The sequence below is a fragment of the Raphanus sativus genome, chromosome 9, assembly GCF_000801105.2.
Source record: "Raphanus sativus cultivar WK10039 chromosome 9, ASM80110v3, whole genome shotgun sequence".
Classification (NCBI taxonomy): Eukaryota; Viridiplantae; Streptophyta; class Magnoliopsida; order Brassicales; family Brassicaceae; genus Raphanus; species Raphanus sativus.
In genome coordinates this window covers 28,824,199-28,965,195 of record NC_079519.1, presented here as the reverse complement: position 1 = coordinate 28,965,195, position 140,997 = coordinate 28,824,199, and the positions used below count along the sequence as shown (strand labels likewise).

At 33.6% G+C, this 140,997-nt stretch overlaps 18 protein-coding genes, 3 long non-coding RNA genes and 3 pseudogenes across 32 annotated transcripts in view; 14 read left to right on the top strand and 10 right to left on the bottom strand.

Annotated features, from left to right (window-relative positions):
• The first annotated feature begins 2,562 nt into the window (after window positions 1–2,562).
• Window positions 2,563–7,306, top strand: LOC108825620 (flavin-containing monooxygenase FMO GS-OX2). The gene is made up of 7 exons (XM_018598948.2): window positions 2,563–3,166; window positions 4,316–4,386; window positions 5,580–5,735; window positions 5,842–5,924; window positions 6,030–6,165; window positions 6,241–6,414; window positions 6,907–7,306. Exons 1-7 carry the CDS (start codon window positions 2,623–2,625, stop codon window positions 7,120–7,122), a joined length of 1,380 nt encoding a protein of 459 aa, XP_018454450.1. The 5' UTR covers window positions 2,563–2,622; the 3' UTR covers window positions 7,123–7,306.
• A 660-nt stretch (window positions 7,307–7,966) lies between these two features.
• On the top strand, window positions 7,967–10,268 carry LOC108825623 (flavin-containing monooxygenase FMO GS-OX-like 4). The gene is made up of 6 exons (XM_018598950.2): window positions 7,967–8,579; window positions 8,992–9,062; window positions 9,160–9,312; window positions 9,393–9,611; window positions 9,678–9,851; window positions 9,955–10,268. Exons 1-6 carry the CDS (start codon window positions 8,033–8,035, stop codon window positions 10,135–10,137), a joined length of 1,347 nt encoding a protein of 448 aa, XP_018454452.1. The 5' UTR covers window positions 7,967–8,032; the 3' UTR covers window positions 10,138–10,268.
• Window positions 8,762–8,878, top strand: LOC130500589 (5S ribosomal RNA; annotated as a pseudogene).
• Window positions 10,269–15,128: 4,860 nt separating the features above from the next.
• Window positions 15,129–21,110, top strand: LOC108825201 (flavin-containing monooxygenase FMO GS-OX2-like; annotated as a pseudogene).
• A 3,031-nt stretch (window positions 21,111–24,141) lies between these two features.
• On the top strand, window positions 24,142–34,611 carry LOC108825621 (flavin-containing monooxygenase FMO GS-OX2). 2 transcript variants are annotated; one of them, XM_018598949.2, is made up of 7 exons: window positions 24,144–24,747; window positions 25,821–25,891; window positions 32,828–32,983; window positions 33,090–33,172; window positions 33,286–33,421; window positions 33,498–33,671; window positions 34,169–34,611. In XM_018598949.2, exons 1-7 carry the CDS (start codon window positions 24,204–24,206, stop codon window positions 34,355–34,357), a joined length of 1,353 nt encoding a protein of 450 aa, XP_018454451.1. In that variant the 5' UTR covers window positions 24,144–24,203; the 3' UTR covers window positions 34,358–34,611. The 2 variants fall into 2 exon arrangements, with proteins under 2 accessions (XP_056851143.1, XP_018454451.1); XM_056995163.1 differs by lacking the exon at window positions 34,169–34,611 and having other exon boundaries at window positions 24,142–24,747; window positions 33,286–33,416; window positions 33,498–33,665.
• Window positions 34,612–40,800: 6,189 nt separating this feature from the next.
• Window positions 40,801–43,830, bottom strand: LOC108825616 (putative disease resistance protein At1g63350). Its single transcript, XM_018598942.2, has 2 exons — window positions 41,108–43,830; window positions 40,801–41,000 (listed from the first exon to the last, which is right to left on the bottom strand). The coding sequence occupies exons 1-2, from the start codon at window positions 43,763–43,765 to the stop codon at window positions 40,995–40,997; spliced, it is 2,664 nt and encodes an 887-aa protein (XP_018454444.1). The 5' UTR covers window positions 43,766–43,830; the 3' UTR covers window positions 40,801–40,994.
• A 1,497-nt stretch (window positions 43,831–45,327) lies between these two features.
• LOC108825617 (putative disease resistance protein At1g63350) lies at window positions 45,328–48,310 on the top strand. 2 transcript variants are annotated; one of them, XM_018598944.2, is made up of 2 exons: window positions 45,328–47,981; window positions 48,098–48,310. In XM_018598944.2, the coding sequence occupies exons 1-2, from the start codon at window positions 45,380–45,382 to the stop codon at window positions 48,220–48,222; spliced, it is 2,727 nt and encodes a 908-aa protein (XP_018454446.1). In that variant the 5' UTR covers window positions 45,328–45,379; the 3' UTR covers window positions 48,223–48,310. The 2 variants fall into 2 exon arrangements, with proteins under 2 accessions (XP_018454446.1, XP_018454445.1); XM_018598943.2 differs by having other exon boundaries at window positions 45,329–47,989.
• Window positions 48,311–49,778: 1,468 nt separating this feature from the next.
• On the top strand, window positions 49,779–52,153 carry LOC108825624 (beta-ketoacyl-[acyl-carrier-protein] synthase III, chloroplastic). Its single transcript, XM_018598951.2, has 7 exons — window positions 49,779–50,176; window positions 50,470–50,758; window positions 50,823–50,928; window positions 51,002–51,120; window positions 51,203–51,267; window positions 51,360–51,585; window positions 51,663–52,153. Exons 1-7 carry the CDS (start codon window positions 49,986–49,988, stop codon window positions 51,882–51,884), a joined length of 1,218 nt encoding a protein of 405 aa, XP_018454453.1. The 5' UTR covers window positions 49,779–49,985; the 3' UTR covers window positions 51,885–52,153.
• A 1,384-nt stretch (window positions 52,154–53,537) lies between these two features.
• On the top strand, window positions 53,538–59,284 carry LOC108825618 (acid beta-fructofuranosidase 3, vacuolar). 2 transcript variants are annotated; one of them, XM_018598945.2, is made up of 7 exons: window positions 53,538–54,050; window positions 54,378–54,386; window positions 57,024–57,268; window positions 57,456–58,073; window positions 58,218–58,627; window positions 58,704–58,791; window positions 58,861–59,284. In XM_018598945.2, the coding sequence occupies exons 1-7, from the start codon at window positions 53,675–53,677 to the stop codon at window positions 59,077–59,079; spliced, it is 1,965 nt and encodes a 654-aa protein (XP_018454447.1). In that variant the 5' UTR covers window positions 53,538–53,674; the 3' UTR covers window positions 59,080–59,284. The 2 variants fall into 2 exon arrangements, with proteins under 2 accessions (XP_018454447.1, XP_056849736.1); XM_056993756.1 differs by lacking the exon at window positions 54,378–54,386.
• A 2,414-nt stretch (window positions 59,285–61,698) lies between these two features.
• LOC108825199 (cytosolic sulfotransferase 1-like) lies at window positions 61,699–64,017 on the top strand (annotated as a pseudogene).
• Window positions 64,018–72,585: 8,568 nt separating this feature from the next.
• On the bottom strand, window positions 72,586–73,644 carry LOC108825198 (uncharacterized). The gene has a single exon (XM_018598523.1). It carries the CDS (start codon window positions 73,642–73,644, stop codon window positions 72,586–72,588), a length of 1,059 nt encoding a protein of 352 aa, XP_018454025.1.
• A 2,957-nt stretch (window positions 73,645–76,601) lies between these two features.
• On the top strand, window positions 76,602–77,774 carry LOC108825625 (cytosolic sulfotransferase 5-like). Its single transcript, XM_018598952.2, has one exon. It carries the CDS (start codon window positions 76,612–76,614, stop codon window positions 77,644–77,646), a length of 1,035 nt encoding a protein of 344 aa, XP_018454454.2. The 5' UTR covers window positions 76,602–76,611; the 3' UTR covers window positions 77,647–77,774.
• A 162-nt stretch (window positions 77,775–77,936) lies between these two features.
• LOC108825197 (disease resistance protein RFL1) lies at window positions 77,937–78,335 on the bottom strand. Its single transcript, XM_018598522.1, has one exon. It carries the CDS (start codon window positions 78,333–78,335, stop codon window positions 77,937–77,939), a length of 399 nt encoding a protein of 132 aa, XP_018454024.1.
• A 378-nt stretch (window positions 78,336–78,713) lies between these two features.
• LOC108825619 (pentatricopeptide repeat-containing protein At1g62680, mitochondrial) lies at window positions 78,714–81,405 on the bottom strand. 2 transcript variants are annotated; one of them, XM_018598946.2, is made up of 2 exons: window positions 79,295–81,405; window positions 78,714–79,028 (listed from the first exon to the last, which is right to left on the bottom strand). In XM_018598946.2, exon 1 carries the CDS (start codon window positions 81,023–81,025, stop codon window positions 79,475–79,477), a length of 1,551 nt encoding a protein of 516 aa, XP_018454448.1. In that variant the 5' UTR covers window positions 81,026–81,405; the 3' UTR covers window positions 78,714–79,028; window positions 79,295–79,474. The 2 variants fall into 2 exon arrangements, with proteins under 2 accessions (XP_018454448.1, XP_018454449.1); XM_018598947.2 differs by having other exon boundaries at window positions 78,714–79,023.
• A 2,617-nt stretch (window positions 81,406–84,022) lies between these two features.
• On the top strand, window positions 84,023–86,608 carry LOC108827213 (uncharacterized). Its single transcript, XR_001945627.2, has 2 exons — window positions 84,023–84,163; window positions 85,682–86,608. It is a non-coding gene; the product is annotated as an uncharacterized LOC108827213 (long non-coding RNA).
• On the bottom strand, window positions 85,389–88,935 carry LOC108827212 (NAC domain-containing protein 26). The gene is made up of 4 exons (XM_018600572.2): window positions 88,776–88,935; window positions 87,449–87,651; window positions 87,087–87,358; window positions 85,389–86,436 (listed from the first exon to the last, which is right to left on the bottom strand). The coding sequence occupies exons 2-4, from the start codon at window positions 87,606–87,608 to the stop codon at window positions 85,672–85,674; spliced, it is 1,197 nt and encodes a 398-aa protein (XP_018456074.1). The 5' UTR covers window positions 87,609–87,651; window positions 88,776–88,935; the 3' UTR covers window positions 85,389–85,671.
• A 9,649-nt stretch (window positions 88,936–98,584) lies between these two features.
• Window positions 98,585–100,210, bottom strand: LOC108824010 (uncharacterized). Of its 2 annotated transcripts, XM_018597340.2 has the most exons (3): window positions 100,017–100,210; window positions 99,873–99,909; window positions 98,585–99,671 (listed from the first exon to the last, which is right to left on the bottom strand). In XM_018597340.2, exon 3 carries the CDS (start codon window positions 99,633–99,635, stop codon window positions 98,715–98,717), a length of 921 nt encoding a protein of 306 aa, XP_018452842.1. In that variant the 5' UTR covers window positions 99,636–99,671; window positions 99,873–99,909; window positions 100,017–100,210; the 3' UTR covers window positions 98,585–98,714. The 2 variants fall into 2 exon arrangements, with proteins under 2 accessions (XP_018452842.1, XP_018452841.1); XM_018597339.2 differs by lacking the exon at window positions 99,873–99,909 and having other exon boundaries at window positions 100,017–100,209.
• Window positions 100,211–102,938: 2,728 nt separating this feature from the next.
• Window positions 102,939–105,969, top strand: LOC108827370 (hsp70-Hsp90 organizing protein 2). The gene is made up of 7 exons (XM_018600750.2): window positions 102,939–103,903; window positions 104,566–104,854; window positions 104,927–105,012; window positions 105,104–105,327; window positions 105,398–105,464; window positions 105,567–105,626; window positions 105,719–105,969. The coding sequence occupies exons 1-7, from the start codon at window positions 103,025–103,027 to the stop codon at window positions 105,830–105,832; spliced, it is 1,719 nt and encodes a 572-aa protein (XP_018456252.1). The 5' UTR covers window positions 102,939–103,024; the 3' UTR covers window positions 105,833–105,969.
• A 17-nt stretch (window positions 105,970–105,986) lies between these two features.
• Window positions 105,987–108,946, bottom strand: LOC108827369 (elongation factor G, chloroplastic). The gene is made up of 3 exons (XM_018600749.2): window positions 108,562–108,946; window positions 106,440–108,367; window positions 105,987–106,352 (listed from the first exon to the last, which is right to left on the bottom strand). Exons 1-3 carry the CDS (start codon window positions 108,785–108,787, stop codon window positions 106,185–106,187), a joined length of 2,322 nt encoding a protein of 773 aa, XP_018456251.1. The 5' UTR covers window positions 108,788–108,946; the 3' UTR covers window positions 105,987–106,184.
• Window positions 108,947–112,383: 3,437 nt separating this feature from the next.
• Window positions 112,384–114,565, top strand: LOC108826551 (uncharacterized). 2 transcript variants are annotated; one of them, XR_008938348.1, is made up of 4 exons: window positions 112,384–113,032; window positions 113,296–113,370; window positions 113,678–113,762; window positions 114,348–114,565. It is a non-coding gene; the product is annotated as an uncharacterized LOC108826551 (long non-coding RNA). The 2 variants fall into 2 exon arrangements; XR_001945476.2 differs by having other exon boundaries at window positions 113,675–113,762.
• Window positions 114,566–115,705: 1,140 nt separating this feature from the next.
• Window positions 115,706–116,491, bottom strand: LOC108825899 (pectinesterase inhibitor 10). Its single transcript, XM_018599258.2, has one exon. It carries the CDS (start codon window positions 116,447–116,449, stop codon window positions 115,835–115,837), a length of 615 nt encoding a protein of 204 aa, XP_018454760.2. The 5' UTR covers window positions 116,450–116,491; the 3' UTR covers window positions 115,706–115,834.
• Window positions 116,492–127,018: 10,527 nt separating this feature from the next.
• On the top strand, window positions 127,019–127,381 carry LOC130500201 (uncharacterized). The gene has a single exon (XM_056994957.1). It carries the CDS (start codon window positions 127,019–127,021, stop codon window positions 127,379–127,381), a length of 363 nt encoding a protein of 120 aa, XP_056850937.1.
• Window positions 127,382–128,360: 979 nt separating this feature from the next.
• On the bottom strand, window positions 128,361–130,913 carry LOC108827470 (uncharacterized). 6 transcript variants are annotated; one of them, XR_008938317.1, is made up of 6 exons: window positions 130,655–130,913; window positions 129,832–130,017; window positions 129,667–129,728; window positions 129,275–129,447; window positions 128,723–128,797; window positions 128,361–128,607 (listed from the first exon to the last, which is right to left on the bottom strand). It is a non-coding gene; the product is annotated as an uncharacterized LOC108827470 (long non-coding RNA). The 6 variants fall into 6 exon arrangements; XR_001945668.2 differs by having other exon boundaries at window positions 128,723–128,810; window positions 129,832–130,910; XR_008938318.1 differs by having other exon boundaries at window positions 129,224–129,447; window positions 129,832–130,909.
• A 9,518-nt stretch (window positions 130,914–140,431) lies between these two features.
• The window catches only part of LOC108823849 (pectinesterase inhibitor 9), a 1,110-nt gene continuing 544 nt past the window's right edge, over window positions 140,432–140,997 (bottom strand). Inside the window, exon 2 of the mRNA XM_018597139.2 lies at window positions 140,432–140,981. Within this exon, the coding sequence (XP_018452641.1) occupies window positions 140,639–140,981 (343 nt within the window). The 3' untranslated portion in view covers window positions 140,432–140,638. The remainder of the gene's footprint in view (window positions 140,982–140,997) is intronic.

Here is a 140,997-nt window from a genome sequence, read left to right as displayed (position 1 = left end):
CGTTTTTAATTATTATTTTTAGTTCTTTTAGTTTAATGTGTTTAATAAAAACTTTAAACAAACTATATAAATTTGTAAATTTTATAAAAATAAAATAAAACTTTACAAAAAGTTTTTAATAAAAAGTTTAAACAAACTTTATAAAATACATTTAATATTTTCATTAAAAATTTTGATAAAATTAAAAAGTTTACAAACATTTTAAACTTTTTATAAAAAATAAAAATTTGTTAACTGTTTTTTATTAGGTTGATTTAACGTTTTTTATTTAAAAATTTTTGTAAATTTTTTTTATTTTTATTAAATTTTACAAAATTTATTTTTATTAAAGAAAATAAAAGTTTTTATTTTTATTTTCCCTTTTTAAACGTTTTAATTATTATTTTTTAAAATTATATTAATTTAATGTGTTTAATTAGATTAATCAAGGGTTAGTTTTGGGATTATGAAAGAAATTATACTAAAAGGACAACTAAATGATAGTTTTATACTATAGGGACAACCATGCTGAATTTTTGTTCCGTTTTGGCAATTTTCCCCTAAATAAATTATATTTTAGTGAGAGAGAATCAACCCAAGAGAGGGAAACTAAATAAATTATGCTATTTTTCTGATCCAACCTGTCACGTTAGATGTTACTAAGGAAACATGTGCATATGGTTTTATATTATTACTGTAAATATTTGTGATGGTAAAAGTTGTGATGGTTCGTCACAAATATCGTATAACAATTTTGGTACGTAACCACTTTTTGATGTAACCATCATTTTTATATGTAAATAGCATCATCTTTATATAGTTAACTAGATTTTGATCCGCGCTTTTAAAACGCAAAATTGTCTAATTTTCAAATATTATATAATGCGTTTTTTTTGTATACGTGTAGTAGTTGTTTTATATGTTTAAGATAATAATTATTGAAATATAAAGATAAGACTCCTTTTATTTTATAATAAGTGTCGTTTTAATTTTTTTTCTTGTTATACAAAACGTGTTATTTTACAAAAAAAAATTTCTTGTTATACAAAAAGTGTCATTTTATAATTTCAATGTAAATTGTATTTACTTTCAGCTGAAAATTAATTGCAAACTACTTTGATTTTATAAATAATTTTATTTATCTCAAATATTATTGGCCATAAAAGTGTAATTAACAACATTTACATATATTTCAGCTATTTTCTTAATTTGTGTGGAAATGTCGAAGTGATACTTATTCAGAAACGGAGAAAGTAATACTCCCTCTGTTTTTTCAAAGATACATATTCTAGACTTTTCACATATATTAAGAAATCACATAAAAATGCATTGATTTTTGTGAATAACAATTTTCCATAATCTTTAACCAATAAAAATCCAATAAACACAATTATTTTTTTTTAAGTTAACAGATTTTCATTAAATAATACATTGAAAAAGTAAAAAATGTATCTTTTTAAAACAAATTTTTTTCCTAGAACATGGATCTTTAAAAAACAGAGGGAGTATATAATATGATGCTAATTTATTATATTTATATTTATAACTGAGAATTTTTGAAAGTGGTCAAATATTAATATTCTTTTAAAACTGGTTATAATTTTTAATTTTTAAATATATAATTGTTAATATTTTAGTTAGTTTTCATTTTAAGTGATATTGAATTGATCACCAAGTTTTAAGAATGAGATATTTTTAGTATCCATCGATTTTTTAGGATTAACTTTCTAAATGTATATATATACATATTTACAATGCTAAAAACGGATTTTATTAACGAATAATAACTAATTAGCTATATGCTGAGAATATAATTATCATAAACCATTACAAAAATATTTTTAAAATACTAAAGTCATATACGTTGTAAGATTATTTTTATAACCTATGTCAAATTCTTGTATATTTTTGTTATAGTATATGGTTTAGGGATAGTATATTTTCGTGTAATTCTTGGGAATAGGTTTTGTATACTGTACATAGACGATTTTCTAACACGTTACGTGGAATATAATCTCTAATTATTAGTTGTATAATAATAAGTTAAATTCTTTAAGGCTTTTTTATAATTTACAATTGGAGTAGACATAAAATAGACCTTTGATCGACGGTCCACTGATACTAATACATCCACCAGATTTTCATTGTTAGGCAATTATGTTGTTTTAAAAAATTTAAAATAATAGATTAGCATTTAATGAATGGCATTTCCTTGTAAGTATCTTCAAACATTATGAGCAAAATCCTATAAAAGATTCTGCTTTAATAGTATAGATATTTATTAACCACAAATGCTATACACATAACCAAACAACAAAGAAAAATACACAAAATATTAAGATAAGAAAAGAGGGTTATTAATACATCCAGATTTTAATTCATTTTACTATACAAGAATATAAAACATTATTTTATTATAAAGTATGTGGTTCATATGAGAAGAACTCTTTCCTTTGTCAACCATCTGAGACGAACTCATTTTGTAAAAGGTTACGTTTCCTGTTTTTCAGCAATTTTATATTTTCTTTATAATAAAAATAAGTATTTGTATATATCTTCCAGTTCTATATAAACCCATTTCTCTTAGGCTGAGTGGACAAAGACAACATACAACTAAAAGAAAATACTCTTGAAATTTGATAAATGGCACCAGCTCAAAACTCAATCAGTTCGAAAAACGTGGCCGTGATCGGAGCCGGAGCATCCGGTTTAATAGCGGCCAGAGAGCTCCATCGCGAAGGTCACACCGTCGTCATTTTTGAGCGGGAGAAACAAGTGGGAGGTCTCTGGATTTACTCACCTACAGCTGAGTCCGACCCGCTTGGTCTTCACCCGAGGAGACCTATAGTTCACTCGAGTGTCTACGAGTCTCTCCGAACCAACCTCCCGAGAGAGTGTATGGGTTTCAGGGATTTTCCGTTCGTTCCACGTGTTGATGACTTGTCAAGAGACTCGAGAAGGTATCCGAGCCACAGGGAAGTTCTTGCGTACCTTCAAGATTTTGCGAGAGAGTTTAAAATAGAGGAGATGGTCCGGTTCGAGACAGAGGTGGTTAGGGTTGAGCCGGTTGAGGGGAAATGGAGGGTCCGGTCCAAAAACTCCAGTGATCTCTCGGACGATGAGATCTTTGACGCCGTCGTTGTTTGCAGTGGGCATTATACGGAACCTTACGTTGCTCGTGTTCCTGGTAAAGACTGGTTTCTAAATGCTTTTATAGCTTTGCAAGTGATTTGTTTATGATTATTTTTTGCCTTGATGTTTTCTGCTGTCTCTTTTGTCTGCTTGTTGCTGATTACTATATGGTTCGTAATTGATGCTTTTGACCTTAGAAAAATCAAATTGCATGCGGTGAGAGAGTTGGTAGAAAACCCCGAGTGAAATTGTTTGGGTATTACTCTTATTTAGCGATTTCATAAATATTAATAAGTTTTTGGCGTCTAAGCGGTTTAAATTCAATTTATAGCGTGTTTGTGTTTCACATCTTCAAGGGTTCAACTAACAAAAATTGTTTGCTCTGTTAATTTTTGAAACTTTATTTTAAGAATCAGTAAGAAAAATAAGATATACTTCCTAAATCTTTGAAATTTAGTTTTTTGGATGTTTTCACACATAATATAACATAAGTACCTTTTTTCAAAAAAAATATAACATAAGTACCTATTTTGTTATTTTAATTCATTTAATATTTTTAATGATCAATTTATAGCGTGTTTGTATTTCACATCTTCAAGGGTTCAACTAACAAAATTGTTTACTCTGTTAATTTTTAAAACTTTATTTTAAGAATCAGTAAGAAAAATAAGATATACTTCCTTAATCTTTGAAAATTAGATTTTTGGATGTTTTCACACATAATATAACATAAGTACCTATTTTGTTATTTTAATTCATTTAATATTTTTAATGATGTTTCACTACATGTCTATATATTGTAATTTGGATATAAAATGCTTTAGTAAGAGACTAAAACATCAATCTTTAAGAAAGAAAAATAATAAAACATCAATCCTTAAAAACAAAGAGAGTACAGAAGAATGATGCATTTGAATATTTATAATTTGAAAGTAAACATTAGATTAATGTACTATTTACTTAGTATTTGTTTATACTTTTTTGAAATTCAAATAGTTATTGTGTAGTTTTAGAAACAGTTAAAACTTGATAATTTTTTTTACAGATCGAACTCTATAGATAAAGATACAAAAATTGGGAGATCAATTATCACCAAATATTTTTCTTAACCCCATTAACGGATCTTTAATTACAATTGTTTACATACATTCCCTACTGAAGACTTTAATCATTTGTGCACTGTCTATATAATATGTATATATAGGGATAAAATCATGGCCAGGAAAGCAGATCCATAGCCACAACTACAGAGTTCCTGGTCCATTCAAAAATGAGGTATGCACAAAATATATGGCCCTTATTTCTTGTCTTAAAATTCCTAATATATATATAAAATTAGCTTCTTACAGAAAATATTAAAAACAGTGTTATACTAAAACCAAAAATTACACAAGCCATTTTTTAAAGCAACCTATTTCCTTAATGACAAAAACGTTTCAATTTATAATTAATATTTAAAAAACTTACCATTAAATTTAGTTACAAAAAAAAATCCAATTGATTTTCTTATAGCTACATAAACTAGATATAAACTGAGATCAACAAGTATGATCACATTCTTAAATAAAATAAAATACTAATTTAGGTGATTATTTTGAAAATAAAAATACAAAATTTATGCTAAACAAGAAGTTTATATCACTGTACAAAGAATAATATGGAGAGGATGTTACAAAATACTAAAAACCTAAAATGGTTATCAAAATGATAATTACCAAATATAGAAGAATAAAATTAATTTGTGGATTTATGGGTTATGATCAGTGGTGGAGCCACTTAGGTGTGAGGGGGTCAGTTGACCCCTATGAAATATATAAATTATAAATTTTAGGCTTAGCTTCTATGTAATTGTTGTGGTTTGATGGTTAATTTTTTTGACCCCTATGTTTTGAGTTCAAGTCTAATGCTCATCTCTTTTTATCTATAATAATTTAATTGTGACCCATACAAATTCTTGCTCTACCTCTGCCAATGGTTATGATATTTTTATATCATTTGGTGCTTATTAGTTAACTGAAGCTAAAATGGTTTAGATAATAAATATTAATATTGGCGAAATTTAAAATTAATATAATATTATGTTGAAAATTTATGGTGATAGAGATGCTGTGATAATGACATATTCCCAAAATAACTTTGGATGAAAGTTATTACAACCCACTCTTTTCTTTTTGGTTAGTTAACACATATCCTCATACATTGCTTTCAAACATAAGAGATATTGATATCCGTCAATTTACTTAAAGTGGCAACAACAAAGAAAGCAAAAAGTGTCACGATGTTCTTTACGGAAGTAATAAAATATAATCTTATGGAAAGCATAATAAAGTATATTCTTATGGCTATGTGAATTTAGTAACGTCTATTTTTACCTATACTCATATTGTAGACCAGTACTTATGATCTACAAAATTCTCTACCAAACAAGTTAATGATATGCACTTTTTGTGTTGATGTTTTTGGTATAGGTGGTGGTGGTCATCGGTAATTTTGCGAGCGGTGCTGATATTAGTAGAGACGTAGCTAAGGTCGCCAAAGAAGTCCACATTGCGTCTAGAGGGAGGGAAGCCGATACGTATGAGAAGCTTTCCGTGCCCACAAACAATCTATGGATTCATTCTGAGGTAAAGCTTACAACTTTATTTTGGATTATAATAAGTTCAAAAACATTCATCTCATAATTCATCTCAAAACCAACTACATAATGAAAGTTTTACATATTCCTCGTAGATAGAGACTGCATGTGAGGATGGCTCAATTATTTTCAAAAATGGGAAGGCAGTTCATGCAGATACCGTTGTGTATTGCACCGGGTATTTTCTTAAACCATTTTCAATATTTTATGCTTCTATATAGCGAGATGTCGTCATATGTAAACTGTGTTCATTATATTTCTTATGTCTTGGTTTACTGTCCAGGTACAAGTATAAGTTTCCGTTTCTTGAAACCAATGGCTATATGAGCATTGATGATAACCGCGTTGAGCCTTTATACAAACATGTCTTTCCACCAGCGCTTGCCCCAGGGCTTTCTTTTGTTGGTTTACCAGGGATGGTTAGTCTGAATCGAAATTCCTTTATTGGTTTTAAGTCTCTCACTTCTAATTTTGATATATGACTTTATGATCAGGCCATACAATTCGTTATGTTTGAAATCCAAAGCAAATGGGTAGCTGCGGTTTTGTCTGGACGAGTTACACTTCCTTCACCAGAAATGATGATGGAAGATCTTACTGCATCGTATACCATGCTTGAAGCGTTAGGTATTCCCAAGAGACATACACATAAATTGGGTAAAATTCAGGTAAGCTCTGTTTCCGATGATGACGTGTATAAATATATAGATCTTCGTACTTTTAAACATTATTTAATACTCTCCTTCCGTTTATATTAGTCGTCGTTCTACATTTTGAAATTTATTTTATTTAAAGTGTCTTTTTATATTTTTAATTTATATGTTTGTCAGAATTTTTAATTTTTCCTATTTTTATCTCATTAAATATAAAAGTAGTACACTGATCAAGGGCAAAAATAAAACGTTTAATCGTTTTGAATATACATGGAAAAACCATTAAAATATATAATATGAAAGTGGGAATATTTTGCATTTACATTTCAATTGTTTTCGAGTGGTAGAAGAAATTCTAGTTTATCATAAAATATTTGTGTTGCGAAGTATAAAAAGATTATCATTGTGTGTGGCTTTGAAATTTTGAATTTATAATTTACGAATGAACTTTGGTGTTACTGGTAGCGTAACAAGAGCATCATTAAATCAGTGAATTTTCTCTTGCAGTCTAAGTACCTCGACTGGATCGCAGAAGAATGTGGTTGCCAGCTTGTTGAACCTTGGAGAAAAAAGCAAGTTGACAATGGCTACGGGAGACTTGTCTCTAAACCTGAAAACTACCGCGATGAATGGAACGACGACGATCTCATAAAAGAAGCGTACGAGGACTTTGCTAGTAAGAAGTTGATTAGTAGTCTTCCTTCTTATTTCCCCGAATCATGAAGATGATATCCCACAATGGTGTCTACTTGTTTTTAAGGGTCTACTTGTATTATTTTTAAAAATGTTCGTTTTAATAAAGATGAATGTAAGGGTTGCTTGTCATACAATCGCTACTACTTTTCAAATTGTCATAGGTTTTATTTTATCTAAGAAAATGAGGAGGAAGGTTTAAGCTTTGATGAAATAAGTTATTATAACTAGATCGTTTGCTATGCAAGCACATGGAGGATTTGGTACAGACCGCAATCACTGCTTCCAAAGTTCACAACATATGGAAGGCAGAAAGGATCTGTTATTTGTTTATTGATGCATATTACATATACAGAGAAAAATACCCACGTCCCGCATCTACTAAACGGCGGAGTTGTTGGCCTTTTTTTGTTTGTTTGTTTATCATTCATACTCCAGATGATTTTGTTAGTACAACACCATATACAGATATGGACTATTCCAAATACTACACAAAAACTATCAGCCTAAAAGGAGAGAACATAAAGAACCCCCCACGGCTCACGCCAGAACAACACTAGAGCTAACAAAAGTACGAAATTAATTAACACCATTCTTCCCCACTTTTATTCTTTAGTTTGATTAGAGTAACCTTGTTGAGGGAATATCTCACTGTGTTTCAACCATGAAAGAGTTGCTGGCTTATACGCGATAAAAGTGATTAAATAGAATATCTTGGTCCACGTGACGGTTTAGACATTTTTCGTTATACTAATTACTAAATGGTTTAGTTCATCTTTGATTATACTACACAAAACGCTGCGTTTAAGCAACTTCTGAAGATTTTGTGTTGAAAAGTACAACTGTGGTTCAGGACTTTGTGGGGCCACACATACTTAACACCGACAACGCTGCGTTTAATATTATTCTCCCGTCTCTCAACGAATCTCCTAAACTCACAATGACACCTTCCTTATCACCACTCAGATCTCACCACGTGGCCGTCATCGGAGCCGGAGCCGCCGGTCTAGTCGCGGCGAGGGAGCTTCGCCGGGAAGGCCACTCCGTCGTCGTCTTCGAGAGGCAGAAACAGGTCGGAGGAACATGGATATACACCGATCACGTGGAGCCGGATCCGCTGAGCGTTGACCCGACCCGGCCCGTCGTTCACTCGAGCGTCTACGCCACTCTCCGGACCAACCTCCCCCGGGAGTGCATGGGGTACAGAGACTTCCCGTTCGTGGTGCGGTCTGGCGATCCGAGGAGGTTTCCGAGCCACGCAGAGGTTCTTGCGTACCTGCGAGAGTTCGCGAAGGAGTTCGCGATCGAGGAGGTGATACGGTTCGAGACGGCGGTTGAGAGGGTGGCTCCGGCGGCGGAGGGTGGGAACGGGAAGTGGAGGGTTGAGTCTACGGAGAAGGAGAAGAGGGTTCGTCGCGATGAGGTTTACGATGCTGTTGTTGTTTGTAATGGGCATTACATTGAGCCTCGTCTCGCTGAGATTCCTGGTAAGGAGCGTTGGAAGTGAAAGTGTGTGTTTTGTCTGGAAACGTTTTAGGGAAGAGTGTGAAACATAAGCTTCAGTGATAACTGATAAGTGGTGATTGAACTATTTAACCTATGGTTCTCTTCTTGAACCCAAAAAATTGTACGAATAAGATCCAAATTAGTACCCAAATTAGGTGCGATCATACATGATCATACCAGCACTAATGCACCGGATTCCATCAGAACTCTGCAGTTAAGTGTGTTCAGGCGAGAGTAGTACTAGGACGGGTGACCTTCCGGGAAATCCTCGTGTTGCACCCCTTTTAAAAAAGTGTTCGGTTCTAAAATGAGCTTTACATATGGCTTTAAATTATATCCAAATCCGAAATGTTATGATTTGTATATAGCTTGGTGGTGTGTTACTTGTTTCAGGGATACGTTCTTGGCCAGGGAAGGAGATGCATAGCCATAACTATCGTATCCCTGAACCTTTTAAAGACCAGGTACTCATTTCAGAATGATCATAATAATGACACAGTGAATGATCATGTAATGCCATAACTCATGTGGAAGCTTGTGATGCATTTGGTTATTATATAGGTTGTTGTGCTTATTGGGAACTCTGCAAGTGCTGTTGATATAAGTAGAGACATTGCTGGACATGCCAAAGAGGTTCATGTGGCTTGTAGGTCAAATGCAGCGGACACCTTTATCAAACAGCCCGGTTACAGCAACCTGTGGATGCATTCGATGGTTGGTTTAACTCATAACTAGTACTACTTACCACAGTTCGTTTGATCAAGAGAAATAACGTTTTCTTGAATCTCACGCAGATTGAGCGTGTAGATGAGGATGGTTCTGTGGTTTTTCAAAACGGGCAAACGATTTTGGTTGATGTTATTATGCATTGCACTGGGTATAAGTATCACTTCCCGTTTCTTGAAACCAATGGAAGTGTTACCGTAGATGATAACCGTGTCGGTCCATTGTACAAAGATGTCTTCCCCCCAGCATTAGCACCGTATCTCTCCTTCATCGGGATACCATGGAAGGTAAATAGTCGTTAAACACATTATTTTTCCATGTTCTCAATCATCCGTAAGAAATTGAATTTTCAGGTTGTGCCGTTTCCTTTGTTTGAGCTGCAAAGCAAGTGGATCGCGGGTGTTTTGTCGGGTCGGATTATGCTTCCATCTAAAGAAGATATGATGAAAGATATCAAATCCTTCTATGCAACACTTGAAGCTCAAGGGATTCCAAAGCGTTATACTCACCGTATGGGCATTGCCCAAGTAAGCATGTCACTTTAACTTAGAAATCTCTTTTGACCTTATAATCCTTCTCTGGAACTAAACAGAACACACATTAACTACTATTTTGGTTCTTGTTTAACAGTTTGAGTACGATGATTGGTTGGCTACGCAATGCGGATGCCCAGGAACAGAGGAGTGGAGGAAAGTGATGTATTTAACGACTGGTGTGAGGAAGAGAGCAAAACCAGAGACATACAGAGACGAATGGGAAGATCATCACTTGGTTTCTCAAGCTTATCAAGATTTCGCTTTATATTCCTATTAACGGAAGGTCTTTTAATTTTCTTTCTTGCGAAAGACGTTCTAGAACTCAATTATTTTCGTAATATAGTAAAAAAGAAAAAAACTGTTTAGCTAAAAGAATATCATAATCTTGGGAATAAAGCAATTGTGGAACTTTGGATGGCCCTATCACAAAGCAAAATCATCATTCTCTATGTAACTAGGATTACACCCCCTCTAGGGGTGAGACGATAATATACAAATAATTTAAATATATTTAAAATATTTTCATTTCTATCTAAAAATAAATTAATTTTTATCAGGTTAAATTTGTCTATTTGTTTTACAAATTTTAAACTTATATAAATAAAATCTAATCATTTTACAGATCAAACTACAAATTATAAAATATAAATTTTCAAAGTTTATTCTAATTTACCTTCTAATGATATGTCACATCGACTATTTTTGACAAATAAGACACATCTAACTAATAATCGTGGTGTATTTATTTCGGATGTGTTTGTTTATGATAGATTTGGTTGTGTCACTGGCTCTTTGTGTTGCAGTTGTTTATGATATATTTAGTTGTGTTTTACAGTTACTAACATTGGGATAGTGATTTTAGGACTTAGTTATTGTTCATTACTCCTTACTATTATTTCTTAGTTATTGTTCATTACTTCTTACTATTATTCCAAAGGGTTGTAACTCGATATGTTTTTTTTTGCTTTTTGTTCTTAAGGAATAATGATTTTTACTTATTTTTGTGATAAGCTAAAAAGATTGAAAACAATCATGTGCATGGTAATATTCTCATATTTTTTTTCTAGCCAATCTCTTCATCTTATTGGTTTGGAAAACATATACTTTTATCCAAAATGCAGTCTTTTTCTATATTTCTGTCGCACTTACAAACGCTATAACCGTAGGATTTTGAATAATTGTATTTTTTTTTGCATTTTTAGGTTGCTTTTGTTTATGATCATTGTATTTCATACTCTTATTAGAAATTGTCTTTTATTAAGTATGAATTAGTAGTCTAAGACTATTAGAGATAAAATGATATTTGGGAGTGATGTTCTTTCACCAACATGTGTACATGTGACTAATTCACCTTCGATAGCTCGTTTTGTCATATGAGTCAGTATGAGTCTTGTTTCATTGCAAAAACATTTTTAAGCAGTTTTTCATCTAAAATATTTGAAAATAATAAAAATGTAAAACTATATATTTTGCAGATAAATGTTTAATTTAATATTTTTATTTCTTATATTGTATATTTACTTAAAAATGTAAACCTATACATTTTTATAGAAATGTTTAATGTAGTATTTCTTTTTTGTATTTATTATTTGTTTTTTCTTATATTGTATATTTAATTATTCTAATTTTTTGCTTTTGTATTGAATGTATTATAATATATATTTAATATAATATTTCTGTTTCTTCTATTGCATATTTACCTATTATTATTTTATAATGTAATGCCACGTGCCTTTTACGGAATTGAGATTTGTATTCAGACGTGGACACTATTTGATGATTTCTTCTATTTATATTTTATGCATTTTGATTTTCAAATGTTAACTATATATCAATTCTTTTTCACGTTGTATTTTTGAATGTTTGTATGAATACATGAGTGCTTTGTATTTATGGTTTGCATAATAGAGAGTTTTCATACTTTTTACGTTAAAATTATTGTACATATAGTTAATATTTATTTTTAATAGATAGTAACATATAGCAAAACGTATATAACTACAGATATTGTATGTTTACACATATTTCTTTTGAAGAAAAAAAAAACTATGCATTTTTAGATAGATGTTTAATATAGTTTTCCATTTCTAATTTTCTTGTTTTTATATCAAATGTAATATTACGATAGATGTTTAATGTCATATTTCAGTTTCTTATATTATATATTTATTTCACTATAATTTTTTCACATAGATGTTTAATATAGTTTTTTTATGTTTAAAATTACATTAAACATTAATAAATTCTCCCTCAGTTTTATAATAAGTGTTATTCTATTATTTTTTCTTGTTACACAAAAGTGTCACTTTAAAATTTTAATGAAAATTATATTAACTTTCAGCTGAAATTTAGTTGCAACCTGTATTAATTTTATAAATAATTTTATTTATCTCAAATATTATTAGTCAAAAGTGTAGTTATTAATAATTTACATATATTTCTATCACTTTCTTAATCAGTGTGAAAAATGCTAAAGTGACATTTATTCAGAAACGGAAAGAATATTATTTAGCATATCACGTGGACTATTAGCTTGCAATCACACATCGTGCTAGTTTTAAATTATTAGTTTTACAAAATTTCAACACCATTGAAAATAAATTAATACAGATCGCAAATCTTGTCCCAAAAATTAAAACATTGGCACATGCTTTTTTGTTCTTTCTTTTTGAAGAAAGCACATGTATTGTTGAATTAAAAGTAATAACTTTACCTTTTTAAAGGAAACTTTGTTTATTTAAAATTCTTTCAGGTATATTTAGTTAAAGTGTTTCGGTGCTTAGAAACTATGAGATTAATCAAGTTTCAGTATTTAAAATACTGTATATGAATAACCATATTATAAATTCCAAATCTAACAATTTTAATAAAAAACTATGATATTTCTTTGAAACCCTAAATCCAAATATTGCACATGTGTTCAAACAAAGCAGAAGAAGAAAGAAAGAAGACGAAGAGTGCATAATATGACCTATAAACAAAACCTGGGATTCATAATACTTCTCCAAAAGTAGAGTAGAATCTGACTTTTCAGAAACCCTAAAATCTAAAATTTTGATAAACATAAAGTGTATCCTAAATAATGACTGGAAAATATAATGTAGTGATATATAGGTAAAAATCATGTTTCACTCTAATTTTAGGTAAAACCAAACCAAAATAAACAAGACATGTAATAGACACGCAGAGCCGTGCCTCATATATATTGAAAAAGGCATTTGCCATACAAATATATGTACATTAAGGCCCCTAAATTGTGAAAAATATTCTGTATCAAAATGGTTTTTTATGCGTGTTCTATAAAAAAAATCTGAATAATGTTTTCTGCATTCAATTAGTTAATACTTATACATGTCCAACAAACTTAAAATTTGTGGCGAATTAATTAAAACCAGTAAAAGATTGTAATCACTAGATTTATAGTCAAGCAATCCTATTTTCTTTCCATAAAATATCTATGGAAAAAATGGTGGTTCCAGATAAAGAGCAAAGAAAACCAATATCTCCAGTCTCCAAATGTATCAAATTTATTCATCGTCGTATTAAATTAAAATCATGGTATGTTGATATATGTTCAGTTTAACTAATTACTTTATAATTTCATCTATATAATCATAACCAGCCTCAGTAGTGGAGCCAGATAATGATTTTGCCGGAGGCAATACAAGATTTGAACCTAAATATATAAGGGGTATTAGAAAAAATTTGACCATCAAAACCATAGAGATTTTAGATAATCAATGGAAATAAAAAAATCAATATTTCATAGGGGCAACTGCCTCCCTACTTCCTTCTCTCCTTCTGCCACTGATAACCACCTTCTAAAAATTGATACATAATTAGTGTAATAACTATTTAGTAACTGCATCTAAATAATTATCTTTTAAAATTAAGACAAAAATATACACTTTTGAATGACATGTTAGAATCTAATTTTATATATTAAAAAGGCCTCATTTTCTAAAGCTGCTTCAAGCCTCTACGGATCTTCCCAAGACATTGTAGACACGACTCTAGAATCTATTGAATTAACAAATCTTTTCTTAAATTAACCCCTTTAAATATACGTAAGGATATCGATCATGAAATACATGTTTGATGGGTTTGATAGCATGGACAATCAGCTTTTAAATTATACTCTCTCTGTTTCATATTAAGTATCATTTTAGCTCATTTTTTTGTTTTACAAGTAGTGTCATTCTACAATATCAATGCAATTTATACAATCTTTCAACTCAAAATTAATTGCAAAATGTATTGATCTTATAAATAAAGCTATTTATCTAAAATACTATTGGTTAGATATGTGATATTAACGAAAACATAAATGCATTTTAATGAGTCTTTTAATATGTGTAAAAAATGTCTAAGTTTATTAGATTGGTCATAAATCTTTATACAATAGTTAATGTCCCTTAGAATTTTCGATGTTGATATAATATCTCTAATAATTACAAATCATAATTTACAAGTTAGTGTATATCAAGTAATCAACTAATTCCAATTTTCAGCAAGTAGAATATTGATATGTATACTCACTCGGACCCCTAATTTTGATTCGTAAATTCAGAATAATTTTATATACCAAACTAGACATAGTGACTATTTACAAAACCAAATAACTCATTTAAAAATTAATTATTGAGAGGCTTTGAGTTTGTATTATATAGTGTCGTTTTGACAGATTTAACACGACACTGTAGGATTATTCAAATTTTGTTTGGAAAAAGATAGTTTCAAAAACGAAAACCATATAGGTTGAATAATACACTTGGACTCTAACTCATTTATCAAAACTAATCAATCACAGTGTTGTTTTTGATGTTAGAATCAAAAACTTAATATAAACTTGATCTTTATATTGAACCAATAGACACCCTAAATCATACAAGAATATAAGATATTCATACAAAAATATAAGATATTCTTGTATTATAAAGGGAAATTGCACTCTACGACGTCCAAAAAAATTATAATTAGCTCAGTGACCAATTGCCCTATTATACCAATATACCTTATGTCTTTTATGTAATAATGCATCTTTGTCCTTGTGTATAACCGGTGCAACCTGTAGAATATAAATAAATATAAAACATTTTTTGTTTACTCTAAAAGGTAAACGTGTCTTTTTTTTTGACACAACTTGTAGATGACAATAATTGTGGAATCTTAATACTTTCTTCTCCATTTTGTCCGCCACGGAAATCACCGAGTATATTACCGGCGACATTTGTGGAGTAGCAGCCGGTTGTGACGCCTCTGTCGGAGATGGGAGACAAAGGATCACGGGTTCCTAACTCTGAAAGGCGACAATGTAACATCTCTGTGAATAAATTCTTACTTCGAAATTCAACAGTTAGTAAAGATCATACTTAAACAATTGTAAGTTTTGATTTCGGAGCTGTAGTTGTACTGCTTTAGTTGATTGGAGAAGATGAACAGTTTTTGTAACATTGTGTTCTGTTCTATTTATATGGAATAGAAATATAAAACAAAATGTACTATGAATGTTTTATTCAAATGTGAAATACTTTGTTACTATATTTTACCATGTATCTTTTCATTTGGCGATTAATAAAGAATGTATTATTTTGTTTCTCAATATGTACTATACTATGTATTTTGTTCCATTTTATTTGGATTTAGGGTTTATACTTGGGTTTAGGGTTTAGTAATTAAGATTTAGGGTTTAGTATTTGGAATGTGGGATTTGAGGTTTGGGTTTAGTGACCTTATCATGTCTCATTCTATTTGACGATTAATAAAAAGTTGGAATAAAGTATATTATTTAGGGGTTGGGATAGAGTTTATCTCTTATATTATTTTGTTATATGGAATAGAACAAATATGTACTATGTTATTTATTTCGTTCTATTTTATTTGGGTTTACTAGTCATATTTAGATTCAATATCAGAAAACAATTTATAGATTATATTTGGGTTTATAGTCTATTGACTAGGGTTTATATTTACTAAGTAGGGGTTGGATATATTATTTAGCGGTTGTGGTTTGTTTTATATGTATAGTTTTCAGTGAAAGTTTGGGTGAGATAGAATAGTACATGCATAACCTAGATTTAGTAGTATCCATGCAATCTAATAAACATTAACTTCTTCATGCATTCATCTTTTTTTGGTGCAATTCATGGATTCATCTTTTTTCAATGTTTATTTATGGGGTTAAAATTAAAGTGACGTGATTTTTTTACGTTCGTAAGTTATAAAAGGTCACATAAATCATGGGCCACATAAGTTGGTGTCACCGTCTCTCTTTATCATTGTCACCGGTAACTTGTAGAAGTAAAGGGTATAACCGGACCAATTGGGTGTTAAATGTTATTCACTCAATTATGTCAAAATCAATGTTACTCACTTAATTACACTTGAGATTTTAGTCATTTGGCAAATTCTCCCTATTATAAAAGTATGGAGTTCATCTGAAAAGAACTCATTTTGTAAAAGGTTATGTTTTCCTCTTTTCCAACAAATTATGGTTTCAATTGGTGACAATTTAATGAACAAAATAAATAGAAAAAATCTAATAAAATTTCTTTTAATGAATTGAAATGAATCAGTGACAAAAAAACAATGAATTGAAATGAAAAAAAATTGACTACAGAGAAATAAAAAATTGAACAATTAGTAAACATAATTGGTAAATAAACAGATGTATATATGTTTTCATAATTTAATGAATATAAATTAGCATCAATGCACACGTACAGTGAAACCATAAACTTTCTAGCTAATATAATAATATAAACTCCATCTACAGAGATTGGCCTTTTAACCAACGACACAGAAGATGTCAAATTAGAAAATGCCAAAAAGTATAAGAAAATCAATTTAGTTGTACGAAAACATGTATAAGAGAAATTGTTTTGATCAGGAAAATCCAAACGTAAATCAAACACAATAAAAAAAACTATCAATTAACGGCGTAGTGCGCCACGTTAGTTGCACGTTTCGTTGATGAATGAATATTTTGTTTGTTTCTTGCCCCAATTTGTTTAATCTGAACTTTCACTTAATTTTTTTAACTATAGTTTCCACTTGTTCATTATCAAAATCCGAGGAGAAATTTTTTGTTCAAGAGTTATTCCGTAAACGAGAAAAAGTGAGGAATAATATAGTGAGACTCATTTGTTAAACATTTGACAAAAATTTCAACTTAATTGGTATCAGTTTTTGAGAAATAACAAATTCATAACATTATTTTCCTAAAACGTGGACACCAGTATATCCCCTAGTCTATATTTGAGAAGTGATTTGCCACATGTCTTTTCTACAATCGTTTTCACAAAAAAAATTATGACGTGACTATTAAGATTGATGACATGTCATATGGTTAAATATGACATGGACAATTACATTTAATGCTGATATATTTTTGGTAAACTTTGTGGAATATGGTAATAAGTCATAAATCATCACTAAAATAAATATATTCAAATATGACATTTTGAATTTTGAAATATTGTATAATTTATTTTTATAATTATAAAAAATTTATTATCTAAAATTTTCTAAATTTTCTGAATTTTAAAAAAAATTAAATCATAATATCATTAGTTTCTTTTAGATATCTACAAATTATGTAAATATTATTTAGTTTTAATTTTTGATAAATATACAATTTTATATAATTTTAGTAATTTTGTACAAGTTGATTTAATACATTTAACCAAATGAAATAAATATTTTTTTAATCTAAGATTTTAACTTTATATATATCATTCTTAAATATAATTTAAAATAAAAAAATATTTTCTCTTAATTTTATGCTTAATTAATGATATTTATATTACTTATTGGTCAAAAATAAAATATATAATATTAATAAATTACATTTTAAAATATAAAATTTAACTTTTAAAAAATTCATCACTACACATGGTGCAGAAAAACACCTAGATTAATAATTGTGACATGACTACTAAAATTGATGACATGTCTTGTAAATTAATATGACATGGACAATTATATTTAATGTTAATCTATATTTTTGGTAATTTTCTAAAAATATGGTAATAACTCATATATTACATTTATTATCGATTTATATTTTTGCATCATATAGATTAAGATTTAGACATGTTTAGGGTGCATTTGGCATACATATGTCTCTATCAGGTATTGGAACACCACATGGGGTTCTTGGAGACATTTGGAAGCAATGTGATCAAAAAGGGGGTGAAAGATGAGCATGGATGGAGGCCTTAGAGAAATCTTCTGTTGCTAATATTTTGTGGAGACACAGGAAATTGAGTTAGCTTTCTAATGGAAGTGGTTTCAAGTCATTTGGAGATGTAATGGAGAAGTCACGATCAATTTACTAGAGGCATATCCATCCTGGTCGAGAACCGCATAGTGACCTTCCGGAGCGACCCCCTAAGGTAGCTCCCAACCAGAGCGACCAACCAGAGCGACCCACCTAAGTCGCTCGCATTTTCATCGCCCGGAGACACAAAAATGGAGGCTGGAGCGACCTCTCAGAGCGACCCCCCAAGATCGCTCCCAACCCCAGAGCGACCTCCTGGAGTGACCCTCTAAGGTCGCTCCGCGTTATCTGCTGCACGATTTTATTATTTTTCAAGGACCTTTTTGCAATTGTTGTGCACGTTTTTGCACTTGGAAAACCTAATGTTTAAGTACTATGTAGCCACCATTTGGCAATCTATCTTTTATCTATTGAATACACAAAACTCTCTCAAGAAAAGCTCTCTTTTGATTGGATTGTTTTTGTGTTCTTGTGATTTTATTTTCTAGTTCTCTATATGATTCATCTGAAATCCACCATGGGTTTAAGAGGAATCATGGAGATTAGTGAGTAATCACCTTTTGGATTCATGGGTTAGGGTGATTAAGGGTGATTAGGCTAGTTCTAGGATGTTTTAGGTATAGATCATACTTGTTCCTTGCATAGTAGAGTGATCTTAATGCATCATTTGAGTAGACCACTCAAAGGGTGATCTCTAGGCATTTCTCACCTGACAGGTGTTTGATGAAATGCCTGAGTCAACTCTCCTAGGCTTTTAGTGTACTTTGCCAAAGAGATTTGTTGTTAAAGATGCTAAGATAGCTAATAGACTTGTTAGTAATGATTGCTTGCATGTTATTCAACCAAAGACATTTGATGTTTGAGACATGTTAGCAAATGAGCATTCATCTAGACATAGAGCTTGCTTAGAATTGTGTCTAGGCTTAAGGTTGATAGTTTGATTTATCATTTACATTCCTTAGTTCGAAACCTGATCACCCAAAGTCTAAATCTCTATACCCATGAGTTCTCCTTTCCAATAGCTTAAGAGTATCATTTTTATAGCTTTGAATTAGCTTTAATCATTAGTTTAGAAATCATCAAATCACTGGCTGCACTTAGATTAGGCAAATACTTGCATTCTCACTGCTTTGAGTCCCTCAGAACTGGTTCGACAACTTACTTCCATTATTCTATCATTTGACTTAGGAGCCTAAAAACTCCTAACATCACCGCCAGAGAGCTCCATCGCGAAGGTCACACCGTCGTCGTTTATGAGCGGAGAAACAAGTGGGAGGTCTCTGGATTTACTCACCTACAACTGAATCCGACCCGCTTGGTCTTGACCCGAGGAGACCTATAGTTCACTCGAGTGTCTACGAGTCTCTCCGAACCAACCTCCCGAGAGAGTGTATGGGTTTCAGGGATTTTCCGTTCGTTCCACGTGTTGATGACTTGTCAAGAGACTCGAGAAGGTATCCGAGCCACAGGGAAGTTCTTGCGTACCTTCAAGATTTTGCGAGAGAGTTTAAAATAGAGGAGATGGTCCGGTTCGAGACAGAGGTGGTTAGGGTTGAGCCGGTTGAGGGGAAATGGATGGTCCGGTCCAAAAACTCCGGTGATCTCTCGGACGATGAGATCTTTGACGCCGTCGTTGTTTGCAGTGGGCATTATACCGAACCTTACGTTGCTCGTATTCCTGGTAAAGATTGGTTTCTAAGTGCTTTTATAGCTTTGCAAGTGATTTGTTTATGATTATAATTTGCCTCGATGTTTTCTGCTTGTTGCTTTTGACCTTAAAAATATCAAATTGCATGCGGTGAGAGAGTTGGTAGAAAACCCAAGTAAAAATTAGTTTCTAATTGATTTTAGAGTTTTGAAAGTTATTTTTTTATGATTCTTCTTTGCCTCAATATTGTTCGCAACTTAAAGCTTTTGACCTAAAAATAAATCAAATTGCGGTGAAAGAGTTGGAAGAAACCCCAAGTAAAACTGTTTAGGTATTATTTAACGATTTCATAAATATCACAACTTTTTGTCGTCTAAGCGGTTTGATTTTTTTTATCGCGTGTTTGTATTTCACACCTTGGCTTCAAGGGTTCAACTAACAAAATTGTTTACGTTTTTTAATTTTTGAAGTTTATTTTAAGAATCAGTTATAAAAATAAAATATACTTCCTTAATTTTTGAAAATTAAAGTTAGATTATTGGAAGTTTCATCCATTATACAGTAAATACTCAGATTGTTATTATTTATTTAGTACATTTAATATTTTAATGATGTTTCACTATTTCTCTATATAGTTTAACTTATATTTTAATTTTAAAATAAAATGCCTTAGTAAGAGTCTAAAACATCAATTTTAAGAAGAAAATAATATAAAACAATAACATCAATGTTAAAAAACAAAGAGAGCATATAAGAATGATGCATTTGATGTTTATAATTTAAGAGTAAAACGTAAACATTACTATTTTCTTAGTATTTGTTTATACTTTTCTTAAATTCAAATAGTTATTGTGTATTTTCAGAAACAGTTAAAAACTTGATAACTTCTTTTACAGAACTCTATATATAAAGATACAAAAAATGGAGATCAATTATGAAAAGATTTAAACCCCATTAACGGATTTTGGATTACAATCGTTTACATACATTCCCGACTGAAGACTTCAGTGATCATCTGTGCACTGTCTATATATAATATATAATATATATATATATTATATATATATATATATATATATATATATATCAATAAAAATATTTAATTATAAAATATGTATATATAGGGATAAAATCATGGCCAGGAAAGCAGATTCATAGCCACAACTACAGAGTTCCTGGTCCATTCAAAAATGAGGTAAGCACAAAATATATGGCCTGTTATAATTTTATTATGTATTGTTCTACTTTATATTACCTTTATATATATATTTATCAAAGTTATTATACTCGTAAGAAAGTCATCTATATAAAAGAGGAATAAGAAAATAGAAGCATATCAAATATAAAAGAAAGAAATGATATTATTATTATTTGTTTGAAAAGGATAACATAAAATGATCGCATTACAATTTTTTTATATAGGCAGAAAAATTATAAAGTTACTTTACTAGTATATTTAATTAATTTAACTAAAAAATACTTTATTTTTCGGTTTGGTCTGATTTAAAACCAAATCAAATCAAATCATTTGGGTTGAAAAAAAATTGAATTAAATGATTTAGATATAGAGTTTTATTTGATTTGGATCAGTTTGATTTAGTTTGGTTTGTTTTTTGTCCACGCCAACTTTCTTAAAAACAAGATTAAGGTATCTCCATTGCCAACACCTAACAAAGTATCTGACTAATAAAAATTATTAAAAAAGACAAAATTGAAGAGACAAAGATATAATAAAGTATCTAATACGGTAATACCCCAGCTTTTTTTAAAAGTATTAAATACCAGACCTTTTTAGTTTTTAGAACCATGCAGGACACTTATGCTAAGAGTGCTTCCAACGTCAATATCTAACAAAGTATCCAACAAATATTATTATTTGTTTCAAAAGGATAACATAAAATGACCGCATTACAATTTCTTATATAGGCAGAAAAATTATGAAGTTACTTTACTAGTATATTTAATTAATCTAACTAAAAATATTTTAATTTTTCGGTTTGATCCGATTTAAAACCGAACCAAATCAAATCATTTGGGTTGAAAAAATCTTGAATTAAATGATCTAGACGTAGAATTTGATTTGATTTGAATCAGTTTGATTTGGTTTGATTTGTTTTTTTGTCCACACCGAGTTTCTTAAAAATAAGATTAAGGTATCTCTATTACTAATACCTAACAAAGTATCTGACTAATAAAAATTATTAGAAAATGATAAAATTGCCGTTATAAAAAAAAAGAAAATGACAAAATTGAAGAGACAAAGATATAAAGTATCTAATACGTAATACCCCAGCTTTTTAGAAAGTATTAAATACCCGACCTTTAGTTTTTAGAACCATGCAGGACACTCTTATGGTGAGAGTGCTTCCAACGTCAATAACTCAATATCTAACAACGTATCCGACAGATAAAAAGCATTAGAAAAAGGAAGAAAGCATCTGATCCCCTAGTATACCAACGACACAGAAGATGTCAAATTAGAAAATGCCAAAAAATATAAGAAAATCAATTTAGTTGTACGAAAACATGTATAAGAGAAATTGTTTTGATCAGGAAAAATCCAAACGTAAATCAAACACAATAAAAAAAACTATCAATTAACGGCGTAGTGCGCCACGTTAGTTGCACGTTTCGTTGATGAATGAATATTTTGTTTGTTTCTTGCCCCAATTTGTTTAATCTGAACTTTCACTTAATTTTTTTTAACTATAGTTTCCACTTGTTCATTATCAAAATCGAGGAGAAATTTTTTGTTCAAGAGTTATTCCGTAAACGAGAAAAAGTGAGGAATAATATAGTGAGACTCATTTGTTAAACATTTGACAAAAATTTCAACTTAATTGGTATCAGTTTTTGAGAAATAACAAATTCATAACATTATTTTCCTAAAACGTGGACACCAGTATATCCCCTAGTCTATATTTGAGAAGTGATTTGCCACATGTCTTTTCTACAATCGTTTTCACAAAAAAAATTATGACGTGGCTATTAAGATTGATGACATGTCATATGGTTAAATATGACATGGACAATTACATTTAATGCTGATATATTTTTTTGGAAATCTTTTTAGAATATGACAATAACTCATATATTATATTTAATATTGATTTATATTTTTGGTAAACTTTGTGGAATATGGTAATAAGTCATAAATCATCACTAAAATAAATATATTCAAATATGACATTTTGAATTTTGAAATATTGTATAATTTATTTTTATAATTATAAAAATTTATTATCTAAAATTTTCTAAATTTTCTGAATTTTAAAAAATTTAATCATAATATCATTAGTTTCTTTTAGATATCTACAAATTATGTAAATATTATTTAGTTTTAGTTTTTGATAAATATACAATTTTATATAATTTTAGTAATTTTGTACAAGTTGATTTAATACATTTAACCAAATGAAATAAATATTTTTTTAATCTAAGATTTTAACTTTATATATATCATTCTTAAATATAATTTAAAATAAAAAAAATTTTCTCTTAATTTTATGCTTAATTAATGATATTTATATTACTTATTGGTCAAAAATAAAATATATAATATTAATAAATTACATTTTAAAATATAAAATTTAACTTTAAAAAATTCATCACTACACATGGTGCAGGAAAACACCTAGATTAATAATTGTGACATGACTACTAAAATTGATGACATGTCTTGTAAATTAATATGACATGAACAATTATATTTAATGTTAATCTATATTTTTGGTAATTTTCTAAAAATATGGTAATAACTCATATATTACATTTATTATCGATTTATATTTTGGACTTTTTTAAAATATGGTAATAACTCATAATCATCTTTAAAATAAATATAATTCATAAGCATTTCAAAATTTGAAATATCATTTAAATTAAACATATTTCAAAAAAATATACATATTTTTAGAAAATTATAAAATTAAATCGTAAAATTATTAGTTTCTTATATATATCTACAGATTTTATAAATATTGTTTAATTTTAATTTTTGACATTATGCAATTTTACATATTTATTTAATATATTTAATTAAAATAAATAGATAGAAAAATCTACCTCAGATTATAATTTTAAATATATACATGCACATTCTTAAATATAATTTCAAATAAACAAAATTATTTTTATCTTAATTTTAGTCTTCAGTTAAATCAAATTTATATAAAAATATTGATAAAAAAAAGAAAATTTATAATATTAATAAAAGTTAAATGTAATTTATATTTATCTATTAAAAATATTTTAAAATTCTTTTACTGCACATGGTGCAGGAAAACACCTAGTTTTCTTTATAATGAAAATATAGTATTGTATATATCTTCCAGTTCTATATAAACCCATTTCTCTTAGGCCGAGTGGACGAAGACAACATACAACTAAAAAACGTACCATCGACGTTTTATAAATGGCACCAGGTCAAAACTCAATCAGTTCCAAATACGTGGCGGTGATCGGAGCCGGAGCATCCGGTTTAATAGCCGCCAGAGAGCTCCATCGCGAAGGTCACACCGTCGTCGTTTATGAGCGGGAGAAACAAGTGGGAGGTCTCTGGATTTACTCACCTACAACTGAATCCGACCCGCTTGGTCTTGACCCGAGGAGACCTATAGTTCACTCGAGTGTCTACGAGTCTCTCCGAACCAACCTCCCGAGAGAGTGTATGGGTTTCAGGGATTTTCCGTTCGTTCCACGTGTTGATGACTTGTCAAGAGACTCGAGAAGGTATCCGAGCCACAGGGAAGTTCTTGCGTACCTTCAAGACTTTGCGAGAGAGTTTAAAATAGAGGAGATGGTCCGGCTCGAGACAGAGGTGGTTAGGGTTGAGCCGGTTGAGGGGAAATGGAGGGTCCGGTCCAAAAACTCCGGTGATCTCTCGGACGATGAGATCTTTGACGCCGTCGTTGTTTGCAGTGGGCATTATACCGAACCTTACGTTGCTCGTATTCCTGGTAAAGATTGGTTTCTAAGTGCTTTTATAGCTTTGCAAGTGATTTGTTTATGATTATAATTTGCCTCGATGTTTTCTGCTGTCTCTTTTATCTGCTTGTTGCTTTTGACCTTAAAAAAATCAAATTGCATGCGGTGAGAGAGTTGGTAGAAAACCCAAGTAAAAATTAGTTTCTAATTGATTTTAGAGTTTTGCAAGTTATTTTTTTTATGATTCTTCTTTGCCTCAATATTGTTCGCAACTTAAAGCTTTTGACCTAAAAATAAATCAAATTGCGGTGAAAGAGTTGGAAGAAACCCCAAGTGAAACTGTTTAGGTATTATTTAACGATTTCATAAATATCACAACTTTTTGTCGTCTAAGCGGTTTAATTTTTTTTATCGCGTGTTTGTATTTCACACCTTGGCTTCAAGGGTTCAGCTAACAAAATTGTTTACGTTTTTTTTAATTTTTGAAGTTTATTTTAAGAATCAGTGATAAAAATAAAATATACTTCCTTAATTTTTGAAAATTAAAATTAGATTATTGGAAGTTTCATCCATTATACCGTAAATACTCAGATTGTTATTATTTATTTTAGTACATTTAATATTTTAATGATGTTTCACTATTTCTCTATATAGTTTAACTTATATTTTAATTTTAAAATAAAATGCCTTAGTAAGAGTCTAAAACATCAATTTTAAGAAGAAAATAATATAAAACAATAACATCAATGTTTAAAAACAAAGAGAGCATATAAGAATGATGCATTTGATGTTTATAATTTAAGAGTAAAACGTAAACATTACTATTTTCTTAGTATTTGTTTATACTTTTCTTAAATTCAAATAGTTATTGTGTATTTTCAGAAACAGTTAAAAACTTGATAACTTCTTTTACAGAACTCTATATATAAAGATACAAAAAAATGGAGATCAATTATGAAAAGATTTAAACCCCCATTAACGGATTTTGGATTACAATCGTTTACATTCATTCCCGACTGAAGACTTCAGTGATTATCTGTGCACTGTCTATATATATATATATATATCAATAAAAAATATTTAATTATAAAATATGTATATATAGGGATAAAATCATGGCCAGGAAAGCAGATTCATAGCCACAACTACAGAGTTCCTGGTCCATTCAAAAATGAGGTAAGCACAAAATATATGGCCTGTTATAATTTTATTATATATTGTTCTACTTTATATTACCTTTATATATATATTTATCAAAGTTATTATACTCGTAAGAAAGTCAGCCATATAAAAGAGGAATAAGAAAATAGAAGCATATCAAATATAAAAGAAAGAAATGATATTATTATTATTTGTTTGAAAAGGATAACATAAAATGATCACATTACAATTTTTTATATAGGCATAAAATTATAAAGTTACTTTACTAGTATATTTAATTAATTTAACTAAAAATACTTTATTTTTTGGTTTGGTCTGATTTAAAACCGAATCAAATCAAACCATTTGAGTTGAAAAAAATTTGAATTAAATGATTTAGATATAGAGTTTGATTTGATTTGGATCAGTTTGATTTAGTTTGGTTTGTTTTTTGTCCACGCCAACTTTCTTAAAAATAAGATTAAGGTATCTCCATTGCAAACACCTAACAAAGTATCTGACTAATAAAAATTATTAGAAAAAGACAAAATTGAAGAGACAAAGATATAATAAAGTATCTAATACGGTAATACCCCAGCTTTTTAAAAAAGTATTAAATACCAGACCTTTTTAGTTTTTAGAACCATGCAGGACACTTATGCTAAGAGTGCTTCCAACGTCAATATCTAACAAAGTATCCAACAAATATTATTATTTGTTTGAAAAGGATAACATAAAATGACCGCATTACAATTTCTTATATAGGCAGAAAAATTATGAAGTTACTTTACTAGTATATTTAATTAATCTAACTAAAAATACTTTAGTTTTTCGGTTTGATCCGATTTAAAACCGAACCAAATCAAACCATTTGGGTTGAAAAAATCTTGAATTAAATGATTTAGACGTAGAGTTTGATTTGATTTGAATCAGTTTGATTTGGTTTGATTTGTTTTTTTGTCCACACCGAGTTTCTTAAAAATAAGATTAAGGTATCTCTATTACCAATACCTAACAAAGTATCTGACTAATAAAAATTATTAGAAAATGACAAAATTGCCGTTATAAAAAAAAGAAAATGACAAAATTGAAGAGACAAAGATATAAAGTATCTAATACGTAATACCCCAGCTTTTTTTTTTTACAGTTACAAAAAAAAAAAAAAAAAAAAATACCCCAGCTTTTTAGAAAGTATTAAATACCCGACCTTTTTAGTTTTTAGAACCATGCAGGACACTCTTATGGTGAGAGTGCTTCCAACTAGGGGTGGGCACTTCGGTTATTTTATCGGTTCGGTTCGGGTTCGGTTCGGTTTGGTTAATTCGGTTCAATGATTTATCCAACCAAAGTAAATCATAGTTAGTTCGGTTTGGATCGGTTTCGGTTCGGTTTGAACTCAGTTCGGTTTGAATTCGGTTCGGTCTTAAAACACAAACGCATGGTCATAAAATCATCGTGTTGACGATTATAAAAAACTAAATTATGTTGACTAAATTCATTATAAAACCGAAAAAAACTTTTAGAAACACAAAACATTTATAAGAGCACAATCAAATCAAAATTAACTATAATAAATAGAAAATAAAAAACATCGTTAATAATACCTCTACACAATAAACTATGTAAACTAAATATAATGTAAAACTGAAACAAAAACTTTAACAAATTATAAACATCAAACAAAAATTAACTAAAGTAAATACAAAACTAAAAAAAAAAATCTTTAATAAAATTAACAATAACTTTAGTCTTAGCATTTTAGTATATTGTATATTGCTAATATGCACATTGGTTATGGGTTCGGTTTAGTTTGGTTCGGTTCAATGTGGTTCGGTTCGGTTGGTTCGGGTTGGGAAAATCTTAAACCTAACTGTTTGATAATAGACTTTGGTTCGGTTCGAATCGGTTTCGGTTCGGTTGGTTCGGTTCGATCGGTTCGGTTCGGTTTTTTTGCCCACCCCTACTTCCAACGTCAATATCTAACAACGTATCCGACAGATAAAAAGCATTAGAAAAAGGAAGAAAGCATCTGATGCCCCCCCCCCCCACGTTTTTAGAACATGTCCGGCACTCTTATGCCATTTGTTTATAAACAGTTCAGTTTTAGTAAATAAAACAAAACTTAGCTTTTTAACAAAACCATAATATAGTATTGATAAAAAGGCTGACAGATCCTCATATTTGAAGACATTGTCTGATAATTTTTCTCTAACTAACCATTTGTGGATGGTTCAATTTTGGTAAATAAAACAAAACTTAGCTTCTTAACAAACCATAATCTAATCTATTAAAATTGAAGTACACAAAAAAAAATCTTTAGTTTTTCTCAATTATTACCAATGTATGCCATTATTTTAAAACATGTCATTTTATAACTTACCAATCCTGCGTAATAATTTTTATAAAACCGAGTACACCTAAAATAACGTGGTTTGTTATCAAATATGCTTTGGTTTGATTTGATCAAAACAATCAGTGTAAAATAACGTGGTTTGTTATCAAATATGTCTTGGTTTAACTATATTCTTATTGGATGCTATTATATTACGGGATAAATCTAATATTTACTATTATCTTGGCCCATTTATCATCAAACCCACCTTTTTAGTTATATGTTAATGTAGATTAGTGTTTCAAAAAAAATGTTAATGTAGATTTAATAAATTTAAATCCCACGACTAATTTAATTATAAATGAACTAATAAAACAATAAAATTAATTTCAAAAATAAAGCTTTTATATAACTTATGGTATATGTCGTTCATTTTTAAATTACTCTAAGTTTCTATTTCATATTTTAAAAATAAAGATAAATGTTTCCATAAAAATTATGTGAATTTTATTTGATATTAGTCCAACCAATAGTCAATTCAATAAAAATATATATAGACTGACATGCAATTTATGACAAGAAACAAATGAATGTATATGTATTATAAATTATATAAACAAATATACAATATAAACTCTATAAATTAATGCTCGATAAAATAATAATCTTTATAAATTAATAAATTTAGCCGATCTCAATTGAAACCGATTTAAAATTTGACATAAATCGATAAAATAATAAGATAATAATTTTTTAGAAAATTCTAGGTAATTATATAGTCCCATTAAAATTATAAACTAATAATTTCTATGCATACAATTAATTATATGATGATACATAAAAATATATAATATTAATCATGAAAAAATATCAGTTTATAAAAAATAAAAATTAACATCCGCACGAGAGTGCGGGTCAATCTCTAGTATGATATTAATAATATAGCTGATAGATACTGATTTGAAAATATTGTCTGATAATATTGTTTTAAGACCATTTACAATGAACTTGTGTAATTTTTAATTCAACAGTTGAACCCTTGCAATGATCCGGATAAAACTCAAAGTTGCTAACATGGATTCATTTTGTATTGAAATTATTCAACTCGTTGAAAGCAAAAAAATGGACATCATTCTATGGAGCATTGCTTTTTCTTTGATTTAAATATAAATTGAAATATATGATTTTTCTTATTGGTTACTATAACGTTTTCGTATTTTTCACCCTGGTTAGAAAAAGTCAATTATTTGATTTTAAATAATTTTTTTATATATTAGTTTAAGAGATCTATAAATAGAGATTTATTTTATTCTATTTGGACACTAAAATATTATTTTTATAAAATATATTTCAAGAGTAGTTATTTTAGTATTGGTTCACTATTCAATATATATATATATATACATTTATAAATATATATATATATATATATAATATATCTCTATATATATTTATATTTTTGTTTAAATATTAGATATTTTAATTGAATTACATTTTATCATTTTTGTATATAAATATATAAGTATATAAAATAGTAGGATAAAGTGTTAGTATAGAGATAATTTATATAAATGTTGCATTAATATGTGGAAAAAAGAAGATGATGTGGATTATGAAAAGTGTAAAAAGAAGATGATGTGGATTATAAAAAAGAAGATGATGAGACAATATTTTACCAAATAAAAATAATAAAATATAAAAAAGTTTGAGAGAGAATAGAAATCAGTATGTAAAAGAGGGTTGTTTACCTCTTTAAATATTTTCAGCACACGTAACTTTATGTCATTGGTTTAGTTTTAAAACAAAAAAAGTAAATTTTAACTAAATAATCAAGCCATATTAAAATATCAATATAAAGTTCATAAAGCACTACTTTTAGATACTACACCGCTAAAAGTGTTCTAATAAGAGCATCTTTAGCTAAAAGTGTTCTAATAAGAACATCTTTAACGCAACATCTTATTTTGGGGTGCTTATTTGATTTTTTTGTGTGACAAAAAATTAAAAAAAAATCAATCACGAGCTGCTACGTGTTAGTGAGGCTCGCGAATAGGGCAAAAGTCGGTGTTTAAATAAGCTGTAGAAATGCCGGTTTTTAAAATTTTGTGAGATCCACCCACTACTATATTAGTATTTGATAAGCACCCTTATAAGCACTCCCGTTAATGGTGCTCTAAGTACTCTTATACGAAGGCACCTCTCTCCATTCTTCTTCTTCTCTCCTATTTTTTCATTTCTTTTAACATTTTAAAGACAAGTCTAGATATATATAATGTTTTATAATGATTGTGACTGATCGGTTGTTTTAGAGTAATATTTTACTTCAGATTTAAAATTACTCAATTTCAGCTATAAATTACCAATCAGGTTGAATACTATAATTTTGTTATTACTCTAGTTACTATTAAGAAAAATAAAAGGAAAAAACATACTAGATTTTACTCCATGTTTTGTTAGAGCACCTCCATTAGTCATTTATAATAGGATTAGATTTTGATCCGCTCTTAAAAAGGCGGGTATATTTTTTAGAAATTTAGTTTTAATACTGGTGTCATTTAGTTATATTTATGTTTTTCTTTTTATAATATTTTTCTAATGATTAATAAACTTTTTTAATATCTATTATATTAAAAGAGAAGTCATGATTTTTTTGATGTGTGATATTCTTATTTGGACTATTTTATAGAAAGTTTATTAAATGTATATACTTAATACTAATAATATATAACATTTTTAACTATTTTAATCATAGTATCTTTTGATATTTTTTAATTTAAATATATATATATATATATATATATATTAAATCTGTTGAAAAGATATAATATGATCTTAATTTTCAAAAATTGAATATAAATAATTTCACTAATTTCATAATTAGTAATGAAATTTTATTTTACATTTCTATATATATATATATATATTATATATATATATATATATATATATTCAGTTATATTTTATAAAATGAAAAATATTCTATTTTATAAAATGAAAATAATATATATATATATATATACACACGTGAAAATAAATACCCGGGTTGTGCAGGTCAAAATCTAGTATTCTACTAAAATAGTTGGATATATCACACCAATATTAATCTATTCTATTAAAATAGGTGGATCATACCAATATTAATAGGTCATGATGATTCATATATTTTATATAACCTATATATATTACATGATTTATAAAATATGATTTTTAATACATTTTATCTATGTTTAGTTTCTTACATAAAACATATACATTGTGCAAAATGTTTTTGTTGGCAACTTATATATATAATACACATTTTCTCTTTAATATATAATCACAATTTCTCTTATTCTCTAGTGGGAACCATGCTAAACTGTCCATGTAAGTCGTCTTACCAAAAGTATCTAATCACCATGCAGATAAAACTTAAAAATTTTAGATCACGTAACTGATTTTAATAACGTTTAGTTCTTATTTATAAACATTTAAGTTCTCATTTGATAAGAAGATATCAAAAGTTTCACCGAATGTTTTCTTTTTAAACTGTCGGTATGTGTGGGTACCAAGAATTTATAGGGATGGAAGTTACAAATGATGTCTTGACTAACAAAAAGGTAATTGCGGTTATATAAAGAGGTAATAATAAAGAGGTAATAAATGATGCAGTTATAAACAACAAATTATCCCTAAATAAAAGCAACACATTATTAGACATAACTTTTATTAATTGGTCGATCTGCTGTTTTAATAGAATAGACATCTCAAGACAAAAATGAAAAAGTATATATAAAGCAGCAGAGAGAGAGAATCAGTTGAGTGAAGAGATTTCTTCTCTGACCTTTTAGAACCTCTTTTTTATTCCTATTCATCTAATTGGTTAGTTTATTTGTTAAATAAAAAGATTTATTTTTAGCTTTAAAATTTTTAGAAGAGATCTAACCAATGATGTTGCTCTTGGAATAACCGGTTTTACTCCGGTGTTTCAAAAGAAAAATGTTTCATAAAACTGATTTTGTTCCATTTTTTTCCACTCTTTCACCTTTTCAATTTATTCTACTTTTTTACCTTTTTATAACTTCTACTTTTTACCTTTTTATTTATTTTAATTTACTCTGATGTTTACCAATCAACTCACTAAACTTATGTAATTACTGTAGAACGGAGGAGACAGCATTCTATATCGAGTGAAAAAATATTATAGTATGATATTTATAATATAGTATAAATGATTATATATTGTTTGTTGAAGAAGAAAAACATACATATGAAAAATAGTATTGATATTGAATCTAGAGTTTTGTCTTCATTGTAGTTTATGTCAGTCACTTCATATAAGTGACATACATTTTTTATTAATATAAAATCGATTTTTTATAATTATAAAAATATAGTAAAATATGTGAAAGAATTTTAATCCGCATGCATATATATCCGTTTTGAAAAAGATAAATTTTACAGCATAAATGAAGATCTACTTTTCAATATTATTGTTTTACTTATAGATGGAGAGTCATTGTCTCCCACATACACTTTGATTAGATAAACAAATACGAAACATTGGCCTTTTATGGTTTTCTAATCAATTATAGTTTTTTGTGTTGTAGGGTGGACTTTCCCTTTATGATATGCGTTTTTTTTTGTGTTGATGTTTTTGGTAGGTGGTGGTGGTTATCGGAAATTTTGCGAGCGGTGCTGATATTAGTAGAGACGTAGCTAAGGTCGCCAAAGAAGTCCACATTGCGTCTAGAGGGAGGGAAGCCGATACGTATGAGAAGCTTTCCGTGCCCACAAACAATCTATGGATTCATTCTGAGGTAAAGCTTACAACTTTATTTTGGATTATAATAAGTTCAAAAACATTCATCTCATAATTCATCTCAAAACCAACTACATAATGAAAGTTTAACATATTCCTCGTAGATAGAGACTGCATGTGAGGATGGCTCAATTATTTTCAAAAATGGGAAGGCAGTTCATGCAGATACCGTTGTGTATTGCACCGGGTATTTTCTTAACCATTTCCAATATTTTATGCTTCTATATAGCGAGATGTCGGCATACGTAAAACGTGTGATGGATTTTCATTATATTTCTTATGTCTTGGTTTACTGTTCAGGTACAAGTATAAGTTTCCATTTCTTGAAACCAATGGCTATATGAGCATTGATGATAACCGCGTTGAGCCTTTATACAAACATGTCTTTCCACCAGCGCTTGCCCCAGGGCTTTCTTTTGTTGGTTTACCAGGCATGGTTAGTCTCAATCGAAATTCCTTTAATTGGTTTTAAGTCTCTCACTTCTAATTTTGATATATTATTTTATGATCAGGGCATACAATTCGTTATGTTTGAAATCCAAAGCAAATGGGTAGCTGCGGTTTTGTCTGGACGAGTTACACTTCCTTCACCGGAAATGATGATGGAAGATGTTATAGCTTCCTCTGCCATGCTTGAAGCGTTAGGTATTCCCAAGAGACATACACATAAATTGGGTAAAATTCAGGTAAGTTCGGTTTCTTCACGTGTATAAATATATAGGTCTCGATATTTTCAAACATTATTTAATACTCTCCTTCCTTTTATATTAGTTGTCGTTCTACGCTTTGAAATTTATTTTATTTAAAGTGTGTTCTTATATTTTTAATTTATATGTTTGGCAGAATTTTAAAATTTTTCTTATTTTTATCTCATTAAATATAAAAATAGATATAAAAATAGTACACTGACCAAGGGCAAAAATAAAACGTTTGATCGTTTTGAATATACATGGAAAACCATTAAAATATATAATATGAAAGTATATTTTGCATTTACATTTCAATTGTTTTCGAGTGGTAAAAGAAAATTTAGTTTATCATAAAATATTTGTCTTGCAAAGTATAAAAAGACTATCATTGTGTGTAGCTTTGAAATTTTGAATTTATAAATTACGAATGAACTTGGGTGTTACTGGTAGCTTAACAAGAGCATCATTATATCAGTGACTTTTCTCTCTTGCAGTCTAAGTACCTTGACTGGGTCGCAGAAGAATGTGGTTGCCAGCTTGTTGAACCTTGGAGAACAAAACAAGTTGACCGTGGTTACGGAAGTCTTGTCTCAAACCCTGAAAATTATCGCGATGAATGGGACGACGATGATCTCATAAAAGAAGCGTACGAGGACTTTGCTAGTAAGAAGTTGATTAGCTAGTTTTCTTCCTTCTTATTTCCCCGAATAAAGAAGATGATATCCTACAATGCTGCATACTTGTTTTTAAGGGTCTACTTGTATTATTTTTTAAAATGTTGGTTAATAAAGCTGAATGTAAGGGTTGCACTACAAAAAAAAACCATTGTTTAGCATCATTTACTTTTAATATTTGCATTATTTATAAATGATGTAAAATAAATTTGTATCACTTTAATAAATAACTCTGAAAGTTGTAATGCAAATAATTTACATTATTTTAAATAGTTCAGAATTAATTCAGGGGTTTACATCTACATTTTCTTCACAATGATAAATTTTAGTTTTAGAAAATTTGATTTCTCAGATTTTATTTTACTATTATAGTTTGAAAATCCTAATTTGTACAGTCTCTAATGATTTGTTTTTCAAAATTAAAATTAATAAAATGTATCTATAATTTAGTTAATCATAGAATAACTAAATAACATATGAATAATATTTCTTAAAGATACGGTTGATAAATTCAACAACGGAAAATTGTAAATAAAATTGTTGGAAGAAAAACTACCAGAGTTGTTTTCATAAATAATATTTTTGTATGATTTTATAGCATCATAACCTTATTTAAAAGTTTTTTAAAAAATTATGGATTACATTTTCTTGAAATGCTTTAGACCACCGAAATGACGGCACTGGCAGCATGCAACAGCTTTTATGTCCCAGTACCAATTTTTATTTGAACATATGTCTTCGGAAAACTGTTTTCCGAAAACATTTATTCTTCTGCCTTTGTTGCACTCCATTTGTTTGCAACTTTCCATTCATACACCTCAACAAATAGACTCTTTTTCAGCCATAGTTGAAGTGACAGGTGTACATGTTCGTTTGTAAACAACCCACCACTAACCTTGTTCATTATAACGAGCGTGAAAAGCTCTGGAACTGTCCGCGTTTTATCTGCCATGATCTTCTAACTGGACCACACCTGAGAAAGAGATTCATTGAGCTCATGTGCACAATTGCCTGCCTTGTGCATCCTTCTGAACAGGTCTACCAGAACCATTTTCAGAGCTTTCACAACGCCTCGGAAGATGATCCCAGCAGATATTGGCGATATATATCATATATATTTGAGATATACTTGTATTGTTAGTTAATGATAAGTCTTGTATTAAGTCTTGTATATATCTCCTATTTGTGTGGAGAGTAGGGCATCTCGTTTATGTATATATACGGCAGAAGCCGATGTCAATAAAACACAAGTGTTCGATATCTTATTCTACATGGTATCAGAGCATCGATCAATCTAAAGTTATACAAAATTCCTGAGTTTTTGTAGTTTGTTCTTAGTCAGAACAGAGTTCGTCGGTGACGATGTCGGATGAAGAAAAGAAGTCAGAAGAGTCTTCTGCCATGGTGAAGAAGATTGGTGGAGCTGAGTTAGCTCCTTCTTCGCCGTACAAGTTGTATGGATCCGATAATCCTGGATCTGTAATTACTTCAGTCATGTTAACTGGAGAAAATTATAATAAGTGGGCCAACGAGATGCTTAATGCACTCCAGGCTAAGCGTAAGACTGGTTTCATAAACGGTACCTTGAAGAAACCTTCGTTGGACGATCCAGATTATGAGAATTGGATAGCAGTGAATTCAATGATCATAGGATGGATACGTTCTTCAATTGACTCCAAGGTCAAGTCGTCGGTGTCTTTCATATCTGAAGCTAGTCACCTGTGGTCTGAATTGAAGCAGCGATTCTCAGTCGGGAATAAGGTTCGCATTCATCAGCTCAAGGCTCACTTGGCTTCGTGTCGTCAAGAGGGTCAGAGTGTACTTGAGTATTATGGTCGTTTGTGTTCGCTCTGGGAAGAGTATGCAATCTACAGGCCGTTGCCAATGTGTACATGTGGAGTTGCTGCAGATATTTCGAAGGAAAGAGAGGATGACAAAGTGCATCAGTTTCTGATGGGACTAGATGATTCACGCTATGGTGGGCTGTGTACAACTCTTATCGGGATGGATCCACTGCCTACTATTGGCGAAGTGTACTCGAAAGTGATTAGAGAAGAGCAGAGGTTGACGGCTTCTCGTGGTCGTGAGCAACAATAGGAAGCAGTTGGGTTTCTTGCTCGACAAGGTGAAGGCTCCACTCGAAGTGACGATCAGAACAGCTTGAAAAATGACAGTATACTTCGTGGAAGAGATCGTGCAGTCGCGTGTTCTCACTGTGGACGTACTGGTCACGATAAGAAGAGCTGCTGGTCTTTGAATGGTTTTCCAGATTGGTGGAACGAGCGAGCTTCAGGTCGTGGAAGAGGTAGAGGTGGTCGTGGTGCTAGTAATGGCAGTGGTCGTGGAAGAGGACTGGCATCTGCGGCGCATGCTACAAGCTCCAACGCCTCAGCTTTTCCTGAGTTTACTCAAGATCAATGGAAGGTTTTGTCTCAGATAATCCAAGAGAAGTCCGGTGCCGATAAGCTTTCTGGTAAGAACAAGTTCGGTGATGTAATACTCGACTCTGGGGCGTCTCACCACATGACGGGACAGCTTTCATTGTTGTCTAACGTAGTACCTATATCACCATGTTCCGTGGGTTTTGCGGATGGTAGCAAAACGTTTGCTCTCAGTATGGGGTGTTTCCCACTGTCGGGAAAAGTGACTTTGAATAACGTTCTATATGTGCCTTCTCTGAATTGCACTTTGATTTCAGTCTCTAAAATACTGAAACAAACGGGTTGTCTTGCTACCTTTACTGATACAATTTGTGTTTTACAGGACCGTTTCTCGAGGACTCTGATTGGAACCGGTGAAGAGCGTGATGGGGTTTACTTCTTGACGGATGTTGCTACTGCGAAGATTCATTCTGTGTCGGCATCTACGGATCAGACTCTGTGGCATCGACGCTTGGGACATCCGAGTTTTTCAGTGCTTTCAGCTTTGCCTGTGTTTTCATCTACTTCTATTAGCTCTAGCTCTTGTGATGTATGCTTTCGTGCTAAACAAACTAGAGATGTTTTTCCAGACAGTATTAATAAATCCGATGATTGTTTTTCATTGATTCATGTTGATGTTTGGGGTCCTTACCGTGTTCCATCTTCCTGCGGTGCGGTCTATTTTTTGACAATTGTTGATGATCACTCTCGGGCAGTATGGACCTACTTGCTACTCGAAAAATCAGAAGTTCGTCGTGTTCTGCTCAATTTCTTTGCCTATGCTGAAAAGCAATTTGGTAAAAGTGTTAAGATGGTTCGTAGTGACAACGGAACCGAGTTTATGTGCTTGTCTAGTAATTTTCGTGAGCAAGGCATAGTTCATCAGACTTCTTGTGTTGGTACTCCACAACAAAATGGTCGTGTTGAGCGCAAACATAGACACATTCTCAATGTTTCTAGAGCGCTGTTGTTTCAAGCTAGTATGCCGGTTACTTTTTGGGGAGAAGCAGTCTTAACGGCAGCTTATCTCATTAACCGTACTCCTACAGCTGTACTTAAGGGACGCTCGCCGTATGAAGTTCTACATGGGAGCAAACCGGATATGTCTTTGTTGCGAGTATTTGGTTCAGCTTGCCATGTTCATCGTGTTCCTCGTGACAGAGACAAGTTCAGCGAGAGGAGTCGAGAGTGTGTGTTTGTCGGTTATCCTTTTGGGAAAAAGGGATATAAGGTGTATGACAGGGATCGCAATGTGTTCTTTGTCTCTCGTGATGTTATTTTCCGTGAAGATATATTTCCATATGCAACTGATGATGCTTCTTTGCCGTCACTTGTTATGGCTAATGAGGTTGTTGATGAAGATTGGTTAGTCACCTCGCCTGTACAAGCAAGGGGGAGTGATTGTTTGCCTCCAGTTAGTCCAGTTGTCAATGTTCCAGTAACTGAAGATTCTGACAATGAAGAGGTAGTTGGCGACACTTTTTTGTCTCCTAAGGTTGCAGAGGTCACACCTGAACCTGCGTCAGGAGTCAGTACACCAGTTACAAATTCTGAACCAGTTGCAGTTGTCGTTCCACAGCCTCTTGATCCTACTCCTGCAGTTGATACGGTTTCACCAGAACCTGTTGAGTTACTCGGTCGTGGTCATCGTTCACGTTTGCCGTCTGTCAAGCTACACGACTATATCACCTACAATGCAAAAATTAAGGCGCTGGTTAGTATGTCATCTGAAACCCATCACGCTCCCATCGTGTCTCCTGCTAGGTCCTCTGTCTCGGTTCAAGGTAACTCACTGTATCCCTTGACAAACTATGTTTCTGATTCTAACTTTTCTGCTCAGCATCGTGTGTTCTTAGCAAATATTACAGCAGTTACAGAACCTAGACATTTTAAAGAAGCTGCTGGCATCAAGGTCTGGGATGATGCAATGGTAGTTGAGGTTGTCGCACTTGAAGGTCAGCACACATGGGACATTGTTGATTTGCCGCCTGGTAAGGTTGCCATCGGTTGCTTGTGGGTCTACAAGATTAAATATAATGCTGACGGTACCATTACACGGTACAAAGCTCGGTTGGTTGTCTGTGGTAATAAACAGGTGGAAGGACAGGACTATAAGGAGACGTTTGCTCCGGTCGTTAAGCTAACTACGGTACAAACATTACTCAAGATGGCTGCTGCAAAACAGTGGGAGGTTTATCAGATGGATGTTAATAACGCTTTTCTTCATGGTGATCTTGAGGAAGAAGTGTACATGATGCTGCCACCAGGTTTTCGTCATTCACATCCTAATAAAGTTTGTCGTCTTCGTAAGTCTCTATATGGGCTCAAGCAGGCTCCTCGCTGTTGGTTTAAGAAGCTGTCTGATGCACTGCTGAAGTTTGGTTTCGTACAGTCTTACGATGACTATTCACTTTTCTCCTACACTCGTCGTGACGTTGAGATTCGAGTGCTCGTCTACGTGGATGACTTGATTATTTGTGGTAACCATAGTCATATGATCCTGAAGTTTAAGGATTATTTGGGTAAATGTTTTTCTATGAAAGACTTGGGTAAGTTAAAATATTTTTTGGGTATAGAAGTGAGCAGAGGTCCTGAAGGAATGTTTTTATCTCAGCGCAAGTATGCTCTGGATATTATAGCTGACACTGGTAATCTTGGGTCTAAGCCAGCTGCAACTCCGCTAGAACAGAATCATCATCTTGCTACTGTTGACAGTCCAGCTCTGTCTGACCCAAAGAAGTATCGTCGGTTGATGGGGCGTCTGATTTATCTCACTCATACTCGGCCTGAGTTGAGCTACTGCGTCCATCTTCTCTCCCAGTTCATGAAGAAGCCAAAGGAAGCTCATTGGGACGCTGCGCTCCGTGTTGTACGTTTTCTGAAAGGGTCTGTTGGACAGGGTATCTTTCTTAGTTCGAGCCCCGACCTGTCTCTCACTATATACTGCGATTCAGACTGGTCCTCGTGTCCGTTAACTCGGCGGTCGCTGAGTGCGTATGTGGTCATGTTGGGTGATTCACCCATCTCGTGGAAGACTAAAAAGCAGAAAACAGTTTCTCATTCTTCCGCTGAAGCTGAGTATCGATGCATGGCTGTTGGTCTTCGTGAAGTTAAATGGCTTCGCAAGTTGTTGAAGGGATTAGATGTTGAACAACGTGCACCCACCCGGTTCTTCTGTGATAGCAAATCTGCTATTTATATAGCTACTAACCCGGTTTTCCATGAGCGTACGAAACATATTGAAAATGACTGTCACTCTGTGCGAGATGCTGTGAAAGGTGGCTTGATTAATCTACATCACATTCGAACGTCGGAGCAGGTTGCAGATATTTTGACAAAGGCTCTTGGACGTGCTCAGTTCAGTACGTTGTTGTCCAAGTTGGGCGTTCGGAACCTCCACACTCCAACTTGAGGGGGAGTATTGGCGATATATATCATATATATTTGAGATATACTTGTATTGTTAGTTAATGATAAGTCTTGTATTAAGTCTTGTATATATCTCCTATTTGTGTGGAGAGTAGGGCATCTCGTTCATGTATATATACGGCAGAAGCCGATGTCAATAAAACACAAGTGTTCGATATCTTATTCTACAGAAACCATCAACGTCTCGCAAGAAAACAGCCGCATATGAACATGCTCGCGTTTTGACAATAATGTTCCAAGAATAATGAGTCCCTTGACATGACCAGTGTGTAATGAGCTTGCATATGAGCCTCATGAATTTGTGCACTCACTAAATGAATCACTGTATCAAGAAAAATCAGACAATGTACTTATCCTATGCTGACTTGTGGCTTCACTTTTCTTCCTCTCAGAAGCATTGAATCAGCCATACACTTCTCTGCTTGTATCATGAAACGAAAAGCAAAAGCGTGAAGCAGTCTTAATGTCTTCTAACAACGTCTATGCCCACGTCACGAATAAACGACCACCAAACCCATGCAACAAATTTCCGTTCCAAGTTAACAGCCTGTGAACTATATAAGCCACTTCAGAGTAAACCCAAGTGACTAACAGATTTCTATCTCTCGACACTCTCTTAAAATATAACGTAACCATAGTAGAGATCAATTAATGTCGGCACAAATTATTTTTTTAAAAAAATAGAAAAATAATTCACAGAAAGCAAACGGATAGAGAGATAAAGACTTTCCCTCTAGGATAAAACCCAAATGACATCATCCACTTGGAACCTTGCATGATCAAAGTGCTGGCTATAATCAAACCTAACACAGACAAAAAGAGATACAAACAAGAGAAGATGAGTTCATAACACTGAGTAATAAAAAAAATCTTTTTAGAAACAAACAAGAGAAGGTGAGAAAATTTAGACCTTTTTGCATGAAGATAAGAAGCGGATTTTGGTAGCTTCGTCCTCCCATTCCACACAGTCAATCCATTCTTTCTCTCTGTAGTATATGATAAGTCCATCATCACCATGCTTGCCACTTTGGGAATAGAGTGGAAGCTTTTTCAGATTTGAACATTCGGATACATGGATCTCCTGTAGATATGGAAAGGGTAGAGGATTCCAATAGATATTCTTCAGCTCTGGTAGATTCTTCAACTTAAGAGAAACCAGCTTTGGAAAAGGACCAATCCCCGATAGGTCACCTTTCTCTTTATTTATTATATCTTCTAGTTCACGTGAATCAGAAACATGAAGACTTTTAAGATTCGGAGCAAGCATCAGCAACGTCAATTCCCTCAGGCAATCACAAAATGTTATATCCACGTGGGAGAGGTTCAAGAAACGTGGGCTACTTGAATCGTGTAGTGAAGAAAACGCCATGCATATATTTTCCATCTTTATCTCATAGACACGGCATTCACGGATGCTGAAATCTCGAAGCTTATCCATAGCTACTACTGGGAGTGATATTTCAAACGGTTGCCGACTATTTGTCAAACCCCTCGAAGAATCACAGAACTCTATAGATCGCGTGCACCTCATCAGCTTACGAGAGCGCAAGAAATGCTCGAAACTCTGAGATATCCTGAATCCAATGGTTAGAATCTCTAAATGCTCCAAGCTTTCCAGCTCTTCCACTGTGTAACGGTCCCATGAAAAATAAGAGTAGGATAGTTTTAGTGTTTTCAAATTATGCAGACGCGATATCCCAGCGATGCTCCAAAGCTCATGCGTTTCCCTAAGATCCAAGTGGTTTAGATTAATCAACGCTTGCAGCAGATCCATGCGGAGTGCACTTATACGAGTCCACGACAAGTTGAGATATTGCAAGGAAACTAGTTTTGATATTCCATTCGGCAGTTCCGAGAGATCTCCGTTATGCGAAAGATCCAAAACAACTAGCTTTTGCATGTATTCGAAGAACTCACTCGAGATACTTCGTACTCCAGCCGATCTCATGAGGAAAGTTTTGAGTTCTTGACATTTAGGACTTCCAGGGAGCAGGTAGATGCCATTCTCACACAATGACATCCTTTTCACTACTTCCCAATTCTTAACCTTTGGCATCACACTTAACCCGACACCCGCACGAACGACGAATGCCTCTTTCTGCTTTCCCAAATCAGATGCAATCCACAAGGCCATCTCACGAACTACATCATGCATACACACACTCTTAGTTCTGTGACGATCCATCAACAATGATGCGCGAACAAGACTACCAATTATTTCGTAACCCTTGTTCTCAGCCCTTTCTGTACCTTCACTTGCATCTATAATCCCTTCGCATATCCAATAATCAATCAAAGTTTCTTTAAGAATTTCGTAATCTTCCGGAAGTAAAGCGCAGTACAACAAACACGCTTTGACCTTCTCCCCTTTGAGACTATCGTAGCTAAACTTTAGAAGAGGTAGGATCTGATCTTCCATGCCGGAAAACTCGATAGCGTACGAAGTCAAAATATCTATCGCGTGATTCCACTCTTGTATCGTCCTCTTGCATGACATGGTCTCGCCTATGACATCGAGCGCCAACGGTAGGCCACGGCATTTTCTAGCAACTACTCTTGCGAGATTGGGGATCTCCGGATCGCTTCCAAGCGTTACTTTCCCAACTTTCTTCTGGAATAAATCAAATGCGTCTTCGTCCGACAAGCATTGGACTTCCATCGCGTTTTCAGCCCCCATCCGTGCACATACATCCTGAGAGCGAGTGGTGAATGCCACTCTGCATTGGTTTTCCGTTGTGGGAATTGGGATTCCAATCTTGGTCAAATCCACCTTCTCCCAAATATCATCTAGAAGCAAGACGAATCTCTTTTTCCTTAAGAAATTGTACATATCCTCCGTCTTTTGGCTTTTCTGTTTTTCTCTCCACTCCTCCCCACCAAGACCGACTTTCCGAGCGACTTCGTCTTGAATGTTATCCAACTGTAAATCTTTAGAAACCACAACCCAAATCACGAAATCAAATCCACACCTCTTGTCACCGAACTTATTGTTGATCTGCGTAAGAAGCGTTGTTTTGCCTACTCCTCCCATACCGTAGAAGCCCATGATACCAACTCCATCTTCCTTGAGCTGTTTCCATGCCTTTTCAAGCATCGTTTCTTGACCAACAATCACCGGTTTAATTTGTACTTCCTGCACTTCAGATATTTGATTTTGCTCAACCAAGACTTCGAAATCTTGGCTTTTGAGTATCTCGACTCTCCTCAACATCAAGATAACACTTCTACCGTAACGGTAGCTGGATTTTAAACTATAGGAACAAAAACCACAGAGACACAGCTTTTGAAGTTCAACATCTCTCCCATCAAGTAGATCGTTGACTTCTTTTTCAATAGTCTCAACTCTAGTAAGCCATACCTGGACTTCGACAAGCCTTCGAAGACCTCTATCCTCCTCTCTTGTGATCCTTCTTAACCAATCATCCCGCTTAGCCGCGAGTTCTTCCATGGCTGTCGCTAGAGACGTGAGATTCTTCTTGAGGTCGTGTAGACAAGCTATTCTCTCGTCTAGCCAGCGGGAGATTTTGTTTATACAAGGATCACAAGGTATCGAGAAAGAAATTCCCATTTTTTTCGGCAAGGAAAATATCTGAAATTTTGAAATTCACTGCGCTGATTATGAGAAAAACAGTGACTGTGAGAGGATGGAGATGATAAGTCCGGGTAAGTAGAGCCTACACAGACTCATCTTTGGGCCTCGTTTAAGTACTTATTGGGCTGCTTGTTACTCTCACTCAGTAAAGCCTTATTTTAATTCTCTATTTAGCTATGTTCTTGTTGTGTAAAACGATCATCAAAACATTCATCGAAAATTGTCTCTGTCTTCTTCCTCTAGTCTTCTTCTTCCTTCCTCTGATTCTTCTGTTCTTCTCATATATTTCTTAAGATAAGCTCAACTCCCGTACCAAGGATCTTACTTTCAAATTTATAAACACTTCATTTCAGTTTAATACTTCCTTTATTCCAAATGAAAAGTCTTACAGACCAATTTAAATTCAAATGAAAAACGAATACAATAAAACCATAGTCTTATATGACTTAAGTAAAAGCTTTTGAAAATGAAAACCCAAATGTGTGGCACCACCCAATTTTTTTTTTTTTTTTTGTATTTTAAATTTTTTATTGGTAAGTTTTAGTTTTACCAATTAGAAATTGTATATTTTTAAAAATAGTGACCGGACAGTTTAGTAAAAGTATCAGATTCATTTGACCTTGAGGCTACATGAACGTCTTTGGCAACTCTAGCAATGTTCCTACTTTTATCATCAGAACTTGCAGAGTTTCCGATAAGCGCAACGAGCTAATTAATCAAATGTCGGACAAACTTCAGATGAAATTAAGCATTGCATAAGAATTCGTCACTATGATATTTTGAAATGAGTATCTGATCTTTGAATGGTCCAGGAGTACGATAAGTATGGCTATGCATCTCCTTCCCTGGCCAAGAATTCATCCCTATTATAGCTTTTGTTTCACTTATGGCTATGTTTCCATGGAAATAAAAACCACAATCCAAAACATATCATTCAAGCTTTTGGTTCCACGCAACACAAACAATTTTATTACCGACCAGTTGTTGTCATTTTAATTTTATTAATTAAGCCAATTCTTTTTACAAAACATGCAGCCAATGGAATGCCAAGTTAAATTTCGTTCCCCTTAAAAAGAAAACATTTATATACCAAGTTCAGAGCTTCTTTACTGCACAAAATTTAGAAACAAAAAACACAAACAATCAACAAAAGATTACTTGTTATACAAGATATCCCATACACTCTCGTAGAAGGTTAGTTTGAAGAGTCATAGACGCTCGAGTGGACAACAGGTCGTGTCAGGTGGTCAACGCTTAACATATCAGGTTCGACATGATCCAAGTTCCGCGAAACTTGGTTTTGCCTCTAGAGTGACCTTCTCGTTGAAGTTCTCTCCCTGCCACTAGTCCAGAGGTTCGAGCTCCAAAATAACTGCCACATGGCGTAATATGATTGATGAAGAGGAAGGTGTCATTTGGGTACTACGACGAGATTGGCTAGTGTGCTACTTGGAGAAGACTTTGAAATTAGTATGTCCCACCAAAGTCAACGACATGATCTTATTTTTGTGGACGAAAAAGAAAATCTATAATATTCAATTATTGGTTTGCCTTCTCTCTGGTTTTGTCAGATCTCTCACTCCCTCTAATATGGGGAACTGTGTATCTATATCGATACCATGTGATTCCTGTGTGAATACAGTCTCTCAATGGCATGACGAGAAAGGAGGTTATATTCACAATGTTGAGAAGAATCTCACATTTTTGGAGACTAACATGGAAGAGCTCAGAGCTAGGCGTGATGATGTGTCAAGAAGGGTCACAAGAGAGGAGGATAGAGGTCTGCAAAGGCTTGCCGAAATCCAGGTATGGCTAAATAGAGTTGAGACTATTGAAAACAGAGCCAATGATCTTCTTAGTGCTAAAAATGTTGAACTGCAAAGGCTGTGTCTTTGTTCGCTTTGCTCCAAGAGTTTAGTATCAAGCTATCGTTACGGGAAAAGTGTTTTCTCGACACTGAGAGAGGTTGAGAAACTCAAAAGTAGTGTATTTGAAATGGTTTCTGAGAAAGCTCGAACATCTGAGGTGGAGGAAAGGCCTGTTCAACGTGCAATTGTTGGTCAAGAAACGATGCTCGAAAAGGCATGGAATCATCTCGTGGAAGATGGAGTTGGTATTATGGGTTTGTACGGTATGGGAGGAGTAGGAAAAACAACGCTTCTCACACAGCTCAACAATAAGTTTAGTGATGAAAGGTGTGGGTTTGATTTTGTGATTTGGATTGTTGTGTCAAAGGAGTTTCAAGTAGAGAAGATTCAAGAGGTGTGGAAGCAAAAAGATACAACTGAAAAAGGTGTACACTTATACAATTTCTTAAAGAAAAAGAGATTTGTCTTGTTTCTAGATGACTTGTGGCAAAAGGTAGATTTAGCTAAAGCTGGAGTCCCGTTTCCAACGGTAGAAAACAGATGCAAAGTGGCATTCACCACCCGTTCCCAAGATGTATGTGCGCATATGGGAGTGGAAGAGCCGATGGAAGTCCAATGCCTCTCGGACAACGACGCATTTGTTTTGTTCCAAAAGAAGGTTGGACCAGTAACGCTTGGAAGCGATCCAGAGATTCCTGATATTGCAAGAATAGTTGCTAGAAAATGTCGAGGCCTGCCATTGGCTCTCAATGTCATAGGCGAGACAATGTCATGCAAGAGGACGATACAAGAATGGCGTCATGCCATAGATGTATTGACTTCATACGCCATCGAGTTTTCTGGCATGGAAGATCAGATTCTCCCGCTTTTGAAGTATAGCTATGATAATCTTAAAGAGGAGCGTCACAAACTGTGTTTGCTGTACTGCGCTTTATTTCCAGAAGATTATAAAATTCAAAAATCAAAATTGATAGACTATTGGATATGCGAAGGGCTTATTGATGGAAGTGAAGATATCGAAAGGGCTGAGAACAAGGGTTATGAGATAATTGGTAGTCTTGTTCGTGCATCATTGTTGATGGAGGATGGAACAAATAAAGTGTGTATGCATGATATTATCCGTGAAATGGCCTTGTGGATTGCGTCTGACTTGGGTCAAGAAAAAGAGGCTTTCATTGTGCATGCTGGTTTGTGGTTCTTTAAAATGCCAAAGGTTAAGAACTGGAACATTGTGAGAAGGATGTCATTGATGCATAACAAGATTCTTCATCTCCGTGGAAGTCATGAATGTCTCCAACTCACAACCTTGCTCTTGCAAAAGACAGAGTTGGGAAAGATCTCAAGTGAATTCTTCAAGTCCATGCCAAAGCTAGTTGTTCTGGATCTATCGAAAAATCTAGATCTTATTGAATTGCCTGAAACCATATCAGAATTAGGTTCCTTGCAATATCTAAACTTGTCTGGAACTGCTATACATCACTTGCCTATGGGTTTGCTTGGGTTGAAAAATCTAATTTACTTGGATTTGTGGGATACTGATATTTTGAGTATTGCTGGGATATCAAAGCTGCATAAGTTGAAAGTTCTGAAATTATTTGGTCATGAGTTTCTATGTGATTTCCAAGCAGTGAAGGAGTTGGAAACCTTGGAGCATTTAGAAAGTTTATTCATAAGAATTACATCTTTTCAATATGTAGAGATATTGAGATCCCAAAGGCTGATGAGTTGTACACAACATCTAGAGATCGATAATATCAGTCTGGAAACTATAGTACCTCTAGCTATAATGGAGAAGCTTCGTAGTTTCTGGATCAAGAGCTGGAACATCTCTGAGATAAAAATGGGAAATATATGCAGCAAAAGAAAGATTGTTTATTCTCTGCACAGTCCAAGTACCCCATGTTTCTCCAGCCTCTCCGTAGTGAAAATACAAGATTGCAACCGCCTCAGGGAACTGACATTACTGATGTTTGCTTCAAACTTGAGAGAACTTGATGTTTTGGGTGCAAAAGAACTAAAAGATATAATAAACAAAGAGAAAGCTTCCAAAGGTGAAGATTCAGGGATTGTTCCTTTTCCGAAACTGATTCTTCTTCGACTCGATAGTTTACCGGAGCTGAATAATATTCATTGGAAACCTCTACCATTTCCATGTCTTAAGGAAATCCGTGTAACGGGATGTCCAAATCTGAGAAAGCTCCCTCTCGATTCCAGAAGTGGCAAGCATGGTGAAAATGGACTCTTCATTAGCTACAGTAGAAAAGAACGGATTGAATATTTGGAATGGAAGGATGAAGCTACCAAAACCCGCTTCTTATCTTCTTGCAAAAAGGTCTAGTTTCTTATGCCTTCTCTTTTTGTTTTCAAATGATTTATCTTTCAGGTAATGAAACTGCTTCAATCTTTAATATGCATCTGTTTTTTTTTTCTTTTGTGTTAGATTTGATTATAAGCACACAAAGGTTAAGTGGGGCTTCTCAGGCAGCAAGTTCCAAGTGGATGATATGTTTTCTGTGTGTTTTTCTTGTGGTTAAAGTCTCTCTTCCTGTCTCTTGCTTTATTTGAATTACTTTTTGAATTTGCTCGAAATTGATTTGTACTTTGATTTTACGTTTGGAATTGATTGCAATAGTTTCAACAACTTTGATTAGTATCTTCGTTTCACTAGAAGTATATAGTCAAATAAGTTGATTCGCTTGTTTATGCAATATAGACTATATTGATACCCTGTGATTCATGGATGAATATAGTCTCTCAATGGCTAGAGGAGAAAGGAGATTATATTCATAATCTTGACAAGAATCTCACATGTTTGGGAATAACCATAGAAGAGCTCACAGGTAGGCGTGATGTTTTTGTCAGTTGTTCTACCTTACACGTTCATCAGTTCAGACATATGTTTGTGTTCAAATATCAAAATGTGCTTTGTGACTACTATATTTCAATCTATGATCTTAGGATCCTAATCCCTACCCACTTCTAAGTTTATTTGATATCCATTTCTTCTTCTGGCATTGTGTTTTCTTTGTTTAGAAATGGAATGAGTAGTGAATTTGCATTCATGTCATATCTAACTTCCAAAAGCTCATTTGTGTCTTTGTCTCATCCACCAAACTATGAAGCTTCTTATTATTAAGACAGTCCACACAACCAACTATATTTGACAACATATGAATGTTTTTTCACGGTTTTTTTCTTTATTTCTCTTACTGGCAATATATTTTATTTCCTTGAACTTACTCTTCTTCAAGTTGTTCACCAAACCCCTCCTAATGTATTACCGGGTAGTATTCAACTAACTTTTTGTCCTTGTCTTATTTACTTTATATTAATCATTTTCTGTGGAATTTAAGGAAATAATAATCTACTTGATAAAATGCTTTTCACAATCCTTATAATCTTTTGGATAAGAACGAGGGCTGAAAGCTAGGCAAGTGATGATTAGTTGGCCTTAATGATGGCAAACAACAATTTGTGACGAGAGAGAATTCTCCTCTCATATAATTAATCTGTAAAATCATAAATAGTTAAATACAACTAAATAAAATCCAGACACATATTTTAAACAAAAATATAATTTTATTATTTTGATCAAAAAGATAATTTTCTTATAATGAGTGATTTCAAGTTTTTTATGCAATAAAAGATAATTTATTATAATGAAAAAATGGTTATATATAAAGTATTTAATTAATATTAAATATTGCATATTTTTTAAAAATGGAATAATAAAAATATTACTTGTGATAAAATAAATTTTTATATAACATATAATTTTTTTAAAAATTTACTACTTTCTACTGAATATTTGAACCATGAATTATTCTAATAATTTTTGAATTAATAATACTTCTATTTATAAATATTTATAAAATTATTATATTGCAACACGGACAAAATACTTAATTACTATAATATAAATAGAACTTAATTAAATATTCGCAGCACACAAACAAACAAAAATTGTCAATATTACAAATATCATATGTAATATAATAAATTAATATAAAATATAAGAAGAAAATAAAGATTAAAATAAGAATTGTGTTTACATGGTTTTTAAAAAAATAATAAAAAAAGAAATATGCAAATTAATTCATGAGTGGGTTAGTTTTGAATAAGCATTGGAATCTCCTCAAAACTGAGCTGCCCTCCTCCTGCCCTGCCACTCTTCTCTCTGTCTCCTCCTCTCTTCGCTTCGGAACTTCCGAAGATTCGACTTTTCTCACTAATAAACTATATTCGAATTTCTTCCTCTCCCAATCTCTCTCTGTAATCATCACAAATATTAAGTCAACAAACAAAGCTTCGATTCAAAACAAGAAAAAATGGCGAATGCATCTGGTTTCTTCACTCACCCTTCCCTTTCCTCAATGCGAACCAGAACCCACCTCCCGATCACAGTTTCCGGATCTGGGTTTCGCGTTTCCAAACGATTCTCCAAAAGGGTTCTCTGCTCCACCCTCAGCTCCCTCGATAACAATGCTTCTCCTTCTCCTTCTCAATACCGACCTCCCAGGTGATTAAAAAAACTCAACCTTTGATCCCTTCTCCACAACAATCCATTGATTCTAAAATCGAAAGTCGATTCCTTTTTATATCTCCTAGCTTGAAGCTTTAATGAAGATCTTTAAGACAAAACACACATGTTCTGTTTTTTTTTTTTTGTTAAAATGTCTTAGCTTAGCACTAAAGGAAGATCTTTTAAGACATGTTGATCTCCCATGTAATGAAATTCATCATAGTAAGGAAGCATTTAGATGGTCTCTAATTTATTATCATTGTTTTTTGGTTATGTCTTCTGCTTAAAAGGCTAGTGCCGAGTGGATGCAAGCTGATCGGATCTGGTTCAGCTGTCCCGAGTCTTCTGGTTTCTAACGATGATCTCGCGAAGATTGTCGATACCAATGACGAATGGATAGCTACTCGCACTGGTATCCGGAACCGTCGAGTTGTTGTGTCAGGCAAAGATAGCTTGGTCGGGTTAGCAGTTGAAGCAGCTACCAAAGCCCTTGAAATGGCGGAGGTTGCTCCTGATGATATCGACTTAGTCCTCATGTGTACTTCCACTCCTGATGATCTCTTCGGTGCTGCTCCACAGGTAATTTACTGTTTACTCACCGTTAAAAAGACCCCCCGCTGATTGATCTCTGTATTGATGGCAGATTCAGAAGGCACTTGGTTGCACTAAGAACCCTTTGGCGTATGATATCACAGCTGCTTGTAGTGGATTTGTTTTGGGTCTTGTCTCAGCTGCTTGTCATATAAGAGGTACAAAGAGTCAAATAAAGATGAGCTCATAAGATAAGTATGTACTAATAGCTGTCCTTTCTTTTTTTGGCAGGAGGTGGTTTTAAGAATGTTTTAGTGATTGGAGCTGATTCTTTGTCTCGGTTTGTTGATTGGACTGATAGAGGAACTTGCATCCTCTTTGGAGACGCTGCTGGTGCTGTTGTTGTTCAGGTACTGAACATTCTTAACCGGTCATTTTAAAAGATCAAATCTTTGGTATTTAGTTTAGACTTGGTACTTTCATTTCGTGCAGGCTTGTGACATTGAGGATGATGGGTTATACAGTTTTGATGTGCACAGTGATGGAGACGGTCGTAGGTATTTAGATTCACATTTCCTTATGGCTTCTTTAAGATTCATCTTCTTGTTCTTTTTACTTAAAGATTCTCTTTTTTTTTTTTTTTTTACAGACACTTGAATGCTTCTGTTAAAGAATCTCAAACCGATGGTGGTTTGAGCTCCAATGGGTCAGCGGTGGGTGACTTTCCACCAAAACAATCTTCATATTCTTGCATTCAGATGAATGGACAAGAAGTGTTTCGCTTTGCTGTCAAATGTGTTCCCCAGTCTCTTGAGTCTGCTTTACAAAAAGCCGGTCTTCCTGCTTCTTCCATTGATTGGCTCCTTCTCCATCAGGTAACCTTTCTTATCATACCGGTTTGTATAAGAAGAGCTTTTGAACCAGAAGATGGTTAAAAGGAAACATTTTGTAGGCAAACCAGAGAATATTAGACTCTGTGGCTACAAGGCTAAAGTTTCCACCGGAACGAGTGATATCAAACTTGGCTAATTACGGCAACACAAGCGCTGCTTCTATCCCTCTAGCTCTTGATGAGGCGGTGAGAAGTGGGAAAGTTAAACCGGGACACACCATAGCCACTTCCGGTTTTGGAGCCGGTTTAACTTGGGGTTCTGCTATTATCAGGTGGAGATGAATGGTCAAAAGTCCAACATGTAAGTTTTACTTCAGAGCAGAAGTGTATTTTTCTCTTCCACTGAGTAGAGGAACACACTGGAATTTGGTTAAACCGGTCTGGTTTAGTCCGGTTGAACTGGAAGTAAAGCGCGTTTTGTCTGATTTCGTTTCATTTTCACTTTTTGGAGGTTTTATCGTTTACTTGTTAGTTATTGTTTCCTTAAATCTTTTTTTTTATGTTCTTGAAAACTTCTTTTGTTGGTGATAGAAGAATACTTGTTCAAACCATATTTGGTCAGAATCTTTTAGAACCTTTAATCACTTGAAAAAAGTCTAGAATGTAGTAAAACATCATCATAAATGGATAGAAGATGCTCAAATGAAGCATGGCTTTAAAGGATAGATTTGATCAGTTCATGTGAGGTTTAGGATATGTTCTATGCCTGTTTCAGACTAGATCCAAAACCAATGTTTTCTTCTGGTTAGTGAAGTCTCGCGTTATTGAGGGTCATGGGAAAATAAACTTGGTTCTTGATAGCTACGGAACACTTTTGCACTTAAATTCTTTAAACGTAGATGGTAAGAATAAATATACGCTTAGTAATAACATGTGATACAAGTTGACCGAAAAAAGAAGTTGAACAATGAATGTAAGAAATTAGATTTAGCTGTTAGTTTTGAAAAAATTATGGTCGTTAAAATTATTCAAAGTCAATGTTTTTTGAGAAAAATATGGTATTTAAAGTCAAATTTGGAATGAGTATTTTTAGATACTTCTCCTAATATGTAAAAACTACGGCAATTTCCGATACTTTCAATAATAACTTTAAATTTTATTATATTTCAATCTTTTTAAAGTTCAAATATCGTCCCATCTTTTAAACTGCTCTCGTAATAATAGACATATAGTTATTTAAAAATAATTTGACCCAAAAAAAAGATTTAAACAAAATTGAATAGAAGACGGAAAATGGGCGATGGTACAAATCGGTTATTGTTTAGATGGAGCACGTCTTTGCCATCAGAGACCGAACGGGTCTTCTACATGTGGATCTAATTTCCCCACATCCAATAATTTATAGATCTTGTCGTTTCTATTACATGAGATCTTGTCTTTATCTGTTAATAAAAAACAAAAACCAAAGAAAAAGATATTATAAAGAAAAATGTATACAAAGAAATGCTGTAACAAAAAGAATTACAAGTGGTAGATATGAGCTAGTCATCTCATCAAACTTTATACAAGATCGCTTTTTGGAATTTTATTGGTAACCAAAATACGTATTATTTTCAGTCTATTTTCAAAAAACGTCATATTTTCTAGACGTCAAAAATTATTAAGTGTATAACATGTTTTCTAATCCCTTATAAATATGATGAGTTCTTATAAATTTCAGTTTTATATTAACTGATTATAGATGATATTTTAGTACAATAAAATTTGGCCATTACTCCATTATCCATTATGATAGTTGCATATCGAATATTATATCAGTTTAGCTAAATTTATTACAAGACACAGTCAGCAACTGCTGTAATATTAATCTCCCCGTTTTATTAGCTTTTTCATTAAAAATCTTTTTTTTTTAATTTTATACTATATATTTTTGCAAATGCCTACCCACTCCAGTTCTTTTTCTTTTTTTAAATTAAAAACCAATCCAGTTCTCTCTCTATAGTCTATCTACCTGTCTGAATCAATATTTTTTATATATTCTCAGATTTGTTTGTTGTTGATTTTCCTATATAAATTGGAAGTGATATATTCTCTTCAACCTATCAAACTAAAGAAAGCAAAACAGAACTAAAATGGCAAGCTCTGAATCTCTCTTGCCTGTCAGTTCTCAACAAGATCCATTATCTGATTCAAGATGCGACTCAATCCCGGAGAGCCGGAAGAGAAGACCTATCAAAGTTCATCTCGCCGTCTATTCTGGTTTTCTGTTGATCGCTTTATACGTTACTCTCATCATTACACACGGCGGATCCTCGCCCAAAAATGATGTCAATGATGACACGACCGTGGAGTCACGTGCTCGTTTAGCCGGCGTGTCGGAAAAGAACAACGAACATATTTGGAAACTTTCCAATGATCTGAAAGGAGAAGCGTTTGCGTGGAACAATACTGTGTTGTCGTGGCAACGAACTGCGTTTCATTTCCAACCTGAGAAAAATTGGATGAACGGTATTAACACTATTTATTAATTACATGAAAATGTAATGATTTCTAAAATAGTTATAAAAAGTGTTTCCACTTTTCTCCAAACAGCATAAAGAATGTTCATTTTCCACGTTTTCTTTAGATTTTCAATTTCATAACGATTTTTATATTTAGACATAGGTTAATAGAAAATATTTGTGATCAAGCTGGTATCCTATATGTGCAGTTTAAATCTGGAATCATACAATTACATTAAGTTTTAATAATATAAAAGATTTTATTATTTTCACTGCTAATTTATTGTTTTTTCTCTCTCAATTCGATGGCGTATGTTGGCTTCTCCATCTGAAGATCCTAATGGTAAGCTCTAGATCCTACATTGAAGTCTTTTTGTTCTTTTTAGAAGTGTACATTTTTTTTCCTTTGACCTTGTTTTTATTTATTTATATAAAATGGAAAACAATTAAATGATTGGCTTCGCAACTGGTGGATACATCTAAAACCCAAAACATTATTGGGAATTCGGCCAAACAAAACCTCAACTTTGCACGGATTGCCAAAACAAACATGAATTTTTGGGCTGGCCAAAAAAACACTAAACTTTCATTGACTTTCTAATTAATTAACAATGTTTTCGTTGACTTGCCAATTTAGCACGCCGTCAGTTAACTTAACATACGTCGTTTATTGTTGTCGTTAAAGTAAAACGACGTCGTTTCATCTCATTTGAAACGGCGTCGTTTTATATGATTTGAAAAATAAAAACAAGTAGCCTCCTGGATTCGAACACAGGTTGGGTAGGACATATGACAAGGTGTTTTACCACTGGGCTAAGGACACTTTCAATGTACTTACTAACATATTTAATCTTATTTAGTACTCATTGAATATAATTTTTTTTCTAAAAACTTAAAAATATCTTTAAAATTTCAAAAAATTGAAAAAGAAATATTTTTATAAAATTAATTTTGAAATTAAAATGAAAAAAAAATTCTTAAAAAATAAAAATCTTTAAAATTCAATATCTAGCTTAAAAATCGAAATTTAAGAAAAAAATTATTTTATAAAAAAAAAATCAATTTTTTAAGCTGGATATTGAATTTTTTAATTTTTATTTTTTTTAAGAAAAAAAAATTATTTTTAATTTTAATTTCAAAATTAATTTATAAAAATATTCCTTTTTCAATTTTAAAAATTTAAAGATATTTTTAGGTTTTTAGAAAAAAAAACTATATTCAATGAGTACCAAATAAAATTAAATATGTTAGTAAGTACATTGAAAGTGCCACTAGCTCAGTGGTAAAACACCTTGTCATATGTCTTACCCAACCTGAGTTCGAATCCAGGAGGCTACTCGTTTTTATTTTTCAAATCATATAAAACGACGCCGTTTCAAATGAGATGAAACGACGTCGTTTTACTTTAACGACAACAATAAACGACGTATGTTAAGTTAACTGACGGCGTGCTAAATTGGCAAATCAACGAAAACATTGTTAATTAATTAGAAAGTCAATGAAAGTTTAGTGTTTTTTTGGTCAGCCCAAAAGTTCATGTTTGTTTTGGCAATTCGTGCAAAGTTGAGGTTTTGTTTGGCCGAATTCTCAAACATTATTGGTAGGGATATGTGACAACATGGCACGTTTACAATAGATGTCACTAGAACCAAAAAAAACATAAAAATAACTATTGTGAGAGACAATTATTAATTTACGGGAAAATTGTCTTTTAAATCCTGAACTTTCAAATTTGGTTCAAAAAAAGCCTGAATTATTGCTTGGACCATTTAAGTCACAGACTTATTTTGACAAACCGTTTAAAGCCTCGAATTAATTTGACTAAGCCACATTCAATACGTCGTTATCTCGGCTAACGGCACGATTAAACGAGCTTAACTTCCGTTTACTGTTCCCGTTAAACCTAAGCTACGTCATCTTAAAATTAGAAAACTCCTAAATTTTTATCTTCTCAAAATTGCAATCCCTAATTCCCCAAATCAAAAACCCAATCAAAAATACAAACTCTTGATTTCAAGTGGAGCAGAGGCTCGTGAAACAAGAGCAGCTGGTCGTGAAGCAAGGGCTTTTGAGGCAGAACCTCGTCGGGCAGAAGCTCGTGAGAGGGAGAATCGTGAAGCAGAGATTTGGTAGGCAGAGGCTCGTGAAGCAGAGGTTCGGCAGGCAGAGGCTCGTGAGAGGGAGAATCGTGAAGCAAATGCTCGTGAAACAAGGGTTTGCAATTTTTGATTGAGTTTTTGATTTGGGGAATTAAGGATTGCAATTTTTGAGAAGATAGAAATTTATGGGTTTTTCTAATTTCAAAACGACGTAGCTTAGGTTTAACGTAAACAGTAAACGGAAGTTAACCCCGTTTAATCGTGCCGTTAGCCGAGATAACGACGCATTGAATATGGCTTAGTAAAATTAATTCGAGGTTTTAAACGGTTTGTCAAAATAAGTCTGTGCCTTAAATGGTCCAAGCAATAGTTCAGGTTTTTTTTGAACCAAATTTGAAAGTTGAGGATTTAAAAGACAATTTTCTCATTAATTTACACCTAAAAAGGTATATAAGTACAATGACAAAATCTGAACAGAAAGTCATGGAAGCCAATAATGTCCCTTTTGTTTGTTTTGTATACACCACGTGAGTCATGTGCAAGTTGAACAAATCATCGCTTGCCCGTTAGTGTGTGTTTAGAGCCTTTTTATGATCTGATTAAACTCGTTCTACCAACCCAATTGTAGCTGAAAGCGTCGTATTTCTTAGTGGTAGTAAAACGTGATTTTCTATTGTATACGTTAATGAATGAAATGTTTTGATCTTATTTTACATGGACTATAGTCAGCTAAGGATTTTTTTGCCATACATTATGATAAATCTGACCTGCTCTGGTTTTCATTATTAATTACGACAAAGCTTTTTTAGCAAAAAAGAAAAGAACTATTACAAAGTTATTTGTTTTGACGCTAACAAATGTAACGTTTAAACCTTGTCCAGGTCCTTTGTTTTATAAGGGATGGTATCATTTCTTTTATCAATACAACCCAAATGCAGCCGTGTGGGGTGACATCGTCTGGGGTCACGCCGTATCAAAGGATCTTATCCACTGGCTTTACCTTCCATTTGCCATGGTTCCTGACCAATGGTACGATGCTAATGGTGTTTGGACCGGTTCAGCTACTTTCCTTGATGATGGTTCTATTGTCATGCTCTACACTGGTTCCACCGACAAATTCGAACAGGTAACTATTTTTGAAATCCATTCATTGCTTAAACACTCTAATAATGTTTGTGACAGAATAAAACGTGAATAATTGTTTCATAATTGTAATATTGATTCTAATTTTGTGCTTGGTAGCAGTAAAATATACTTCCAGTATAATTTTTTGGAGCAATTAGTGACAATGTTGTTATTTACTATGCTTTTAGGTTCAAAACCTTGCCTATCCTGAAGACCCCAAAGATCCACTTTTGTTGAAATGGACCAAGTACTCTGGCAACCCGGTTCTTGTAGCACCTCCAGGTATTGGTGTTAAGGACTTCCGTGACCCAACAACTGCATGGAAGACATCAGACGGGAAATGGCGGATCACTATTGGCTCCAAAATCAACAGAACCGGAGTATCTATTATTTACGACACAACAGATTTCAAGACCTACGAGAAACATGATACCTTGTTGCACCAAGTTCCAAACACTGGAATGTGGGAGTGCATTGACTTTTATCCAGTGTCCAAGACTAAAGACAAGGGTCTTGACACTTCTGTTAATGGACCGGATGTTAAGCATATCATTAAGGCTAGTATGGACGATACTAGAATTGACCATTATGCAATTGGAACATACCATGATTCTAATGCAACATGGGTCCCAGATAATCCTTCAATCGATGTCGGGATTAGTACCGGTTTGAGATATGATTACGGTAAATTTTATGCATCCAAGACGTTTTATGATCAACATAAGGGACGAAGAATCTTGTGGGGTTGGATCGGTGAATCTGATAGCGAAGCAGCTGATGTACAGAAGGGTTGGTCTTCTGTTCAGGTATGTCTCTTAACCTAACGTGGTGTGAAAGTTTCTTTGCAATACACAGTTATTTTCTGTCTAAGTTAGGTTTGACTTTATGTTTTTATGTATTAGTTACTTGCTCTCTAGTTTAGGTTTGAATTTTGTTTTACTGATGATCAGGGGATCCCGAGAACTGTTGCATTGGACACAAAGACAGGGAAGAACTTAGTCCAATGGCCAGTTAAGGAAATTGAGTCTCTGAGATTAAGAAGGAAGAAGTTCCACATGAAGGTTGAACCAGGGACAGTGGTTCCGGTCGATTTAGGTCCCGCCGCTCAGCTAGATATAGAGGCTGAGTTCAAGATCAAGAAGGACGATCTCGAAGTAGTCTTTGGAGATGATTCCGTGGAGGACGACAAGGAGTTCAGTTGTGAAACGAGCGGTGGAGCCACCGTACGTGGGGCTTTAGGACCTTTCGGATTCTCGGTTCTTGCTGACCAAAGCTTGTCAGAACAAACTCCCGTTTACTTCTATGTGACAAAGGGAAAAGACTCGAAACTCAAAACCTTTTTCTGCACTGACACTTCAAGGTAAGTAGTTATTTAACAAATTAAACAATAATTGCGTTTTAATTGTATACTAATCAAAATCTCTTTTAATTATTAGGTCGACCATAGCAAACGATGTTGTGAAACCAGTATATGGAAGCTTCGTACCGGTACTAAAAGGAGAGAAACTGACCATGAGAATCTTGGTAATATTATATCTATAAAACAACAACTTCATTAACAATGATCTGATATAATTAACTTTTATTTTCTAGGTGGATCATTCGATAGTAGAAGGGTTCGGACAAGGTGGGAGAACATGTATTACCTCAAGGGTTTATCCAACAAAAGCCATTTATGGTGCTACAAAGCTATTCTTGTTCAATAATGCTATTGATGCGACAATTACGGCATCGTTTAAGGTGTGGCAAATGAACAGTGCTTTTATTCGTCCATTCTCCGCCGACGATCTGGGTGTTCCTTCTAGCACCTGAAGATTATTAATTATCTACAAATAATAAGGGGACTTTTATCCTCTTTTTCCGAGTGAGTCGTTTGAATTGTTGTTATATAATTGGTCTGTCGACAAAAAAAGGTTATATAATTGGTCTGCTTTTGATTTGTCATCTGTGTGATCAATGTTGATTCCTCATGTGAGTCATGAGAAGAAAAATAAAATTATTTTCTCATTTTTGTAAAGGAAGTTTTAGTTCGTTTAGTCATGATTGGTTCCGATTCTGGAATGTGAAAACCACTTTTTAAAAATAGATGAAGAAAGAAATTGAGAAATTCATTGAACGAATTTTTTTTTTTTAGAAGTATGTAACCTATACTATTCTATAAGAGCACTATTATCAATAAATTCTCACCATTAGTATCTCACAGATCTAATACAAAATAAAGTATATGAATATCTCAAATGTTTAGATATCTCATCAAAAATGTCGTACAATATCTCATTTGAAATACTTTTAACCAGATATTTAAACACTTGAGATATTAATTTGTTTTATTTTGTGTTGGAATTATAAGATATTAGTGGTGAGAACCTAATAATAACGGTGCTCTAAGAGAAAGAAGCCTTGATATAAGAGAAACATGGCTTTAGTCGCCACTCGCCAGTTTTGCATCTTTGTTTTTGAACATAGCATCTTTTTTTTCTTACATCAATGATTCAACCGTTTATCAGCATGATTCATAAACCAATATGACTCCCTCTAAACACTTACAGGGCCTAATAATACATCTTTAACTGTTAATTTACATCCAATTTGGCACCTTCAGCTCCAAATTAAACTGATACCTGAAAAGATTCGATACATGACTAAAAAATTATAAACACATATTATGATGGGACAAATGACTTTAAAGCAAGATTATTAATTTTTCAATACGGCCCTGTTAGCCAAGCAGGCTTGGCGTATTGTTACAAAACCGGAGGGACTCTTGGCAAGGGTACTTGTGAGTAAATATTGCAGGAACCTCCCCTTTCTAACTGTGAAACTCCCAAAAGAATGCTCTCATGGTTGGCGGAGTATAATTGCAGGGAGGGATCTTTTGGTCTTGAAACTGGGCTCAGTTGTAGGGGATGGGGAGTCTATTAATGTTTGGAAAGATGCTTGGTTGAGTACTGATACTCCCAAGAGACCATATGGACCACTCCCAGAAAAATTCCAAGACCTTAGAGTGTCTGATTTCCTTACACGTGAGACTAAGGAATGGAATATTGGGATGATAGAGCAAGTGTTCCCACAGCTGCTTGATGAGATTACTCTTCTGAAACCAAGTATGACGGGCGGAAAAGATGGATTTGCTTGGCTAGCATCCCGCTCTGGTACGTATACGACGCGCTCTGGTTACTATACGGTTGCAGAAAACGAACTACAACAATTACAACAAGAGACGACTAGGCCAGATAGAGATTGGAAAAAACTTCTATGGTCAGGACGCATCTCACCTAAGATCCAGCTCTTTCTATGGAAGGCAACACAAGGGGCTCTGGCAACAGGAGCAAACCTGCAACTCAGAGGCCTACTGCAGCATACGACTTGCATTCGATGTGGAGAATTAGAGACAGAAGCACACATTTTTCTCCATTGTGAATTTGCAAGGAAAGTCTGGTCATCCACGCTCTTCCAGCTTTAATTCGAACCAACTGACTACGAAGAATTCGCCGACGCCTTAGGAGCGCTAAAGAAGGCAAATTGCCTGCCTCCAATGGGAGTCTTGTCTGATTTATTTCCTTGGGTATGCTGGTATATTTGGATTGCAAGAAACCAGTTAGTCTTTGAAGGGAGAACCATCTCACCGGAGGAAACTGTATCACAAGGTGTATTCAGAGCTCGAGAGTGGCAAATGGCTCAACCTGCAGTAGTAAACAAGCCCCGACAAATGGACAGATTAATGATCATGCCCGATCTGGATGATCTACTAATCTGTTGTTCAGATGCAGCTTGGAACCAGGAACTTCGAATGGCGGCTTTTGGGTGTATTTTCCAAACCAGACAGGGCGTCGTCATCTATCAAACCTCTCGAGTGGAAAGGAGCGTCTCTTCACCCCGAATAGCAGAAGCTCTTGCACTAAGGTTTGCTCTCTTCACAGCCCTCTCCCAGGGCTTCTACAAAATCTGTGTCAAAACAGATTGTCAAACGCTCCTAGCAGCGATCAGATCACAGTCTCCTCCGGCGGATCTCTACGGAATCATCCAGGACATTGATCATCTATCCCTTTCTTTTAATGCTTGTTCTTTTAAATTTCTAGATCGTCTTTCAAACTCTGCAGCTGATTGCCTTGCAAAATCTGCACTCTGTAATGCTACTCATCCTCTTCCCTAATTAGGGATAGAGAAGTTTCTAATATAAGTATGTGTTAAAAAAAAAAGCAAGATTATTAATCAATAAAACACTGTCATCAACTTGTTATTAAATGTTAATTCACTTGAAAGTAATCATTGGTATACACCAACTACACTAATTACACCAACTAGCTATTTAAAATAAGTTTGCTTTATTACCAGCAATATTTGTATTTTTCTTGGATTTTTTGCTTATATATGTTATGAATTCGTTTGAACCTTACACACATCATTTTGTACAAGAACTTGCTAACAAATATGGACCTGAAGGAACTTCCATCGAACGTAGGAGATGACAACATAAGCGAAGAAGCAAATAGTTTAATCTCTTCTCTTCCTTCATGCACAGATTTCCAAGTAGAGATGTCAAATGGGCGGGATAAAAATGGGCGGCCCGTGTCCAAATTGATATGGTCTAAAATGGGCAGGTCCATTTTGGTCCATAACTAAATTTTTGTCCACATGGACAAACCCAATTATATCATGGACAATACTGGACTTAACCATTTGGACAATGGGCGACCCAAAAATCTAAAATGTCTAGGTTTAGCAAATTGGGAAAAACTCAATATTTTTCGACATTTTCCTGAAGCCTAAAAGTTTGATTTATAATTGTTTATGTGTGATTTTTGTTATGGAAAACATAATTTCTGCCAAAACTGAAAAACATAATTTCCCGCCAAAGCCGGAAAAAAATATAGTTGTCTGCCAAAACCGGAAAAGTGTAATTTCAGCCAAAACCGAAAAATACAATTTTCCGCTAAAATCGAAAAATCAAATTTTCCGCCAAAACCGAAAGACCAAATTTTCCGCCATAACCAAAAAAAATACAATTTCCCGCCAAAACCGGAAAAATCAATTTCTACCAAAACCGAAAAACCCAATTTCCCACCAAAACTGAATAATTCAATTTTCCGCCAAAACCGGAAAAACGTAATTTCCTGCCAAAACCAGAAGAAAAAAACGTAATTTTTCGTTAAAACTGGAAACACAATTTTCCGCAAAAATCAGAAAACAATATTTCCCGTAAAACCAGAAAACACACAATTTCTGCCAAAACCGAAAACATAATTTCTCGCAAAAATTGGAAAACACAATTTTCCGCCAAGACCGGAAAATACAATTTCTCGCAAAAACCGGAAAAACGCAATTTTTTGCCAAAATAGAAAACGCAATTTATCTTTTGTGAACTTGTGTGTTTTTATGAAGTCTAGAACATAAAGTTTAGAACTTGTATGAATTTTACTTTTTAAAACTGAAAAATTGTGTTGTTTACATTAAGTGGTCGTATAGGACCATGGACAGCCCAACAAATGTAATAAATCATGGTCTTATTTGGTTTTGGTCTCATTTGGACATGGTTCTATTTGGGCTTCGACCAAATATGTCTAGCAAAAAAATAAAGCCCATTCGGACACGCCCAAACCCGCCCGGCCCGCACAATTGACATCTATATTTCCAAGGGAAGAAGCTTTGTAATTATCAAGGATGTTGGTATAAATACAACACTCTCCAAGGCGTTCTTAATTTCCAGGCAGGTTTGAAACCGCAAAACACGGATATTATTCTTGCTTCTTTCCCCAAATCAGGCACTACTTGGCTCAAGGCCCTCACCGTTGCCCTCATGGAGAGATCAAAGAACCATTCCTTTGACCATCATCCTCTACTATCTGATAGTCCTCATGGCATTGTACCATTCCTGGAGCTCAGCGTGTATCAAGAAAGCTCAAGTCCTAACCTAGCCAAGTTCTCATCACTTCCGAGGCTGTTCTCAACTCACATGCCACTTCACGCGATGCATGAGACCCTCAACGAATCTCCTTGCAAGATTGTGTACCTGTGCAGGAACGTGAAGGACACATTGATCTCGTGGTGGTTTTTCAGGAGTGTTGTTAATAAAATGGAAGCAAACAGAAGCCTTCTCGAGACTACGTTTGAAGCGTTCTGCAACGGTACTACTATGGACCCATTTGGGATCATGTCTTGAGTTATTGGAGAAGAAGCTTGGAGAATCCCAAGCAAGTGCTTTTCATGAGGTATGAGGAGATGAAAGCTGAACCTCGCGAACAGGTCAAGAGACTTGCGGAGTTCTTGGGTTGTCCTTTTACCACGGAAGAAGAAGATCGAATTGGTGGATGAGATCTTGGACTTTTGCTCTCTGCGTAATCTGAGCAGTCTGGAAGTTAACAAAACCAAAATATTTAACAAAGTGGATCGAAGTATTTTTTTCCGTAAAGGGGAAGTTGGTGACTGGAAAAATTATCTTGCTCCTGAAATGGAGAACAGGCTGGACATGATCATCCAAGAAAAATTGCAAGGTTCTGGTTTGAAATTCTAAATACATATCATATGGTTTGTGTGTTTCTTTGTTGTTATTTTCCTTCATATTATCTTTCAATTGTCATCAGCAGACCTAAAGCCCTATTTTTAGGTATTCAGTAATATTATGTCCTACGATATTTTGTGTACTTTCAAGAATATTTCGTTGGGTAGGTAGGTACTATTCAAAGGAAACGAAGATTTATGTATATATTTGTGTTTTTCTTTGATGCAGCATAATAAAATACCTTCCGTTGTTATGTCCTTTTACGAGTAGCGTCTTCCTATTGTTACTTTGTTACTTTTTAAATAGTGTGAATGGTTTGGATAAAATAATAGGTTTATGACTGTTTAACGTAGCATCTAGAACATTTAATCAAAAATCTAAACGATTTTCAATGGTTTAGGTCTTTAGCATTATATATACTATGTGTTTTGTCCGCACTTACGTTCTTAATAGTTTTAAGAAATTATAAACAAATATAGTATAAATTCAAAAACGTTAAAATAATTTTTTTCTCATTTTCTGAAATATTTAATAATTAACTAAATATTAATTTTATATTCATTATATTTTATTTTTATGAAAAATATTTTGTTAGATAAAATAAACTTAAAATATCCATATATACATAAATTATATCTATTTAAAATATAATTTATGTATATATGGATATTTTAGATAATATAATATAAATTTTTAGATAATGAAGAATACCAAACTAATGAATTTTTTTGGGTAATTTTATATATTAACAAATATAACCTAATTATTTATTAAAAATAATAAAGATTTTCAATGCTCTAAATTTAAACGTGAGAGCTAACAAATTATTATTAGAATAATTTTAAGATAATAACACAATATATAAGAATTATATTATTTTAAACATAATTAATATTATTAATATAAATTCATTTTTAACTATATAATAAATTCACAAATAATAGTAAAGATATAGATAAACTGTTCTATATCTTATTTTTTAACTTTTATAACAGTAATAGTTATTTTAAGATAACAATGCAATATATAAGTTATCTTTATTTATTAAAAAAAAAATCTGATTAATATAAATTTGTTTTTAGTTATATATATAAATTCATTAAGGATAAAATCGATATTAACCACTTTAACTTTTAACGTGAGAGCTTCGTCGTAAAAAAATCACTTCGCAAATAATAGTATAGATTTAATATATATAATTAAACACATATAATTGTATATAGCACGATTTGTAAATAACATAACTATGATATGTTGTTTAAAAGTTTAAATGAAAAATAAATAATTTTTATTTTTAAATAGTTATGTTTTGGATAAAATAAAAGGTTTCCTTGTAATATTGATATAGTTCAATTCAAAACTTATTATTATAAGAAATAATATTTACATATAAAATTTGTATAGTTAAAAAAAATTAGTTCGGACGTTCTTATTTTTCATTATGAAATAAAAATGTTTTGGGATAACTTTTAGCTGTATGTATTCCTCATCCTAGTGTGTGACATGTAGACCTTGGATTCCCAGAGGACTGTGTGAAATAGTTAAATTTCATATTTCAATAATTTTAAAAATATATAAACTAAATAAAAACTGAAATTGTTGTCTGGTGTGTAGCATAGCAAATGACAAATAACTTGAAGACAAAAGGGCAGATATAAACATGTTCGTCTGAGTCAGATCTGAGCCAAATCATAGGTCAATATTCTAGCAAGATTCATTAGTAATTGGAAAAACCCAGCGGTTTTACTAGAAATCCGCAACAGTGGAATATCTAAACTATTATGGCTCAAATACACTTTTAACTATCTAAACTATTAAGTCTCAAGTACACTTTTAACTATGTCCCTTTAAAATTGCTCAAATATTACAAAGGAGTAAAAGACTGCCACTGCATTTAAAACAAATAATTAATCTAAATTACTATTATTATCTAACCGGATTTGGCCAGATTTGGCTGGATGATTTACTTACCGAACTTTTTTTTTCTGACATCACTTACCAATAACTTAAAATGTACGTTTAATATCTTGTGCATTGTAGTTTTATATCTTATATATTATACACATGACATTAAAAAAACATCTGTCAAATGTTAGTGAGTCACCGCATTTGTATTTTTAATTTTAGTAATAGCATTTACATTACAGAATATTTTATATATACAATGTAATACTTGCACAAATAGATTAACATTTGGGTTGATATATAGATTCAAAATTGTCATCAATAACGATCCACTTAATCATTTATAAAACACAGTAATTACCAATGGCTTAGAAATTTATAATGATTTTATAAATTAAAAACAATCAAAACAATCAATAACCATTATTAAAAAATGCTTTCAATATATATAAGAAAAATACAACAAAAAGATTAATGTCATATACTAACTTAAATTATAGTTTTTATATTTGGCATTAAACTTGAAGAATATAATATATATGATTATTTATAAGATGATACATATAAAATACTATTAATTATATGATTATTTATATGATGGACCAATACAATTAATTATATGATGACATATATAGGATACATAATAGTGACTAGGGCTGGGTGTTTAGGTATCCATTCCATTCGTTTCAAATCTGTTTGAGTTTCGGATTTCCGAGGTCAAAGATTTCAACCCCGTTCATATATTTCTAAATTTCAGTTCGAATTATCACTAGGGCTGGGCGTTCAGATATCCATTCGGGTTCGTTTCAGATCTGTTTGGATTTTGGATTTCTGGGATCAAAAATTTCAGTCCCATTCATATATTTTTAAATTTCAGTTTGAATTACATTCGGATCTTTGCGGATTCAATTCGGGTTCAGATAACTCATTTAAATTATTTTTTAAAATTCACTATATATTTTGAATTTCTTAAAATCTATAAATAAAATAATATATTGTATATAAATTTGAATAACATATGTCAGAATACCTAAACTTAACATATAAATTGGTTTAGTTTAAATTTTGGATCAAAAATCAAAAATTATTTTAAATATTTTTGCTGTTTTGAGTGTACTTCCACTATGTTAGATATTTATATTTGACTATTTTTATATATTTTCAAGTATTTAAACCAACCTAAAAGTATCATATATATTCTGGATATTTTTTATATATATTAAAACTAAAAATAATTAATATATATAAGTATATAAATCTTTTTCGGATACAGAACAAATATCCAAGATACTTTGGTTCGAATTGGTTATGGTTTCGGTTGTCTAAATATTAAAATTTTGATAGTTTAGATATTTAATCAATTTTGGTTAGGGTTTGATATTACTTTTTTAGATCGTGATCGGTTTGATTCTTCAGATTTGAATTTTTTTATGCAGCTTTGATATTGACATGAAAAATAAATAACAATATATTTCTGAAATATACATCTGCACGGATGTGCGGATCAAAATGTAGTTTTTATTTCATTTTGAAACCAACAAATTGCTTTAACAACAACAAGTCAACAACACGCATCTAAATAAATAATCGATTGTATACAAAAGTAATATGTATGCGTATTACATATATGCAATTATATATGTATTATGCATATGCTGACAAAAAGAGTATTATGCATATGCGATTATATATGATTTAAGATAAGATTAAATAAAGTTTTTCACATATAATAAAAATAACAAATATGGTGCTTCACAAATTTAAGCTGACCGGAAAATGATAAAATATTGAACCAAATACTACAAGAAAAAAACAGTTCATGTATATTTATATATAAAATATTTCAACAGAACCAAAAAATTAATACATACTAATTACTTAAAATATAAATTGTATACTAAATTTTTATTTAGTACATAAACAAATTTGTATTTTACTTTCAAAAGAATTTTAGTTTATAAATAAATTTTAACAAGAAATATAAAGAAATTAAAACTTTATTTCAAATTAATTTAATATTTAATTTTTTAAAAATATTAGATATTATCATTAAGCAAACAAGTTTAATTTCTAATTGTATTAATATATTTATTTTATAATTATCTTTTTTTTTATAAAAACCGCACTATTTTTTAATCAAAACCGCACCATTTTTATATCAACTTTGCACTTGTCCAGCAAACCGAATGAATCGCAATTGCATAGTACTGCATTTTAATTCTGTATCGTTTATATTATCAAAATCGCAGTCATCATTCGGACCTTAAGTATCCAATAATTATATGACGTCACCTGTAAATTATGCATTTAATATGATAGTGATATCTATTAAAGGCCTTGACAACATGACAAGTGGAACACACTTAGATTTTTAATTTTGTTTTTTTTCTTAGCTATTTGGCCTAATTTTCCTTATTAGAAATTGCTTTTAGTTTGGGATTGTTTCCAACGCTTTCAATAGTCACAAACCTGGATTTTTTTTTATGAAGACTTCCACGTGATTCCAACTTCAGTATTTTTCTATGGATAATGTAATATTTTTGGAAGAATCAAAATAACAAAATTTATAAGAACAAAAATGAAAATTTCTAAGTGATTCTGCATGTAGCAGAAACTAAGGTTGTATTCTGGAAAGAGACACAACTTAATTATCTGAAAATTCCATAAATTACAGTTCAAAAAAAATTGCATAAATTGTTCTAATCCTAGTGTTCTTGCTTAAGAACTAATCGAATCAGAGATAGAGAAATCGAATGCTTTTTGTTTGTGAAAGAATGAGATGTGTAATTCATAAGCAAACAAAGGCTCTCCTTATATAGGTTGGAGTTGACCGCCTATTACACAAATGTGAGCAATGTGGGACTTTCTTAACTTAAGTTAAGAAGTCGGCCACTTAACAATAAAAGGAGAAACAATGCCCAATCCATTAACACATGGTTGGTTTAATAAATCTCGGTTTAGTACAATATTGGTTAAGTGTAACCTCGACCATCTGGTTATGAGCAATCCTTAAACCATCTGGTTTACAACACTCCCCCTGAATGCCATAACTGTCTAAGGCTTGTAACGCGTTTGGAATACTGCCTCGTTAAAACCTTTCCATAGTAAACCCAAAACCCAATGTGGTAAAAAGGAACCCATGGATAGGAAAAAGAGTACAGCCGCATTACTCCCCCTGAAGTGAATATCACTGAAGGTCTCTCAGTGATCGCATACCAATCTGCTGCATAAGCTTCCTGAGCGTGCATGTTGGTAATGCCTTAGTGAAGAGGTCGGTTGAGTTCTCGCTAGATCTGACTTGGAGTACCTTGACCTCTCCTTCTTTTTGAAGATCGTGGGTGAAGAAGAATTTGGGGAGAACATGCTTAGTCTTGTCACCCTTGATGTATCCATCTTTGAGCTGAGCTATGCAGGCCGCGTTGTCTTCATAAAGAACGGTCGGCTCGTCTTTACCATCTGTGATTCCACATGCTGTCCGAATATGGTGTGTCATGAGTCTCAGCCAGACACACTCCCTGCTTGCTTCATGGATTGCCAATATCTCCGAGTGATTGGATGATGTGGCTGATATGGTCTGCTTGACTGATCTCCATGAAATGGCTGTGCCTCCATATGTGAAAACATAGCCAGTCTGGGACTTAGCACTGTGTGGATCGGACTGGTAACCTGCGTCAGCAAAACCAGCCAAATCTTCTTTGTTTTGGTTAGCATAAAATAAACCTACATCCTTAGTTCCTTGTAGGTATCTTAGAATGTGTTTGATCCCATTCTAATGCCTCATGGTCGGACATGAACTGAATCTGGACAATAGGCTCACAGCAAAACAGATGTCCGGCCTAGTATGTGTAGTCAAGTACATCAAGGCGCCAATGGCACTGAGGTAAGGATACTCTGGACCAAGGACCTCTTCATCCTCGGCCTTAGGTCTAAACGGATCAGTGTCTAGACCAAGGGATCTTACAACCATGGGATTACTAAGTGGATGACACTTATCCATGTTGAACCTTTTAAGAACATTTTCAGTATAGGTCTTTTGATGCACAAAGATTCCATCCTTAAGATGTTCAATCTGTAGTCCCAAGCAAAACTTGGTTTTTCCCAAATCTTTCATCTCAAATTCTTTCTTGAGATATTCAACTGTTTGGGAAATCTCTTTGGTCGTTCCAAGCATGTTTAGATCATCAACATACACGGCTATGATCACATAGCCTTGGCCGGATTTCTTAATGAATATACATGGGCTTACTTGATCATTCTTGTAGCCTTCTTTCAGTAAGTACTCACTCAATCTGTTGTACCACATACGACCAGATTGTTTCAATCCGTACAAAGCTTTGTTAAGCTTGATGCCATGCTGTTCTCGAGAACCTTTAGCATCCTTAGGTATTTCAATACCTTCTGGTACTTTCATGTATATGTCATTGTCCAGTGGTCCATAAAGATATGTGGTTACTACATCCATTAACCGTAAATCAAGATTTTCTCTCATGGCCAGACTTATAAGGAATCTGAATGTTGTTGCATCCACCACGGGAGAATAAGTCTCCTCATAATCGATTCCTGGTCTCTGTGAGAAACCTTGTGCAACAAGTCGGGCCTTATACCTCACGACTTCACCATTCTCATTTCTCTTTCTCACAAAGACCCATTTGTAACCCACTGGTTTTAGATTGTGTGGTGTTAGGAGTATTGATCCAAAAACACCTCTCTTCTTGAAAGAATTTAACTTCACGTTTATGGCTTCTTTCCACTTAAGCCAATCTTTTCTTTGCATGCATTCATAAATGGACGTGGGTTCTAGATCCTCATCATTTTCAATGATCTCAAGTGCTACATGATATGCAAAAATATCATCCATGTCGACATATTTTCTGTTCCATTGTTTTCCAGACATGACATAGTTTATAGAGATCTCTTCATTATCAGGTGGTTCAGGACCCTGAGTTTTGGCGTCCCAAATCTCAACAGGCCCCTTAGCAACCGTGTCAATGTTCATGTCTGAGGATGCTGGTACGCCGGCCCATGTCCGGACGTTGGTTCGTCCATGTCTTGGTCCTTTTGGACGGACGGATCGACCACATCGACCAGCTCCTTCACCCCCTCGCCCACGGTCTGTTTAGCACCTTTCTTACTTATGCGAGGATTCTTATCTTTGGAACCAATTGGTCTACCACGTTTCAGACGTGTCTTAGACTCTGTAGCAACTTGATTTTGTCCCTTGTGGACATCAATTCTTATTGGTGCATTAGCAGCTGGTATATATGACTTGGTCATTCTATTTGGGTCAGCAAAGGAATCTGGCAATTTATTAGCTAGCTCTTGAAGATGTATAATCTTCGGAACTTCAAGATCACAGACTTGAGTTCGAGGATCTTGCCATGCTTGGGATGTATGATTCCATGTAATTTCTTTTACCAGATTGCTATTATTTCCTCCTAATGTTGGATACTCAGATTCCACAAAGTGGCAATCTGCATACCTGGCCTTAAATAAATCACCCGTGGTTGGCTTGAGGTATTTTATAATTGAGGGAGAATCATATCCAACATATATTCCCATCCTTCTCTGAACTACCATCTTTGTTCTTTGTGGTGGAGCTATTGGATAATAAACAGCACATCCAAAAGTCTTAAGATGGGAGATGTCTGGCTCTCGACCCATGAGGAGCTGGGATGGTGAATATCTATGCTCACTAGATGGTCTGATGCGTATTAATTTCGCAGCATGTAATACTGCATGTCCCCAAGCTGTGACTGGAAGATTACTTTTCATGAGTAAAGGTCTAGCAATCATCTGAATCCTTTTGATAAAGGACTCGGCTAGGCCGTTCTGTGTATGGACATGTGCCACGGAGTGTTCAACTGTCACCCCCATGGACATACAGTACTCATAAAAGGCTTGGGAAGTGAATCACCAGCATTATCAGGACGTATAGTCTTCAAAGGAAAGTCTGGAAAATGTGCTTTCAATCTGATGATTTGAGCAAGAAGTCTAGCTAAGGCTAGATTCCGTGTGGATAATAGACACACATGGGACCATCAATGAGTACCATGAAGTACCTAAACGTCCCACTTGGTGGGTGTATTGGTCCACAGATGTCACCTTGTATTCTTTCCAGAAAACCTATGGTTTCCTTTGTCAATTTGACTGATGATGGTCGGACTTGGAGTTTTCCTTGTGCACAAGGTACACATGTATGGATCTTAGGAACAACTCGTCTACCTTTAAAGTTATGACCATTAGAATTTAGGATAAGTCTACGCATCATAGATGTTCCTGGATGCCCTAGCCGGTCGTGCCACAAAGCAAAGTTCTCCTTGAACTCTTTGCTTATTGTTATAGCATTGGCTTCGACCGCACTGATCTGAGCATGGTAAAGACCAGTGGATAAAGCTGGTATCATTTCCAAGACCTTCTTATGGTCTTGGTCGAGCTCAAAGATGTTTAAGAACTCTTTGGCTCCTTCTCCACTCGTTTGAATATGAAGACCATTCTTGCGAATGTCTTTAAAGCTCAACAGGCTTCTTTTAGAGTTTGGAGAATACAATGCTTCATCTATTTCTAGATGTGTCCCATTTGGTAACAAGACATAAGCTTGGCCGTGGCCTTTGATTAGTGATGATACACCAGCTATTGTGCTCACATTGGCATCTTTCAATGTTAGATTAACAAAGAATTTCTTATCCTTAAGAATCGTGTGGCTTGTTCCACTATCAACCACAAGTGTATTTATACTTGCTTTCATTCTAGACAATAAAATATAATCTGAATCATTCATATTATTATTGTAAATGAAAGTAAAACATAGTGTATTCTTAAAAAAAATAAAACATAGAATGCAAAAGCATAAAAAAAATTCTCAAAAGCCTAAAACACCAAAAACATCCAAACAAAAATCGTTTTGATGTATCTCATTAACCAACTGGGTCATCATTCAGCATACTCAGTATGTCTGAAGTCTCAAATTCCATGAGGTCATCATTGTCATGATCAAAATCGTCTTCTTCATCCTTGTACACCATGTGTGCTTCCGGATTCTTGCCCTTAAGACTCTCTTGATAGAGGTCGACCAAATGCTTGGCTGTGCGGCAATTCTTTGCCCAATGATTCATCATTCCGCATCTATGGCAAGGTGAGCTTGCAGGATTCTGTGGTTTTGAAGAAGTCCCATTGCCTCTGCCTTTACCTTGTCCATTATTGTACTGGGTTGGACGGTCATAAGGGATGTTACACCCTTTGCTGTTGCCACCTTGTCCACGTCCTCGCCCATGACCTTTACGGCCACGTCCTCTTCCATATGAGGATCCGCGGCCCTTATGGTCATACCGGACATGGTTGGCTTCAGCACCATCATTAGGCTCATTTGAGGTATGATTTGCCTCAGGGACAGGCTTAGATCCAGGTGGTCTAAGCTCATTGTTCTTCAAGAGCAGCTCGTTGTTCTGTTCTGCAAGCAATAGACATGAGATGAGCTCACTATAGGTCTTAAAACCTTTCTGTCTGTATTGTTGCTGAAGCAACATATTGCTTGAGGACATTATCTGGAAAGTCTTTTCCAACAACTGCTTTTCAGTTACAGTCTCGCCGCATAGCCTCAATTTTGAGACTATTTTAAACATGGCTGAGCTGTACTCATTCACAGACTTAAAGTCTTGAATCCTGAGATGAATCCACTCATAGGTGGCACCCGGAAGAATCAAGGTCTTCTGGTGATCATATCTCATCTGAAGCTCTTTCCATAACTCGTATGGATCACTTACTGTGAGGTACTGAGCTTTTAAGCTCTCCTCAATGTGATGACGGATGAGCATGAGGGTCTTAGAGTTCTCTTTCTTAGTAGCTTTGTTCCGAGGAACGATACAATGCTCTAGGCCTTTGGCTCCAAGAGAAATTTCGACATCTAGTGCCCATTGTAGGTAATTGTCACCCCTCACAGTTAGAGGTGCAAAATCCAAATTTGCGATTTTGGCCATCTGAAACAAAGATCAGATTGTTTAGGTCTTTTAGAAAATTTTATTTTCTTATAATTCATCCATCAACTTGTTTGAAAATAAGATGGATGAGAGCATAGTCTTGGTCGTACCTTGGGTACACTTCATTGACTCATGCGGCCTGTGGGCTAGTTGTACCGGAAGGTACACATCATCGACCAATACGGCATGTGGTCTAGTCGTACCGGAAGGTACACATCATCGACCATGGTCTACTCGTACTGCTATGTACGTATCATTGACCTTATTGTCTAGCCATACTAAGTAGTATGGATCATTGACTAAAAAAATCAAGATCTAACCACACAATGGTGTGGATCATTGATCAAAGAATGTGGAAACATTAGACTAATTTTGTTTTAGACATATAGCGTATCATCATTTAATAAAGGGGTATCACTTGTTGTCTTATACAAAATGAAAGTCATGTTATCACATGCTTAAAATTTTCTTAGGATTTAAAGTATCTTTATAATCTGATATTAACTTTTAAGGATTAGATTTTAAAGATTCAAATCAGATTTTAAAGATTCAAATCAGATTTTAAGTTTTGGTTAAACATAGACTTATGTTTTGTTTAGACATATAGCGTGTCATCCTTAAAAGGGGTATCGCTTGTTGTCTTATACAAAACTAAAGTTATGAGGGTTTTTAGGGTTTTGGGATCCGAAATTTTAGGATTTAGGTTTAGAATTTCAGATCTGATCAAATATGATCTAATAGAGTTTATAAGTTTTAGTAAAATCGATTTTAAGATATAAGATTTTATAAAACCAATTTGATTTAATATTTTATGGTTTTAAAACTTATAAATAATTTTAAAATCTAGCAATTCGATTTAGAAGTTTTAAACAAGAACTAGATCAACTTAATCAAATCAGAAACCTTTAAAAAAATCGGATTCAAACATAAAAATAAAACCGAAATAAAAACTTGAGCCGCAAGTAAAATTAGGGTTTTGAGATCTAACCTTTTACTTTGCCGATTTTTCTCCTTGGTTCCTTTCTTAGAAACCTTAATCAATCAACAAAGAAATAATTCAAAGTATGATTAGTTTAAGATCTAAGGAATAATTGAATGTAAAAGATCTTAGAGAGAGTAGTGGTTGGCGGCTAGGGTTTATGATATCTCCGAGTTTGGTTGACGGCTAGGGTTTCGGATTTGGACTCTTGATGGTTGATCTTGGAGCAGGATCCTGCTGATAACGTGTTCTAATCCTAGTGTTCTTGCTTAAGAACTAATCGAACCAGAGAGAGAGAGAGATCGAATGCTTTTTGTTTGTGAAGGAATGAGATGTGTAATTCATAAGCAAACAAAGACTCTCCTTATATAGGTTGGAGTTGGCCGCCTATTACACAAATGGGAGCAATGTGAGACTTTCTTAACTTAAGTTAAGAAGTCGGCCACTTAACAATAAAAGGAGAAACAAGACCCAATCCATTAACACATGGTTGGTTTAATAAATCTCGGTTTAGTACAATCTTGGTTAAGTGTAACCTCGACCATCTGGTTATGAACAATCCTTAAACCATCTGGTTTACAACATAAATTAAGTATTTTCGGTAATCTAGCAAAACAAATTGGGAGACGTATGTGTATTATGTGGACGGATCATGGAGATAAAAAGATAAGCTTTCAGGTCAAGATGGTTTCTAATAGGTGTAGGTGTTCAGGTATTCATTCGGGGTCAGTTCAGATCTATTCGGGTTTTGGATTTTCGAATTTAAAGATTTCACACTCATTCGGGTATTTATAAATTCCGGTTCTGGTTAAGTTCAGATTTTTGCGAATTTGGTTCGGGTTCGAATAATCCATTTAAATTTTTTTTTTTAATTTTAAAGTTCACTATATGCTTTGAAATTCTCAAAATCTAAAAAAACAATATATTATATTACATATAAATTTGAATAAAATATACCAAAATAACTAAAACTTAACATATAAATTGGTTTAATTGGCTTGAATATCTGGATAGATATTTCAAGTATTTTTGGTGTTTTTAGTATTATTTACCTATTTTAAACATTTACTTTTTACTTTTGTATATATTTTCAAGTATTTTGGACAACTTAAAATATGTTATATATTTTAGATATTTTTAATATACTAAATCCAAAATACTTAATATATTTAGGTATGTAAATCTATTTTAGATACATTCAGGTCGAGTTCAATTTTGGTTTTTTTAGATACCAATATTTTGAACCAGTTCGATTGTTTAAACAATTTTGGTTCGAATTTGATACTATTTTGGATCGAATCGATTATGATTTTTTGCGCGTTCCTAGTTCTTCGGATTCAGATTTTTTTTCCAGTCCTAGTTACAAAACCATATAACACAATGCATTTTAGTTATAAATCCAAATTTGGTTGATAACCAAAATTCTCATTTTTTCTAATTGATGTACGAAAAAGGAATATTGATTTTAAAATAATAATTAATGTACTATACTCCTTATGTTTCATAATAACTGTAATTTTAACATTTTTTCTTATTACACAAAAGTGTCATTTTACAATTTAAATGCAAATTATATTTACTTTCAACTGAAAATTAGTTTCAAACTGCATTGATTTTATAAATAATTTTTATTTATCTCAAATACTAGTATTGATTAGAGAGATGTAATTAATAACAACTTACATATATTTCCATCGCTTTTTTAATTTGCATAAAAAATGTCAAAGTGACACTTATTTAGAAACGGAGAAAGTATAAAACACACGAATCATGGGGATTTCAAAATGTTATTAATGCAAAATGAATAAACGGAATACACCAACTTTCCAATATTTCAATATCTGAACAGCAATTTAAAGTAGATTGGTCTTTGTTACCAGCAATAGGTTTGTCTTTATTACCAGCAATTTGTCTTTATTACCAGCAATAGGTTTGTCTTTATTACCAGCAATATTTGTTTTTTCCTGTCTTCTTTGCTTATATCTGTTATGTTTCGTCTGAAGCTTAACCACATCATTTTATACAAGAACTTACTAACAAATATGGACCTGAAGGAGCTTCCATCGAACGTTGGTGACAACAAGATAAGCGAAGAAACAAGTATTTTGATCTCTACTCTTCCTTCACACACAGATTTTCGAGCGAATAAGCTTTGTAATTATCAGGGATCTTGGTATTACTACAACACTCTTCAAGGCGTTCTTAATTTCCAGGCAGGTTTTAAACCGCAAGACACTGATATAATCCTTGCTTCTTACCCCAAATCAGGCACTACATGGCTAAAGGCCCTCACCGTCGCCCTTATGGAGAGATCAAAGAGCCCTTCCTTTGATCATCATCCTCTACTATCTGACAATCCTCATGGCATTGTACCATTCTTGGAGATCGATGTGTATCACGAAAGCTCAAGTCCTAACCTAGCCAAGTTCTCATCACTTCCGAGGCTGTTCTCAACTCACATGCCAATGCACGCCATGCACGAAAACCTCAAGGACTCTCCTTGCAAGATTGTGTACGTGTGCAGAAACGTGAAGGACACATTGATCTCGTGGTGGTTTTTTGGGAGTGCTATTCATAAAATGGAACCAAACAGAAGTCTTCTTGAGTCTACCTTCAAAGCGTTTTGCAATGGAACTATCTATTATGGACCCATTTGGGAACATGTCTTGAGTTATTGGAGAAGATGCTTGGAGGATCCCAAGAAAGTGCTTTTCATGAGGTATGAGGAGATGAAAGAGGAGCCTCGTGGTCAGATCAAGAGACTTGCTGAGTTTTTGGGTTGTCCTTTTACTAAGGAAGAAGAAGATAATGGACTAGTGGATGAGATCTTGGACTTTTGCTCTCTGCGTAACTTGAGTGGTTTGGAAGTTAACCAAACAAAGAAATTTAACAAAGTGGATCGCAAGAACTTTTTCCGTAAAGGAGAAGTTGGTGACTGGAAGAATTATCTTACTCCTGAAATGGAGAACAGGCTAGACATGATCATCCAAGAAAAACTGCAAGGTTCTGGTTTGAAATTTTAGAAATTTATATGGTTTGTGTGTTTTCTTTGTTTTTATCTTTTAATTGTCATCAGCAGATCCAAAGCTCTATTCAAAAGTTTCTGCAGCAATAATATCTATATTATTAAAACTGAAGTATATTTTATTAATGTTTGAAAACATGAATAACACTGTTATTATAACAGTATTAATTATTTGAAAACATAGATAGTAGTATTACATTAATTATATTGTCATATTTTACTTAGTTTACAAATTTTATTAATTATATTACATTTCCAATAATTCACATAATTAAATATATTGCTACATCAAATTCTTATCTTCACATCAACTTCCCTCAACGTCATAAAAACCCGTTTCCCATCCTGATAGCTCAGTTTCAAACTCTTGGAACAGAACCCACAAAGACACAACCTCTGAAGCTCAGTTTTTCTAACACATAACAAATCTTTGACATGGCTCTCGATGGTCTCAACCCTAGTAAGCCATACCTGGACTTGTGCAAGCCTTCTTAGACCTTTATTCTCCTCTCTCTTCACCCTTCTTGACAAATCATCTCGCCTTGCCTTTAGATCTTCCATGGTTATTTCCAAAGCTGAGAGATTCTCTTCTAGGTCGTGAATATAGCTCTGTTTGACACATAAGCATTGAGAGGCTTGATTCACGACTTGATCACATGACAACGAGATAGAGAAGCAACCACCCATTGTCGCAGAGACGTATAGAAAGATAATTTACAAAGGGAAAATAGAATCGTGAAGGTGTTTGCAAGTGTGTGATATTATTAAATGAGAAGAAAAGATAAGAACGACAAGAATTGAAGTCTAGAATGTTTTTCATGAGAAAAATCTACAGCTTTAGTGAATATAAGTCATTGTCAATTATTAGGGAAAAAAAACATTAGATTCCAATTACAAGAGAGAAGCTTCACTTTTTATTCGATAGGTCCATCCAAAGATGTCACTATATGCATATAACAGAATACACTGTGTCTTTTCTAATATACTTTTCATTTTTCCAAAGGAACTTATAACCTCTGGCAGAGCATTCGGTCTACATAACGTATATATATGCATGTATGCACGTGGAGAGAAATCTTGACTGAATTTCTAATGATTCAAAGAATCAAAACCAAACAAAAGTTGAGAAGTCTATTACAACAGCACCATGACTAATCACCGATTCAGTGTTCAATATAGCTTCTACTTCCATATTAACGTGCATTGCTTTAGTAGCCTCATATTTCATATAGTACTAGGGATTTTTTACAACTTCATAGCCTTCTAACTAATGCACATAGAGAAAAATCTTGAGAAACTTAGTGATGCTCACTCTTCTTCATGCCGGTTAGCCAAATACGTCTCTTTTTACATACATTCCTCTGTTCCTGAGTACCTGCACTGTGTAGCCAAATGGTTTTACAACTCATATTTTGTGAGAAAGAGACTAGTAAGAAACAACAAAAGATTGTTTGTGTGTTCTGTTCATCTACAGTAACATTTCCATTGGTTTTTGAGAAAAGCCTAGTAATATTTGTATATTCAGAAAACTGTAAAAATCTTTGTAGTTACCATTAGTTACCCCCAAGATGTGACTAACATATAAGCAAAGATGAGAAAAGAGGGCATGAACCAGATGTTGATATAAAGTAAGACAGAAATTTCACCTCAAGCGTCAAGATCAGAAAGGGATTGATGAAGCAAATCTTATCAGCGCCATAGATAGCAAAACCCTTCTACTCGCCATCCTCAAGTATTGGATGAACCAATATCGAGAATCTCTCAGAGCTCAAACTAGAGAGAAACACCAAGATGCCAGTGATTTCATCCCGCTGAAAACAGATGAATTACAAGAGAGAAACAGCTTTTTTGCACCCCTCAGGCGTTGCACGGGTCAACATTTCTTTGATAAGCTCGGCTGATACAGTTACGTCACCATCTCTAAGACACATCTTACCATCACTCAACACAACCCCGTCCTCTTTCATTTCTAAATACAACGCATCTATTTCACAATGCATGCCTTTACTACACAGCCCTGACAACATCGTACTGTACGCTACCACATCAGGCTTCACTCCTTTGAGGCCGAGACTACAAAACAAACCCCAAGCTTCTTCAACCTTACCAGCCTTGCACATCCCACGGATAACGGTAGTGTACGTGACAATATCCAGTCCCATTCCACTCTTCTCCAAATCCTCAAATATCACCAACGCTTTCTCTACCTCCCCGTTGTCACAAAGCCCACCTAACAATATGTTATAACTCCACACATCAGGAGAAACCATCTGACTAAACAACTCCTGAGCCGTATCAACCTCCCCTGCTTCAAAAAAACCTTGTACAAGAGTATTGTAAGTAACTGTATTACCAACCAAACCTCTCTTAGACATCTCCCGGAAGATCCTCATCCCATCCTCTACTCTCTTCACCTTACAAAACCCCTTAATAAGAGTGTTATAACTCACCACATCAGGCAAACACCCTCTCCCCACCATCAAACCAAACATCTCACCAGCCTCATCCACACGATCCTCCATACAAAGCCCGTTGATCAACGAACCGTAAGTCACAACATCAGGCTCTACAGACATCCTTATCATCTCCTCGTACACCTCCTTCGCCTCCAAAACCTTCCCACTCTTCACAAACGCATCCACCAACGCACTGTAAGTAACCACATTGGGAGCAACCTCCCTCTTGATCATATCGCTCAGCAGCCTCGCCGCGTCGCTCCACCTACCTAAATCACAAAGACCCTTCACCAGACAAGTGTAGGTAACAACATTAGGCCTTTCAATCCTCTCGAACAAACTCAAAGCTTCGTCAGCTCGTTTCCCCTTACACATACCATCAACAATCGTGTTGTATGAGACAACGTCAACACCATACCCTAACTCAACCGCTTTCTCAACAAAGCTCACAGCTTCGGAGACTCTGTTCTTCAGACATAGCCCGTTGACGAGAGACCCGACCGTGACCTTATCCGGGTCGAACCCGAGTTTGAGCATCTTCCCGAGGAGAGACAGAGCGAGGGAGAGTCGTGAGGAGGCGCAGAGGGAGTTGATGAGGACGTTGAAGGTGTAGAGATCGTTTCGGATCCCTAAAGTTTCCATCTTTTTGGCTAGGGAGAGGACGACGTCGTGTCGGTTTAGCTTGGCGAGGGAGGTTAGGAGCTTTGTGAAGGAGATGATTGATGGGTAGGGAGGGGATTTGACCATGCTGTTGAATGTTTCGATTATGTCGTTTGGGTTTGGGTTGTTTCTGCGGAGTCTCTCTCGGTGATCGATTGCGGTGGAGGAGGAGGCTCGTGCATAGGGAAGAGGTTTAGGTTTTTGTGGAAGGTTCCGGTGAAGTAATAATCTCTTCGCCGTCGTCGCGAGACATCTCTGCATAGTTTTTGAGGTTATTTTTTTTTAACCGTCGTTTCTCTGTTTCGGAATTTTTATGGGAGTGTTAACCGGTTTGTTTCGGTTTATATGTTTGAATGCTGAACCGAGTACTATCGAAACAGTAATCCAATTTTGTTTTAGAAACTCTCTTCAGTTTCTAGACAAGTGCTCCTCCGAGTCATGCTTACACCAACTCACGATCAGATTCCGGCCAGATTGAATCGCTCTGAAACTATGAGGTTGCAAAAACATCAACTCACGATCCACCAGAAAATCTCACAGATCACAAAAACAAATCAGCTAGAAGAGATAAGGTGGGTTCTCCTGCTAAGAAAGCCACCCTAGCCGAAAACCAGTGATAACTGTTGAGATCTCAGAAAGTTGGAGAGAGATCAGAGAGAGAGGTGTATTTTAGCATTCTATATTTTTGTGCGCAATAATGGGTTTCTTATAAGATCACACCAACAAGAGAGAAGTTAGATTTTCTTTGGGAAACGGTGTCCGGAGTCTTGTCTGTCGGTAGTATTTGGTCTCCTTTGCTCCGTCTTCGACGTCCTGTCAACGATCGGTCGATCGTCTTATCCGAACTCTGAATCCGCCTCCATCTCTAACGGTGGTTGGGTTTTAGAACAACGACGTTCTCGTTTGAAGGTTTTCGGTGGAGAGGAAGCAGTTTGCATGTCCGTTTGTGGTGTTCGGAAGGTGAAGGTTTGTTTAGATCCACTGCCGCCGGTTCTAGCTACTGGAAAGAGAGTTTCCGTCAGATTCGCCTTCACCGGCTTTTAGTTATGAAGAGCGGAGGCTAACAAAGTTTTGCGCTGCCACTTAAGAACCCGGTGTATTTTGGGTAAAGGTTACTAACGTTGGTTCCTGTGTCGAGTTCGGCGAGTTTTGCGGTCAAGGTGGGGTTGGGTCACTGCGGTAGACGAGAAATTTCTACAGCGTAGTGACGACTTTCGAGGAAAGTTAGCAAGTGTTCTCGGGTCGTGTATCTAGGATTTAATGTGGTTCAGAGTCGGAAGAGATCTCAAGGTTTGATTGAACTCTCCGGCATGATAATGGCAACGACGACAAGAGAAGGAGTTTGGAGATTGAGAGTCTCGGGTGCCTAGTAGGTAGGGCTGGGCAAAAAATCCGAATCCGAAAAACCGAACCGAACCCGATCCGAAAAAGTAGCACCGAACCCGAACCAAAATTGATTAAATATCCGAACGGGTTCAAAATATCGGTATTTAAAGAACCGAAACCGAATCCGATCCGAACTGAAATATTTTGGATACCCGAATATATCCGAAATAAATTTATATACTTAAATATATACATTATTTTTATATATAATGTATATTAAAAATATATAAGATACCTTTAAGTTTTTCAAAATACTCGGAAAATATATGTAAATAGTCAAAAGTAAATGTTTAAAATAGCTAAAGTATACTGAAAACACCAAAATAGTTAAATATCTATTGATTCTTTATCCAAATATTCAAAGAAAACCAATTTATATGTTAAATTAAGGTATTTTGACATATATATTATGAAAATTTATATGTAATATATTATCTTTCTTATAGATTTTGAAAATTTAAAGTATATAATGAATTTTGAAAATTTAAAAACATTTTAAATTGGTTATCCGAACCCGAACCAAACCCGCAAAGATCCGAACCGAACCCGAACCAAAATTTAGAAATATTCGAATGGAGCTGAAATCTTTGACCCCAAAAACCCGAAACCCGAATGGACTGAACCGAAACCCGAATGGGTACCCGAACGCCCAGTCCTACTAGTAGGTGACTCGTATGGAGTGGGATGAGCTCTCGGCGAGGCCGATGATGCTCTCTGTGACAGGATCGCCGGTGTGACGCCGTGCAAGACTAAGACGGAACCTGGCGGGATGAGACAAGAAGAGGAATGACGACACGTGTCACGGGCAGTTTCGGGCAGTGTCGGTCCTAGATCTGGGTATTTCGGGTTTATGGGCGTTTGGGCCTAAGCCCAGTTTCTTTTTGTTGTTGGGTTTGAGTTTTTGGTTTGTGGACCGTCGGACCGTTGTAATTTCGTGGACTTGGCCCATTTTATTTAATAAAAACCATTGACGGAAAAAAAAAACAAGTTTCTTATAAAGAATTCCATTCAAAAAATGTTTCTTTTACCAATCAAAATCTTTAGTACCACCACTTCAGTTTGAAATATTTCTTGAACTAATTAAGAAATATTTTTTCTTAATTTTCTTTTGCTGTTATAGACATTAAAAAAAAGATCGATGGTATCCGATGGTTTCCCTTGGACCGGGACTGTTGTGTGTCAATCCCATAGAGCATGCCCAAAACATGATGTTCCTTCACAAATTTAAAATTAAATGATCAATTTACTAATCACTGATTTTCTTATTATGTAATATTAATCGTGTGTATTGGTTATTGAGGAAAATATATAGTCTGTTGTTCTTTTCACACAAACAAATTATCAAAAATAAAGTATAGTATTCCCAACAAAAGAGATGAACTTGTATAATTTATTCGTGAAAATATAATATAACTCGTAATACATAATTTGTATCTCCTAGCTAACTGCAAATGCAAATACATGTGATGGTCGAAAAACTCAAATTCGGTACATTGAATCTTACATATATAATTATATTGAATCTTACATAGTTTGAGGTTAAAATCCAAACACATGTATAAGTTGCCCTGCAATAGTCAAATGTATTATTACTTATATAACATGTGATCTTCCAAATTATGTTTAAGATAGTGTCTTTTCTAATAGCTAATGACTTCGAGGAAAAAAAATGATGTTACCTTTTATATATTGTCTTTTCTGCCTCCCTTGAATTAAACATTATAATTAAAAATTCCTTACGACAAAGCTTGCTTTTGTTTTGTTTTGTTTTGTTTTTCTTGGACAAAGCATGCTTTGGTTATCTTCCTTTTCCGGCGGCTTATATCTCTCTCTATATATGTATATTCTCGATCCAACATGTCATAAGCTCAAAAAAATTTACAACTACATTGAGGTTCTTCAAGCCATGCATTTTACTTATCTTTTACACTCATTTACATACCTAATATATCTGGGTTTCCCTCTTTCGAGCTTCGTGCAAGTTGTTTCTCATCAACAACAGCTGAAATAATGGTAAGTCAATCTAAATTAAACTCAGTTGGTAAATTAATTATGAATATTTTGGATGTATTTATAAAAATGTGCAAGTCAATTCATATTAAACTGTGGTTTATATATAATTCACAAGTTAAACATGTCTTTCTCAAAATACGTTCTTGTGCGCTTTTTCTTTTCTTTTCTTATAATGGAAATGTGTTGGTAGTGTCGAATAAATTGAAAGACTTCACGATCTCTTTGATTTGGCTTTGTAAGTAATCCAATTGTGAATACATAGGAGTATCAAAAAATTTCTAATATTCTTTTTGGATTCACTTTATTAATTTTAAAGAAAATTTAGAAACGAATAATTTTTATGTGACTTAAACCAAACAAAACCAAAAAAAAAGCAAAAGAAAGAAAATGAGAGACATGAATCGGGTATACATCAAAGTATGAATAAAGAAACTAGAAGTATAAATTCTTATTAAACTATATATATATACTTTAAAAATTAATACTAAATAAATTAATAAATACGATGAATTAATAAATTTATCCGGGATTGTACCGGCGTAAAAGATAATATAATTCAACAAGATAATATTATTTAGAAACTCTTAGATAAATATATAGTCTCATTAAAATCATAAATTAATAATTATCATATATATATATATATATTTTATATATACATACATAAATATTATTTTGTTTATCTATATTAAAAATGTATTCCATTTCTAACTTTATTTGTTTTATTTTTCTATTGAACTACACATAAACGTAAATTTGTGTTCTATAATATTCATTTATCATACACAATATATCAAATCTATAAAGTTTAGCCATGAATGAAATATTCTTTTCATTTTTCTAAAGTAAAAATATTTTAAAAATATAAATTAAAAGTTTTTTTAAAAATTAATATCTCTATACATTAATAAATTATCATAAGTCTCAATTTTATTAATTTATGAAAAAATTACTATATTTCTCCCTTGCTACAAGGATTGGTTTCACATTTAAACCATCATTCATATGGATATACATTCATGATCCATACAAACATAGATACATATACATGCATATATGCCTGCATACACGCAATTTTTGCAATGCATATATTATATACATTTAATACAATACTGAAACAAGAATCATCGAGATAAAATACCATATTATTTAAGTTTTTTTCGATAAACTTTATCGGCTGATCTGGTCGGTTCCGAAAGGAGCGCATTTAGTATTATAGAGTGAATTAACCTGAAATCGTACCATGCTGCCTATCCGAATTCAAAATACCTTACAACTAATGTCAGGGAATTGAGTGGCCATAGTTGTTATATGCCAACATGCAAACCACTTGGAGCGATACCCTGTTCTTTAGGTCTTTATTATGTACAAAACCTCTATATATCGGGAAATAACTCCATGTTCTTTCCAACTTAATTATAAACTGGTCTCCACCATCATTAGATCACAGCACTAGTGTGCATGTATATTTCACATATATTCATCTTGCATCCTCTTCTTTTTTATCACTATTTCCAGAGATCAATCTGATAACTCGAAGAACTAAAACCAGCATGAGCATTTGCATGCTCTTCTCCCATATCGAAAACCCTTTCCGAATCATTCTCCAGCAGATTCATTCCCTGATGCATTTGATAATCAGTGTTTCTTGCGTCCATCTTGTTGTTATTTTGATGAGTAGAAGCAGAAGCTGGGGCTGCAACCTCCTCGTTGCTTAGCTGTGAAGCAACGAACTTATCGAGAACTCTCCAATCGGTATTCACTTGGTCATCTTGATCGTAATAAACAGATCTAAAACTTTGACTCCCTTGTTGAAATTGTTCCTGGTGAGTGAGAGTTGATGATTGCTGCAACTTACCAATATTTCTTGTGTTATTACCGTTGTTGCTTGATCCATAAGGTAGAGAGTTGCAGTTACTGTTAGGGGTTTCAAGCTGGGGAATCTGGTGGAAAATAGATTCATGAAGATGATGATTTTGTTGTTGATGTTGTACCATGTGATTGTAATGTAGCTCCAACTCTTTCTTGCATTGCAAGTTAGGATTGTTGTTGTGTGTACAAGCTGAAGACGCATTGAGGCCATAGGGAAATGGCTGCTGGTGATGATGATGATTGTGAAGAGTCCGACTTGGGGGGTTGGAATGGAGCTCGGAGGCCATGAAAGAGAGATGGTCGTCGTACCAATTAGAAGGCGAAGATTCATAATCTTCCATTCTCCTCATTGTTGCCGCCAATCTCTTTTTGAAGACCCTACACACCACCCATCCTTCTTCCTGCACATAAATATCACATGTACATCACCTCAAATAGTGATTAGATATTCAGGAAAGTGAACGGTGACATGTTAATTGGCATGTTAACTGTAGTGGACAATGAAATTTGAATTTGGATATGATGACAAATTTAGTGAACTTTTAATATGTAAGTTATGTTTATGATTGTAAACTTTAGTACACTTTGGATCGAAAAGGGAACAGCGGTTCTCATTTGTAACATGCTTGCCTTGCACTTGTTATAACATGTAAGATAAAGATCATCGACATTGATGATCTCTCAAAGAATTTCTTATCAATATAAATAAATAAGAAAGAGAGAGAGAGAGTGTGTGTGTATGAGAGATTATATTTTTTTAGAGACTCTTTATTTGTCAATTTCTTAGTAACTCACATTATTTAACAATTTAAAGTTGGGATGGGACGACTTATGCTTGTTTTGTTGGTTAAAAGACTCATGCATGTTCTTAACATTGTTAACAAATGCTGATGCTCTAAGAACTTTTATGAAAGGTTAAGGATGGACTTTGGATAAACTGCATCCGACATAGAGACGCTATGCGCATGTCTTGTAAAATATTTTGGAGATATTTTTCTTGTAAAATTAAACTAGATATGATTTAATGATTTTCTTGGATCAATATACATACCTGAGGAGCTCCATTTTCATTGATTTCTAAACGATACTCGTGCATGATCCAGTCCGATTTCTGTCCATTTGGGGCTCTTCCTTTGTAAAACACGAGTGTTTTCCTCATACCGATAAGACCATGTCTCAAATATATAGACTTGTCTCTTCCAGTGGCTTTCCAGAATCCTGCTTTTGTCGCTCTATTGGTTCGAGTTCCCGTGGGATACTTCTTGTCTTTATGGCTAAAGAAGTACCATTCACTTTGCTCTTCGTTTCCTATTTTGCATAACTCTATAGTTTTATAAAAAAACATAACAATTAAGCCTTTCTATAAATTAACAAGGATCATTACAGAGAAATAACATGATTTCCGGACCAAACCTTGAAGATCCCATGGCTCAATCTTGTAGAGATCAACGTCTTTGATGAAATCGATTTCTATTCTCTTTGATGCAACCTTTTTCCTTAGGTAGTAGTCTACAAGTTCTTCATCGGTTGGATGAAACCTGAAGCCAGGAGGTACACGTGTAAAGGAATCCATCCTTTAATCGTTATACTCGATCTCGGTAGGTATTGAGATTAACCTGCTTAAGATATGAAAACATTGAATGTTCAATTTTCCATCAATGAAGAATTGCTATAGAACGCTTTAATATATGATCTAGTGATAGATCGTTTCAACTAATTCTCAGAAACTAACAAGGGTTTATAGCTCCGTTTAGCTTACAGACAATATGATAAACAATATAACTTAAACACATGTGATCTAGTGATAGATCGTCTCAACTAAAATTTCCGGAAACTAATTAGGGTTATGGCTCGGACTTATAGACATATGGTAAACAAGTACAAGTAAAACATAGTGAATGTGCACACATGAACATTATATTATATTATGCATTCATTTGTGTCAAGGATTTTCCAGCTAACTATATTGTGATTACAAGTTAGTGTCTTTATATCTTTTCGGAAACAAAAAAAAACTATATACGTACATCTTAAGAAAGATGGAAAATACAAATATCCGATTAACCCCATCAAATGAGATTAGATTCATAGTACTCTTGAACATGGAAGAGAAATAAATAAAATAATCAATGGTTTCTTATTAACATATGGTAGTTATCAAAAGAAAAAGAAAGGATATGGTAATAGAATGAAGAATTATCCCGTCTTAAAATCATGCTAGATATAATGAAAACTGCATATGTGAACTTCTTGGTATCTCAAGGCTGATCATCTCTTTTTATTTTTTTGATCAAAAAAGGCTGATCATCTCATAAAAGTTAATTTTTCTCAGTAATATCTTAGGGAAATCATCTGCTTTCATGTATTTTGCTTAGCTTGTAACAACGGCAAAATTGAGTAGGATGAGAGGACAATAAATCATGATGATGATCATATTTATCATGATAATGGTTTAAAAAGGTAACAAGTTCCAAGAGAAAAAGGTAAATATCTGACTTAAGAAAAACCCAAAACTTAGAGACAGAGAGATGATCAAAGATTGAGTATAACCTTCAAAGAAAGTTAGGCTCTATACATTAGCAAGCTCGAATACAGGCAAATTCAACTCAAACCTTTTAAAAAAGATCCAAGTCTGAGTTATTGTATGTGACTAGATTCTACTGAATCTTCTCTTTTACTAGTAAAGATCGACCACTTCATGAAATACACTATAAAGTTAGGCTAGAGAGAGATGGCTAACCCTAAAGGAGATGTTGTGCAAATGGAGAAGATTTGACAGTTATCATCAGGAATAGCAACCGGAAAGAGATCGAATCCCAAGAGAAAGTTAAGAAAGGGAGAGACGATAGGAAAAGAGAAAAGAAGTAGGATTAAATAAAATCAGATGATGATGGAGGAAGAGAGAAGACACAAGAATAAAAAGTAGACAACCGTGTCCTAATATTTTTTGAATGAAACCGGTGTCCTAATAATCTATACTCTCTCTCTCTCTCTCTCTCTCTCTCTCCTCTCTCTCTCTCTCTCTCTCTCTCTCTCTCTCTCTCTCTCTCTCTCTCTCTCTCTCTCTCTCTCTCTCTCTCTCTCTCTCTCTCTCTCTCTCTCTCTGTCATTCTCAATCATAGTCAATGTCCTTTAACCTCAACTGAAATATCTTTTTATGCAAAAGCTTCGGAGAAATGAGAGGCGGATAAGAGGGCTCAAGCAAGATTTTGAGACAGAGAGATGGATGTCAACCTCTATTACCCATCCACCAGCTCTTGATGGAGACCGGCTAAAGTGTAAAGAAAGATCTATTTCTTGACGAGCATTCACTATTTTTTCATAAACACAACATATCGTGGTGCATCCCGTTCCATCTAGTCTAGAGTTATCATCTTGGCCGATAATTCATGTATCATATGTTGGTCAAATAAAATATCGGAAGTTCTATGGTTTCTACTATATGTTAATGATTTTAACTTTTATGATAACGATGAATATATAGTGGCCCACTAACATACTTTTTGTACAAGGAGCACATAAAAAGAAGAAAATCAAAATATTAATAATAAAAATAAAATAATATATATATATATATATATATATATATGAGTTTGGTTTAGTGTTAAATTTTAATGTTTAGGGTTTAATATTTAGGAGATGGATTACAGATTTAAGGTTTAGAGTAATTAGTTATTTTAACCTTTAATTAATGATAATTCTAAGGTATTGTCCTTTGTCCCCAATGGATATTGTATATATACATAATGTTACTGTTCGAACTCCCCCCCCCTCCCCCCCCAATTATTTACTCTTTGGTTTTTGTAAATCTAATGCATATTTAGGAAATGTAGGTCGATATTTTATTTTGAAATTATTATCTTTGAAATAAAGAAAAATATCGATTGGTTACAATTTTCTCCATTGAATTGTATATGTGGATATCATCTCTCTGAGCTGTTAAATTGTACACATAAGACATAACATAAATTGATGCTACCAATACTATATACAGTTTAAAGATATAAACAATCTGATACGAAAAGTTTCGTATTAATTAAATTACATTTATAATGTTATAACATTTGAATAATATAACAAAGAAAAAAATAAAGTTATATAAATATATTTTGTTAAATTGTCTAGAAGAATTTTTTTTTTGTAACAGAAATTGTCTAGAAGAATTGCTAGCTATATTACAAATGATTACCGAGATGCAGCAACTGAACACACAATTAACAGTTTCCAAAAACAACCTAACAACAACGACAAAAATATCCCAAAGATCCACGATAAACAAACTGTTTGAAATTATGAAAAAATATTGCATGCCGTCAAAGAGTTTCATGTTTCAAATTGTCGACCAAACTTATCTGTTGGCCATTTTTTGTTTCTTTAAGCTTTCTCACATATCGCATATTTGACGAGTAAATTTCACGACGCCACAAGTTTACTTCCTGCGGCAGTAACACTAAGATCTTTTACTTTCAGCGTCGCAGAGATATTTATTTGTGGAATTCAAACAAAAGATTCGAAAGACTTCGAAAGTCTTTATTTATGCAAATTCAAAAGTCACTTTCAAAATATTTATGGTCATATGTATGCATTTTGTATTCATATGATCATTTCCAGCGAAAGTAAGTGTGGAGATCAGATACCTTAATCATTGTCAAAGTGCGTGTATCTCCTTCAAGACTACCCAGTTATATATATATATATATATATCCAATGAAATTAATGTTGGGATTTAGTGAGTCCATGTCTTTATTGATTCAATTATATTATGATATTGTCTTTGGGTTTTAGAAGTAAGTTCGTATGGATTTATTTTTGATTTTTTTTCCAAAATATTTCGTAATAATTTGAATTGGACATCTCTTTATATATTATATTCTCTTTTATTTAATTTTCGATGTGAAACTTAGATTGACATTTCTCACGCTCCCTTCAAATTAAGGACTACATTTATCTCGTGTTCTTTCCTCCAGCGAATTGAGGATTATCCTCCCACAACTGAACTCTCATTTATCTATTTTTCGAATCTCGTGTCCTTTCCTCCCGTGAATGTCAATCTAAGTCTTACATCGGAAATTGGATAATGAGAGTCTAATATATAAAAGATGTCCAATTCTAATTAGTGCAAGTTTTTTGGAAAGGAAAGCAAAAGTAAATTTATGCGGGTTTGCCTCTAAGACCAAAGACAATAACGTACTAATCGGATGATATATAGGTTTACATGGTCTTTAACAAACCCAATAATTGGTATCAGAGCGATTTGATGAAGATCTTCAAGAAGACTAAAATACACTTTGAATAGAAATGAGACCTTTCAAGTCGGAAGAAGAGGTATGTGGTAGAAACATGAAAAGATCATGGAATCTATGATGTTGTGGGAGAACATTCCCAAAAGAACGAGATGTTACGAAAGACACATTTTCAAAGAAATATTGTGATTACTGGTATAAGGTGGTGCCAAGATGATCCCCTGAAGGAAAAATACACTAGATGAAGGTGGTTCTTAGTTTGAGAGGAAATGTTAAATATAAAGAGATATTCAATTCTAATTAGTAAAAAAAAAAATTGGGGAAGAATCCAAAAATAAATTCATGCGGACCAGCTTCTTAAATTCAAAATAGATAATATCATAATAATCAGATAATATAGATTTAGATATGGACTTTCACAATCACAATAATCACTAAGTAATATATACATAAGATAATTTTTAAAGGTAATTTTTGTATTGTATGCTACTATTATTTTATTCACACATTCGTTTTTTTTCCTTTTTCTTTTATATATATTCAAACATTCTATTAGAACATCCTTTGGAAAATCAAAATATTCGGATGGAAGTATACCAGCTAGCGTCCGTTTTGGTTCGATTAATTTGATAAACACAATCTCGAGAAGAAAACTTGAAAGTTTTGACTCGAGTTATAGTCTTCACCCAAAATCAATTTGACAAGTTTGTAACTTTTTCTATATTTTGACAAGATTGTATCCGAATTTCTTCTTTTCTATAATTTGATAAATTTGTATGCATTTTGATAAGCTGTGAGTCAACCAGTAATAGTGTACTTTGGGGCTCACATATGAAAGTTGCTGACGTGGTGGCTGACGGTCCGGCGTGAGATAGGCTTCGATCATTAATCTCACAGTTTGTTCTTGGGTCGTGTGGGTCCCATCCTGTTTTCTCGTTTTCTTCATATGATTTTTTACAAGTTGTAACAAAGCTACCCAACAAGAAAAATTACTTTGGCAAAAAATGTCATGAAAATTTATAAGATTTATATCAATTTCAACTATAAATTATAAAAGTTTTGATGACTTATAAGTCTCCAGCTTATTATAATGAGAAATAATAAAAAAGTTAGGACAGTTCTAAGAAAAATAAAAATAAAGAAAAACTACATTAATTTTCTTTTGGTAACTAACCAACTAACAAATATATAAGATAAAATATTTTGAAATCCAAATTCGCGTATGATATATACATATATATAATACAGTATAGCTTTAGGTTAGGGATGTTCTGCGGCTGAGATTATGGACTTTAGGGCAAAGGTTTATTTTTCTGCTGAACTAAAATCACAACTACAGCGAAATGGCAATGGAGTTTATTCTTATTTAATATGTGCGTTGTTGAAACGAAGCATAGAAGTGAAGCAAAAGCAAAGTCCATGATCCTAGAAAGTAGAAAGTATCATTTTCTTATCCCACCTTGTCTCTTGTCGATTACCTATTTGACATTGGGACTAAATTATTATTATATATTCCACACTTAATGCTATTTTATACTCATGTGTATATATAAAAATAACAATGTAAGTTTTGATGAGTTCCTATTGGCCACCAACCATAAGTGGGATAATTAATCATATATGACTAATTCTATATATTTAATTTAAAATATTTATGATCATTTCTTATTAAATTTATACAGTATTCTCTGATGTTTTTTGTTTCTATTTTATTCACAACACTAAATCTAAAACCATGCATTATACTGACAAAAATGCCAAAATTGTTTTTCGTGTAGATCCTGCTGAAATTTCACGCTATAGTTATGAATTACGAAGTATTATAAATGAATCCATTGATATTTTTATAGTTTAATGTGTACTCAATGTTATGTTTTTTTAGGGCTGTATTATAAAGAAAAATTACAGATATATCTTAAGGAAACTTTTGGACCAAATTTGATGTAAAAAAAAAGAGGGCTGCACTTGTTGAGCCAGGCCCTTTTACAAATGTTAATTTAGAACCTAAAACATATGGCGTTGAAAAGATGGTGTATCAGCACGTTTGGAAAAAGAAAAATTAAAGAAGATGAATTCAATATTTATACTATATTTGGTGAACGAAATAGTATAATATATATTCTATAATTTAACTATTTATCTAAGGTTACCGTACTATTTGAGACATATTTCTATACTATTTCTTAAAAATGTAATAATCTGGTGACTGTCAATATTTGAAAACGGGAGAAATTGTTTATAACTCGGATGTGGGTTGACATTTTCGGGTTAGGATATAGTTTTATCATATGGGTTGAGTTTCACTAACTCATCCTTATTACTCTATTACTTGTATTACTGATATGACCCCATCTATATTGTAATTAGTATATTCTATTCAATAATATAGTAGTACAACATCTATATAACCTTGCTACTAAAGTCCCATGAATTATTGAACGAGAACTAAAGTTTAATTTCTCGTACACTCTAAATGTACTATACTATATCCACCATGTAGTATAGTATTATGAACCTGGTGAATGTCATTATTTGAAAACAGGGGAAACAGTTTATATCTCAGATGTGGGTTGACATTTCCAGGTTAGAGTTTAGTGTTATCATCTGGGTTGGGGTTTCAATGACTCACCCTCGTTGCTCCGTTACTTGTATTAGTGATATGAACCCATCCATGTTGTTGCGTCAGCCTATTCTATTCAATAATATAGTAGTACAACATTCAGATAACCTTACTACTAAAGTCTCCTGAATTATTGAATGAGAACTAAAGTTTAGTTTCATGTACACTCTAAAATTACTATACTATATCCACCATGTAATATATTATTATGAATCTGGTAAATGTCATTATTTGAAAATGGGAGAAACTATTTAAATCTCGGATGTGGGTTGACATTTCCAAGTTAGGGTTTGGTGTTATCATGAATTCCATTCTATTCAATAATTGAATAGTACAACATTCATATAATCTTGCTACTAAAGTCTCCACAATTATTGAACGAGAACTAAAGTTTAGTTCCTCGTACACTCTAAGAGTACTATATTATATCCACCATGTAGTATTAGTATTATGAATCTGGTTAATGTCATTATTTGAAAATGGGGGAAACTATTTATATCTCGGATGTGGATTGACATTTCTAAGTTTGGGTTTAGTGATAACAATTTAGGGTTTAGTATTTAAAAGTTGGGTCTGAGTCAATTTTTTCTATACTATTTATAAATGTTCTATACTATGTGTTTATGTTGAGAATATTGGTAGCATCTTATATAAATTTTGTTTGAGTTTATAGTTCACTTATTTGAGTTTAGATTTAGTAACTAGAGGATTTGTCTAGGTTTTAATATTTAATTGGGTGGGTAAAATTTAATATCTATGTTCTATATTATGGCTGATAAATTTTAAATATATAATAAAAATTTATAGATTACATTTGGTTTATAGTTTACTGATTAGGATATATATTTACTAATTAGAGGTAAAATACTGATGTGGATGATTTTGGTATTGTCGATAAAAATAATGTGCACTAGATTTTGACCGGGAAAAGTGCCTATTCCAACCCGAACAATTTCGATCGTGCCAAATACAATCCGAACAAATAATTAGTGCCAAATACGATCTGAACTTAACTAAAATTCAAAAAACCTACCCGAACTTCTTAAAATATACCTAAATCTACATTGACTCTAACAGAAGTTAGTCAACCGTTAACAAAATAAAACGACGTCGTTTTGATACACGGTGAAAAGTGCATATTTCGACCGGGAAAAGTGCATATTCCAACCCGAACAATTTCGATCGTGCCAAATACAATCCGAACAAATGACCAGTGCCAAATACGACCTGAACTTAATTAAAATTCAAAAAACCTACCCGAACTTCTTAAAATATGCCTAAATCTACATTGACTCTAACAGAAGTTAGTCAACCGTTAACAAAATAAAACAACGTCATTTTGATACACGGTGAAAAGTGCATATTTCGACCCAAACAATTTCGGTGGTGCCAAATACGATCCGAACACATGGTCAGTGCCAGATACGACATGAACTCAATTATAATTAAAAAATTACATGAACTTTTTAAAATATGCATAAATCTACATTGACTCTAACATAAATTAGTCAACTGTTAACAAGATAAAACGACGTTGTTTTGATATATATATTATTAATATATGTTCATTCCAAGACTTAAACAATAATGTGGTACCTTTTTAAAGAGGTACATTAACAACTAGACAAAAATAACTTTTTGAAATATTGTTACAAATTTGAAATTTATATAAACTACTATTTTTTCTTCATCGTATTCAATTTTAAAACTTTGGTGATAATTTTTTCTGATTTATATAAATACATAACATGTTTTCACTTATCATATCTTTAATAAACTTATATCTTACTAAATATAAATAATAAAATATTTATAATTACACAATCTTAGATATACCTAAAATTTTAAAGTTATTTATAAAAAAATTCTTATATAGATTATTTTTATTTTTAAAACTTAAGTGGATTTTTTTCAAATTTAATATTATATATTTTGAAATTTTGTTCAAAAATGTTAAGAGGCCTTTTTACCTTCACTAAGATATCTTGTTCAAAATAAATATTAGACATATTACACAATAACTAAAATATATATAAACAATCACCAAAGTTTTAAATTGGATAAGATGAAAAAAAATTTTAGTTTATATAATTTCAAATGTCTAAAAATATTTCAAAAAGTTATTTTAGTCTAGTCGTTAATGTACCATTTTAAAAGGGTACCACGACACGGATTTGAGTCCTGTAATAAAGATGTATTAAAAATATATATATATTTATATATATATATATATCAAAACGACATCGTTTTATTTTATTAACAATTGACTAATTTCTGTTAGAGTCAATATAGATTTAGGCATATTTTAAAAAATTCAGCTAATTTTTTTCTTATTATAATTGAGTCCACGTCGTGTTTGGCACCGACCATGTGTTTGGATTGTATTTGGCACCACCGAAATTATTTGGATCGAAATAGGCATTTTTTCTTGTATATGAAAACGATATCGTTTTATTTTTTTAACGGTTGACTAATTTCTGTTAGAGTCAATGTAGATTTAGGCACGTTTTAAGAAGTTCGGGTAGTTTTTTTGAATTTTAGTTAAGTTCAGGTCGTATTTGGCACTGACCATTTGTTCGAGTGGTATTTGGCACGATCGAAATTGTTCGGGTTGGAATAGTCACTTTTCTCAAATCTACATCTTATTTAGTTGACATCATACGTAAGTGTCTCATTCACCATATATTCATTTTGGTCACATCATCTCTAACAACATAAAAGTCACTCGATGGTTACAGGGTAGAACCGGATAATAATTGGTATAAATGTTAGTTATTATATTATGTCAAAATCAATGACATGTATTTAATTTTAATTATGATTTAGGTTATTGAGCAAATAAGCCCTTAAAGATATTTGTACATAAATAATTATGTTTAAGCCGACCTGTTGACTCCCGTAGTCTAATATCTAGCGCACGAAAAAAGAAAAAAACACATGCACACCAACCTTCATTATTGCAACTTTGGCAGCTGAAGCCGTGATGACAAATAGGGACAAGTTAATGCATTTTTAATTTAAATAATAATTTAACTACCATATATTTATATACAAAAGTAAAATGTAAATAGAAAATGAAGGATATAATGATTCCATATTGGTTTGTATGTCTTCTTCGGATCAATGATATTAAATTATCAAGCATGGCAGTAATTATGAGATAAAGAAATGGGAACAAGTTAACCATTTCCTCATGAAACTAAATAAATAAATTTGTTTGGCCAGTTAGTTACTGATCTCTGAAAAACAATTAAAGTTTATTTTAGGACAATTCTTCTAAACAGACTTTTTAAGTTTTTGTTCCAAAAAAAATAACCCCTCAAACTGATAGTCACAAATATAACCTTCATTAATAATTTAAAAGAGTACATTACCTTTATCTAATAAACAATTAAATAATAAAAAATTAAAAAAAAATACTAAGATAGTAAGTAAAATATTTAGGAAAGACTTTCTGAAAATTTAATATTTAATTAAAAATAAAATGTTAGGATAGCAAATAAAATGTTTAGGAAGTGCTTCCTGAAAATTAAATGTTTAATAATTTTAGGATAGCAAGTAAAAATGTATATATTAACAAATTTACATATATATAATTTTTTGTCAACTTACATATATATCATATTTATGATAGCAAATAAAATATTTAGGAAGGACTTCATAAAAATATAATGTTTAATTGAAAATATAATATTTAGGAAGAATTTCCTGAAAATTAATATTTAACTAAAAAGAAAAAAGAAAAAACTAAAAAGAAAAAATGTTAGAATAACAAGTAAAATATTTAGGAATTTTTTTCTGAAAACTTAATAGTGAAAAAGGAAAAAAATGTTAGGATAACAAGAAAAGTGTATATTAACAAACTTTCATATATATATATATATCATATTATGATAGCAATTAAAATATTATGATATCCAACTTCTTTTAGGATTTTGAGCAAATTCACTCTAAAATATTTAGGAAGGATTTCTTGAAAATTTAATATTTAATTAAATAGGAAAAAACATTTGGATTCTTAAGAGAATGAAAATGGAACATATTTGATTCTGAATATATTAAGAATAGTGATTTACCAGCTAGACTACGGTAGAATATTGTTAAGTTAGAGAAATCTTTATGGATCCTCTGATCAAACTGAGTGAAATGCATTTAGCATTGTTAGAGAAGATGATATACATCTTCATCGCTAGGATCATTGTAACAGTGAGGAAAAATGCAGCATTGTTTCTATTATGTAACATTATTCATAGCCAAAACTTAATTGTATATATCAACAAATTTACATATTTACCATATTTAGGATATTGTGTAAAATATAGGATGAGCTTTCAAAGTAAATATGTTGGTTGTTGAAAGGACTTGGCCTCCACAATTACTATTAAACACATTAAAAGCTCCAACCATATACTTGAACAGGCTTATAGTGAGAACCGGCTTGCAAACTACAAGAATGAGTAAATTTTTAGAATTAAACAGTAGACATGCTTTGTATGCATAGTCGCTTAGATGAGGTCCGACAAAAGCTTGAGTTGATGGTAATAAACGGAATGCTCTCTTGATATTTTGCAAGTCTAAGAGAGTAGATGATGTGATGAAACTCTTGAGTGAGATGTCTCGAAGAGAATTAATAGAGTCTCTTACGACAGTTATTCAATGTTGTTTTAAGTAGGCAAATTAGACGTATGCTCAAGAAATTTTCAGATAAATTCTTTTATTTTGTATCCAATCCATCACTGTTTGTATTATTACTGGAACAGTTTTGTAATAATGTCTTAGAAAACCAGAAAAGAAAAAAAAAAGACTTCGAAGTTATTCAGAACATAGATCTCCATGAATACCACTTGAGTCTAACCTGAAACCAAAGAGGAGGAACACCAAGAACTCCTCTCTGCATCCTCGGATCAAACACATCGAAATGTGCTTTACTCAACGAATCCAGAAGAACCTGTACCGGCACAGAATGAAGCAGAACCGGTTTAGCTTCCGCAGGAACTTTTCCCACCAGCTCGCGGGCTTTCAAGAGATGTACATTGGCAACAGACGCAATCTCAAACACCACATTGCACAGCCCTTCTCTCGAATCATTATCCAAAAGAATCTCAGACCTTCCACCTTGTTTCACAAGCAGCCCGTGCTTCTCAGCGAGTTCCACAGGGATGTAATTGTGGTGACGGTTTCTAGTACAGTGGTAAGGTAACGACTTCAGCAGCAAGACAAGACCACTGGCTTTACCAATGTGCGAAGCCGCGTGGTCCGCTGCTGTCGAGCTGATCCCACCTGCTTGGAGAGTGTTGTACAGAAGAGTAGAAACCGTGTCTTCCGCGTATCTCTCAAGCTCCTCGACGCTCTCCGGTATATCGTCAGCCTCTCTCTGAGCATCTCGGATTCTAGCTTCCACCGAGCGTTTAAGCCACGGTTTGCTGATGCTATGCTCTGATATGGCCCAAGAGAGAGCTTGTGCAGCTGGGTGGTTAACTGTTTTCTTCGTGTAGAGCTTGTCGATGGCTTCTTGCCACCAGAGCAAACGCATCAAGCCGATTTTGGGATCTGATGCAACGTCCATGGCTCTTGCGGTTTCCACGTTGAAAGCGCGGAGTGCGAAGGCGGGTTTACGCATCTCGGGTGGGAGTTCAAGGAGACAGAGGTAGTGATGGTAGTCGTAGTTACGGACTTGTTGTACACAGTAAGAGAATGCTGAACGCAAACTACTCGATCCTCCTCGTGGTCCGTTCATCAGATTAAGCTTTAAAGGGTACTCTTTTCTCTTCTTCTGCAAATCATTCAGACCACAAACAAGATCAGTTGATACAAATCCGACAATGCAACAGTAAACCCAGAGTCCATCTAAGAACACTAGAGCTGATTCTCAAACGATCACTAACAAAAAATGAAAAGAAGTCTCGTTCAGGAATTAACACAAACACCTGGTGGGCAACGCACTAGACTAGGCATTTAACAGAAAAGTACGAACCTTTCAACACAAAATGAGCAATAGACTAACGGGTAACCTAGGAACAAAACATGAAGCTACGAGTGAGATTCTACAAGCAGCCGATTTGAAATCGCTAGAAACCATAAATGTTGTTCTGTGATAACGAAATGAGGAAGAAACTACCTGAACTTAAGGAACACTGAGATCCGGCTGTCGGAATCGGAAGATCTGTCGGAACGGAATCTTAGTATCCAAATCGGAAATTGTCGATCTTTGTACCTGAAAATGGACATGGAACTCGGGAACAATCGTGTGCCGGAGAGGTGTCGATTGGGCAATGTAGACAAACGTCGTCGTTTGTGTAAAGAACTATAGTTAATTCATTATGATAAATTTGAGGGACCCTAAATTTGAAGTATCTTATTTATCATTTAAATTTGAAAATATAATGTCAAATATTTTTAGATAAATACCTTGACACTAGCACTAATTTATAATAAAAGTTTAGCACAGGAAATATTTTTTTTGGACAAATCTCTAAAATATCACTTTTTAAGTTTTTATCACAAAAATAACACTCAAAAAATAAAATGACCAAAAAATCACATTTTTGTTTTGAAAATTTTCATTTTTTTTATTTTTAAAAATTTGAATACATTCCTAAAACTCCACCTTTAAACCCTAAGTCTTAGATTAATTAACCCAATGGTTATAAATGCATATTTATTCTTCAATAAAACCTTTTTTGGTCATTTTCTTCTTTATGATGTTATTTTTCTGACAAAAACTTGGTTTGATGCTATTTTGTCTTTTTCTCAATTTTTTACTATAATAGCATTAAAATATATTTTTACTTCTCTCTAGAAATTTTGGCAAAAGATTTTAAAGCATAAATTTAACAACCAAATTAATATTGAATAACAAACTTGATTTAATAATCAAATTCATTGTAAGCTTTTTCAATTCTAATTTATTTCTAATGTAAATTAAATTTTTGACATGTTTTATTCCTAATCTACTTATTAATCACGTACTCAAACTCCACTTTCAACATTTAGATTTGTATTTAATAATTAAAATTTAGAGTTTATTATTAAAAGTTAAGATTAAAATTTAAGGATTAAAGTAAATTTGTATTTGTCTTGTCATAGTCTTGTTATTTTGGAAAATTTTATCATTGAGTTTACTATTGAGTACTACTTTGTGAATAAACTTTAGAAAGTGCTACTTTAGATAAGCTTTAAAATGATATTTTAGCTATTTGACCTTTTTTTTAAATGTCTGTTTTATATGTGATCAAATATTTTTGTGGGGAAATTGGGCAAAATAGGCTATGTTGAAAATAGATTTTCCATATATACTTTTGGTCGATTTTTATGTGCTGAATAATTATGCGCATAATATAATTAATCAGTCGATTAAGTATGTACTGAATAATAATGTCGAATCAATCATAATCGGGCGATTGGCTTGCATAGAACATTGTAGTGGCCGCGAACACGGTCGTGTAGCTGCGAACACGGCCGTGTAGCCGCGTTTTTGAACAAGAGATAGTACCAAAGTCACACTGCAATATTTTACTTTCTTACTATTATCTTCTATTATATTTATGCATGCTTTAAAATCACTAGCTATCATATGGTTTTTGGGTGTAATTTGTGACTGAACATTACCATGTTGTCAGATGTAGCTGCATCGCCTCATCGGCGTTTTAAATACATATATATTTTTTACTAAAGTAGCATTAAAGTATATTTTTATTTCTCTCTAAAATTTTGGCAAAATACTTTTAAAAAATAAATTCAGAGACCAAACTTTTTATTGAATATTCAACTTGATTCGATAATAAAATTCGTTGTAAGGTTTTTTCTATTTTGATTTATTTTTAGTGTAAATGAAAATTTTGACCTGTTTTATTCCTATTCTACTTATTAATCACGTACTCAAACTCCACTTGTCAAAACTCTAACTCCACTTTCAATATTTAGGTTTAGATTTATTGATTAGAATTAAAAGTTTAATATTAAAATTGAGATTAAAGTTTAAAAATTAAAGTAATTTTGTATTTGTCTTGTCAAATTCTTGTTATTTTGGAAACTTTTATTATTTATGTTATTATTGAGTACTACTTTTTGAATAATTTTTAAAAATGCTATTTTTAGATAAGCTTTAAAAATGTATCAAACCATTGAGATTGTTCTTAGAACATGTCCATTGGATGTTTTCTATTGGGGTTCTTAAGATAAAAATATACTCCCTCCGTTTCTTAATATAAGTCATTTTAGAAAAATTCGTTTGTTCCGAATTATAAGTCGTTTTCGGTTTTGTATGTAAAATTTATTTATACTTAATGCAGTATAACCAATGATAAAATATCTTTTATTTTTGTATTGGTTGAATTGTGATTAGATAAACAATTAATGATGTTTTTGTCTAGAAAATCTAAAAAATTAATGATTTTCTTAATACATGTGCATAGTTTTAAAACGATTTATAATAAAAAACGGAGGGAGTATTGAAATAACGAAAACCGAGTAATAAAGTAGAGATACAATGCTTAAATAAGGACTTCCAAAAACAACTTCTAATACCGAGCTATCATACGTCAAATAATTTTTAATTACAATATTATACATGTAAAAAGATGAAAACTATCGAGCAATTCTTTTTATGTAAGATTAAAAATAAAAACTTATACAGCTAAACTTCATGGTGACATCACAAATTCTTATTTAAGAAATTTAAATAGTAAATTAAATGATTATAACAATAGTAATATTATTATTAACATTTTCGAATTTTTATTTATTTAAATATCTAATATGAATAAAAATATTTTTTCACATTCAATTAAGTCCAGTTTCAAAAAATCAAAAATAAAGTGTAAAATTAGAAATTAAAAATATTAGTAGAGTCCTATTTTTTAGCAAAACAAAATATATCCACAAAGAAAAATAAAATCCTTCCTCCCTCATATTTAGCAAAACTTGATTTTTCCTTTTTAAATAATTCCAGAATCTTCTTTTCTAAACACTATCCCGGATACCGTTTTACTCGTATCCAAACAACTCCCAAAACCAAAACCCCCATATAGTCTCCTCTCCTTCAAAGCAATCTCTCCACAAGAAGACGAAAACAAACCCTAAAAACTCACACACACACACACACACAACTCTCAGATTCAATCAACCATGGCCGACGAAGCCAAAGCCAAAGGAAACGCCGCTTTCTCCTCCGGCGACTTCACCTCCGCCGTCAACCACTTCACCGAAGCGATCAACCTCGCCCCGACCAACCACGTCCTCTACTCCAACCGCTCCGCCGCCCACGCCTCCCTCCTCCGCTACGAGGAAGCTCTCTCCGACGCCAAGAAGACCGTCGAGCTCAAACCCGACTGGGCCAAGGGCTACAGCCGCCTCGGCGCCGCTCACCTCGGCCTCAACCAATCCGACGAAGCCGTCGAGGCCTACTCCAAGGGTCTCGAGATCGATCCGAGCAACGACGCGCTTAAATCAGGTCTAGCAGACGCGTCGAGGTCACGCGCCGCTCCTCCTCCTCCGAATCCGTTTGGGGACGCGTTCAAGGGGCCAGAGATGTGGGCCAAGCTGACGGCGGATCCGTCGACGAGGGGGTTCTTGAAGCAGCCTGACTTCGTCAACATGATGCAGGAGATCCAGAGGAACCCTAGCAGTCTCAATCTCTACTTGAAGGACCAGAGGGTGATGCAGTCTCTTGGGGTTTTGCTGAATGTTCAGTTCAGGACCCAGGCTGGGGACGAGGCCGAGGCGGAGGCGGCGAGGGAGGAGGATGAGATGGTTGTGAATGAGCCTGTTGCGGTGGAGAGGAAGCGTGAGGCGGAGCCTGAGCGTGAGCCGGAGGTTGGGGGTGAGGAGAAGGAGAGGAAGGAGAGGAAGGGGAAGGCTTTGAAGGAGAAGGAGATGGGGAATGCTGCGTATAAGAAGAAGGACTTTGATACTGCTATCAAGCATTACTCTGCAGCTATTGAGATTGATGATGAAGATATCTCTTTTATCACTAACCGTGCTGCTGTTCATCTCGAGATGGGAAAGGTATTGTCTTTTTGTACATTAGATCCTCTTTTCTTTACATTCCTGATTTTAGTGTATAGTCTATATGTGAATGTGTGTTTGATTAATGCATAAAGGTATTGCATTTATGTACATTAGTCTGTGTTTGGTTCAGTATGATGGGGTCATTAAAGTATTGTTTTTATGTATACTGTAATGTTTTGATTGTTACGTGGTTGAGTATAAATGTGATCATGGTTGATTCAGTACCTTGAGTGCATCAAGGCATAGCTTTAATGTACGTAGATCCTCTCTGATAGCAGTCTATACTCTATAGGGATTTGCTTGGCATTGTAGCTGAGTCTAAATCTTAATGAGTGTAACAAGATATAGTTTTGATGTACATTGATATCTCTTATATTAACTAATGCTGCTGCTGTTCATCTTGAAATCGAAAAGATATAGTTTTTGTGTATATTAGTGTGTAGTGATTTACTTAGGAGGAGATTGAGTCTAAATATTATTGTGTTGATTCAGTATGGTGAGTGCGTAATATATATGTCTATAGTGATTTGCTTAGGACGAGGTTGAGTTTAATCATGTTTGATTCAGTATGATGTGTGCATCAAGGTATAGTTCCTATGTGCATATATGTGATTTACTTGGTACGTTGTTGAGTCTTCTGTGGAATGTGTTTGATACAGTATGATGAGTGCATCAAGGACTGTGATAAGGCTGTTGAAAGGGGTAGGGAGCTTAGGTCAGATTACAAGATGGTAGCTAAAGCTTTGACTAGGAAAGGAACAGCTCTGGGGAAGATGGCTAAAGTCTCGAAAGACTATGAACCTGTGATTGAGACTTACCAGAAAGCACTTACGGAGCACCGTAACCCAGACACGTTGAAGAGGCTGAATGAGGCAGAGAGAGCCAAGAAAGAGTTGGAGCAGCAAGAGTATTTTGATCCAGCTATTGGTGATGAGGAGCGTGAGAAAGGTAGTTTGCTTTTTCAATTATATCATTGTTTATGTGACCAAAGTTGAACTAACATTTGTTTGTGTGATACAGGTAATCAGTTTTTCAAGGAGCAGAAGTATCCTGATGCTGTGAGACACTACACTGAAGCGATCAAAAGGAATCCAAAAGACCCGAGAGTAAGCCTGATTCATCATCATCATCACGTGCTCAATGTTGCGTATATTGGATGTTTGAATTAACTTGTTTACTTTATTGAACTTCACATAGGCATACAGCAACCGAGCCGCATGTTACACAAAACTTGGGGCAATGCCCGAAGGATTGAAGGATGCAGAGAAATGCATTGAGCTCGACCCAACATTCTCAAAGGGGTACAGCAGAAAAGGTGCTGTCCAATTCTTCATGAAGGAGTATGACAATGCAATGGAAACATACCAGGAAGGTCTCAAACATGATCCTAACAATCAGGAGCTCCTTGACGGTGTTAGAAGGTATAGTAAATGTGTAAAGTCATGGAGAACTTATTCACTCTGTTAACGTTTTGTAAACCCTTTTCTGCAGATGTGTGCAACAGATCAACAAGGCAAACCGTGGTGACCTTACTCCGGAGGAGTTGAAAGAAAGACAGGTTAGATTCTAACTTACTGTTATGAAACTTGTTCCTTTTTCGGTTTATTAGAGAGAACCGGTTAGTTTAGGATGATTCTGAGCTCATTCTTCTTACATACAGGCTAAGGGAATGCAAGACCCGGAGATCCAAAACATTCTCACAGATCCTGTAATGAGACAGGTAACTTAAAGCTTCTTCCCTAGATGTTTTCTCAAGATTTGGTGGAGCCATCCATGTCTAAAGTCTCACCACTTTTCTTTTTCTTTGAACAGGTTCTTTCTGATCTCCAGGAGAATCCAGCAGCAGCACAGAAACACATGCAGAACCCAATGATCATGAACAAAATTCAAAAGCTTATCAGCTCTGGAATCGTCCAGATGAAATAAACCTAAACGCAGTGTTTTTACTTTTGTAACTCAAATCCCAAATCGGTTTTCCCATTTTTCTGTTACAACTTTTCTCTTCTCATGTCGATTGTGTTTTCCAAGACGTGAACCAAGTTAATGATACCCTTTTTATTTTATTTTTATCTCAGATGAATTCACTAAACTCTTTTCCTTCAAAATATTATCTACCTTCCCACACTTGTTTTTTCATCCACATGAAAAGAAATTTAAATATGTTTGTTTTCTCTTGATCAAAACAAAACTATATAAAATGATTTGAACATTAATCATGATAACACATGTATATGTTTTCAATGTACTTTCTGACCATGAAAACATAGTTCTGTCTGCCTTAAGCAGCAACTTCTTGGTCCTTGGACGAAAGCTGGTTCTGAATATGCTGAGGAACAACATCGAACTTAGCCAACTGCATTGTGTAAGACGCACGACCTTTTGTCATCCCTCTCAATGTACTCACATACTGAAACATCTCTGCTAATGGAACCAGAGAATCCACCACCTGCAATTTACAAGTACCATAATCAGTTTCATCAAAAAATAAGTTTTGCTTTTTTCAATCATTCGGCTTTCACAATTTGTTTTGTACCTTGAGACCACCGGGTTTGTCTCCAAAGCTGTTGATCTGACCTCTTCTGGAGTTAAGATCACCAATGACATCACCAAGATGTTCTTCAGGTGTAACAACTTCGACTCTCATGATAGGTTCAAGCATTCTCGGACCAGCTTTCCTCATCCCTTCACGGAAAGCTCCTCTCGCAGCTAGCTGGAAAGCTAGCACGCTCGAGTCCACATCATGGTATGATCCATCAACTAGACAAGCACGGACATCGACAACAGGAAAACCCGCAAGCACACCTGAGCCCATACACTCCTCAAGTCCTTTCATCACACCGGGGATATACTCTCTCGGCACCGCTCCTCCTTTGATCTCACTCTTGAACTCGTATCCTGATCCTGCTTCCAACGGCTCAAACCTGACTGTAATATCAGCAAACTGTCCTTGTCCACCTGATTGCTTCTTGTGTGTGTATTTCACTTCAGCTACTTTTGAGATACTCTCACGGTAGTTCACTTGCGGTGCTCCAACGTTCGCCTCAACCTTGAACTCTCTTTTAAGCCTGTCGACGATGATCTCAAGATGAAGCTCTCCCATCCCTTCGATGACGGTTTGGTTCATCTCCTCATCGCGTGAAAAATGGAAAGACGGGTCTTCCTGAGCGAGCTTGATCAGTCCTGTAGCCATTTTATCAATGTCTGCTTTCGTTTTTGGCTCAATCGCCACCTTGATGACGGGGTCAGGGAAGTCCATACGTTCAAGTACAACAGGGCTTTCTGGATCACTCAAGGTTTCACCAGTGATTGTATCCTTGAGACCAGCAAGAGCCACAATGTCTCCCGTTAACGCCACTTTAACATCTTCTCTGCTGTTGGCGTGCATCTCCAAGAGTCTTCCGATTCTCTCCTTCTTCCCTTTGTTAGCATTCAGCACGTAAGAGCCAGCTGTGAGCTTCCCTGAGTAGACTCTCACAAACGTAAGAGAACCAACAAAAGGATCACTCATGATCTTGAACGCTAACCCAGCGAAAGGCTCCTCATCATCTGGCTTCCGCACAATAGTAACTTCCGGATTCTCAGGATCTGTTCCATTCATCGGTGGAACCTCAACTGGAGAAGGCAGATAATCAACCACAGCATCAAGCAACGGCTGCACACCTTTGTTCTTAAAGGCTGAGCCACACAGAATAGGCACAAACTTCCCAGTGATGGTTCCTTTCCTAACCAATCTCTTCACCGTGGCCTCGTCAGGCTCAACTCCTTCTAAATAATTCTCCATGACCTCATCATCCAAATCAACAATCAGCTCCATCATCGCCCCCCTATACTCCTGAGCCAACTCTTCAAGATCCGCTGGGATATCCTCGTAGCTGAACTTGGCACCAAGCTCCTCTCCAGACCAAACTATAGCTTTCATCCTCACAAGATCAACCACACCTTTAAACGAATCTTCAGCACCAATCGGTATCTGCAGCACCAACGGCTTGGCACCAAGATTCGTCACAATCATGTCCCTAGTCCTGAAGAAGTTAGCTCCAAGACGGTCCATCTTGTTCACAAAGCAAATCCGAGGCACTCCGTACTTATCAGCTTGTCTCCACACAGTCTCGGACTGAGGCTCAACGCCAGCAACACTGTCGAAAAGGCATATAGCTCCATCGAGAACCCTCAGAGCACGTTCGACTTCGAGAGTGAAATCCACGTGTCCAGGCGTATCGATGATGTTGATCCTATGCTTGTCCCAGAACGTGGTGGTTGCAGCTGAAGTGATGGTGATCCCTCTCTCTTGCTCTTGCTCCATCCAGTCCATCGTAGCTGTACCTTCGTGGACTTCACCGATCTTGTAGTTTCTTCCAGTGTAGTAGAGAATCCTCTCCGTTGTTGTGGTCTTTCCAGCGTCTATGTGAGCCATAATGCCAATGTTTCTGTAATCTCTGAGCGGCACAGCGCGCTTCCCCTCTGGTAAGCAACAATAGAAAACATAATAAAGCATCAAACTAAAGCAACGAAACACATAATAGTGGAAACCCTTCTCAGAGGCAATTCAACGAACACTTAGAAGGCATGAATACAATTTCTATCTCTTTACGAAGAAAATGGAAATGGGTAAGCGAAAGATTAAAGCTTTCTGAGAGGGAGGACAGAGAAGAGACCTTCGGCGACGGCGGCGAAGACAGAGAATTGTTTCCTTCGGTGAGATAGCTTTGAAGAGCCAAGCCCAATACGAGATTTACCGAGAAGATGAGGAAGAGAAGAAGCGCGAGGAGGAAGACCGAGAAAGGAAGGACGGTGAGAAGTGAGAGCAGGGCGTCTCTGTGACCCATTGAGATTACAAACTAATGAACTAGAACTAGAGATTCTCAGAGCATCCGCCGCCATTTTTTATCGCTTTTGGGGGGGAACTCGTGAAACTCGCTTCTTCTTCTTCTTCCTCTCTTTCTCTCAATGTGGTGGTCTCACACTCACTCTTTGGGATAACGTAGAGTTCGTGTGGCTTGGGTAGGGGATAACGAAGCCTTTTCGGCTATGCGTTTGCGTGGTTCGCTTCGGAACCGTTAAGATAAAATAATTATTATTTTATTTAAAGAAAAAAATTATATGGTTCTAAAAATTATGAAAGGTTTTATTGGTTGAAATGGATAAGGAGATAGTCGAAAAATGGCAATTTCCAAGAAAAACGGCCATTTCATTTACCCAATATATTACGATATATGGTTATGCTAAAACATATGTGAACTTATATAGATGTGTCAAAATATATCAGACTTATAATTTTTTTGGCAAAATCATACACCAATCGCCACATCAGCTGACATGTCATCTACTTTTGTTCGCGTAAATGCAACGTTAGTTAATTTTGCTGATGAAAAAGCCATATATATCATTTTTTTTGAAAAACTAAATAGTATTATTATAAAAATAAACTTTTAGAAAATGTAAAACTTTTTTTTATTTTTTATTATTTAGTAAAATTAACAAAAATTAGTTAAATAATTAAATTTTAATTTATATAAGAGATATATTCTTAAATGATTCGATCCTATCACAAACCGTCCTTATAAGAGATATATATGTTGTAATCTTATATAAGAGATATTCGTAAATGTTAAAAGATTTAAAATATGTATTAGTTCATAGTGTTTTTACCTTGATCCAAACATTTGTATACAAAAACCAACGAAAGAACAAGTTTCTAGGGGAAATTTGGGAAAACGGTCATTTCATACCTAACATATCGCGATATGTTCAATTCATATCAGACATGCGTGCCAAAACATACTTGATTTATAATTTTTTGGCGAAATCATACACCAGTCGCCACATCAGCTGTCATATCATCTATTATTGTTCGTGTAGATGCAACGTCAGCTAGTTTTGCTGACGAATATGCTATATGTACAGTTTTTTTTTTCTAAAAAATAAGTAGTCATTTGATAAAAATAAATATTTAGAAAATATAAATTTCATAAATTTTTATTATTTAGTAAGATTAACAATAATTAATTAATTAATTAAGTTTTAATCTTATATAAAAGATATATTTGTAAATATTTCGATCATATCACAAACCATTCTTATAAAAGATATATATGTTATAATGATTCAAATTCAGTGCTAATGTTGCAAACGTGTTACTCTTGATTAATCATGATTGTTTAATCTAAATTTCTTAAAGGTAAATAACATACTCATGGTTAATAAAGCATATAGCAAGACTACAATACTAGCATAATCATAATCATGATTGTTTAATCTAAATTTCTTAAAGATAAATAACATACTTATGGTTAATAAAGCATAACAAGACTACAATACTAGCATTGAATTTGAATCATTACAACACCTATAAAACTCTTATAAGAATGGTTTGTGATATGATTGAAATATTTACGAATATATCTCTTATATAAGATTAAAATCTAATTAATTAATTAATTTTTATTAATTTTATTGAAAAATAAAAATTTATATTTTCTAAAATTTTATTTTTACTAAATGACTATTTAATTTTTAGAAAAAAATTATACACATAGCATTGTCTTTATCAGCAAAATTAGCTGACGTAATATCTAAATAAATAAAAACAGATGATATAGCAGCTGATGTGGCGACAAATGTATGATTTCGCAAAAAAATATAAGTTATATATGTTTTAGCACATTCATATAAATCTGGTGTAAATTAAACATATCACAATATGTTAAGAGTATGAAATAGCCATTTCTCCAAATCTATTTATCTATATATAGGGATGTTATATAGGGTTGTGAGATTTAGGGCTGACCCAGCCCATTCAATAATTTAAGAACCCTAACCCAGATGTATTATTCATAAAATGTTTAGGGCCACTTTAGGGCTGGGCTAAAGAAATAAAGGGTTTTCACACGGTTAACCCTATTAGATATTTTTTGTTATAGAACAATGTTTTGGTGTAGGGTCAAACCCTCAATTTTTTTTTAGATTTTTCTTTAAAATCGTTAAAAAAGTTTCTATAAAATTTCAGAAATGATTTTTTTCCGTCAAAATCACAAAAAAAAATATTTTGCCAAACCGATTTTTTTCGCCAAAATCGGAAAAATCAAGTTTTTCCGAAAAAACCCACAAAATCGAGTTTTCCCACAAAAAACCACAAAATAGAGTTTTTCCGCATAAACCGTAAAACTGGTTTTTCCCGCCAAAATCGATAAATTAAGTTTTCCCACCAAAACCGAGAAACCCGAAAAATCGAATTTTCAAGCCAAAATTGGGAAATCGAATTTTCCCGTCAAAACCGAGAAATCGAGAAATTGAGTTTTCCCGCCAAAAACGAGAAACCAGGGTTTCCCGCCAAAACCGAGAAGTCGGGGTTTCCCGCCAAAACCAAGAAAACGAGTTATCCCGCCGAAACCGAGAAATCGAGTTTTCCCGAGAAATCAGGGTTTTTCAAGAAAACCGAGAAATCTTGTCTTTCGAGAAAACCGAAAAAATCGGTTTTCCCGAGAAAAATGAGAAATCAGGGTTTCCCGCCAAAACCGAGAAATCGGTTTTTTTCGAGAAAACCGAGAAATCGGGTTTTTCCAAGAAAACCGAGAAATCTAGTTTTCCCGAAAAAAACCGAGAAGTCGGGGTTTCCCGCTAAAACCGAGAAGTCGGGGTTTTCTGCCAAAACCGAGAAATCAAGTTTTCCCGAGAAAACCGAGAAATCGAGTATTCCCGAGAAAACCGAGAAATCGAGTTTCCCGAGAAAACCGAGAAATAGAGTTTTCCGAGAAAAACGAGAAATCGTTTTTTTCCTAGAAAACCGAGAAATCGAATTTTCCCGAGAAAACCGAGAAATCGAGGTTTCCCGCCAAAACCGGAAAATCGAGTTTTCCAACCAAAACCGGGAAATCGAGTTTTCCGCTAAAACTGGGGAATCGAATTTTTCCGTCAAAATTTAGAAATTTTTGTTTTCTGCCAAAACCGAGAAATTGAGTTTTCTCGCCAATACCACAAAAATGAGTTTTCCCGCCAAAACTAGAAAAATAAGTTTTTCCACCAAAACCTGGAAATTGAATTTTTCTGTCCAAATCAAAAAATTAAGGTTTTATGCCAAAAACACAAAATTTTGTTTTTTTTGTTGAATTTGCAAAATCTCATTTTCCGTCAAAATTCTCAAAATAGCTAAACAGTGTTAATCATGTTAATATTATTTGCTTTTGTTTTAAAAGATTTTATGAAATGGGTAACCCTAACCCACCCCTTCATGCATAGACTATTAGGGTTAATGTTGGGTTGGGTTAGAATAGGGTTGGGTTTATATTTTATAGGGTTGGGTTGGGCTGGGTAACCCAATACAACATCCCTATCTATATATATAAAACAGACTGGGATCTACCGCAGCCACGTCGTTTTTGAAAGGGTGGGCATTTCGCGACACGTGTCGAAATCACGTTGGTTGGTGTGTCTCACGGGTTTTGTTCACTCTTGGCGCCTAGGTCCGTTATGTGGAGTACACGCGATTTGAAACTAAAGAGCAATCGAATCTCGGAGATCGAAGAAGCTAGGTTGCTTATTGTTTCGAGATACGCGACCGGTTCAAGTGAATGCAACTGCGGTTCTTGTGAATCTCTCTTTGGTGAAATCCAACAAACGGTCAGGAAATTGTTCCACCGTTGATCGACGTTCTCAAATGCGAGAGTGATTTTCAGTTTGGCTCTCGAGGGCGAGAACAAGACGGCGATCGGTGTTCTTGGAGCGCTGGAGCCGTTGTTTCATCTGATCCGAGTCGGGACTGAGTTGACTCGGCATGACTCGATGCTTGCTCTGTATTATCTCTCTCGTGCAGAGCAACCGAGGGAAGCTCGTGAAGCTCGGAGCCGTTCAGGTTCTTCTGAACATGGCGAGGTTAGGACAGGCGATGAATAGGGTTCTGCTGATTGATTCTATGTAACATGGCTTCGTGTCCGGTGAATCGACCTGCTTTACTTGACTCGGGAGCTGTCGAGTGTATGGTTGGGATTTTGAGAGGGCTTAGAGAGGCTAGTGAGTCGACTCGGTGGCGACGGTGAGAAGTCACATGTTAACACTTGTAAAATCTCCACAATCCTAATCTATATGTTCACAACTTACATCTGTTCTCAACGATTCTTAGTTCCATAATCTGTAAGTTCTTTGTTAAGATGATCAACTCTTTTTACAGATTTTTGTGTGAAAACACCATTTTTACTACTCTGGATCATTTCTTACATCAAAAAGCTAAGCAATAGAAAATGAATAAAATATGACTGAGTTACATTGTTACGGTGCCACATCTATGATCTTCTTCCAATTTTTGGTCAAACTCTTCTAGAGCAGACATCTATATAATTGTGGCTTGATATTGAAATGAGACTCCTAATTTGTCTGCCTGGAATGAAAAATTACAGTTTTTGGTGCTCAACTCTGCTAATAATTCTCATGGGCAAAGCAGTTTCGTGGCAAGAGCTGGTACTGACAGAAAGGTACTCAACAATTTTTATTCTTATATTTTGACCATTTAACTCAACCAGACACCAATAGACTAACAAAGTTGTTTCTGTTGTTCCATAAACTTCTATGATAGATGATCGTTGGTTGTTGTTGTTTCTTTTATAAATGCAAATATTTTTCAGAATAAACAACCACATGTCAAGGTTTTATAAGTCCCGTAGTCATGTACCCTTCATTAGTACGATCAAACTTAGAAGCACTTGCAAGGCTTATAAAACAGATTTTAGTGCAGACAATAGACTATTTGTGTGATCTGATCGGTTTGTGGAATTGCAGCAGTCGTTTTGCCCATACTGTGTGAGAGTGAAAGACCTTTTGCAGCACTTGGATGCTAAGTTCCTTGGGATTGTACTCGACAAAGAGAGTAATATTCCCTAATCTTCATCACATATTCATCTAATTTGTGCCTTCTGTGACGTGACTGAGTCTTGTTTTTTTTTTATCTTTAGTGTATGTTTTGTTCTACTTGCTCTCTTGCTTGTGTATTTGAAATTTGAGGTTAGTTATTTTTTTGTACCAAGTGTAGTCCTGTTGTTGACCACACATACTTGAAAATTTCTCTGTTTTTGTTTGTTTATTTAAAGAGCAAGTTCTGATTTGTTCTCTGACTCTGCGGACAAAGAAAATTTCGGAATTTTCTATCGCCCCTACATGTATAGGTTTTGTTCATGAAACAACTCTAGAATGTTTCTTTGCTTTCTCTGGAGATTCGAGTTTAGGTTTTCTGTTTGATATTTTGTATAGGTTCTGCTCACATTCAAAATGTTCTATGTTTCTTTTAAAGATTTTTTTAATTCAAGTATATGTTTCTGGGACCATAACACTCGACGAGTATAACACACTGATTCAGACTCACCAGAGGGATCCAAACTCTGTTTCAAATTTTTAAAAGATTTTTCTTTTGCGTTTCCTCTAAACCAAAATCTTTGTGATTTTCATTGTTTTGTAGCGGTAACCAAACTGCACAAAGACAGTAAGTTGGTTTATGTTGACTGAAGCTGGAGCTTTCACTGCAAAAGCTTGAACAATTTCTGCTTTATAAGCACATCCATTTGTGATTTGCTTCTTCTATCAGGAATAAAAGAGAACAAGTTTGTGTAATAAATGTCAACTTTGTCTGAAACTAAGTTGTGGTTATATCGAAGTCGGTTGATACATTTATGTTTTTTTTTTAACGTTTGAATCGATTATTATCGATTAATTATGATATTACAACGATGAGAATATTATAAAGACGATTCTACAGCCGACAATTCTACCATCCTGTGAGAATACACGCCTGAATGCACCACTCTGAACCGTCCTATGAGATCCATGTTCGATGGTACACCATGCACCAAGCTGAAGACCTCGTGTAACTTGTTTCTCCTGTAACTTGTTTCTACATAATCTGCATAATTTGGTATTTTCTGGGGTTTGAACTCCAGACCTCTAGGTGTAGAAGCAATTGATCCCTTACTCAAACCACTGGACTAAGAGGCTTCCACAATCAATACATTTATGTTAATGTTCAACTATATTAACTTTCTCACGACTATCAACTATTTATTCTATTTTATTGAATTGTCAGTGAAAACAATTTATAATATTTCCTTTTTTTTATAAGCAACATCAAAACAAAACAAATTGATACACTTCGATTAGAACTACTATCAAATAGAATAGATAAATTATCATTCTCTTTCGGCATAATTGAATATTCATATATTTGGAAATATTTTATTTAATAAAACCATATAATTGATTTAAAATTTATTAAAAATAAAATATACACACCCGGCGCGTAGCGCCGGAATACCACTAGTTTCTTCATAAATTTGTTCCTTCTTTGGTTTTTGTATGCAAACGTTTGGATCAACGTAAAAACATGAACTAATACAAAATTTTAAATCTCACATATAAACTATTAAAATGTGATCAGTTACTACAAAATCGAAATTAATTTTGATTTATTTTGCCACATTGATCTGTTTAAGAATTTATGCGTGAGTTTTAAATTTATATTAGTTTATGGTGTTTTAGCTTGATCTAAACATTTGTGTAGGATAACCAAGAAATGAACAAGTTCCTGGGAAAATTGGTCGTTTTCCCATTGTACTCGTCCGGACTTTACAACTTTAATTTGTTACTGCAATTAGATTATGCTAATTTTTTCAATCTAAATTCATTTTATTGTAATTTTCCACAATTACTAAGACACATTAAACTTACATCTCGTGCTTAAATCGCTACGTAATACATACGTAGCGGGACAATAAAAATTTCCATAATGTTCTTGCGGTGACATTATAAAACTATTAAAATGTATACATGAAATCCACAATACCTATAACAGGGTACATAGTATACATATGAAGTTATAAACATGGAACATGAGCAATTTTGCCAATAAAAGTTACAAAATAATTTTGTGTATGACAATATGAACATTTATGATCATTTCTCATGTGTGGACGCGTACATATTAATGATAGCAAGCGCGTTGCTAGTCATCCGACCAACCTTTACAACATGTCGCCGAACCAAATCTTTCACGACCGCTTTGGCTCGACCATCTTGGCCGAAACCATCCATACATGTGTCATCATCAGTGAGAGCAGCACTAACCCATGTCTTAACATCCGACATAACCATCTCAAATTTCGAACTATCCTCGTAGTTGATAGAATCCAACTCTCTTACTGAATCTTGGAGCTCACTCACCGAGTCTCCAATCTCCTCCACGCAATCAGCAACCGCTCCCGCTTCGAAACGTGTTAGACCGCTTCTGCCCTGAGGAATGTTCTTGATGAACTTAGCTGCAGATTTAGCTGAGGAGAGGGTAAGATTGAGGGCGGTGACGGCGAGTCTTTGAGGGTTTGAATCGATTGTTAAGGCGTAAGGAGATAGAGAGGTGTAGCAAAGGGTTTTGTAGTGTGTGAGGTTGCATGATGTTTTGATGTAATCTAAGTTGGTTTGGTTTGGATATGTTGATGGAGTTGATGAGGAAGCGATGAAGAGAAGAAGAGCAATGGGGAGAAATATGATTTGGATATGAGATAAGGTTTTCATCTTTTTGGTTCTGAAAGAGGAATGGCCCGAGGTGAAACTGATGTACATGTGTGTGTATATATATATAATATTATAATGCAATATAAATAACTTGAGCTAAAGAAAATTAGTTGAGTATATTAATAACTCAATCATATCCAATAACTCATTTGATTGGAGCTAAGGTTTTTTGGTGGGAAAGCTTTATTGTCCGGTTCATATCTTTAACGTAAGCTGCTTTTGTCCTGTTCATAAAAAGCTAAAACTATAAAATTAGATATTTTCTCTTTAAAACAGTAGAGTGTGGAATATGGATTCCCATATTTTAAAGTTTGAATAATCTAAAAGTTCTACGAAAACGATACATGAATATAAACTTTATTAATTAAAATAATTTACATTCATGTATTTGTGTCATCATACACATTAGTTGTCTCAGATTGCCTCTTGTTTTTCACAAGAAAATAGCATATTGTGGTAAACTGGTAATAAAGATATCTATTATTATTATTATCTTCATGCAAGAAGGGTTGTAAGTATCGTAGTTATTTGCTGGCGTTGCATCCTTGTGAACCTCATAATTACGTGAGAGAAGCCTGACCTTGAGGATCTTTAGTTGGTTGTATATATTTTGAATATGTATTGATTAGTCCAACTTGTGTTTGGTACAACCATAGTTTCCATGTTAAGCTCTATCCTTTCAAAGAAAGTAAATACTGAGTTGAATAAGAAGAGATTAATCTACTGTATAGCCAAATCAAAGCTTCAAAACTGGAACAAAAAATTCAGTGACCATCTCAATTTTTTTGCTTTAAAAAAATGTATGTTTCTAAATAATTTTCGGTAAGTGTCTTAGATTTTTGTCCTAGAATAACCAAATGAACTATTACTTTTGGATTTCCAGAATTTTTAAATTTGATATACTAAATTACTTATAATTTCTAAAAATTTAGAGTCGACCATGTCTTTGTGATTACAACAAAACCATAATCTGAAGATATGATATATAGCTGACAAAAAAAGAAGAAGATATGATATATAGATCAATCTCCCGCGAATGTTTACGTTTGTACTTTACTATTTTAAATATTCTTGATGATATTTGCTTATGAAAATTTTGAAATGGAAGATTATTTAGAATATGAAGTCGATATTTTGTTCGAAGTAATAAATTATTTTGAGGGATTGTACCTTTTCATTTTCAATTATACGATTTCAATTCGAATCTTATCGTGTAACTTTTAAATATTATTTTAAATGTGATTGCTAATGAACTCCATAATTACAGGGAGAGAACCTTGGGTTTGATGAGAAGAGCAATTAAGGATTTTATAAATGACTACTTTTCCTTTCTCATTATCTTTTCTACTTTTCAAAGGATTACATTAATTTCAATTATAAACACACAATAGTTACATACTTTGATATAAAATTATTTTTGATTAGTGTAGTTCGTATAGTATTTCAGGATCGAATCTACCGAAAACTAGAGATCTATAACACCAAAAATACACAAACTCTCTTTATCTAAGCAAATAAGAAAATAGATGAATGTAGATCTTAGAAATATAGACAAGGTGATCTCAAATCCAATAAAGAAATAAGTGTAAGAACTAAACTTTCAATCAAATGTAATTGATCTAAAGCAAATTTTCAAGTCAAGGTGTCAACTTTAACCAATCACAAGTCTCTATAAGTCTAAAACGCATTCAAATATATAAATCCACTCATGTGACAATAATCACTATGCAATCATGAGCTAAACATCAACTCTCGTTGGCCTAATTCATTCAAGCATGCATTATGCTCAAGTCTACTAACCATCTAGAAATTTTTAACATCAAATCCCTTTGGTTATTCATGCTAGAGCAATACTTCATTCAAGTATTTTAACAAATACCTTCCTGGGTTAAAATAGCTTAAGGTCTAGATGAGAATGATCAAATCTAATATAACATTAAAAACACTTAGTAAGCATAAAAAATAGTATATCTAACAATAAATACCTTAACTCTTCATTAACCACCTTAAATCTACCTAACCCATAGATTCAAAAAAAGTCTATTCTCTAATCTTCATGAGAAATCTTAAATACATATGAGATTCAAGGTTGATCATGTTAATTTCATGAATTGGTTCCAAGTTGAGTAAAACTCCATGTCAAGGTAGATGTTTAGAAATTTTTTTGGTTGATTTGGATTTAACGCATTCAAATAATTGACACCAAAAGAAAAGGTTTTTACATTTTTTATAAGTATATTAGTGAAAACATGTTAGGTGCTATGATGTAACATTTATTTTTTAATATATTGAATTTTCAAATACATATTTTCCCGGGTGTCCAATTCTCTTAATAGTGTATATTATATTTTTCTTAATATAACATTTCATAAAATATAGCTATTTAAAACTTTTTAAAATTTTTAAATTTACATACTCAGATTTTTGAAATTAATAAACTGCATCCACATAAAATGTTTAAAATAAACACATCAATATCTATATGCGCATTTCAATGGATTTAGTCAATTTTGTTCTATTAATTTTTTAATATATAATTAAATATATAAATGATGGGTTTTGTATGAGCTCAGGTAGGGTTTGAGATTTTCCAAACCAAAATTTTTTGGCTTTTGGTAAGTTCAGTTCGATTAAATACATTTTTAAAAATTTATCATTTTGGTTCAGAAATTGATTAGTTTTTTTTTCTACTAAAAATATATAATTATGTCATACACCAATTCCAACAAAAATTTCAAATTTAATTAAACTAATTAGCTAAATTTTGAATTGAAATAATTAATATTAACCAAAAATGAGTTTTAATCAGAATTTGATCGAAACCAAAAATTCTGATTAATTTTAGTAAAAATTTTATTAACCAAAATATAAGAATATCAGACCGAACCTAATTTTCAGTTTAATTTCAGCATAATTTTATACCAACCAAAAACTGAGTAATTCTAGCCGAGTAACTCGTACCCACATGCCGAAGCTTGGACAAGGAACACTACAATTGTTTTTGTCTTTTTTTTTTCAAAGAACACTACAAATTTTTCACTTCAAATACTATAAACTTCATTACAAATCGTAAGAAGGTCTTATTGGTGTATATATATATATATATATATATATATATATATATTCCATATTATTATCGGTGTCTCTTTAAAATCAACAAAATAATAAAAATATCTTTGAACAAGAATAGCCTTACGTGAACGTGCAGTTTTGAATAAAAAAGATTCGATGATCAGCATCATATACTATTTAGAACTCAAAGGGAACAAAGACAACAGTACTCGACCCCACGTATAGTTATTTATTATTTGTCTTAACTCTCATATTTACAGGTAAATGAACTAGAAATGGTAATAAAATCATTACTGACTAAAATTATCATTATTTTGGTTCTATCCCAGATAAATTATTTGCCAAATGATTTTGACACATGTCCTCTCCTAAATAATCTTACCAAATAAATGTGACATGACTTAAGATTAAATCTAACAAAGATGATTACATGTAATGATTATTTACATTTTCGGTAAATTTTTATAATATGAAAGTAAATTATACATCATCACTAAAATAAATCTATTCAAATATGACAACAAATAATTTAACTATATTTTTAAAATTTCGAAATATTATTTATAATTATATAATTTTATTACTAAAAAATATTTTCAAATTGTTTTACATTTTTTTAAAAATATATAAATGTTTAATCGTAATATTATTAACTTCTTTTATATAAATAAAGATTCTAAAAATACTATTCATTTTTTACTTTTTGATAATTATAAAGATTTTATATCAATTTTAATAAATTTTATACAAATTAATTTAATATATTTTATCCAAAAGAAATAGATAAAAATATATCTAAGATTATAACTTTAAATATATACATATCTATTCTTAAGTTAATAAAAAAATAAACAAAATTCATTATTTATCTTAATTGTATGTTCAATTAAATCCAATATTTAACCGTAATATTATTAAATTATTTTATATATTAAAAGACTCAAAAAATAATGTTCATTTGTATTTTTTGATAATTATACAGCTTTTATATCAATTTTTATTAATTTTATACAAACTAATTTTATATATTTTATCCAGAATAAATAGATAAAAATATTTAATATTGTAGTTAAATATATAATATCTATTCTAAGTATAATTATTATTTTTTTCATTTTATCTTAGTTTATATTCAATTAAAGTAAAATTTATATTAAAATATTAGTAAATAAAATAAAATCGAAAATATTAATATAATTTTATTTTTAAATATGTTTTAAATTTCAAAAAAAAATTACTACTGCGTATGGTATAGGAGAACACCTAGTATATATATGTGTGGTGTTGTATGGTACTTGTACGCACATATTATATTGCTAAAGGATATTTTATATAAATTCACATAAGAAGATCTAATTCAAAATATGTTATAGCTTCTGCGGTTTTTAATAATATTTAGTTATCGACAATAAAAATAATTACGGTGTTTGCTTATATATGGTTCAATTTTATTTTATTTTTTGAAAAAAAAATATATGGTTCAATTTTTTCTTCTTGTTTAACAATTTATTTTTGAATTCTAAGCTTTACAACTATTTTTTTCCCGCAATGTAGTCAAGCGAACCTCATTGATGTTTACGTGTTGCTTGAGCATTCATCAAAGAGTTTTCTTCATCAAACTCATTTATTTTGCAATCAGCAAATATGTAAGAACGACGGTAAGTCTTATTAAGTGATCTTGATGTTATAGACGCCAAATTAGAATCACAAGTGATAACTAATCTGTTACATTCGTTTCCATAATGAACTAGATGTTTCGTAGACGTAATTACGATGGCCAAAATGTTAACATCATAAATCGTTTATCCAGGCATACTTTATATTGGTAAAAGGTATACGAAATGTTATAGCTATATTTTTCAAAAAAAAAATGTTATAGCTAAAGTCTGATATTTGTAGGTACGCGTGTACATATCTTCATGTTCGGTTTAACTTTAAAACAAATTGAAATGAAGAATGTTCAACTTAAGTGATTTGATATGTGTGGAAGAACCTTAGCCTAATGGTTAAGGTCTAAAGGTTTCTACACCTAAGTCTGGGGTTCGATTCTCAGACTATGCAATTTATTGCAGATTTTCTCAAATCCAGGTTTCAAGTCCCGAAGAGAGCACGATTTATTAGGCAACTATGCAGATTATGGAAGGAATGTTTACAGGCAACTATGCGATTATGGAAGGAAGGATTACAAGAGATCTTCAACATGGTGCAAGTAAATCTGATCAGGCGTGGATCTTCAGAGAACGATTCCGATGATTTGATATGTTTGTATATAGCTCAACCTTTTCTAAAAAATCAGAAATAAATTGATCAACGAAAAACTATTAAATGATAAAATAAAGAATAGAAAAACTATTCAACTTATGATTTATGGGTTCAAGAGTGTCTGACTAATCTGGTGTTAAGCTCGAGTAAAAGAGTCTAAGCACCAATACATGACCTTAACTGTGAAGGTATATAAAAAAAAGATATGCAAAATAAATTAACTATAGTAATTGTGTTTAAAAAAGTCATTTGTTCATTGCTTGTTCTATATGTTATCCTAAACCTTAATCCTAATTTCTGAGTGGATCCGAGGTCCATCAGAGACCATGGCAGGCTGATAATTCGTTGTATACCCAAAATACTAGTCCACGATTCTCCTGTGATATCCATCATGCGTCATGCTCAAAACTATTTACTAGACCAGATATTAGAAGATGTATTATCTCTTATTTTCATGCGAATTAAAAATGCAGTTTGGTCAAGGTGTCTAGATGAATATGTTCTGTATGCAGTATTGGTTAATATTGGCTACACACAGTCTTGAAATACACAGAAATTTTACTCCAAAAAAAACTCAAGCACTCCTTGAAAAAAGACTATTTACCGTTCGTGAAATTTCGAATATATATCATGAGATGCACTAACCCCACTTCTTTACTTAAAATATGTAGCCAAACTTATGGTGAGAAGCATACATAGTAAGAATTTTCGAGAGGACATTATTTAGCAATATATGGCGTAGAAATATAAGACATAGAACACCCTTATTGAATAATTTTGACGCTTTGGAAAAGCCTTCCAAATTTTCATTGACAGATGCGCGCTAAGATGATGTCGAAATGCAAATAAAGATCCATTATACAAAATGAGAAGATAGGTCTGTATCATGGTGCACTGCCATAATAGACAGTTATAGGATTATATCAAATGTTTTGGATATGTCAAATTTGATTGCACAACCTGATACTGTATTGCTGTAGTACCTTTTATTTACGGTGACAATTATATAGCTTAAATTCTCTTAAAATCAATATATCTTTTATTTCGTAAAATTATTGGATTGATTATTTCGACTGATCAATTTAAACTTAGTGATAAGATGGTAAATGCTGTTATCTTTTTTTAAATGTTTCAAATCTATTCAAAAGTCAAAATACTTCTTTTACAACAATTTGTGTTTTTGTAACAAGGAACCAGATCATGACCCGCGCGACCGCGCGGATTTTACTTTTTTATTTTTAACATAAAACATATATTTTATAATAGTTGATACAATTTGGAATTTGTCTTTTTCACATAATGTGGTTTTATATAATTTTGAGTTTGTCTAAAACATATTGTTTAAGAACAATTTTAAAACTGTTTTTCCTATTAATAATTTTTCATTGGTGTATTAGAGATATAAAGTGAAACCTCTATAAATTAATAATGTCGGGACTATACCAAAACTATATTTTTTTATTAATTTATAGAAATTATTAATTTATCGAGATACTAATTGAACCAAAAACTCAATTTGAGACTATGAAATTATACTAATTTATAGAGATATTAATTTATAGATTATTAATTTAAAGATATTATATTGTAATTGTATAGTGAAAACACTAATATAATATCAACCAATACGATTTGGTTTTGACATTGTGCTTTTTGGGATTTTTTCTAAAAGTTTTGTGAATGTCCAATGATGAATACGAAGACAAGTACTTGTACACACATTTTAGTGGGAGAAAATGAATATTTTCTAATCTATTAAGTCAGATATAATAAATATAAAATCTCTTGACATCGAGATTTTATGTATAGTAGAATAAACTTGGAGAAGAGGATTTTCCATATTCATGATTTTTCAAATCTGACAATTTGATTGTGAATATTTGATTGTAACCGAGATTTTAGGTATAGTAGACTCAATTTGGTGAAAAAGTTTCCAATAATCGTTTTTAAGTATAAATTGATGTTTCTGTTATTTAAGTAAGAATATACGTTAGTATATTCTATTTAGTGTATATTCAAAGCAAACCTCGATTATTTGAACATCTAAGAAAATGTGTTCTGATATCTTTATTATTGAGTTTCAAAAGTTCTGCATCAAGCTATTTAAAATTTTAAGATTCATCAGTATTTGATTCCAAATAATTGTTTTTTAATTAAAAGGGGTTTTGTGTTTAAGATAATTATAGTTTAATGATGGGAGGAAACGTGTTCTTAAATTATTTGGTTAACTGAATCAATTGTTTAGGAAATAACTAGACCAAAAAGTCAAAATTGTATAATGATTGGCTAAGGATTCGTGTAAAAAAAAGGATTCATGTAATATTTGTATCTTTTTGTCAACCTACTCAGTTTAAGTTTGTATAAGTTGATGGAAAAAAAGGATTAGCGTAATATTTGTATTTTTTTGTCAACCTACTCGTGTAATATTTATATTTTTAATAACATGTGTAATATTTATTTTTGTTCCTATCTATTTTTATTTTTATTTTTAAGAACTTAGACTCGTGTTATATTTATATTGGAGACATTTATTGTATTCATTTGACTATAATAAAGGAGAGAGATTATTATATTTTTACTATGATATAATATAAATATGATCATGTGAGTATACTCTAATCTCTAACGAAAAAAACATATATTTTATTTAATAGATGCATAGACATAGATCTTATAGTGGAGTTAAATGATAGATAGTTGATATTAAACTCTTTAAGGAAATATTTAAATGAAGGTTAGACTAAGAATAATAATGTGATGTCCAATTTAAAAATCTACTTAGAAGAAGTTATAATGTTTCTGTTTTAATAAGATAGATTAAAAAGAACAAAGATTTTAGATAAGTTTTATCATTTGATTTTTCCTAAGCTAGCGAGTAGCAAACACAACGGCAGGCCACCCTTATACATCGTCTGTCCTTGCTCACACAGAGAAGATATCATGTCGATGATCAGGCCTTGTCAAGTCCACGATATTTGGCTTTTCACCATGTCCTCAACTGTTGCTTTCCCGCCAAATTACGATATATCGTCGCTTAGAAAGTGTAACCAAACAAAAAGAGTTTGAAGCGATTAAAATACTGGTGACGCAGAAGCGAGAGAAGCTCCTCCCATTCTGTTGTGTAGTTTTTCCCCAAGAACTGAAACATTAAAGAATGCGAGTGCTCAATGAATAACCACACTAAACTTGAATCGTCCGGGGAATCAGATCTCCAGGCTTATCAATTGTGCATCAAATCATTCCACAACAATCAAACCAGAAAACTACTATTATCTTCTCATTTTGGACTGTCAAACCTAGTTTTTGTTTTTGCGAGAAAATATTTGGTTTTATTATCTTTTAGATTTCCTTTCCCTCCTTAGCGTTTGGGCATGATATCTCTAGATATATCTTTTGTCCTCTCTAGCCCCCATAAGGCGACAACATACTCAATCTTAGTGAAACAAAAGCTAAGGAGAATCTACTTTTCCTTTTCCCAAAAGATAAAGAGCACGGTTTCTTTCAAAAAAAATGTATAACAATTATGTATTTGTTTACAGAAATAATATTAAAATACTTTGTTTAATGACTAATAATTTTTGTAATTGGTTGTTTTTAGTAATTAGAGCAGACAATGTCTTTTAGGAGGATGTATTCAATCTAGCATTTGATGTGAATTGATTTTTAATGGAGTTTTAGATGATTTTAATAAGTTGTAGAGATTTAGGTGATTTTTGTTAAACTACTCTAGAATATCACCTAAAACAATGGGATTTGAGTTTTATTTTTTTTAACTAAGAAACTCCACCCAAACACCCTAAAATCACCTCAAAACTTTAAAATCCCACAACTTAAAATATTTTCAATAACAGTGGATTTCAGAGTACTTTACGAAATGTCAAGTTCAATAACAGTAGATTTTAAATGAGTTTTTAAAATTCATGTTTGAATAACAGTGGATTTGTCATTTTAATACAAATCACCTGAAACTCTCAGTTGAATACACCCCCCTAAGAAAACCTGTAAAATGCAGAAGGGACCAAAATCAGTAGCGGCACGTAGAGCTGGAAATTTGACTTATTATCTGCGGACCCTGCCCCGTTTGATCCGCCGCAGAATGGGTGCAGATCGAGCGATTTAAAAAAAAATCGTTCGCAGGTGTGGATGCGGGTCGAGTGATTTTAACGCAGGACAGGTGTGGATCAGCCAAAATTTAATCGCGAGTGCCCGCCAATCCGCAAAAAAGTAAATAAAAAAATTAAAGAAAAATATTATTTTTAATAAAAATAAAATTATTTTATTTAATTTAATTGGAAATTTAAAATATTTTTTTAAATTTAAGAAAATTCTATTTTTTATTTTTAATTATAACTCGATTATTATTATTATTTTTAATTAAAAATATTTAAAATAATTATTTTTTTATTATTATTAATATTATCCGCGTATCTAGCGGATCACCTGCGGATTTAAGCGGGGCGGATGCGGGTTTGGTAGTTTCTTCATGCGGGTCAGACGGGTCAAAAAGATTTTGAAAAAAAATTACTCAATCCGTGGGTTGGCGGGTCAAACGGGGCGGGTTTGACCCGCAACCCAGTTCTAGCGGCACGGCTGCGTAATCATGGCCACGCCCACCACAACCAAAACTTGAAAACGTCCAAAAAAAACTGTGAAGATTGAAAATGATTAGAAAAATATATAAAATGAGATTAAACGTTTATCAATCTGTAAAGATATGTTCAGCCAAAAAGTATTGATACTCATTTTACGGCGATCTACTAAAAGCATGTATTAGTTCCGTTTGATCAAGAAAATCTTGGTTTGTGAAAAGATGAACTAAAAATAAAGTTTAACAAAAAGAAACTAAAAATACAAAAAACAGATACAGGAATTTGATGTGAAAAGAACCAGAAAATTCATGGATTTAGTGAATTTTGGTTATTCTATAGTTGACGGCAGCAAAAAGAATTTTGCAGTGAGAATCTGTGGAGTACAGAATTGGATCAGGAAGTACAAAATTGGCAGTGAGAATCTGTGGAGTCTTGACGCTGAAAAAGCAGGATCGTGGACATGAAGATCACTCCTTAACTTACGTCCTCTTGCTTCAGGTTTCCTAAAAGCAGAATTGGGAAACGGAATGAACATCAGCTTTTGGTGGGGATGATTGGTCTCCGCTCGGTCGGCTTATTCTTTTCGGAACCGGGGGCCCTCGAGAGCTCTCTGTACCTCTATTTGCTTCGGTGGCAGATGCGTGTAATGACACAGGTTGGAACCTTAGAGGAGCAAGGTCACCGGAGGCAGAGAGCCTGCACTTTCATCTTTACTGGTACTCCACTCCCATCTCAGTCTCAGGCATGTGATGAATTTATTTGGATGGTTGAAGATGACCCACTATCGAAGTTCTCTGCCTCTCGAACTTGGGCTGACAGTATTTGGTTCAAATCATGCACTCCACGTCATGCTTTCCTCATGTGGATTGCTCAGCATGACAGAATGCCCTCCCGTGCTCGCCTCTTCAACTGTGGACTTTGTACAACACCGAATTGCTGTCTCTGCTACTCTGCTCCAGAGTCTAGAGATCACCTCCTGCTTCGCTGCGAGGTAAGTGTACAGATATAGGAACTGATTCTCAGAAGGCTCGGTTATACCCCTTCATGCTTTATGTCTTGGACCGCTTTCATGGAATGGTTATCCCACACCAATTCTCATGAAGGAACAAGAGACAAGAGACTACATGAAGGCATCTCGTCAACTCCTCAAACGATTTGCAAGCTTATCGACCGTAATATCAGGGACACAATATTGGGGAAACAGCATAAAAGGAATTTCAAGACTCTCATGCTATCATGGCTGAGGAATGACTGGAAACCTTTTTAGTAAAATGAGCTTCACTTTGTTTTTATTCCTTTTGCTAAGGTGAACCTCATCTTGTTTTCAATTTTTGTAAAGTTTACAAAACAATTTCATATTTATATGATATTCAAATATTTGGCAAAAAAAACGGAATTTTGCAGAAAACCTAAACCTATCACAAGGAAAAAGGTGATGGTATAAGAATGCCACTCATTAAAATTCACAAAAAGGACAAAACTTGTAATGCTATACTCGAATTTGAAACGTTATGTATTGAAACTTGTGCAGTTACCACTAGACCACGGTATCTTCAAATAATTTTGGAACAAAAACTAAAGATATATACAGTTACTAGGGTCGGCCCGCCCTACGGGCGGGATGTATGTGTTTGTGTTAATTTTACAGGTTTGTTTTTGATATAAATTTTTTTTTTCAAGAAATCTTATGTGTATGTTTATCAAATCACTAAGGTACATTATTTATTTATTATGCATTTATAAAAAAATAGACAACTGTATATTTTCTTTTGAAATTTGTAAACCGTATGGTTGTATAAAGGGGCAGAAGATCAGGTAACCATTTTATAACTACGGAATGTGTCTTAGACGGAAATTAAATTTTGATTGACCGATACATAGCATATGAATGTAAAGCTCGAGTGTGTCTTCATTGTAAGGGTGAATTGTTTTTTTTTTATATTTATGATCTAAAATAGTTGTGGAGGTTTAGTCATATTGAAGATGTAAAAATAATTCTTAGTTGCGGTTACGTTTGTTTATTTCATATCTTTCTACACTAAAATCACATAACAACTGAGTGATTTCATATTTACAAAATAGATGCTACTTCATTACAATCCAATCCTAGGAGTTGTGTACTTAGTCAATGCTGATTTTGGCCACAATTAGTTTTTCCTCTTTGCATTTAGCTTCAGTGTTTTCTTAAAGACAACTTTCCTGAAGTTTGTTCAGACTGTGCATCATATCCACCACCTGTTAGCCATAAGCAAATAAGAGTAGAAAGTAATTAGCAAATCTGCTATAACCAACGGTGCTAGATTCTTATTTCAGACACCTAACACAGGATAAAAAACAGTCTTGTAAATACCTAAAGAAGCTTTTGCAGAATAAAATTGTACATGTAGCCTTCTTTCTTGGGTAATCTAGGAACATACACCTGTTTCTATAGAAACAAACTGACAATCATTTTATTTATTTAGATAGACAGATTAAGCAATTCAAAGCCTTCATGTCACTGTTACATACCAACATCAAGCTCATAGATATATTGTAAAGGTTATGAGAATCAGTAAACACTCAAAATACAAATAAATTACTTTCAGTGGACAGCCATATTAATATATTATTTTCACCAGAAGAGTCTTTCAAAGACATAGCCGTAAATACTCATTGCAAGTTGTATTTATGATATTGGCCGTAAAAGTCATTTCAAAAATACAAAATTGTGTTCAACTACATCAAAGAAGAAGAACAACTATTTGCTCAGAGTTCTGTATTTTCTGATAACATAGAATAACAACACAAAAATATTTTTAATTCCTCCTATTGCATATTCAAGTGTATACACAGAAAAAAAGAAAAGCACGACCTCTTTTTATGTCTCTAAATTTGTGTATGATATAGGACTTAAGAGTATTACGTGCAGATTTGGCAAAAGCTATAATGTCGATGTGATCTGCTTCAACATGGCTCTCTTGGATTTTCTTCTCTCCAGCTGACATTGGGTAGTGCATACGCAAACCGCCGATGCAGCTACATGAGACACCGTTTAAGAGGCGTAAGAAGAAGTAGTGTGCAGCGGCCGAAATGTACCTGTAAAAAAAAAAGAAAAAAAAAAGAATTATACCTATAAAACAAAACTGAAAATTTTGTACTAACAATTGAACACGACTGAGAAGATAAAAAGTAATCTATAGATAAAAAGTAATCTATTTATGGCAAACAAAGACCAAGCCAGGAATTTGGTAACAAAAACTTAACACGACAGAGACGCTGAAAAAAGTACGGCCGGAAAAAATATTAAAGCTTAACCTGTCAATCCAATAAGAGCATATTCACTCCCTGAGTTTACCACCGCATCAAACGTTCCTGGCCTTCGGATCAGAGGAAAAAATTCTAGAATTAGCAATAACACGATCTATTACTATGGGATATAAAATATGGGAGATAAGATGAGACGAAGAGAGAAATAATCACCCATATTTATACCCAAACACCACCGCCTTTCAGATCGGAAAAGCATTGAAGATGACATAGTGGGGGGAGAGAACCATTCGGATTGATCACAAAGCATTTACTAAGACCGTTTCAATCAATGCGAAGAAGCGGAAACGACATGTGGTCGGCGTCGCATGATAAATGAAGAGGACGCTCGTTTCTCATCTGCAGCAAAATTAGGGTTAGAGAGGACGAACACTCTATCGGGCCAGAAACAAAATAAAACACCAAAGCCCAAACACGCATCACGCAAGTGAAGCCCATGAAGTTACTGTATTACTGAAACGTTGCGTTTTTGGAGGGGACAGATGTCACAGCAAGGTTACTCGAATTTGTGACATGGCATCCCATGTGGACACTCTAGGAGAGAAGCAAGGTCTTCTTTATAGTAATATAGATGCTAATTTTTTTTTAATCTCCAATTTTTCCTTAAATCGCTAGGCTTATACTGACTGTTCGACTCATGCATATTACAATCTCATAGACAATAAACTCATATACAAATACTATATGCTAATTAACAGCAAAGAAAAACAAACCTGAGTACATAGAACAATCTAACAGCAAATTATATACGTACGAACATGAACCCATATAATGAGACCAATGAACTAACAATAAATCATATACATTTGCAAGCGTTGTGCTAACAACAAAGAATATACACTTAATATAGGATGTATGCGAGAAAATAGTTCCAAATCATTGTCTAACAAATCAAACCCGACAAACCCGAACAATAAAGATCAATTTCTTCATGATATTGTGTACATATCGAGTACACCGAAAAAACTACGAGTACCTATGAATAATTTTTGAAGTCTCTGAAAAAGAGATGAAAGGGAACGAAGATTTTGTGCGTTTTATTTGGAGGAATCAAAGAAACTATATAAGATTCTGAATTTATTGTTTTTGGTTTTAAATTGCTGAATGGATAAAAAAATCAGAGTGAATATTTGAGAATAATTTTATGCACCAATCTGTAGAGAAAATATCACTGTTTTGTAATTAAATAAATTTATGAAAAGGGAAATATATGATTTGAAGGAAATATGGACTCACATTATGAATATACTCGATCAGGCTCATATATAAATAGTCCGGAAGATCTATGACACCAAATCTGCTGATCCAGTCGGTTTCTTATGAAAATCCAAATCCAACCCATACCACTTTTATTGAACCGGGTTCAGTTCGAGTTATCAGGTTTGGTCTATTTGCTTAAGCATAATCACTGGAGTTTCTTGTGTGAGCAACTTATCGGCTATATGATATATTCATCCACATAATATAGTTGTATTCCTTTTTACAAGTGAAAGAATTATGTTAGTGTTTCTAATGGAGATATTCTTAAGAATTAACTGCAAACTTATTTACACTACAACAAATATGTGTATTGATAGCAGATTATAATAGCACAATTTTCGTAACTGCTATGGAAAGGTAATTGAAAGTCTGGATATCAAAGTTACAGCATTATAATTATGCTATGCCCAAAAATCAGTAAACGAAAATTAAAAAGTCACAAATCATCATAGTTTTTCCAATTAGCGTCAACACTTAGGAAAATAAAAGGGTTTTCGCTGCCAAATATCAAAATCGTAGGTTTTCATAGAATTAGAAAAAAACAACAACAAAACATTGTCTTGTTTTGTCGTCTTCTTCGTCTCCAAGAAAAAAGATAAAAGACTACTTTTTTCTTAAGCTATTTTTTTAATGGTGGTGATAAACGAAAACGATGGAGAACGTACTGGTCATGATAATGATGGATGTCTCCATCCTCTTTCACTGAGTTTTCGACCAAACTCAGATCTCGCCGGTGACGTCGCTGCCACCGCTTCGTCTGGCAGTGGCACCACCATCTCCCGCTGCTCTATGTACCACCGTGAGAACCTCCAGAGCCACCAATCCCTCCAGACCCACCAGAACAGTCGGATCTGTCATCTCTTTTATTCTTTCCCTTCTCAGATCTGTCCGTACAACTTGTAGTTTTGGATCTCAACCTCCGTTTGTCGACTCTGTTCCAACTCAAAGAGTGGCTCCTAACCCTAACTTGTTTACTCCGTGTCTCTCAGTTGGCGGCTCCTCAGTGTCTGACGAATTCATGAAGCTGTTCCGTATAGCTTCAGCTTCGTTTCTGCTCCACTAGTCTCTCCTAGAGCTTTGCGATTTGTTATCAAAGCCAAATGTAAAATACTAGCTCTCTTTTTTTATTTGTCTCTTAATACAGATTACTTCTCTCCTTTATAATTCAGTGTCTTCTCCTGGTCTTTTGATTGAAGACCCAATATCGGTGGATTACTGGTCTTTTAGTTTGGTGTTGATGAGACTAAAATAATGAAGAGGCTGTGGGGTGAGAATTTCTTTGACCCTGCCACCAGAAAGTGGAGCAGCAAAAACACCGGTTCTGCTATCTGCATGCGTGGGTTTGTCCAGTTCTGTTATGAACCCAACAAGCAAATCATTGCTACTTGCATGAATGACCATAAGGACATGTTGTGGCCTATGTTGCAGAAGATTGGTGTTCAGATGAAGTCTGATGAGAAGGAGCTCATGGGTAAAACCTTTGATGAAGCGTGCCATACAAACGTGGCTCCCTGCAAGTACTGCACTTCTTGAGATGATGATTTTTCACCTTCCATCTCCCCATACTGCACAAAGGAACCGTGTTGAGAACTTGTATGAAGGTCCCCTTGATGATCGTATGCCACTGCCATCAGGAACTATGATCCAAATGGCCCTCTCATGCTCTACGTTTCTAAGATGATTCCAGCTTCACTCCCTTAAACTAACGACTGGTATCATCAACAGAGCATTACGTATGCTTCATCGAAGTGTCCGAGTGGAAGTAGGGTGAATCGAGCCACTACTGGAAGGCCACTGGAAAATGTATCATCTCAAGCGAGAGAGATTATGAAATTGAACTTGGTTTTGTATTCTTGTGATACTTTGCAGTCTCTGCAACTTCGTATCCAAACTCATCGATGAGTGTCAATGTCTTTTGCTTTATGATCATGTTTTCATGTATTGACTTTGTATGTTTTAAAATTTAATGAAAGTTACATGCTATTTTATGATTTACTTGTGTTTTGTTTGAGAAAATTATATTTATTAATAATTTAAAAGCAATAATTAAATATAAAATTCTAAGTTTAGTAATTTTTGAAAAATTTAATCTCCGACTATATATCTGATTCAAAATTCCAAAACCATGATTATATACCCTAAATTGTATTTCTTAAACAATAATAGTTTAGGGGTTTGTATGTTTAGTGTGATGTTATTAGACGGAGATTGGCATATATATATATAATATATATATATATATATAAAACTATATACGCACTCCAAATTATAAACTATACATTTCAATAATTCTAATATTTATAGACTTTTAAGTTGAATTTTAAATCTCAAACCCTATATTAAAACTCCAAACCCAAACTTGAACTCTGTATACAAAATCATTAATCTAATATAAGATTATTAACATCAGTTATTAAAATTTTAAAGATCCAAATTTTTTTAATTTAAAAAAAAAACAGTATAACAAAGAAAAAGCAGAAAAAAATAAAAAAAAAGAGAAAAAACTTTGACTAATAAGGAAGAATGGTGAGGATAACTAACATATCAACTCCACCGTTGATTGATCTCAATCTAACGGATATAACTTAATCGAGTTTTTTATTATTTAACTACAAATGGACCAATCATATACAAGGATGCAGATCAGTCTTTCTTTTAATCACAACCGTTGATTATCCTAAATCTAATGGACAAGAATTCATAAGGTTAAAAGATATCTCTCGTAGTTCTTCTCTCACACATTTTCTCTACCCTGCTTCCTCTCATCGATCTTCTTTATTCTCTTCATCTCTAAGTTTTGATCAAAAGAAAGCTTCGTCCTTTTACACTTATCGGAGCCGACGAAATCGTCACCACCACCGCCACCACTATTCCCTTCGATTTTTCGCACTCTTCACCACCACTACAGTCACCGACATGCTCGTCACCCCCACCAACGAGGCGCTCGTCACCACCACCACTCCGGTTGGAAACAAACAGAAGACTCGAGCACCACAGGTCAACTCACTTCACATTTCTCTTATCTGCTCTCTTCTTCTCGTCATCTTCTAATAAACTTATGATTAATTGAGTTTTGTTTTGTATACAGATTTATTAAGGAGCAGTGAAAGAGAGGCATTGGTGTGAGGCGCGGCAGACTCGTCTCCGGTCAAGCGTGGTGCAGCGGTGGTGTAAGCCGGTGTTGGTCGTGCGGTGGCGATCCGAGCAGCATGGTCGTGAGTGGAGATGCGAGCAGCGGCGGAGACTGAAGAAGTTAATTAGGTTTAGTTAGGGTTAATTATGTTTAGATTTAGATTTTTTTGTGAACGGTTTAGATTTTGTTTTCTAAACCGAATTTGTCTGAAACCGAGTTTAATAATTAAACCGGCATTTGTAAACAATTTTTAAATAATATATTAACTTTTTAAAACCAATTATCAATTATATAAAAATCAATTTTAATTTTAATTTGGATTAAAATATATTAATTAATAATTTAAGTAATATTTTTATTTAAATAGAGATATATACAATTCAATATCAGTGCTACTAAACATAAAATAATCACACCAAAAATGGGCTATCATCATAGCAACGAAATATAGCTACAAATAAATTATTTATAGCAACGTATATCCACTATTATATAGTTTAATATAGCACGATTCATGTGTTATTAATAAATAAAAAATAGCATCAACAAATATGCTATTATATGTTACTCTATTATAGCACTTGATAAAAACGCTATCATAACCTGTCATCCTATTATAGCGGTGGATGTAATAGCATTTATAAAAACGCTATTAAAATATTAACATAGCGCTAATCGTCTGCTATCAATGTCCATATTTGTTGTAGTGTTATTTCATTACTGTATAAGATTTATTATTGATAACAGGTTTGCTCATTGCTCTTTAGTTGACAATTTTATTACGTATTTAACATAAGAAATGCATGATGTCTTCCTACAAACATTAATGGTTTTCATGTCTGTCAAATAATGTTTTCATTGTCTGTCAAATAATGTTTTTTCATGTCTGTTAAGTATGTTAAAGTAGTGCTTTTTCTTTCGTCTTATATTCTGTGTTTCTAAACCGTCAATTGCGGGAAGAAGATTTCATATAATCGTATTTGCTTTATCTAATTTTCCATATCACAAAGTTGGTAGTTGTCGTTGAAACTTTGTCCTCTAAACTTTTTTTTTTTAGATAATGAACACAATAATAATATTGTCGAACCAATGAACGGCTCACTTTAGAATTAAAAAAGTTGAGTGGAGGTTGCTCAAAAAAAAAAAAAAAAGTGTGGAGATTTCAAGTCTTGTCACCATATATTACATTTCATGTGGTCAATAATTCAGTTGTTAGTGTTGGATAAGCTTGAAATAAACTTGAGATACAAGATATACATTCTACCGAGATATGGATTAGAATGAATCTAGGGTTCCTGACTTTTAGGAGTTATCTAATTGTCTTGTGTCTTGTATAAATGAGTTGCCAAAGTGTGGCATCCAACGTAAGGGGTTTATGAGCTTTAGTTTTGAGAGTATTTTCTAAAGCAAGTTTGAGATTAATAAGAAGAGCAAGTTCTTGTTGATTGTGTTCTGTTTTTCATTCATTGAGTTCCACATTTGGTATCAGAGCTTTTTTAGGCAACGATTTGAGTGTGATAACGAGATGGGAGATATAACAACGTTCTCAGGGAAACCTAAGATCAATGGACCTTCTTCCTTTAACTGTCCGATGCTGAACTCCGCTAACTACACGGTATGGGCAATAAGGATAAAGGTTCTGCTTAAGCTTCATGAAGTATGGGAGGTTGTTGAAGAAGAATCTGATGATGTCAAAAAGAACAACATGGCGATAGCACTGCTCTTCCAATCACTTCCTGAGACACTCATATTGCAGGTGGGAGAACTGAATACTGCAAAGAAGGTTTGGGAAGCAGTGAAGTCGCGTCACATGGGAGCAGAGAGGGTTCGAGAGGCACGCTTAGCTACACTTACGGCTGAGTTTGATAGATTGAAGATGAGGGATGATGAGAAGATTGACGACTTTGTGGGAAGAATATCTGAAATATCATCAAAGTCAGCCGCGCTTGGAGAAACAATTGATGAGACCAAACTGGTTAAGAAGTTTCTACAAAGCCTTCCTTGGAAGAAGTACATCACCATTGTAGCCTCTTTGGAACAAGTCCTCGATCTGAAGAAGACAGGTTTTGAAGAGATTATTGGACGCATCAAAACATTTGAGGAGCGTATAGCCGTAGGAGAAGGAGAGTCACAGGACAATCAGAAGCTTATGTACGCAAGCTCAGACTCTGCTCCTGCAGATCACGAGTCCAGTAACTCTTATCATGGAAGGGGACGTGGAGGAAGATACCAAAACAGAGGAAGAGGAAGAGGACAATATGGTGGACGAAGACCATATAGAGATGTTGACCTCTCTAAAGTAATATGCTTCCGATGTGATAAGAGTGGACACTATGCATCAGGGTGTCCAGATCGTCTGCTGAAGTTACAAGAAGCTGTTGAGACTAAGGAGAAGGAGAGTGATACAACGGAGGCTGAGGAGCTAATGGTAAACGAGGTCGTTTACCTGAATGAGAATAAAGTCAATCCAAATGACTTGGAAGTAAGCGCTGAGAATGTTTGGTACCTAGACAACGGTGCGAGCAATCACATGACTGGGAACAGAAGCTACTTTAAGAGCATCAACGAGTCTATAACAGGAAAGGTGCGTTTCGGTGATGATTCACGTATAGACATCAAGGGAAAGGGATCAGTTATGTTCTGCAGCAAAGATGGGGTTAACAAGATTCTGGCAGATGTGTACTACATACCTGAATTAAGGAGTAATATCATTAGCCTTGGGCAAGCTACCGAATCTGGATGTGACGTTAGAATGAAGGAAGATTACCTTACTCTAAAGGACAAGGATGGGCGTCTCATAACCAAAGCAAAGAGGTCAAAGAACAGACTATACAAGGTGATTATTGAGAGGATTGATCCAGTGTGTCTTCATGTTGGTACTCTGAGTGACTCTGCGCGTTGGCACGCACGCCTTGGACATATTGGAAGAGACTCAATGTCAAAGATGATCAAGAATGAGCTCGTGGTTGGCATTCCAAAGTTTGTGATAGAGAAGGACACATGTTCTGGTTGCTTACTTGGCAAACAAGCAAGATACTCGTTTCCTCAAGCAACCTCTTATCGAGCAGATAAGTTACTTGACTTGGTACACGGAGATTTGTGTGGACCTATTACGCCTCCGACACCAGCAGGTAGAAGGTACATTTTTGTGTTAATTGATGATTGTTCTCGCTACATGTGGACCATCTTGCTCAATGAGAAGGGAGAAGCATTTGAGAAATTTAAATGCTTTAAGGCTGTTGTTGAGAAGGAATCAGGAAGTGCGATTAAAACCTTCCGAACAGATCGTGGAGGAGAGTTTACTTCGTCAGAGTTCCAAGCTTTCTGTGAAACCTCGGGCATTGTTCGTCATCTTACAGCTCCTTACTCCCCACAGCAAAACGGTGTGGTAGAAAGACGCAATAGGACTCTAATGGGGATGACAAGAAGCATATTGAAGGCCATGGGATGTCCTAACTACTTGTTGGGAGAAGCTGTACGTCACTCTACCTATCTCATTAACCGAGTAGCTACACGAGTGTTGGAGTTCAAAACGCCTTATGAAGCCTTGAAGCATAAGAAGCCGAGTGTTGCACACATACGAGTTTTTGGCTGCATTGCTTACGCTAGAGTTGACACACCGCATCTAAGGAAGCTTGACAGTAGGTCTCGTGTACTTGTACATCTTGGCACTGAGCCTGGATCAAAGGCATATCGACTCTATGATCCTACTGGTCGACAGATAGTTGTAAGCAGGAACGTTACTTTTGATGAGAACAAGAGGTGGAACTGGAAGAAGAGCTCAGGAGAAAACAGAGAAACGTTCTCTGTTACTCTTGGAGTTTTTGGTAACAGAGGAATTGATGATGATGACGAGCCAAGCAATGATAATGTTGGTGACAGTTCCGCCATAACAGATGCAGTTGCAGAGACTCCAAGTGATGACGGAGAAGAAGAAGAGATGGATGAAGTGAGCGTCTTAAGGAGATCTGAAAGAGAGAGGAGGAAACCTGCCTACCTTGATGACTACATTCTGTTTGCTGAAACCGATGGGGAGAGACTTCTCTTGAGCATAAATGACGAGCCATGGGATTACAGTGAAGCATCAGAGAAGAAAGTGTGGTGTGATGCGTGTGATGATGAGATAGCCTCGATCACAAAGAACAAAACTTGGGAGCTGGTGGATCTTCCTATTGGAGCAAAAGCTATTGGACTGAAATGGGTATTCAAGGTGAAGAGAAACTCGGATGGGAGCATTAACAAGTTTAAAGCCAGGTTGGTGGCGAAAGGTTACATACAAAGACATGGTATTGACTTTGACGAGGTCTTTGCACCAGTTGCCCGCATGGAGACAGTGAGGTTTCTTATCGCGTTAGCAGCTTCAGAAGGTTGGCAGATACACCACTTGGATGTCAAGACAGCTTTCTTGAATGGAGATTTGAAGGAGGAGGTGTTCGTCAGCCAACCAGAGGGATATGTGATTAAGGGACAAGAGAATAAAGTGTACAAACTAAGAAAGGCGCTTTACGGTTTACGGCAGGCTCCGCGAGCTTGGAACGAGAAGCTTAATAAGGTTCTCGGGAGTCTTGGTTTCGCTAAGTGCTCTAAAGAACCTGCACTATACCGAAAGACAGAAACAGAAGATGTTCTCTTGGTAGCAGTGTACGTGGACGACTTGCTGGTTACTGGTACGAATTCAGCTCAGATAGACAAGTTCAAGAGAGGAATGGCAGATAACTTTGAGATGAGTGATCTTGGATTACTTACTTACTACCTTGGGATTGAAGTAACTCAGCATAAAGAAGGAATCACATTGAAACAGGAGCGATATGCAAACATGATACTCTCGGAGACAGGAATGAAAGACTGTAACATGGTTCATGTTCCAATGGATCCGGGTCTAACAATGTCTAAAGCAGAACAAGACAAAGGTGTGTGTGAGAAGGAATACAGAAGAAACATAGGATGTCTCAGATACTTACTCCACACACGACCGGATTTATCTTATGCAGTAGGAGTCCTTAGCAGGTATATGCAGTCGCCAAAGACCTCTCATGAAGCTGCATTGAAGGTTGTGCTGCGTTATCTGCAGGGTACGCTATCATATGGTTTGAGATACGGGCGTTCTGGTGATGCAAGAGTAGAAGGTTATAGTGATGCTTCTCATAACGTTGACGAAGACGATGGAAGGTCTATGACAGGTCACGTGTTCTACTATGCAGACAGTCCTATTACTTGGAGCTCTCACAAGCAAGAAACGGTTGCACTATCTTCTTGTGAGGCTGAGTTTATGGCAGGTACTGATGCAGCTAAACAAGCTATTTGGCTCCAGGAGCTGTTGGAAGAGATAACAGGAACAGAGTACAAGAAGGTGGCGATCATGATCGACAATAAGTCAGCCATAGCATTAACAAAGAACCCAGTGTTTTTTGGCCGTAGTAAACACATTCACCGACGCTATCATTTTATCCGCGAATGTGTCGACAACGGGTTGATTGAAGTCCATCACATAGCTGGAGTCAGACAAAGAGCAGATATATTAACCAAGGCCTTGGAGAAGTTGAAGTTCAAAGAAATGAGAGAGCTCATAGGAGTTGAAGATGTGTCGAAAGCCAAGTTCAAGCTTAAGGGGGAGATTGTTGGATAAGCTTGAAATAAACTTGAGATACAAGATATACATTCTACCGAGATATGGATTAGAATGAATCTAGGGTTCCTGACTTTTAGGAGTTATCTAATTGTCTTGTGTCTTGTATAAATGAGTTGCCAAAGTGTGGCATCCAACGTAAGGGGTTTATGAGCTTTAGTTTTGAGAGTATTTTCTAAAGCAAGTTTGAGATTAATAAGAAGAGCAAGTTCTTGTTGATTGTGTTCTGTTTTTCATTCATTGAGTTCCACAGTTAGCCCGTTGAAAGTGCAAAGAGGGGTATCAAATTGGCTTAGTTTATTAAATAGTATAAACCATAATTATTTGATATCAGTATAGTTTAATGAAAAAAATAGGTTGTTTCTCAATTATTATGTATAAAACAAGTTAAGTTTGTTGAATGACTAGAAACAAAGCAAGACTTTTGTCTCTGGACAAATCTTGTCTCCGAACTTTCCACCTTGATTTCGTTTTCTTATTTCCGTTAATTATAAATAAAACAGTATCTAGAATAATGGCTAGTAACTAGTGTCGACTAAAAAAAGGTTCCAGAAATATTAAACGAGTGAACTCATTTGACCTACACTGTTATCAATGTTTACACGTAGCAAAATATAACTGAAATAATGTAGTGTGTTGCTCCAAAAAAAAAATTGTGTAGATCTCAAAACTGCATCTAATATGAATATACGATTCGATATCATCTTAACTTTTGAAGTTAGAGAATTTGCCAATAAGAAAATATATCTAAATAAAAAAAAAACTTATATGTAGATTTGATTATGATACAATATTTATACAGAACCAAAGATTTAGTTTTCTTTCCGAACGACAAAAAGAAAACATTTTTTACAGTCTTTAAAGATCAGAGATTTTATTTTACATACAAGCCAAAATTTCACATTAGTCATTACTAAAGGAAAAGAAAAACTCAACTCCATTTAGGGAAACTTCACACTTCGTTTCTCAGCAAAATGATTAACCAACGCAAGAGCATTGCTAGTGACTTGAGCCACGTGAACTACTTTTAAACGAATCAGCCTCTTTACTTTGCCTTCCATGGCTCGACCGGAGAATCCATCTAGACACGTGGTTTCGTCCGTCAATGCAGCACTAACCCACGTCTGAACGTTACTCATTTTCCACATGAAGTCCTCACTAGCCACAGCATGACCAGCTCGACCTAGTTCTTTAACCGACTGGCCTAACCGGTCCACGCTGTTGCCTAATACTTCAATGCAATCTTTGATTGCTAAATATTCTCTACGTTTGAAACTTGGCGTTCTACACATACATAAAA

Bases quoted from the DNA above. Each gene is read 5' to 3' on its own strand.
- LOC108825899 (XM_018599258.2), bottom strand. From the start codon at position 116,449: ATGAAAACCTTATCTCATATCCAAATCATATTTCTCCCCATTGCTCTT.
- LOC108825198 (XM_018598523.1), bottom strand. From the start codon at position 73,644: ATGGCCAAAATCGCAAATTTGGATTTTGCACCTCTAACTGTGAGGGGT.
- LOC108825623 (XM_018598950.2), top strand. From the start codon at position 8,033: ATGACACCTTCCTTATCACCACTCAGATCTCACCACGTGGCCGTCATC. The intron at 8,580-8,991 runs GTAAGGAGCGTT...TACTTGTTTCAG, and splicing joins TCGTCTCGCTGAGATTCCTG to GGATACGTTCTTGGCCAGGG. The intron at 9,063-9,159 runs GTACTCATTTCA...GTTATTATATAG, and splicing joins CTGAACCTTTTAAAGACCAG to GTTGTTGTGCTTATTGGGAA.
- LOC108827369 (XM_018600749.2), bottom strand. From the start codon at position 108,787: ATGGCGGCGGATGCTCTGAGAATCTCTAGTTCTAGTTCATTAGTTTGT. The intron at 108,368-108,561 runs GTCTCTTCTCTG...GTTGCTTACCAG, and splicing joins CTTCGCCGCCGTCGCCGAAG to AGGGGAAGCGCGCTGTGCCG. The intron at 106,353-106,439 runs GTACAAAACAAA...TGTAAATTGCAG, and splicing joins ACAAACCCGGTGGTCTCAAG to GTGGTGGATTCTCTGGTTCC.
- LOC108827370 (XM_018600750.2), top strand. From the start codon at position 103,025: ATGGCCGACGAAGCCAAAGCCAAAGGAAACGCCGCTTTCTCCTCCGGC. The intron at 105,013-105,103 runs GTAAGCCTGATT...AACTTCACATAG, and splicing joins GGAATCCAAAAGACCCGAGA to GCATACAGCAACCGAGCCGC. The intron at 105,465-105,566 runs GTTAGATTCTAA...TCTTACATACAG, and splicing joins AGGAGTTGAAAGAAAGACAG to GCTAAGGGAATGCAAGACCC.
- LOC108825617 (XM_018598944.2), top strand. From the start codon at position 45,380: ATGGGGAACTGTGTATCTATATCGATACCATGTGATTCCTGTGTGAAT. The intron at 47,982-48,097 runs GCAAAAAGGTCT...CTTTTGTGTTAG, and splicing joins AACCCGCTTCTTATCTTCTT to ATTTGATTATAAGCACACAA.
- LOC108825624 (XM_018598951.2), top strand. From the start codon at position 49,986: ATGGCGAATGCATCTGGTTTCTTCACTCACCCTTCCCTTTCCTCAATG. The intron at 50,177-50,469 runs GTGATTAAAAAA...TCTGCTTAAAAG, and splicing joins TCTCAATACCGACCTCCCAG to GCTAGTGCCGAGTGGATGCA. The intron at 51,268-51,359 runs GTATTTAGATTC...TTTTTTTTACAG, and splicing joins AGTGATGGAGACGGTCGTAG to ACACTTGAATGCTTCTGTTA.
- LOC108825620 (XM_018598948.2), top strand. From the start codon at position 2,623: ATGGCACCAGCTCAAAACTCAATCAGTTCGAAAAACGTGGCCGTGATC. The intron at 5,736-5,841 runs GTAAAGCTTACA...TATTCCTCGTAG, and splicing joins ATCTATGGATTCATTCTGAG to ATAGAGACTGCATGTGAGGA. The intron at 5,925-6,029 runs GTATTTTCTTAA...TTTACTGTCCAG, and splicing joins ACCGTTGTGTATTGCACCGG to GTACAAGTATAAGTTTCCGT.
- LOC108825616 (XM_018598942.2), bottom strand. From the start codon at position 43,765: ATGGGAATTTCTTTCTCGATACCTTGTGATCCTTGTATAAACAAAATC.
- LOC130500201 (XM_056994957.1), top strand. From the start codon at position 127,019: ATGACACAGGTTGGAACCTTAGAGGAGCAAGGTCACCGGAGGCAGAGA.
- LOC108825625 (XM_018598952.2), top strand. From the start codon at position 76,612: ATGTTTCGTCTGAAGCTTAACCACATCATTTTATACAAGAACTTACTA.
- LOC108825618 (XM_018598945.2), top strand. From the start codon at position 53,675: ATGGCAAGCTCTGAATCTCTCTTGCCTGTCAGTTCTCAACAAGATCCA. The intron at 57,269-57,455 runs GTAACTATTTTT...CTATGCTTTTAG, and splicing joins CCACCGACAAATTCGAACAG to GTTCAAAACCTTGCCTATCC. The intron at 58,628-58,703 runs GTAAGTAGTTAT...TTTAATTATTAG, and splicing joins TTCTGCACTGACACTTCAAG to GTCGACCATAGCAAACGATG.
- LOC108825619 (XM_018598946.2), bottom strand. From the start codon at position 81,025: ATGCAGAGATGTCTCGCGACGACGGCGAAGAGATTATTACTTCACCGG.
- LOC108825197 (XM_018598522.1), bottom strand. From the start codon at position 78,335: ATGGGTGGTTGCTTCTCTATCTCGTTGTCATGTGATCAAGTCGTGAAT.
- LOC108827212 (XM_018600572.2), bottom strand. From the start codon at position 87,608: ATGGATTCCTTTACACGTGTACCTCCTGGCTTCAGGTTTCATCCAACC. The intron at 87,359-87,448 runs GTTTGGTCCGGA...ATAAAACTATAG, and splicing joins TGAGCCATGGGATCTTCAAG to AGTTATGCAAAATAGGAAAC. The intron at 86,437-87,086 runs GTATGTATATTG...ATTTATGTGCAG, and splicing joins ATGAAAATGGAGCTCCTCAG to GAAGAAGGATGGGTGGTGTG.
- LOC108825621 (XM_018598949.2), top strand. From the start codon at position 24,204: ATGGCACCAGGTCAAAACTCAATCAGTTCCAAATACGTGGCGGTGATC. The intron at 33,173-33,285 runs GTATTTTCTTAA...TTTACTGTTCAG, and splicing joins ACCGTTGTGTATTGCACCGG to GTACAAGTATAAGTTTCCAT. The intron at 33,422-33,497 runs GTTAGTCTCAAT...TTTTATGATCAG, and splicing joins TTGTTGGTTTACCAGGCATG to GGCATACAATTCGTTATGTT.
- LOC108824010 (XM_018597340.2), bottom strand. From the start codon at position 99,635: ATGAACGGACCACGAGGAGGATCGAGTAGTTTGCGTTCAGCATTCTCT.